This window comes from Pelecanus crispus, chromosome 5 (assembly GCF_030463565.1).
Source record: "Pelecanus crispus isolate bPelCri1 chromosome 5, bPelCri1.pri, whole genome shotgun sequence".
NCBI lineage: Eukaryota > Metazoa > Chordata > Aves > Pelecaniformes > Pelecanidae > Pelecanus > Pelecanus crispus.
The window spans coordinates 71,569,404-71,683,791 of record NC_134647.1 but is presented as its reverse complement, the minus strand read 5'-3'; the positions used below and the strand labels follow the sequence as shown (position 1 = coordinate 71,683,791).

The 114,388-nt window shown below is 51.7% G+C and overlaps 2 protein-coding genes across 3 annotated transcripts; both read right to left on the bottom strand.

The window, feature by feature from the left end:
* Positions 1-366: 366 nt before the first annotated feature.
* ZSWIM5 (zinc finger SWIM-type containing 5) lies at positions 367-101,231 on the bottom strand. 2 transcript variants are annotated; one of them, XM_075710873.1, is made up of 15 exons: positions 101,162-101,231; positions 100,372-101,130; positions 29,563-29,919; positions 20,680-20,828; positions 19,905-20,055; positions 14,324-14,503; positions 11,820-11,996; positions 9,443-9,589; positions 8,337-8,474; positions 7,542-7,802; positions 6,996-7,131; positions 5,092-5,249; positions 2,054-2,217; positions 1,665-1,746; positions 367-1,229 (listed from the first exon to the last, which is right to left on the bottom strand). In XM_075710873.1, exons 2-15 carry the CDS (start codon positions 101,069-101,071, stop codon positions 367-369), a joined length of 3,663 nt encoding a protein of 1,220 aa, XP_075566988.1. In that variant the 5' UTR covers positions 101,072-101,130; positions 101,162-101,231. The 2 variants fall into 2 exon arrangements, with proteins under 2 accessions (XP_075566988.1, XP_075566987.1); XM_075710872.1 differs by lacking the exon at positions 101,162-101,231 and having other exon boundaries at positions 100,372-101,071.
* Positions 101,232-112,454: 11,223 nt separating this feature from the next.
* On the bottom strand, positions 112,455-114,166 carry LOC142593571 (selenoprotein Pb-like). The gene is made up of 4 exons (XM_075711226.1): positions 113,958-114,166; positions 113,638-113,850; positions 113,362-113,497; positions 112,455-112,703 (listed from the first exon to the last, which is right to left on the bottom strand). The coding sequence occupies exons 1-4, from the start codon at positions 114,164-114,166 to the stop codon at positions 112,455-112,457; spliced, it is 807 nt and encodes a 268-aa protein (XP_075567341.1).
* Between the last annotated feature and the right edge of the window lie 222 nt (positions 114,167-114,388).

Sequence of the window (114,388 nt, the reverse complement as noted above, 5' to 3'; positions counted from 1 at the left end):
CTTTGCAACCTTCGGATCCCTCCAGCGACTGCTTCCTTCAGGAAAGAGGTATTAGATTTCCACGTTAGCTTTTGGTATTGGCAAGGGAGGGCAGGGGGCTGAGCGAACCATCCTTTTTCCCCGTGGTTGCCTTTTGGTTTGTGCCCAAGGAATCTCTGGATCCTCTCAGCGTGTGAAATGGTTAAATCCAAGAAAGAAAAAAATAAAAAAAAAAAAAAGAAAGAAAACAAAAAAAAGAAACAGAAGACCAGAACAGAGCAGCCTCTGCCAATGGGGGGAAGGTGATCTCCACTTTCCTTCCTTCTTCTCTCCCGAGTCCCCGTGCTGCGGCCGGACCCTGCCAGTGAGCATGGCGGGGGCCGGGGCTCACCCAAACCGTTCCCGCACCAGCAGCATCAGTTTTTTCTTGCCTTTGTAGATTTGTTTGAGATTGTCAATGAACTGGGCAAACTGTATGTGCCCATCCTGCGCCAGGAGGAAGGTCTCCCTGGCCTTGCTGAGGAACTCGATGAACTCCCCGTAGTGCCGCGGGCTGATGTGGGTGAGCCGGGAGTGGGTGGTGTTGATGTAGGCGCTTATCGTCGCGTCCAGCAGCTGTCGCAGGGGGGCTTTGTCGGTGGACATCAGCTTCCCCGAGTTCCTGCGGCCGGGGATGCCCGCCAGCCCTGGGGCCGTCATGGTGCAGCGGCGAAGGATGTCCGAGAGCACCGTGGCACAGTGCACGCTCTTCACCACCAGCGGGATGATGGCCGCCAGCTCGTTTTTGCCCAGAGAGTGGCTCAAGGCGCAGGCCCAGAGCACGTCGTTGATGGCTGGGTGCGTGTCCTGGTTGTAGGCCAGGTTGAGATGCGTCATGGCCAACGAGGCCAGTTTGAACGCCCGGAGTGGGTAGCCCCGGTGCTCCATGTAGCGGGCGATGGTGAAGAGCTGGGTGTAGGTCATGCCGGTGGAGGCAGCGTCGATGACGATCTGGTAGGCGGTCTCAAAGGCGATGTGGTCCTTCTCACAGAGGGTCAGGGCAGACAGGGCACAATTCTGCGGGTCCTTCATGGCGCACTGCAGGGCCAGGGTGCGGGCGCAGCTGGCCAGCTCTTCCCGCTGTGGGTAGTCCAGGCTCAGGCGCAGGATGGTGTTGTGGGACATCACCGTGGCTGCCACGATGCTGGTGGCTTCCGTGGGGGTGAACAGCGAGTACCAGCTCTGTAGGATGCTCACCAGGGCCCTCACCCCTGCAAGAAAACACTGGGGTCACAGCCACAGCCCTGGAGCACGGCTCAGATCACGGGGCTCCTCCGAGTCCCCGGGTGCCCGGAGCCAGGGCAAAGCCAGCCCACAACAGTGCTGAGCCGCTGCCTCTGCTCCAACAGGGACAGGGTGGAGGGGGACAGGCAGAGGCTACCCTGCTCAGCCATGCTGCAGGGCACAGCGAACACTGCTGGCCTGGCGTGGGGACACAGGGCACCTGTCCCAGTCCTGAACCTGGCCACCACTGTGGCCCCAGCCCTGCCAGCTGGTGCTCTGGGGGTGCATCCAGTTACCCAGGAAGAAATGGGAGACTCAGGAGAGCTCAGACGCCCAGGGCTATGAATGACCCCAGGATGTCTGTGTCCACCCTGCTCCCACTGGATGCGGGCCGGATCCACCCGGCGCGGCGAGGCACTCACCCACTTCGGTAGCGCACGTCACCAGCCACCTCACCATCTCCCGCCGCCGCCAGTTGAGGGTGGACAGGGTCATGCGCATCACCTGCAAGGCAAACGCGGGGTGACCGGCCGCCCCATGGGGCTCCATCGAGGCCACCCAGCACCATGGTGCTCCTCAAAAATCCTCCTGGGCCAGCTAGCTACCAGCTCCCTGCGAGGCTCTCCAGTGCTGCCTCGCCTCCACCCAAACCTCAGCGGCCACAGGGTCCTCCTGGGGGCTGGGTTCCCCCACTCCGGGCCACGCAGGGATGAATTTACTTCCATGGGGGACCATCCATTTGGTGGCAGGCTGTCATGCTGCAGCATGAGGGGCAGAAGGGCCACCGGCATCCCCCCATGCCATCCTGTACCTGCAGCCCCAACTCCAGTGCCACGTTGAGCAGCGTTGTGTCCGAGTTGCTGTCAGCTGGTGTGGCAATCTTGAACGCATCTTGGGCCAGTTTGAAGATCAAGGAGGAGGAGTGGATGTTCTTCTGGATGGCCTCCAGCACCGTGCGTAGGCGCAGCATGTCCCCTGGGTGCAGAAAAGGGCGGTCAGATGGCTTGGCTTCCCCCCACCTTGCCCCCGAGCCCCATCTCCTGCCTGCACCAGGTGATGAACAGCCCCTTCAGCATGGTCAGCCCCTCTGGACGCACACATGGAGGAATGCACAGAGATGTTGGATCAGGCCCTGCAGTCCAACAGCAAACTGGGGCATCCTCCCCAGGAGGTGACACATCCTACAGCACCCATCCTCACTCAAGACCATCCACTCACGGAGAGCACAAACAACCCTGAGTGATCCCAGACATGTCCTGGAGCATTAGCAGACATCTCCAGGCACCTGGATGTTCTACCCTGGGCTCAAATTTGACAGCTGTAAAGCAGCCTTTTCCCAACAAAGGAGGGGTCTGGGGAGATGTTCAGTGCTGAACAGCTGCGGAAAGGTCAGTCTTCACTTCTTTGCATGTTCAGAGAAGGGCAATGAAGCTGGTGAAGGGTCTGAAGCACAGGTCTTATGAGGAGCAGCTGAAGGAACTGGGGTTGTTTAGCCTGGAGAAGAGGAGGCTGAGGGGAGACCTTATCGCTCTCTACAACTACCTGAAAGGAGGTTGTAGCGAGCTGGGTGTTGGTCTCTTCTCCCAAGTAGCTAGCGATAGGACGAGAGGAAATGGGCTCAAGCTGCATCAGGGGAGGTTTAGATTGGATATTAGGAAGAATTTCTTCACGGAAAGGGTAGTCAAGCATTGGAACAGGCTGCCCAGAGAGGTGGTGGAGTCACCATCCCTGGAAGCGTTCAAAAAACGGGAAGACATGGCTTAGTGGGCATGGTGATGTTGGGCTGATGATTGGAATGATGATCTTAGAGGTCCTTTCCAATCTTAATGATTCCTAGTTTTTACTTCCATTAAAAATAATCCAGCCACCAAGCCAGGAATCACCAAATTGCTACTCTACCTTTAATTGGTTTAGTGGTGGACTTGGTAATGTTAGGTTAATGGTTGGACTGGATGATCTTAAAGGTCTTTTCCAACCTAAATGATTCTATGATTCATTTAGGAACATCAAAAAGAAGAAGAAAAGCTGTTTGCTGCACACATACTGTCTTGCCCAGTAAGCCACTTCCCTCTGCAAGGCTAGCAAAGGCTGGGCCACAGTCACCCAGACTCACTGTGGCTTGGTCCTGGATGTCCCAGGTCAGGCACACAGCTCTCATGATCGAGACAGGCTGAGATACCGCCAAGAAGGGGGTGTTTGGCACAACATCCAGTGATGCTGTGAGCTTCCTGTCACAGGAGGCCATGGGTGTTAGAAGGATACATAATGGCACTGGGAGACGAGGCAGGATCTTGGAAAAGGGACCCATCAAGGCACGTTAATATCATCATCCTACATCTGGCTTGGGAAATCCTCCTGTCAGCCCCTGTGGGACACAGGGTGGGGAGAGGGACCTTTGGCATGGGTGCAGACCAGAGATGCCAACGTGCCACATCAGGTCCCTCTGCTTTGTTCCAGGTTCATGTTCTTACTCCCATAGTCGTAAACTCAGCAGATGAGCCTCACGCAAAGAAAAGCAAGTAACACACAGCAGTGTAAAAAACCTAGTGCTGCACCCAGGCACACACGGACATCTTGGGTGACTAATAGCTAAAGATATCACCTGCCACCCACAGCAGCTGCTTGCACCACCACCAAAACCCAAGCCTCCCTAAAACAGCTTGTGGGCACACGGGCGCGAGAGGCTGCGAGGACGCAGGATCACATCAGGACATGCTGCAGTGGGGGAACACCCGGGGAAGGTGACGGTGGGAAAAACAGATGCAATCCAATGGCCCTACACTCCCAGCACAAAAACCTCATCCCCGTTAGGCACTGGAATAGAGAAGAAACTAAAGGATAAGCCAGGTACCAGCTTGCCATCAGAGCACTGCAAGGCAGGGACAGGACACCATCAGTTTTGGAAAAGCAGCCAAGAGGAGGAGGACTGGAAGGAGAGAAGAGGCTGCCGAGGCAGCAAGGTTGGAGCTTTCTGGCAGCTCATTTACCTTCCACCTCGCCAGGGAAGCGGCACCTTCCCCATCAGGCTGGCTGTACCAGGGGCTGGAGGCTGCCACAGACTGTGCGGGACAGCAGCGGGCAGTGGTAACCACTCGGCTTGCCGACCCTCATGAGGCACAAGGCACTCGCCATGCTGGTGGGGTTAGTTTCTGGACAGAGGGATGTTTAATGAAAAGCCTGTGCTTGCCTTCATCATTGTGCCTGGGCAGGAAACGAACAGGCCCAAGAGACCAGCGAGGAGGTGTTTTACGAGCCCTCCAGGGCTGGGATCCCGGTGTCCCACCCAGCACAGCTGTCCCCATCTCCAGCCCTGCCGAAAGCCACACGTGGCTTGGTGCACAGGGAGGTCTTCTCCCTCCTACTGCCTGTGCAAGATCATTACCAGAGGGCAGGAAGAGACAAAGCAGAGGTAAAAGGATAAGCAGCTTCAAACTAAACCATGGCATGAACCCATGACACGTCTGGCAGGGCTACCTGACCTGGCAGCTGACCATGCTGCAGGGCATGTATGGTCCAGCATCACCCAGAGGCACTACCCAGGATCCGCAGCACTGTGGTTGGCATACCTGCAGGGTTGCCTGCACCTCCTGGAAACCTCCTGTCCCAACCACAAGCCTTGGGGCCCTTTGGGACAAGAGCCCCGGAGATCCCAGACTCCAGTGGGCTGCTCCAAGGCCAGCCCACCATGCCCTGCCCGTGGCGGGCTGCCAGTGGGGCACCCAGCCTGGTCTCTGCCAGTGCTCAAGGGAGCAGAAGCAGGAGCTCCCTCTTTTCTTCAGGAAAATCCCTTCGATGCTCTTGTGCAGCTCCGTCCCATCACTCCCGTCCCAGAGCTGGCCCCTCACCAACCTTTGGCTGCTGTGAGCATGGTGGAGGCCAGCTCGCACTGCTGCGACTCCAGGTGCCCCAGGGTGAACCAGCGCGGGTATCTGCTGGGGACCACCGAGACCAGGTGGTGGGGGTGAGTCACATCGCCGGACGGTGCCGTGGTCTCCAGGACGGGCAACCTGGAGGGTAAATGGGAAGAGACGACATCAAGCCTCGCCACAGCAGCCCCAGCCCAGCCCTGGTTTCGCCTCCTCTCCCCAAGGTGCTGGCAAGGCGAGGCAGGGGCTGCCTGCAGGCAGCTGCCCACGGTGCTGCCTTTGAAAGCATCCTGCTGCCGTGCACGTGTGGGGGCTCCCGAGGCTGCGTGCTCAACACATGGGCACAGGGATCAATCTGAGACCAACTTGAAAGGGGGAGAATGATCCGTGAAGTGATTTATAAACTTGTAAGGAAAAGCACAAGCCTCAAGAAAAAAAAAAAAAAACAAAATCCCTCCTCCCTCCCTGCTCCTTTCATGTCAGAGCACCCGGCAGAACTCCTGGCTTCATCATCTGGTTCTTCTTAAAACGCCCAGTTATGATCAGAAGCAGCAGCACATTTCCCCAGGGCCTCTGCAGCCGGTTTGGGTTACCTGCTGTGTGGGGATATCCAAAAGCCTGGAAAACCCAGGGGAGAAGGAAGCCTAAGGCAGGGGAGCAGGAGTCTCACATCGCCAGCCATGGTGACAAACCCATGTTGGCTCTTAGTTGGTGCTGGTGCCAGTAACTCGGTGGCCAGCCACGGCATGCAGGAGGGAAACTGTCCCCCTGGACACGGACAGCGTCCGACCATCTCTGCTGTCCTTGCTCACAGGCATGGGGCAGCAGAAGCCCAACCTTCCCAGCTCAGGTCAGAGACACCCCGACACAGGGGGTCCCAGCTGGGAGCAGGGGACGGGCACTGACACAGATGGTGAGGGAGCAACGTGCACCCCCAGGGCACTCGGCCCTGTTCCTGCTCGGTGGCTGGGAGGTTTTAGGTCTGGTGGGGCATGGTGTCCCCACACACTGCAGAGGCCCCTGGCTGCTCCTTTAGGTCTGGTTGTCCTCCCAAGCAGCTCTTCCCAGGGCAGGGGGATTTCAAAATTTCCCCTGCTGTTGGGGAGAGATGGCCCATTTCACCAAGGAAATGCCACAACAAAGATGATGCTCAGGGCTGCAACATGTCAGAGGGAGAGGGCACTAGGATGCTCTGGGGCTGATGGTCCTTCAAGCATTGGCTCATTTGGGAAATTCCAGCCTTTTCAAGACCCATCCAGCCCCTGCCTAAAAACTGCAGCGCACGGGCTGATGTCTGAGGGGTGTCACACACCGGGGAGGGAGAAGGGGCAGCTCTCAGCATTGTCTGTGTCCCCAGTCCCAGAGACGGAGCTGGGCTTTAATGGAGAACAGGGCACAACTGTGCCCTCTGTCCATCTCTGTGACATTCTGGAGCCTAGGGCAACCATCTGCCCATCTGTGCCAGGACAACAGCCCTTCCTGCAGGCAGGGAGGGCTGCAGGGTGCCCAAGGCCTGGCAGACACAAGGCAGATGACAGCACCGAGCATGCCTGGGACCTGCTCCGGCCAGAGCCAGGCACGTGGCATCCAGCATGGGGCGAGGGGCTGGACAGAGGGCTGGACCAGCAGACATTATCAGGCCTGTGCAAATCCCTACAGATGGGGCTTGAAAACCAGGAATCACCCAAACAGAGAGCAGGAGTCTCTGCGCTGCTGCTTGGTGCCAGGGCAGCCCTACACACTGTACAGGATGATCCCAGGGACAGCAAGCACCAAGCCTGCCTCTGCTCCCATCCCCGCTCCAGGGTTGTAAAGCATCCCAGCTTCCTGGTGGAACAGAGGAGGCGGCAAAATGGGGGGCAGAGATGGAATAAAACATGCACCAACCTCATGGCCCGCAAAGCCAGCTTGTACGCCAGGTCTGCATCGTGGGGCAGCAGGGCAGAGAACAGGTATTTGGCAAAGGTGTGCATGGGGACGCTCTCACGGTGGATGACTTCTCCCAAGCCGCTGAAGGGACCACCTAGGCAGAAGCAGAGCCCGTCAGCCATAATTAGCACAGCAGGATCTGTGGCTGGGGTTTGCACCACCCCAAAGCTTTGAGGATCTGCTCAGCAGCTCCCTGGTGCATCACTCAAGTTGGATCCAGGGCAAAGGGCTGCTCTTTCCTTTTCTAAAAACCCTTTCAGGTCAAAATCCCTCAGAAACTGAGGCCAGATGCTTAGCACCCTTCTCGGTAATGCCTCGGAGGCGGTCTCGCTCCAAGGATGTCAGCAAACCCTTGTTTGCCAGATGATGGGGCAGAGCAGCCATCCTACAGTGGAAGAAGCCAGGATGGGGTCACCCAGGCATAAACCTTGGAAAGGGCACCCCGGAGATGTTAACAACATTCAGCTAAGACACAGAAACCAGCTAGATGGACCAAGCCCCCACCTTCCAGCAGCAAGATGCACTGCTTCCGCAGCGTCTGCACCAACACCGGGTCCAGCTCCAGGTCCTGCAGCCGGGCAATGATCTGCTCCTCATTGCGGCACACCTTGTCCTGGGCATAGAGACCTTCAGGCATCACTCTCTGCTGACCCATCCCCATGAGAGCCACCTCTAAGGCCAGGGACAGGTAGGACTCGCCGCTGTCTTGGCTGCCGGTCGCGACGGGCACATGTTGATACACTGGGGGTTTGGAGTCCCCAGCATCTAGAAGAAGGGGAAGAGACGCAGCAAGATTAGAAGAGCCTTCCTAGGTGGCAGAACCACGGCAGAGAAAAACCTTTCAACATTAGAAGCCAGACCCACGCTTCCCTTGCTGCCTGCCTTCAGCTACCCAGAGATGAAGGATAAAAGCTCCCTGCAGGAGATGTGGGCTTCACCCTCCTTCCTGCTCTCACTACGAGATGCAGGACACCTGAGACCTGTGCAACAGGGTGCAGAGCTGACTCCAGAACCTTCCCGTGGGTTGGCATGCCTCGGTCCGGCTGTACTAAGCCACTCTCCTGCTCTGCCCTGGCTGCAAACCAGAAAAACTGGGTTGGGAAACCTCACTGGGAAAACTCAAGGCACTAACTCCCCCTCTCTGCACTGCAGCACTGTCCTGACTGCTCCTGCAAAGGTGGAGAGAGGGGACGTTCAGAGCCCAGGAGTCCCAAGCCCCAGACCTGCACCCAAGGTCTGCCCGCCAGGCTCGGTTCAGCCGCAGCCACCTGCAAGGAAGCCAGGAGGAGCGTTCAGTACCTGAAATTTCAAGGCAATTCTCCTCTTCTAATCTACAAGCTTCGGTCAGGGTGAGAAAGAGGCAGCCGATGGGGTTCAGAGGGTGGCCTACCCAGCCCTCCAAGTTGGTGATGGTTGTTGCTCCTCGCTGCAGCAGCTCTGCAAAGAAATAGAACAGAAAGACATTAGAAGTGAGGAATTTAAAGACAGGTTCCACACCCAGAGGGGTCTCTGAGACCAGAGGCCTTTTCTTACCCCACAGCCTGGGACATGGGGACCTCCAGGGCCAACTCTGGCATGCTAGTTCATGAGGGTAAGGAGCAGCTCAGAGCAGCCACCATGCACACTGCCACAGACATCAGAGGGAGCAGGCACCCAACAAGAAAAGGTGCCCCTAAGACCACATAAGATGCAGCGGCTTGTTCGCTGTTCCAGGAGGACACAAGGGACTGTACAGTCCCAAGATGGGGTCTATAAAGTAAGACCTGCAGCTTATGGACTCATGTACAATGGTAGCCTGAATGTTTTGGAAACACAAGCAGAAATCTCTCAAGAGATGACAAAGACTCCTGGTGAGGCTTAAAAGCTCCATCTTTTGATGATCTCAAGCTGTCTGAGCTAGAAAGGTCCAGGAGTCACTGACCACCAGCAGCACTGCAGTAACTGACCCCAGCTCCCTGCCAACTGAAACTGCAAAATGAGAAACTCTGGGCTTGCCTCCTGGTACAATTTACTTAGCAAATGCAAGGTGGAGGTAACACATGCAGCCAGTTACTGCAGCTCTGCAGACAAGCAGCTCCTCTTTAATGCAGGCATCACTTGCCTGTGCAATCCTTACAGGCAACCAGACATGGCAACAGTTGGGAACAAGAACATCCCTACCCCAGCAGCCCAAAGGCAGCATGTGGGCACCTCTGTCCTTAGCTCAACACAGTTTGGCTCAAGCAATCAGATGGATCAGTTTGTCTTTCTAGGGTGTGAGTAATCCCGTACAGCACTGCCCACTGTCAACCTCTGCTGCTCTGGATGAGGCGGCACTGCTCTCTGAGGTGGAGAAGACTTTCCCCACCAGCTGGGACACCCCAGCCAGACCTCGTGAGACACTTCTCCCCTAGCTCTACTCATACCTTTCTTCTGATGCTTATATATTTCCAGCTGCCTTTGCTGCTGCAGTCGCAGTGTGTTGATTATGGCAACAGTTAGTCGGAGAGCTTCTCTGGGATAGCCGTGGGAACGCAGGGCATCCACCCGAGCGCAGGCTGTTGGGACATGTTCTGCAACGCAAGGACAAACACAGGGGCATGGCTGAGCCAGAGGAGCACAGAAATTCGTGGCATGGTACTGATGGGGGGAGAGAACCTGACAGCATCAGGCTTCAGGGCATTTTCTTCTACTGATCTTCCCCATGCCCCAGCTAAACTCCTGCTCCCTGTCTTGAATTCATCCCTTTCTCCCTGCTCTTGGCAGGGATGCCTACCAGGAATACTAATGGGACTCCTACCATGTTCAATCCACAGCAGCCACATCAATACCTAAATCCCCACCTCCACAAACCTTATCTACCGGAAGCATTTCCAACACACCACTGCCACAATATGACGGCTCCAAACACAGGCTCTTACAACCCTGCTGCTCATTTCTCCCAAAATTTGCACGGCTTATGGTGATTTCTCTCATTGCTCCCAAACGTTTCTTAGCATGTCCTCCAACAACTCTCCCTGCTCTCATCACACAGGCAATGGGGTGAGGCTGTGCATCCAGCACCGCTCTGGGGGCACTGGCAGATCTGGGGTGATGTTTTGAACTGCTTCCTTAACACCTCCATGGAGTGAGCTCTGCAGATACCCCATCTCTTCTGCAGTTCTCCTACCTGGTGTTTTATTATTAGGAACAGTTGCATGAACCCCCCCAAGACTCACAGTTGCTTAGGAATTCATCTGCTCCTGCTGCTCATTGCTCACCTGAAATCACAAGCAACTGTGGAGAGGATTATGACTGAGTGAGAAATTAGCAGGAGCAGATGACATGACATGCTGCATAACAAGCGGTGAAAATCCCATTTTCTTGCAAAATGTCCTACCATGGGGGAAGGGGGGCGGGGAAGGCAAACAGAGAAGATCTAAAATTATGGTAGAGGGATAATTTCTATTCCTGGAAGAGCTCAGAAAGCTTTGGAAATGCAGACAACCACTTCCACAAATGGGGTTTCCACATCCCAAAGGTCACCCACAAGGAATACACAAGGAAGACGTTTCAGAACACACACATCTGTAAATGAGCTTCTTGTTGCTCCCTCTATTCCTTTGCTAAATGGATGCAATATTCAGCTTCTCACTGAATTCATCACTGCAAGTTGCTGACAAATCACACTCCTCTCCCAGCACTGAGTCCCTGAAGGTGTGCCAAGAAAGCGAAAGCGCAAAATCCAAAAATCGTGGCAAATACATCAGAAAAATAACATGCACCAACCAGCTGGGCCAAAGGGCTCACCAGAACCCAGATTACCTACGGACAGGGGGGCTACGTCCCTGCTAGATGGAGTCCATGGAAGTGCTAACCCACCACCACTGCCCATGGCTGCGCGGGGAGGAGACCTGCTGCCTGCAGGTCTCTACTTCCCAGAGTAGAAATGCCCTCTCCTGCTCCAGCTAAGCTAGCAGAGGTGCACCAGCAGCCTTCACATGGGCCATTTTTAACTTCTTTCCTGGCCTTAATAGCAAATTAGTGCCTGCTGCTCCACAAACCACATCTCTGGATGACTTCTCTTCCCATTTGTCTGGGTGACAGCAGAGCCAGGCTCCTGGAGTGGACGACAATGCAGCGGTGGGTTTTGACCTGTTCCATGTCCACACGTTCACCTCTTGGGCTGTGGGGATGAGGCATCCACCCTCCTGGAGGTGTTGGGGGGGGCTTGCATCTCCCATTTTGGGGTCAGTCTGAGGGCTGACAGCCACACCAGGCATACCCCAAGCCCTTCGTCTCACTCGTTCTCAATCCCTGATGTGTAGTTGTCGAGGGTCTGCTGATCTGCCCAGGGTCATGACTTTGCAGTATAGAAGTTGTGTGGCTTGAGGTACATGGACTAAAGGTCTACAAGACAGGAGGGCACTGGGCTTGACGGGTCCAGCATGCCTTAAGCTCATACAAGGCTTAACTGTACCTACCGCCTGCTAATTGCCTTTAAGGGAAGACTAAAGATATGGTGAGAGCAGGGAAGAAAAAAATCCAGAGGATACCGCTGTGCTCCCCAGCCAACTTCCAAGGGTTTTTAAGTAAAGATGAGGGGCTTGCTGTAAGGACTGTGGCTGGGGTGTGGGAGGGCATCAAGTTCTTCTGGTCACCCTACTCCTCAGGCTAAGGGCCAGGGAGGCACTTTCAATCTAGGATGCAGAAGCTTGCAAGGACCCAGGGTAGCAAAGCTTCTTTGATGCCTTGGGTGGCTCTTCTCCATTAGCAACTCTACCCACCCAGGCCATGCAAGGGGCTGCTGGTTTGAATGCTCACCTAGCCACAGCGGCTGCCCCTGCGAGTTGAAGAGGAGGCTCTCGCCCTCCCGCTGGTACGAGGGAGACACGTAGAAGTCGCTGCTAATGATGCGCTGCAGGTGGCTGTCCTGCCAGTGGAGGTCACAGCCCTCGATCGCCCGGGTGAACACGGTTCGTCTGGGCCTGGCCAGAGAGTCTGCAAAGAGAAAAAACGTCAGTGCCTTGGTGGGGCAGGGGCAGCCTGTGCCTGCCCCAAGACACAACCTCCCTGGGCAGAGCAATGTCTACAATGAGAGCAAAGCTCCATTTGGTCCTACTCCCTCCGTTTCAGAGCTGAGCACAGGGGCTCTGTCTCCTGCGCTGTGGCAGATTGCCTTTAGATACCTCTGCTGCCCATCCTGCCTCTGATGGAGACTGTGTCTCCTTCGACAGCACTGCTAAGTAACTTGCTAGAATAGCTGCCTTGGCCAGAGAGGTGAGAAAAGAGGCGGGGACTGCCCTGCTGTTAGCTTTCTGACGATAATCCACTGTCACATACGAGGCTGATGCCTTGAAATGTGGCAGTGCATTCCCACCCCTGTGACGCTCAGCATGCAGGCATCTGCCAGGGGTCAGGACTGGGCTTCCTCAGCGTTACTGCCCCGCAAGCACCACGAGCTCTCCTCTTCTGCTCCAATGCAAAGCCCCGGCTCCACTGAACCATAGCTGCTTAGATCAGCAGCATCTGAAGCTGTGAAGGGAACTGCATGAGTGTGTCTTATCTGCCTCCAGGCAATGGGGGGAACCATCGCCTTCCAGCAACCTCCCCTGGCCGTGTGAGGGGGCTGGAAGGGAGGAGACGGCATCGTCTGAAACCCCACCGCTGCTCTGCAGCAGATGTCTGTGCTCCTCTTCAGACCTGTTCTGTAACTACAATGATATTTTCAAAGCTATCGAATGCTGGATGAGCATTTCACTCCAGCCAAACAGATCAGACAAGTGGTTTGTTGGGAGGAAAAGGCCCATCCGGAGCAATCCTCCTATCGCTCCAGCCACGCCAGAGCGCAAGGGTCAAACACAGCTGGCGGGTTACAAAACAGTAAGCCCCAAAGGGGACGCAGTGCTGCATGTTAGGTCCTGCAACTCACAAGACAGGCCGAGTTAAATGCAGTTGAGAGGGGAAAACAAAAAGCACTGCTCAAAGCTGATCTAGGGCGGCTGGATAAACATGCTCTGGGAACGATGGCAACAAGCAATTAGCCTGAGTGCTACAGGCACCCCGAGGTGGAGAGAAATTAAACAGGTGTTCGTACGTACAGAACCAGGCCTGCTCACTTTACCAGGAAGGATTTCAGGAATCAGCTCTTCTCTTTTCAGTAATAAAAGCGGCTGGCAACAGTTTGCGGCAACAATTTGCAGCAGTATTTGCATGTGCACAGACATTAACCCTGGGACACCTCCAGGGTCCGTGCTGCTTTCAGTCCCCTGCTTGGAGAGGCAGGAGTGCGGGAACAAGGGGACATGCCTGGCATGCACTTTGGAAACTCCCTGCATGTCTAAAAACATGACCTGCTCAGCCCTGGTGACCTGCCCCGAATGCCGAAGCGAATCCTCAGTGGAGCTGGGAACACCAGGGGGGAGTCCCGGGGCTGGCACAGGACATGGAGCAAAGCCAGGTTTAAATTAAGCCGCTCCCTGAGGATGCACACGGGGTGCACGGTCCTGCTGCGGCTGGGGTGGGCTGGCAGGACGGCCGCGCTCCAGAACCGCTGCTGGGGACCTAATCCCACCCAGAAGAGTGAAGTTTCCTTCGTGGCGTGGCTGCCACCCCCCTCTCCTCTTCCCATTTTGGCCGCACGTAATACACCAAAGAGCAATTCCAGCGCAGCAGATGGAGGCATGGTAAGTGCAGTAACTTTCAGTTAGTGTCCACCTCAGGCAAAAGGAATGGGAAGAAGTGCTTTAAAGGGATCAAATGCTTTGCCAGGGGTTGAGAAAATATTTTAGCATGAAGGTACAACCCCATAACTACATTGCTCCATTTGTGCTCTGCATTTGAACCACGTTTAACATCCCTGGCTAATGACTTATCTACCATCTGAATTGAAGCCCAGATGCGAGACCTAAGGGCTGGGCAAGGGGCTCTGCACCACCTCCAACTCCCCACTCTCACATTACAGTCAGGGCTTCAGAGCTCAGTTCCGCTCCAACTCAAGCAGCACTGTTTTTACGTAGAACTCTGTACCTAAACCTGCACAGACCATATGGGTCCAAACTCCCCTGTGCTCAAATTGCTTAAAAATGGCCTTTGAAAATGAGTTGATGTTCAAAATATGGGTGACTTCACCCAAGATGTTGCAAAGAGCCAACCACTTCCAAGTGTATCTAAAACCAGAGGCTGTAAAGATAAATGTTTTGTATTCCCACGCCTCCCAGAGACATCACCAGCAGGTAAATTGAGGTCTCTCAACCTTGGGGTGAGTTTTGACCCTGACCCAACCCCTCTGGCCACCAGCCGGATTTCCACCACCTGCCTGGACTCACCTTGGCTGTGACCAGAGCTCTGCGTAAGCGCGTTGGTGATGTTGGGAAGTTCGTTACCGTAATTACCATCTTCCAGGGGACAGACGTCCATCTCGCCCCACTTGCGCAGCTGCCGGAGCCAGCAGGATTTCTCTTCCAGCTTGCAGTGCGGGTTTAACACCACGCACACCCACAGCGCCCCTAAACAAAGCCAGGAAATCAAGGAGGTGCCACCACCACACCCGTGGGGCAAAGCTCTTCTGCTGCCACGCTCGTCGTCAGAGCCTGCAAGGTTTCATCAGCATCTGTAAACTCATTTCAGCATAATGCACGGACCCAGGAGGGGGATTTGGACAGCTTTTAAATAAAAGTAAAACTCCCCTGTAATGAAGCTAAATTATAATCTCATGAGATGGGGGACAGTGGGGAGGAGGGAAGGAGAGAGTGGCTGTGTATGAATTTGTGAGTGCTTCTGTCTGCCAGGACAAATCTAGTGTTTGAACTACACATCAAAGCATGCTTAAAAACACCCTGGCAAGCTGCAGAGTCTGTATCTCCAAAGACTAACCTGATTTTGATCCTACCCACGTTCCAAGCGCTTTAAAGCCTGCTCCGAATGCTATTTCATCTGCCATTGTTCTTCAGGCCATTTGCATTCAACTGTTTAAAAAGGAGATTTGGTGTATTTTCTTCCCTTTTTTTTTTTCTTTTTCTTTTTTAATCCCCAGTAGCCCCCAGCCTGCAGAGGAACCAGCAGAGGAATCTGGAGCTTGGCTTGATGTCTCACAGGCGAGAGCCCTCCAAGGTGCAAGCCCTCTGGATCTCGCAAGCAGCGGTGCCTATCAGTAGGACACGCACGCTGACACCCTCCAGGTCAGCCACGGAACCTCACAGGCCTGACGATGCTGTCTGCTGCGTGAGAGGCAGAACCAGGCCCAAGGACATCTGCTGTCATTAAGATCCAGCTCATCCTTTCATAAGACAGTGCTGACGCTGGTGCTGCTAACCGAGTCTCGCCAACTCTCCTGGGTCACCCACTGCTCTGAAAAGGGCTGCAGCAACCCAAATAAGTGCAAAACTGTGAATTCTCCTTTAGCTAATTGCATTTCTGCCCAAATTTCCCTGCAAGGCTGCCAAGATGCAGCATGTCCCCTCCCTTGTGCCACCCCCAGAGGGTGGGATGGCTGCATGCTGGCAGATGGCGCACGGTGTCCCCAGGGATCCCCCCAGGCTGCTCCTCTCTCTGCCTGGGTCGGATCCTGCCACACACCCAGGACAGCTCAGCCTCCTGCAGAAACACTCTCCCCTGCCTCTCCTCCATGGGCCCAGTGGAGACCTGGAGCACCTTCCTTCTCCCCGCCCAGCCAGCTGCTCTCCCCAGCTCTCCATCACTCCCACAGCCAAAATTCCCATCCCAAAGTGACAGCCAGCGGCAGGACAACATCACCCGACACAGCTCTGCTGCGTGGCAAGGCGATTCCTCCAGGCGCCCAAACCATCTCTCTCAGCTTGCTGTGTTTTGTGTGGCAGCTCCCCAGCTGCACAGCCGCACCATCGAGCCAGACAGCCCCAGGCGAGGCTGCGACTCCGAAACAGGCAGCAGGAGCAGCAGGTCCCTTTTCCAGGCAGCATGAGGCAAAACCAGGCTGAGCAGTGATGTCCTGACTCCGGCTCCGCTCCAGTGTCTCCCCACTCCTCTGGGTTATAGCTGAGCTTTGGTGGTGCTTTTGGGGTGCATCTCCCAGCACCCATCCTCTGCTTCTTGGGACTTGTGGACATTAACAAGGCATGGAGGCTGTGCACGTCCAGCTCCTAGAAGCAGCTTGGCTCAGCAGGAGAGACATCACGGCATCACAACGCAGATGGTGGCAGCAGCATTGCATCCAGGAACGGGCATGGGAAAAGCAACCACAGGCACTGAAGATCAGCAAATATTCAAAGCAGCCCTCGCCTGGTCCAGCTCCATCTGCATCTCAGCTCCGCTGCTCCCAGGAAACCCCACCAAAACCCCATTCTGTTCTGATGAACAGGAGGGGAATAAGACTTTTGAGCTGCAATGTCAGCACTTAATGTATATGCAAGGGAAGAGCTGACTCCTTAGGGGCTTTCAGGGCCCACCCCTCCCAGAGCAGGTCCACGCCACTCACTTCCAGACTCCTGTAGGCTCCACAGGGGCTGCACGGACATGGCATCTTCCAAAAAAATCAGGTCTCAGCTCTGGAAAATAAGTCTTCCTTAAGGCTCTGGTTACTGCCCCTCAGTTGAGCGGTGCGTGTCTGCTTGCTGCCCATCCCAAGGGCATGAAACTCCCCACCTCCTTGGGCGGGCATGAGCCAAATCCTGTACTTGGTTCCTGCTGTTGGGCGACCCAGGGCTCCAACTGGTTTTGGGCATCCCCTTCCCACCAGCACTCCTGCCCGTTGTCGCTGCCCCTCTTCACCCGCTCCGGGGCTGCTTGTGCAACAAGCAGCCTCCAGCGATTTCGGCTCACGCCTCTGACAGCGAGCAGAGTGGCTGGGCTGACAAGCAGTAACGAGGCTCAGTGCTCCAGCTCCACTGCCCCCAGGAACGGGATGCACCTGCTGGATTTTTGGCTCCCACAGCTCAGCTAAGATGCGATCCTCGGAAGCCTCATGACTTCGCCATCTATTTTTGGGAGCCCTCTGAGGCATCCTTTGCCTGCCAAAATGCTGTGCCCCCTGGGCTCTCCCGCAGAAGGGAAGATGTGGCAGGGAGGTGGGGACAATGAGGGAAGAGGGATTCGCATCTGTGTCAGCTGTGATAGTTATTTGGGAGATGGGAAAGAGGGCTTTTCTTGAGCCCTATGGTCAAGTGACATCAGCTGACAACAAAAGTGACTCCTGTCCTGAGCTGAAACGCCATGCTGGGTCAGACTCCATGTCTGCTCACATGCTGCAGAAACCTTCATCTGAACTTTCCAATAGCAGAAGGTTAAGTGGGGAACAAAGCGGCAGATCACGATTAAGCTAAGCCTCTAAACAAAAATGCTTTTTGATGACAGGGACGGGGTGGGTCAGAGCCTTCCCAGCCCAGCAGTCCCGGCTGCTGGCCTCGGAGAGGACAGGCGCTCCGATCCCGCGCCCAAGTTTCCAAACCATCAAAGAAATCCTCCCGTTTCCCACAGGGTCGCTCCCCAGCTTAATCTGCTGAAATTCCCCACTGTAAACAAGTGGCCGAGATAAATAAACCCGTCTCCAGGCAGATTAAGGTCAGGCTGCACTTCAGCTGGTTTTTCGTCTATTTTTTGTAATTAGGCTTTAATCGTAAGTACTAATGCGCCAGGGCAAATACTCCCACGCCACAGAGCTCTCCATCCAGCAGGTCCTTCCTTTGGCTCCCCAGCAGACGGGGCAATAGATGTTCAGTTAGCAGCACATGTGCAAGCAAACGATGCCCTTTTTATTTTAATTTTTTTTTTAAAACTCTGAAATCCTGCAAAATCCTTTACATTTTCCCCAGCATAAATCCACAATCTTCTTTAAGGCTGATCTTCTTCCAGTCCCACGCAAGTCTGTGATGCAACCTTTGCTAAAATCGATGATTAATTATTAAACACGTGCCCAAAATAATTTCTGCGAGGCCCGTTTTTCTCTTCCACGTGGCAGGGGAACACGGTCTGCGCTGGGGCTTCCTGCAGCAGCTGACACCAGGCACCTCATCCCTCCCTTTAGCCGGAGTGGTAACACGGGGCAGCTTTGGCATCCGCAGCCCACGGGCGGTTGGACAATGTGCCTTCACCGCCCCACGCGCCCTGGCTACCGTTGCGTGCCCAGCAATGGTTTGGAACATCTCTCCACGTTGCTGATGTTTGTTACTGGTGAACACCACCAACTCACTGCAGCTCTGGTCCCTCCGTGCCTGGACCCTTCCTTCAGAGGGATACTCTGTACCTACAGCAAATGCTGTCCAGGTCCAAATCTAAAAGGTTTCTGTAAGATGGGGGGAATAATCCCTGTTCTGACTATAGCCCATGCCCGTCCTGCCCTGGGCTGCCTCTTGGACCATCACTGTGTCCTCCACAGGGGCTTCTCTTCAGCATGGAGATGCCCAAATCCCTCCTGCGTGACGTGCCTACACCAGGCAGCCGCTCGCTCTGACGTGCGTTGGCTGGCACCACGTTTCACTTGCTGTCATGCTGATCCAGCCTGGGTAGGGCCCTGACATTCCCTAGCCACCGTGCCATCTGCTGATGGGGACGTGCTGCCGCCTGCTCCTGCTCTGCTGACCAAAACTACGCACACTGACTGGGTCCTTGCACGGTTAAGCCAGGATTGAAACCCAACCATTCCCGCCTCATGTGTGTGGGAAGGGAGGGAGGGCTCTCGGCTTGGATAGCAGGTTTGAAGTCTGGCCAAATAATCTGTAATTCTGGGCAAACTGCTTCCTGCGTCCAGGCCTGCCAAGACACCCATCCATCCACATTTCACCAATGTGTTTGCTTTCTTCCATACGGAAATTCTGGCTTGGTGGAATTGGCCACCTCTCCGGGATCCTGGCATATCCAACCATCTAGCTGCAGCATCCCAAAATCCTGGAAATATCTTCTTGGCAAGCAAGCACAGATGAGCACTTCAGAGCTGTCATGGTTATTTCCATCTAGGGAACTTCACACAGAAGCGGGACATCCCACCCCTGCCCAGCCCTCGTCTGCACTGTTTGGCCAGGCTCTCTGGTCTCACGGCTATGTTTGCATTTGTTGGGCACTTGGTACGAGGGTCTGTGACCCCAGCTACAGTTTCAGGTACTCCAGACCCTGGACCACCCTCAGCCTTCTTCCAGCTCTACAACATCCCTTTGGTCCTACCCCGTGAGCCCGTGCCCTTACACAGCATCTCCCACCAGCAGGCTGCAGAGGAGCTCAAACTCACTCGTCATGAAACTATGGCACAAGTCAAACTATTCACCCAAGATCCCAGATGCCCAGGAGAGCCCAGAACTGCTGGGTTAACTCCACTACACAGCCAACCTCCCTGGGCCCACGTCATCTAAATGTTTTATTCTAATGATATTACAGTGTCAGCCAGCTGAGCCGGTGTCTAAGGTGCTTAGCTAGAATTACCCAGAACTGCATTTCCCTTAAAGCCAGGCTCTGCGCTGGCCATCCTGCCCCCCCTCACCCTGGAAACGTGCACCAGAGCATGCAGAAATCTGTTAGATGGGATGTGACTTGAGAACCTGCCTTTCCCCCTCTGGATCACAGTTCCTCCAGGAATGGCACTTCCACGTCTCCAGGCTACGTCCAGCCCCTGGGGCTCACCAGCCTGCATCCTCCCTCGCAAAGGCTTCGGGGCAGCACACCGAACAGCAGGCTGCTGCAAGTACGGGACCAGCCACACTGTGCACACCCATCATCCTTGATTCCTTTGCAGGAGAGGGGCTGGTTTAAGGTGTTGAACTGTACAGTTGGCGCCTGATCCAGCTGTCCCACCAGGATTTCCCCAGCAGGGGATAGAGAAAGTTCCTGGCATCTCTCAGGACCTCTGCTCCCAAAAAAGAGCCCCAAAAGCCTCTGAGACAATGTCTGCTGGCCCAGCAGCCCAGGCAACCCTGCCGCTGCTCTCTGCAAGGCAGTGACCCTTACCCAGCTCATCCCAGAGCTGCCGGCACTTCTCTGTTATGCCCGTCCCCTGCTGCCTCCAGAGGGAGAGCCGAGGATCAGCCATGAACTGCTCCGTTATCAACGTCAGCATCCTGGCCCCGTTGGAGTCCCTCATGCGCAGCATCTCCCGAACCTGGAAAGGACAGAGGGAAGGTTCTTTGTGAGACAAACCACAGTCCCCTGGAGGTGTTTAATACATGGTCACCTGGCTGGCAACCCACAGCTCCCTCACCTGGGGGTCCAGACTGTAAATATACATATATATATGTATATAATGTACAGTCATACATTATAACACTCATGCAATGGCTGTGACCTGGCTGGTTGGAGTCTAGCTGAGTAACAGCCACAGCCTAGGCTATGAAGAGGACCAAGCAATCAAGGACATGAAAACAAGGCCCTTCTGCAAAGAAAGAGAAGAGCCTGTAGGCTGGTGCCATCTCTCCATGGTCTCGGTAGGCTCTGCAGGGTTGGCTTTCCCCTGACCGTGCTGATGGGGAGATGGGGAAAGCCCTCCCTCGCACAGGGATCACAGCAAGACCATCACATGGGAGGAAGGGACCTGCCAGGAGAGCGGGTGAGACAACCCAGGCCTGACCCAGAGCCTGGATTACAACCGCCTGCTCCATGACTGGGCAAGAAGGCACTGGAGCAGAGATTCCCAGCTGTGACGGGCACCCTGCCAGGGCAGCCAGCGAGCTGCCGGCTACGTGACATGGTGAGCAGAGAGGGGAGAGAGCAGCCGGCTCCTCCTCACCTTGGCAAACATGGAGTTGAGCTGCTTCCCCGAGCCGTAGTACCCTCCCTGAGATAGGAACAGCTTCACCTGCTCTCGGACCTGCTCCTCATCCAAGTGCCAGCAGTTCTCGTCATCGATGCTGGCCCCAGCAGTGGGGTCAGGAGCGCCTAGGGGGAGGAGGAGGAGAAAAGAGACAACCATGTTTATAGCAGCAGGGTCAACAGTCCCACCAGCAAGAAGTGGACCCACCTCTATTTTATCAGCTCAGGTGAGGGAAAACCAACCAGGTTCCCAAGCAGTGCACCCCAGCTGACAATGTGATGCTCTCCTTCCATGGTGGTGGCAGCAGCCGTCAGGAGGGATCCCAACCACAGGGCTAATGCTTAGCTAGCCCCTCTCCCTCTGCACCCCATGTGAAGTGAAGCGGAGAAAGAGCAGGGACCTGTCTTCCTTCAAAGCCCCAGGGGAGCAGGCAGGGCAGCTGCACAGCCCACAGCGCTCCCTGGCTCCCAGGATTGCCCAGGGTGCCCCTCCTGCTCCACATCACCGATTTGTTTAAGCACCAGTAAAGTTCCAATTCCTGCAAGCCCTTCCCCACGTTTGGAACAGTCTAACAGAGGTACCACAGCATGGGGGCTCCAGAGCCCCAGGTTAAATGCCTGGTCCTGCCCCTCATTTGCTTTAGGACAGGGGGCACGTCCCTGTGCATCAGTGTACCTGCCTGGGAGAGACCCTCCGCTGGAAAGAGCAAAGGATCAATAATCCTTCAGAGAGCAACTGTGACCGGAGCAGGGCCTTTGGCAGGCACATGTGTGTGTTCACAGGCTGTATTTCAACTTCCAGAGAATAAAACCAGAAAAAAATCCACAAGTGCTTTAAACAACAGCTTGGATCCACCTCCCCTTGCTTTGCCCCTTTCAATTCCCATTTTTCCCCCAAGTGCTGCCCTACCTCCCAGCAATGTCCCCGGCTTCCCGGGGCAGGCAGCAGCACGGCTCCAGCGAGCAGCCAGGAGCGCAAAAGGAACAGAAACCCAGCTGTTTGTCTCCCCGCTTTTGAGCCCTGCTCTGCAGAAACCCCTCAGTGAAAACCAGTGGAAAGGAGGGACCAGTGCAGCTGGAGGATGCTCTGCTCCGCTCCACTTTGGTCTGCTTCCCCCATCTCATCTCCCTCTTGAGCAAGGAAGAAGGTCAGCACGGGAAAAGCGAGACACTGCACGGACAGCCAAGGGATGCTGTAGCTGACACATTCCCAATTAAATCTTAACGATGTCTTCCCCACTCAGCTGGGATCTGGTTGGGAGCAGACATCGCTTTCACACAGAGACAGCTTGGAATGCTGCACACACCCCAGCCCTGTGCGCTGCTGAACCAGGAGCTCAAATGCAATTCATGAAAACCAAGCTCCAGGATGCCTTCTCAGCAGGGCAACTGTCTCTTTTTGGCTTCTAAGCAAGAGGACATCAACCCGAGGGGTTTTGCTCCTCTGGCAAAGGCTGAGAACACTCCTGACCTGATAAGATATAGCTATTTGTATTTAATGTCCTTTACAAAATTCCTTTAATTTCTGCTAACAGTCACTGCCCGAGAGCTGTTCCAGCAAGCTCCAGGCACAGCCTGCACCGTGCTGAAGGGAGAGGAGGCTGCTGTTCCTTCTGTAGAATAATTTATAGTCAACAGAATCACGTAATTGGGACAGGAGCTGAAGCAGCAGAAAGGAAATCACAGCCCCTGGATGAGCATGAAGGCTTTCTCCTTCAGCCCCGTGCATGTCCTGATCCTGCTCCCCTGCTGCCAGTGGCCAAGTCCTGCCATAAGCCATGAGGGACCACCGCGCCAAGACCAGTCCATCCTGGCTGTCTCAGCTTTTCCGTGCCTTTTCCTTCCCTCCCCCAACCCTGTCCTTATCTTGCAGATAAAGAGCAGACAAGCCAGCGATTATCCCCTATCAGGAACCGATGACTAATCTGTCTACCACGAGCGCTTATCCGGCCCCATCGCCGAGGTATCCCAGACGCTTGCACTCTTAATATCCTCCTCCCCACCATCCCGCCTGCCACTCCCAGCTGCAGCTATCCAGACTAGCCAGGTAGTCTTGGCTGTCTCTATAGGGTCACCTGGCTGCATCTATAGGGAGCAGGAGGGCATGGATGCCCGGGGTGACCCATCCCACCTAAGCTCAGCCCATCCTTGGACCCTCACCGAGGCCGCTGTGACAGATAAGGGTGGAGGAGTCAGCAAGATGCAAAAAGTGGCTGCATTTTTGTGGGGTTCCCGGGGCTATCCTCAGCACTTGCTGCTCACACATAGCGTTAGCGACGGAAAGCCCAAGCAGCGAGGAAAGCAGCGTGCAGCTAAATAAAACCTCCTCCTCCCACGCAACACATTGAGCACTTCGCACGTTGGGGTTCGGGCCGCAGCCAAATTAGTAACGCGCCTCCAAATAAAACCAAATTTGCTTGTAAATGTATTTTGCTCTCCTATAAAAGATTCAGAGAGAGGGTTGTAATAAGAGATTCCCACACGTGCAACGCAACCCAGCAGACAACGGGCTGCCCAATTACGCTGGGGAGCTGGATAAACATTTAAGAGCAAACAACGGGATTTGTGCTGGGTTTAAATATTAATGGCAGGATTTGTCCACTTCCCCTTGCCAGCGTTCACACCATGGGGGCTTCGGCAGCGGCATGCTGTGACGCAGCTGATGAGCGATTCCATGTCTCGGCTCCAAAGGAGCAGGGAACGGCATGTAAAACAGCCCAGCGCCTGCGTAACACGTTTCTCATATAGCAGCATTCCTGCTCCAAAGAGCCCTGTTTCAGATGTGCTGGATCTTGGTCCTGCCAGATTAAGATTTAAGGAAACACCACCATGCATCTTGAGTGGAAAGAGGGTTTCACCAGCCCGTTTACACCGGCTGTAGAAACAGAGATAAAAATGCAATCCATCAAATGAGAAGCAGAACCTCCCCCCTCGCTGTGGGCTCGGGGTTTAACTGTTTGACAGCCAAGTGAGACTTCTCCAGGGGTATACAAAGACTGAGAAATAAGGACTGGAAAGACCTACGAATTAGAAAACAGAGCAAAGCCAGGCATGGAAAATTCAACACCTTGCTCAGAAATTAGCTGCCCAACATGAAGAAAACAAAAGCCACTCCTGGACCAGAAAGCAGTAGGTTTCCAGGGCTGAGGAGGTGGTGGGACCTCATGGCTCACGCTGAGGCATTGGCACATCCTGGACCCAAGCTCACGAACCCAGGAAGGGGAGATACATCAGCCAGGCAGCACGGGAAGCACTCCTGGAGCGTCTCACGCAGACCAGTAGCGGTGACACAAAGAAAAAGGGATAATTATTATTTTTAGCCGGTGTCTGGATCTGATAAACTGACGGTAAAAGCAACCCAGGGATGCAGGTGGCTGCCCTGGCATCTCCCTCGCGGTCATCTCGGCCGACTGTGCCTGGTACCCGCTGGCGGCTCAGGGTCTGGCCATGCTGGCCCTGGGCTCGGCGGTGACGGGGAGGGCTCTGCCAGCCAGCCAAGCCACAGCCGCCTGGAGCAGGGCTGGCCATTGTGGTGGTGGTTCACAAGGGCCATCTCATGACTGCACGTGGTGGTGTTGCTGAACACCTCCGGGCTGCCTCGCTGGCATCCGGAGAGAAAACAGACGTGAAGGAACAGCTCGCGGTGGGGGAGGACATGGACAAATAAACAAACAGCAGAAAACCTCAGAGAGAAAATAACCAGGCACCAGAAAGGAAATGAACTCTAACGAGGGATTAAAAATAGCAGCAAAGCAAGGAGTCAAGCTCCGCCAAGGCTCCTGGTTGGTTTTCAAGGGGAGGCAGGTTGGACGGAGCCTCCAGGGCAGCCTGAAGATTCACACCCATCTAACAGCAATGGGGGAAGCGAAGCCAGACCAGCTCCCAGCATGATGGCCGGGAGTCCTCTGGTCCAGCTAGTGCCAGCGGCAGGTCCGGCTGTCTTTGGAAGTCCCTTGTCAAGCACCGCACCCGTTCTCTGGGGTCATTCAGCAACCCCAGTGGCTCTGCAAGACAAGGGGCAAGAACCAGTGGCAGAGCCTTTCTCTCTAGCACTCAGGTGTGCTATTCTCCCTTAAATTCGTATCAGCTCAGCAACCAGGAACACGAATCCCTTGGAGACCTGACCTTCTCCTCCTCCTCAGCAGGAAGGCAGAATTTCAAATAGGTCTGCCCTCCAGACACTGTCGTGGGATGACCTCAAAGTTAAAGACCTCCTGTGGACTTCTCAAACATTAGCCCTGGCTCAGTGCGACAGGACAAGCAGGCAGGGACTTTCCGCACAGCCGACCTGGCAGCCGACTTGCTGTGCACAAGGAGCAAGACAGGCCAACAGGTGAAGGACTGTATTAGCCCAGGAGTTGAGGAAAAGGCTCAAGGTGGTCAAGAATACATCTGGGACAAAAGTGAGAAGATGAGGCAGAGGGCTCCTTATGGCTTTTGCATGAGGATATCTGGTTTTCCCATGCCAAAGCCTGAGGGACCATTCCAACTAAGAGTTTTCTGAAGAGCCTCTCCTCCAAGGAAGCTCCTGAGACCCTGCAGGACCACAGAGGCCTCTTGATGATTCACATTGACTCTCTGCTGGCTTATTCTTGGAAGAAGCTGCCCCTGCACTATGAGACAGTGAAGGTTTTGTGGCTTTTCCCACTTCTGGCTGAGAAGAGCATCCCAAGCCTTTCAATGGCATCAGCTGAGCGCCACAGACACTGTGTCACCCACTGGCATTTCCGTGGGGCAGAAAGACCACCCCAACCACATCTCCTGCCATGCCCAAGCGCCGCTCATGCAGGGTGAGTTACCAAGTTGCAAACACCGGGCCCGCCAAAACCTCCTGCTCCTCACCCACGGAAGGGGGAGACTTAAACGATAATGCACAAAGGATAGCTCTAAGCCCCAAATCTTCTGGGCCCACAGGCAGTCTCACTCTTCAGAGCTGCCTCTCCTGTCTTTAAGCTTCTAATTAAGATTTTAATGACCACCATCTCTGTCCCTGCAACCTCCTCTCCTTCCTTGGCCACAGACTGCTTTTGCCCTCAGGAAAAGTCCAATGTTTGTCTCCAAAGCCCAGACATCCCAATCAGGCTCAAAGGATGTATCTGAGACAGAAGCTTTCCTCCTGTACACACCACACTGATCCTGCCTTCCTCTTAAAATAAATTAAAATCATTCCCTACAAGCATGAACCCAAACACAGGAGGAGATGAATGCCGCCTCCCAAGTCTGCTGGTTGACTTGGACCCTGTGCACTCACTGCTGCTGGATACTGGATCCACACTGCGAGAGCAGGAAACCCAGCGCTGCTGTCAGGATTCATTGCTGCCTCCGAGTTCCTCCTCCTCTGTATGGCTTGGTTTTGCCCCCCAAACGTCCCTCTCTGCCCTACAATTCCCATTTCAGCTCTTTCTCAGCCTTGCCCTCTCCAATACCTCCTGGCCCTCTCTGCAATACCTTACCACACCAAAGCAATCGCTCTCTGTTCCTCATTCACACCTCAGAAGGACATATTCTTCCCATGGTTCATGGTGGTAGAGCATGGATCACCCCCAACAGCAAAGCTGCACTCATCCCCAGCACGTCCCACCACAGCTGGTGGCCCTGCGACACTTTCTTCGCTTGCATTTCCCCAAGTCAGGCTGGGCCCGCAGCAAACCAATGCAAGCCCTGGGCTGATGCTCTGGGAAGAGCGAAGGGAGCAGGGTGCCAAGGTGGCCACCACCGGATGCTCCATACGCTGTTGGAGGCCTGGCTGTTTGATCCAAGCTCTCCAGCTGCAGGTCCTGGCTGTCCCCAGCAGCCACCCCACCAGGAAAGGCCAAGCAGCCGCGAGTCACATTTGCTGGCGCAATGACAACCTTGCAGCCTTGCTCCGTGCCGGGCAGTCACGCCGCTGACTTTGTCCCCAAGCAGGAACACGCTCAGGGAGAGGACACAGCAGCACTGCACACACACACCCCCCCCCAAGTCTCTTCACTCCAGCTGCCACTTCAGACGCTGAGCGTGGAGGTGTCAGACACGTGAGACGCTCTCGCTGCGAGCACGCTGCCCTTTGCAGCCAGCTACGGGAGCAGAAACGTGACCCACTTCAGCAGGCAGAGGTCAAGTGGGGAGCAGAGCGGCAGGCACACCTAGGCTCTCTGCTTGGACTGAATCCTTCGAGAACACGCGAGCGCCTTGGCTGCGCTCCGAGACTCCATCATTACTGGATAGTTTGCATTTCCTTCTAGGAAGGCAGCCGGGAAGATCGGCATGCGGTGCACAGCCCGCGGCTACAGACTCCTGCAAGGAACAAAGCTCCGACGCCCCGAGATGAGCGCACCAGACAATGGCCTGTAATTTTCTTTGCCGTTCAGGCTCTGCAGGGGGAGAAGGAGCAGCCCTGAAAGCCTTATTTTACAAAACCAGATGATCCCGTTGCACAAGGAGCACTCCCCAGCGAGCCCAGAGCGCTCCCAAGGTGCAGAATCGGCTCTGCCGTCCCACGTGCTCACCATCAACATGGAAGGAGCCGCCCTTTGGGTGAGCAGAGGCAGGTGGGGAAGACCCGATGCTGATCTGAAGCTCAACAGACCTCTCCTCAGAAGAAATGGGGCGGGGGGGGGAGAAGAAAGGATTTTTCTGGAGAGGCTGTTCTTGCTCTAAGCCGTAATAACCTTGGATGTCCAGCACACACACTGGGTTACTGTTTGGGCTGCAGAAGTTGCCAAAAGCCAGCTTGGCCTCAACCTAGAGGTGAATGAAGGTGTGACCCCAAGGGTCTGAACTAGACACGGCCAAGAAATGCATGTGTAAGCCCGTAAAGCTCTATGTAAAGCATACCTTGAAAAATTTCAAATCCCGGGATCAGGAATCCTCTATGAACACGTGAACTGCAGCTGGGAAGGGCAAGATGGGGGAAAAATGTGGATCCCCTTCAACTGGAGCCCCCGAATTGCTCTCACATAGGCAGCCCCACAGGCCTGCAGCCCTTCCCTGCCCTGGGCTCAAGCAGCTTTGCGATGTAGTTGCACTGTGGCTGTGCTTCGCTAGCGGGGCAGGGGGGGGGGGCAAAGCTTGCAACACTGTCCAGAATTGAGAGCGGAGGCCCTGAATGACATCATTCTGAACTGGAATGTGAGGGGTTTTTGAGCCTTTCTTTTCACAGCGTGCGACATCTGAGTTTTAGATTATCTTAAGATCATCTTAGATAGTCTTTAGATCATCTTAAGGCTGATCTGCATCCTTCCCCAGGATGAGACCAGGCTGGAGTCCTGCTTGCAGAGGTGTTCACTTGCTTGTGACCCCAGCTAGGCAGCCACGTGGGTGTCGGATAGGTGCCGCCTTCTGCTGGGTAAGTCAACGTGTCTCTGTCGGTTCAAAATCACACGCTGGAGTGTGTGAATTTGCACGAGTCTGAAGGGACGGAGAATTTTTGCTTTGTTTTTTAAAGCCACTTGTAAAAACAAGAGGCAGATATTGAACTGGAGCCAACATCTGTATCTTTGTAAGACTCTCAATCACCAGCCTTTTGCTGACTCTAGAGCAATAAATATTCAGGGCCTTAAAAGCTTTTCTTCAATCTGCTTAGGAGAAAGCAGCCTCAAACAATGGCCAAGAAGGGATCTTGCCCAACCTCAGCTTCAGTGGATCAGCTCAGGGAGGGAGCGGACCTCACCAGATTCCTGCAGTACCACAGCTCCTCAATTTTTTTTTAATGCCAAAAAATGAGGAAACCACCCCCCAGCCAGTAATTTAGAGCACAACCACACACGCAGCAGATGTGGCCCAGCGGAGGAGACAAAAGCCTCTCCGAAGGCAGAAGCAGGAACGGCCAGCTAGAGGGAGGCGAGGGGATAATATCCGAGATCAGAGCTGCCATCACCCCTACCGTGGAGGTGGACCCCTGGCCTCACCTCTACATGTGGATTCAAACAGTTCAGATCCTATTTTAGGCTGCATATGGGGCTTTTCATCTTTGGAGCACTTAACAGGCATGTGTTAATCCCCCCCAACGCCCTTCCGTGGCAGATAAGTGTTTATTATCTCCGCTCTACAGCTGGTGGGACAGGCGCGGTGGGGAGCGGTTCATTGTTGCAGACCCTGGGCAACCTCAGCTCCTGGGCTCCTTGGAAAGACACAGTGAGAGCGCCCAGCTTGGGCTGATGAAGGGAGCCCCAGGGCAGCTCCCCAGGGAGCCTGGGCCACTTCCTGGGCCAACGGGCAACTGGAGTGGGACTGGGATGGGCACCGTCCCCCAGCCAGTGCTTTCCAGGGGAGGAAGTCAAAAGCATCTTCCAAACACAAAGCCCCAGGACACATCTCCGCTGCCTTTGTGCGATAGGTCAGGACAGCAGTGTTCATTTATTATGGGCAAATTAACGTCCATGGAGATTAAAGCTTTATCTCCCACCAGCTCAGCTGCATCTGACTTAGCAACGCCCAGGGCTGGGCTGACACCGTGTCCCCACATGCTGGAAGAGCCACGTACCCACTGCACCTCCTGCTCCCCAGGGTCCCAGCATCACATACTTCCGTGTCGGGGACTAAATGTGCTCCCTTCCTTCACCCTTGGCTTCTCCATCCTACCCCCAGCTGTGCCTTGTGCACCACCAGCCTGCCTGCTCTGCCTTTTCTTGCCCATTAAAGCCAGTGTTTTGACAGATAAACATGTAAAGAACAACAGAGGGCAGAACAGGGATGCATGGCCAACATCGATGTGGTCCCAACACCCACGCATTAATGTCAGTTTGACGCTGCCACCTCTCTCTGTGCAGCAACAAACACAGCAAAGCAGAAGCCACCACCGTTGGTGTGAAACCACCACCCCAGCCCCAAATGCAGAGTGATTCAGTGCCGAGCCACCCAGGGAGTGAGGAGGAATTACCGTGCACTTGGTTGATCTCTGAGTTCGACGACAGGATCTCATCAGCCAACTTCTGGGCGGTGGGCAGCACCTCGGTGTGGTGCGCCGTGATCAAATACTGAACAAACTTCTGGAGCTGGTCCCTGTTCATCTGGAAAAGGGTCTCTGAGATGGGAAGACGGAGTTTGACCTGGTCCGGCTTGCGGATCCTGTACAGTGAAAGCGCCACGACATGGGCGCAGTAAAAAATGTCCTTGTTCCCGCAGCCGCATGTCACTGAGGTGATTTTGCAGCGGTCGAAGCTGATGGCCACCTTGTAGGTCATCTCTGGTTCTGTCGCAGTTGCTGGCTCCGTTACCGTCCCACTGAGGTGGAACCCTGGAGAGGGAAAGAAGAAGAGGAAAAGGCCACGTTAGCTTCCCTCTGACCATGACCACCCATGCAAACTTTGGAAGGTGGACAGGGCCAGCCAAGACTGCTTATGCATCGCTATGTCAAGGAACGCATCACCCAACGCACACCATCCTGGTGGCTTATGCCCAGCAACACCCAGCCTGCGTACAAACACACTCCTGCACCAACACACATGTGCAGCCAGACTCTTCGGCGAGTTTATTTAACAGCCAAACCCTCAGGGGATGAGCAAAGCCGCGCGGTTCCCATTTGTTTAAGAGTCTCTCAGACTGTTCCTCTCCTGGGAGGCATCTTCATCCACGCCTCCCTCTCGCTGAATTTGTAACTCACGTGAGTGAGGGCTGACAGAAGGCGGCTAGGTTTTCTTTTCTTTGATGAGACAGACAAAAAATCCCCACAAATTAAATGCAATGCAACTCCAACTTCCGTCCCTCAACCAGGTAGAGTGCTCCAGGGCAGCTCTGAGGTCTTCCACGCAGCGGGAACAAGGGGCAGGGATGGGAGCAATGCACAGCCTGAACCTCAGGCTCGGGGGAAACTCTGTTCCTTGAGCTCCACAATATCTGCTGCTCCCCTGTGAGCTCTTGAGCTCTCCTCGAAATACTGCGGCCATGAAGCCAGCTGTTCATCGGCACAATCCGTGTGTCGGGCTGCAGGGACAGCCAAAATCGTTCAGGCAAACGTTATGGTGGTCCCGACAGCCCCCGCCTGCGCCGCAAGGGGCTGCAGCGCCTTCAGGCACAACCCATGAAAAAAAGTCCAAACAAGTCCCAAACGTGTGTAAAGAGTGAGAAACTGGCTCAGAAGGTCCTCCAGGTCCAAGGAAGGTGGATGCACCAAGCAAGTGAGGGATGAAGTCAGCGAGAAAAGACTGGATGCCCATTAACCTCAATCTGAAAGCCCAGGGAGCCCTTCCCAGGAGCCGGCTGCCGAGGAGGTCCAACACCAACACTTTGCACTTGCCCAGCCTCCTGAAAAAGGGACATCTTTGTTCCCTGCAACCATCTGCCTTGCTGCTCAAAGGAGAACCAAAAGGTTAATTAACATGGCCGGGGCCACCCGGTGCCCCCATGTCAGAGCCCGGCATGGTACCTGGGACCTGGTGCCCCATGCCACCCGCCCCAGCCCTCTTCCCCAAAGAGGATGCTCACTTTTCTCTGTGTCACTGCAACCATATTAAGCCGGTGTTTGTACAGAAGTCCCTGCAGAGCCTGCCTGCCGTCCTCCCGGAGAAGGCGGCAGACAGCTGAGAGCCCTACAATTAGTGACAGAAAAGGAGAAGGGGTGGGGGGGTGAAGATTAAAATACATTAACTGCATCAAACCCTTGTGTGTTTGCCAGCTCTCTCTCACAAAGGCTTTCCGAGACAAATTCTACCAGAGGTTTTTAATAAATGGCATCAAAACCAGCTATTCACTGCCAGTCTCTTTAAAGCCACGCCAAAACCCACATTCAAATCTGATTAAGCGTCAAGGAGGTCTGCTTTCACTTTGGTGCAGGGGAGGGGGAAGCAGACCTGTTCTGCTGCCATCACCCAAAACCCACCCAGCATGGAGCGGGAGGGGAGGGACAGACAACCCCGCACTGCCCTCTTGCTCACACGCTGCCAGAGTGGAAGGGCGGCTGCAGAGGTGCTGGGCTCTGCACCGCGGGAGCAGCGTGGCCAGGGGCTGATCAGCACCCCCCTGCATGAGTCCATCCCCCGGCAGCCAAACTATATAAAACCCGAGGATAACCTCCGAAGTGTTTATGTTTTACCACTTCTCTGGTCTGCGATGCTTGGCAAGCGGCTCCGACTCGCTGCCAGTTTCTCCCTAGTTTACATTTTTAACAAGTTAAAAGTATTGGAAACTACGTTCCTCAGCAATAATGTATGTATATAGGCATATGTACACCCATAGGCACATACATATATAAAACCCTCTAAGACAAATTACTAGCCATAAACACTGCCTTCAAATGCTTACTTTACCAGGATCATGGGCCAGACCCCACTTGGGGCTAACTGGTGTAAGGGCTGGATGAACTCATTTAACCAAACCACCTGTTTTGGACAGGTGTAAGTCTGAAAATACATCAACCGTGGTCTGAATCCAGCCCCCCGAGAGAGATTTGCCCAGATACTTCCCAGGCTGCTCTCAGGCATCCTAGAAGCTGTGCTCCCCCTCCATCCACTGCAAGAGCCGGTCCTCGCAACTCATAGCTGGGGTCTGCAGGTCAAAGAGGACCGTTCAGCGCATCAGCAACTGCCAAATTCATCTGGCACTCGAGCCCTAAGGCAAATGTCACTTTAGATTTTAGCCACCGTGGCAGCAGGTCTATTTAAGATAAACTAGAAGCTCTTTACAAAACATTTATCTAAAGCTTAGTCAGAAATTAAACATGGTGAGAGGGGAAGAGAGAGGAGCTGGCAGGAACAGCAGCGTTATTTGGGAATATTTACACTAACAGGAGGTCAGCCCACAGCTACCACGCTGCGCCCTGCTCCGTAGCCAGGTCTGCACCCAGCGCCAACCCTGGCACCCATGGGTGGGAGATGGCTTTGCCAGCTCAGCAGTGATGGGTGTCACTGCCCCAGAGAAGAGTGGTGGTTAGAGGGTAGGTGACGCTGTGGTTACTCCATCATCCATCAAAGCACTCATGCCTGGTCCACATAAAACCCTGATACTACAGTCACCAAGAGGCTACAGGTCACCCTGGAGAAGGACAGCTGTCACTTTACCCTCCTTGGCGCTCATCTCACATCCCAAGTAGCTCGTGAGGCAGGCAATACCAGCACTCCAGCAGAGAGAAACACAGCCCTGGCCGTAGACACAGGGTCTGGATAGCGTTGAGAGCAAAAACATACTCTCCTGCGTGTCCCCCCTGCACGTTTCAATTTAAGACGTTCCTACAGCCCAGTGCTTATCTAGGACTTCACCCTCTGCTCCTTAACATAAGCTATCTTGGTGTTTGATTTGCTGCCAGCAAAGTGACAGTGCCAGGGTTTGAAAACCATGGAAAAGAAATAATTAAGTATCATCTTTGTAACTACAGGCTCATTACACACCATTGGAGCCTAGCTTTGTCCCAAGAACAACGTCGCCTCCTCCCTGCCCCAGAAGAGCCTCCCCTACTTTTACCATGGATGCTTCCCAGTGGCTGCCCCTGTGATCCAGGTTGCAAAACGATCTGAGTGTTCATACCTGCCCCAGAAAGAGCACAGAAAGGTGCCACGAATGTTCACAGGCACACGGGGCACAATGGGCATAGCTCCTTCCTCATCTCACCTACCCATCAAATGGGGACGAAACACCAAAGGAAGGACCTTTTCCCTGCCATGGCAGATATGCCCCCCGAGTCTCAATTCTGATGTTGTGTTAGAGCTGCAGGATATTGTGACTCTGATTTAAATTAACACCAACCCTAGAAATGTCTCCTGGGAGTTTGTGAGCACCAGTGCCACCAGTGGCACTTCCAAACTCATCAGCTGGGCAAGACTTTCTTCTTTGGAGCTGATAAACGCCGCAGGCTGGGATGAACACAGACCCACAAAACATCCCTGGGCTCTGAAACGGCTGCAAAGGATCAAGCCTTTAGCAGGAGCTCCAGTGCAGGGGGCTTTGCTATCAAGACAAACCATGAAGGCCTCAACAGAAGCGTCTTTAACCAAGATGGAGAATTCTTTGATCTCTAAACATACTCAACCAAAAGGAGCTTTGCAAACCCTTCCAGTTCTGTAAAGGCACCCAGGGTCTTTCAGCTGGGCATTTTTAACCCAGATGTCCACAAGCCACCCATCAGGAGAGACTATCAGCCTGTCCTGCAGCTCCAACCCACCACTGGGCCAGCTGTGGAGACTCCTAGTCTTGGGTCCTCCAGCAATCCATAGAGGGTAAAGCCAACATGCAAGCTGGTTACGTTGAAATACCTGAAGTTTGGAGACGGGCAGACCACAGGTGGAAATTTAAACCCCAGAAACAAGCAAAACCCAGGCATAACTCCTTCCCTTCTCATAACTGTGCCATGTAGAGCCCTCCGACACCCACAAGGAGCAGGGAGAAGAGGACCCCGCAGCTACAACACTAGCCAGGAACTTGAGAGCTCAGTTCTGCTCCCTCTGGCAGTTGCTTCTCACAGCCATCCCCCAGATTTCACACCGCAAGCCCAGGCAGAAGTCACAGCTGTCATTCGCAAAGTTGTGCCATTTGGAAAAATTAGCTCGCTCTTCCCAGGCGCGGCACTCGCTTGCCTTTCACGAAGTGTTAGCGCAATCCTGCCGGGGAGGCAGCCTTCATGCCAGAGCAGCCATCTCTAGCACCTAACCCTGGACTAGCAAAAACCATCTGAGGTTGCTGCACTGGCATTGCTGCGCAAGAGGATGGGTACCAGTAACGCACAGGTAACGCAGGGAGCATTTCTTCACGTCACTGTGGCTCCTCTCCCTCCTCTGCAGGCTTTTCTCATTCTTTGTGGAAACCTCAAAGCGGGGCAAGGAACAGCTCTGCAGAGGGAAATGTGCAACCACCTCCACCCCTGAGCGAGGACCACTGGCGGGATGCAGCCAGACGCTGTACATAAGGAACTTATCCCCACATCTGGCTGCCAAAACCTCAAGTGACCTCCTAGTAACCGAGGCTGATATTTTGGGCAGGCTCTGTTAGGAGCAACGTGATGGAAAGTCCATCCACGCAGCTTCCCAAAGAGCACCAGCCGCATCCCCTTGCATCCTGGCCAGAGCGGGGCAGCTGAGGCAGACAGCGGCTCGGCTCCCTCTTCTCGCTGCTCTCGCACCCTGTGCTGAGCTCCCAGGACCCCACCTCTAATCAGACTAACCCCATTTCAGATCTGTGTTTGGGCAGCTCTGCTTTCAGGCAGGCAGGAGCTCTGCAAAACCGAATGGGAATGAATACATGGATATTTATGGGGCTCAGCAGATGTAGACGAGGTAAACTGAAATTCTCAGCGCAAGTCGTATACACTAGGTTAACATGACCCCAATATTTTTTTTAAATTTCCAAACCACAGCGGAAAGGTATTTTAAACTAAAGCGATTCCAAACTCTTTAGTGATTAAATGGACTGCAGCTCCAGCTCCTAGTGGAAAAACCATTTGTTTTTCCACTGTGTGAAAGCCATAACTAGCAATGAATAATAATTGCTGCACCAAGTGTTATTTATAAGCCATTCTCAGTCACATTTCCGTGCCTTGAAACAGCAGCTTTCCAAATGTGAACTTAAAATCGGTCAATATTTGTAATGTAGACAACACCCGTGGGAGGAAGGTGTCGGTGTGCTTGCGTGGTGGGAAGCGGAGGTTAGTAAAATCTCCCAAAGCTTTCCAGCTTCTAGATCAATTCCTCCAGCCGGCTGATGCTGACAATTGCTGAGTCCCTGACCTTGCAGTTGGAAAGGAGATGGGCTCATGAACTCATTTGCACATGACAATGCTCCAGCAAAGTGAATCATCTGCCTCCGATAGTAACGGAGAGTACGGCGCGCCCCAGCCCTCCCGGGCTCCATTCAACCAGCGCGGGGCCGGCCTTTTGTACTGCCAGTGCAAGAAAGACTCTGCTGAAGATGTGTGCAATTAAACCCACTTTTCTTGTTGCTCTTTTGATTCAGCGTGGCTCAATGAGAGGCACCCTAGGCAGGTGTTGTCACACACAGATAAAATGTGCCTTTTCAGAGCGCTGACGGACAAAAAGAAAGAGGGTAAGGCTGAATCAATTGCCATTTCTCTCTTGCAAAATAGGGAATGCAGGCTTCCAGGGAGTCAATGAGCAGAGCTGGTATGAGTTTACATCCTCCCTCCTCCCCAAAGCGATTTCTTTTTGTGATCACAGGCAAAGGTGTTGCCATTGAACGAGACCTTGGCAAGGATGAAGGAAGCAGGCGACGGCTGGCCAGAGGATGCTGCCCCAGCAGAACACAGCCGTGCTTCTTCAGCTGTACATTTCCCCCTCCCAGCCCTCATCCCTGGTCCCCACCATGCTCCTGTCCTTTCCCGGTCACTACCACCCTGGAAAAGCACCTCTGGCTTCGCAGATCTAACGAAGACCATTAATAGTCCCCACGAAGGCCGTACCCACCGCTGAGCCGACGCCAGAGGAGCCGTAACAAAGGGATATGGCTGAGCTGGAGAGGATGCACCCTGCCTGCATGTGTCCCCGCACGTACCTGTGGCCTCAGACACCGACTACCACAGGTTTAGGAGAAATACTGTGTCTCGGGGTAGGCCAGGGAAGAAGCACGAGCTGCAGCTCTAAACAGAGGAGATGCAAGTGGGGCTGTTTGTGCTGGAGGGAGCCATAAGCTCCTCTGAGCAGCTGAGTAAGCTGGAGGGACGCTCTCTCTGCCATCTGCTCTGATCCCACAACACCTCCTGCAAATGAAGAGTCAATCCGCTGGTTTCTATCCCTGTTAACCTCTAATCAGCCACGAGGACCGGCCTCTGCCTTGCTCTTTATCCGAGCCAGCTAATGCGTGAAGCACACCGCGCTTCCCATCTGCTCCAGCATTACTAGAGTTAAAGGCCAAAGCCGTTTCCCTGTCCCGAGCATTCACTTACACAGATGCCCTTGTATTAACTCAATTTCCCAGTGATTTCCATTATTACCCTTACGAGATTTCTGGTGTTTGTTTATCTAGGAGCCTGAAATGGAGGGCTTTTTTCCTGCTCCTACCCAGCTCAGGGGGTGGCTGGATGAAAGCCATGCTCCAGCACGCTGGTCCCATTCTGTGACATTCCCCTAAAATATTTGAAACTGTTCCCCCATTGTCCCCCCAGCCCGCAGCGCTCTTTGTTGCTCATCCAAACCTTCAGACCCAGGTTTTTTGGGTTTTTGTTGCCAGCCCCAAAGCCAAGCCCACCCCTCCCAGCATCACCTTCCACATCCTTCCGCCACCCGCCAACAAATGGGTTTTTAATCTACCCAGATGCGCAACCCTTGCTCGAAGACATATGGCTTGGGGGAAGAAGGAAAAAATACACGCAGTTTTAAAGCTCGGACTGATTTCCTCTGCTAACGTGCAGCTGAATTCCTCCACTAGCAGTTCAGATTTAACACAAACCAACCCAAATGCCATTTTTGCAGCAGCATAAGCAACAGAAAGGGCTTGAAGAGAGGAAGGGTTCACCGCATCTTTGCTAACATGTGCTGCTCACCTAATAACTGGTGGCAAAATGCTGTCAAGTCTCTGCTCTTTACTGCTACAGTATATCTCATGGTAAGCTTGAATATAAAGAGCTTTCCTAAAACCATGAGAAATTAGAAAGATGAGGCTATGCAGTACATTTTTTGGCAGAAGTGGTGAACGCACCATCTCTATCTACATCAAGGGAGAAAAAGCAACACATCTCTGTGACCATCCCAAAAGCACCCCTCTTTTCTCTGCCCTCATGAACGGCTGTGCCTGAACAAGGAGCAACCTGGTTCCTTGTTATAGCTCAGGTGTTTTCTTAACAGATGCAGGGTTGTTTTCAAGCATGAAAGAAAATATCCATGGGGAGGAAATTCACTGTTGCTGGAGTTTCCGGGCTCGTGCGTCCCATCAGTCGAGGCCGCCACAGAGCAGACCCAGCCCTGTGCTGTCACCACCCCGGCTGCCTCAAGGAAACCGATAGGAGATGCCAAAACTCACACGCAAGGCTGAGCTGGGGTCATCTCCTGACTTCAATGGAGCCACCCAGATTTCCAACAGCTGAGAAGCTGCCTTCTAGTACATAAAAGGGTTTTAATTAGGAAATGCCTCTTATCCCTCCATGCAAGTGTCACTACAATGGGATCACTGATCTTCACCGCTGTCAAAAGTGAGCGGAGCCGCGCCCTTCCCTCTGTCATCTTTTTTTATGTGGCAATTCGTGCAACCCTTAGCTCCACAAAAAAATAATCCCGACCACTAAAAGTGAAGCTCCTCCTACGCCAGAGCCCTTAACCCGTTGCTCCTGGCTTAAGGGTTCACCCCTGGGTACTCTCTGGTGGGGAAGAAGTTGCTCCAGAGCCATGGACATCCCTTTCTCTCTACCTATCTGCTCCCCTTGCTGACCTGCTTTTCCAAGATGTGGCCTCCCTCCCATGTCGGCAGCTTCTCCAGGTCCAACTTGGCCTCAGGCTGGGGAGCAGCTTTGGATTTTGTCTCCAAATACACAAAGATAAATTGCATTCAATGCATATTTTGCAATTTGAAGCCAGCTCCAGAGCAGGCCATCTCCATACCAAAACCCAAACTCAGCCACCAATATGGAAAACCAGAAGCAAAACCAAGCCTGAGAGCCTCCTGACTTGTTTTCTTCCCACGTTTTTGTTTTGCACGGGGCAGGACTGGCAGCCAGCCTAACAAGGATGAGAATCAAACCAGGGCATCGCACAGCAATGGAGGGAAGCAGGACACCACGCTGCTCCTCCCTGAGACACCAGACCTTAAAATAGCAGCTCTACAATTTATAGGGAAGTTATTAGTTATAATTTTCCTGGCCCTCTGAAGCCTTCTGAGGGAATGAGGCAGCCTAGATTCAGTATGAAAATCTGCTCCAAATTCTTCCCAAAAAAGACATTTTTTCCACTAAGAATAGCTCTTTCTCTTTTTAAGGGAGGATAAAGCCTGACTTTCTAAGTTATTGGCAATGTTGTTAAATGAACATTATATTTACGAAGCATTTCAACAGCATTTGTGGTAATGGCCTCAGCAACAGATTTGCTGAAGAGGTTAATTAATTTCCTTACGAAAACCTCACTTTTAAGCACAGAAAAGGGCTCCGCATTGAAACTGCTCCCCCAAAGCGGAAAAATCTTTGAGATGACACCACTTTGCCATTTCTGTTCTCCATCCCGTATTCGTGAATTGGGCACAGACCCCAGGGGCAGGCACCGGGACGACCCCTCTCTCCTGCCAATTTTTACAGCCCCCATTTATAATAAACCCACTTTTTTTTTTTTTTTTTTTTGCTATTGAATTTCACTGAGGAAACCACAGCCAAACATTTTTCTGTATTGTAGAAATATTATTAAACGGCTTAGCTCACTTCAGTAGCTTCACAAAAACTTAGTGGTTTCTTTTCCCCCCCTGCCCCAAACCAGAAAGCTTAAATTTTGGTGCTTATTAGGGCTGCTCCATATAGGGAAATTAACTAGTCGTTCCAGAATAAATTATTCAGCAATTGCTATTCCAGATCAGCCTCCTCTGTGGACATTTTATTCCGGAATAATTTTGGGAAATTTGTGAGTGTATTAATTATTCCTGAAGGAACGGACTTTAATTCCAGGACAGGGAGTCATTCAAGTAACTGCTACACACCAGCGGCTGGGCTGGTCACCAGCCCTTGGTGACAACCCTGACCAGAGCAATCCCAGAAGAGGAGATGGGTGTGGTGTGGTGTGTCAAGCTTGGCAAGGTTGATGCTGAATTTCAACGTCCAGCAAAAACTGAGGTGAAGGAAAGGCACACACCTTGATTTCGTGGGGAAAAAACGTTTTTCCGGCTTTCTTTCAACGCATAAGCTGTAAAGTGAGAGGAACCATCTAATGCAAGTTTGGAGGACTTTGCATCATGAGGTGTAACACCTGCCCCACAGCACTGGGGAAAGCAGCAAATGATTCCTGTCCCTGGGATCTCTGCACAGAGCCAGGGCAGGGTAAGCTACATAGGGACCTCCAGCAGGACCACGCTTTGGAAGGGGGAATGCTTGCTGTCACATCGTGCTTCTCACATCTCTATCTTGGCTCTGCACTCTTCCTGCAAGAGTTCTGCATGCACATCAGGGTCCCCCATCCCCTGCTGGCCCTTCACAGGAGGGATGGCAGTGCTTATGCGCGTACCTAGAGGATCACAAGGTTTTCATCCGTTGTGAGTATGAATTGTGTTGAGGGTATCTGAGAAGCACCAAATCTGACAGTGGAGAGACCTGCAGAGCATCCAGGTGTGCTGTGGCAGCTCCCAAGCCCAGTTCAGCCTGCTGGTGGATGAGTTTTCTGCTTCTTCCACAAGGACCAGGTTTTTGCTGGGTGTCCTCCTTTCCTACCAAACTATACATCATAACCAAAATTACTCAGACAACTACAGAGTCAGCTCCGTGGGCTCAAAAGCTGTGCCACAGCAGCTGGACTCCTTGCCATCTCCTGAGCATGGCCATTTCCCCAAGCCCCACAAATGGTATCACAAAAGGGATCCCTGATACACTGTCCACTGCTGCCCACGAAGCTCAACACACTTCAGAGGGCAACAGCAAGGCAGTGTGTCCAGGCGCTACAATAAAATTTGAAGAGGAGCAAGATCAACCCAAGCGAGGCAACCACATACAAGTTCTCAGTTGCCAGTATCTCCTCTCTCGTGAGATCTCAAAGAGAAGTTTGGTGTGATGGCTGACAAGCAGTCAAATCGCCCAATTCTGCACAATGAAAACCCTCTGCAGAACAGTCATCATGCTTTAAGTAACACTTAAAAACCCCTTTTGATCACATTAGTTTTCACATGACCCTTCTGAGAAGTCAGGAAGGCAGCAGGAGGTCTGCGGAGCCAAGACTTCCCCAGCAGCCCTTCCTCGCTTGAAAGGAAGGCGATTGGGAGACAGATGCCTGACAAAGATGCTCCTCTCTCCTGCATCAGCAGTTTTCACTATCTTTAGCATGCAGGCATTTCACAAATGTAGATTCCTGTGCCATGGTTTTAAGCCCGTCAGCGCTACCCTTGCTCCTTCTGGACGCACAGCCGCACATCGCAAACCTCTGCTTTAGCGAGGAGCCTGCAACTGGAAAGCTGTCCCAGGATCCACCATGCATGGGAAAACACAAGCCCTCCTGCTTTTCAAGTTCAAGATGACTCCACAGCTTCACAGCCTTCAGAAACACAAAGGGCCCCAAAAGCTGATACCCAGAGAGACGCGAGCCATTGCTTCGTTGGGTAGGGAGCGGTGTACGGGCTGCCTCTGCAAAACTCGTGTTTCTGATTAAAAACTTCACAGATTTTTTTTGCTGGAAAAACATTGTTATTCAATACGCAGCCTAGACTGCAGCCTCCTCCGTTTGCTTTTGGTGCAGTGCAAACATCTAAAACGACACCGCGTAATGACAAGATCTGTCATCAGGATGGCTAGGGCTACAGTAGAAAGAAAAATGAGGGAGCGATCCATTCCTTCTCTCTGGAATTTGTCACAATTAAAACAAAAGGAAACCTATGTTGTGCAGTTAATGCTAAATACACAGGACTGAAGGGAAAGGGGAAAAGCATGATGTGAGACCATTTAGCGGTGGTTTTCTCCCATTATGTGGCATGAGGTCCTTCTGGCGCTGGATGGAGAGTCTCCAGCTCCTCTAACCACAGACCTATTTCAGTAATTAAGTCCCTTTATGAAAGGGAAAAGGGGAAAAAAGGGAAAAGGGGAAAAAAGGGAAAAGGGGAAAAAAGGGAAAGCCCTGTAATATCCCAGCCAACTATCTGCTGGCTATCTGAAAGACAACCTGAAAGCCCCACCGGAGTGAAACCCCACCCCTGCAGCCTCCTGCAGCTCCTGGTTTGCCACGATCCTCCTTGGGGCGAGACAGGCAGAGCTCCCTGGCAGCGGACACCACGCGTGCCAGAGGGTTATCAGCAGGTTTATCTCAATTTGAAATTGGAAGCAACTAAAAATGCAGTGAGCTCAGCATAACAGGACAGAAACAAAGTAAAAAGCAAAACCAGATGAACGACTGGGGAGTAGACTCCTCTCTTCCCTTTGAAAAGGGAAGCTGGTAATTTGAGAGAAGGCGGTTTTACCCACAATCTCAGCAAAGGGTTTTAGGAATCACCCTAATCAGCACATAACCCAAGTATTACATGGTGCTCCCACTTAGCGACTGGAAAGCAGGGGGAGAAATCTTCCCCCGACCCTTGAAAGAGGGTCCACAGACACCCCCAGAAGAGGGGGAGTAGCCACACACCGTGGTGACAAGTCCTGGCTTGGGGGTCTCTCGCCTGGCCAGCTGTCCAAGAGCACCTGGGGAGATGCACCCCACTGGGGATCTCCCCCGAGAGCAGCACCTGCCACCTTCCCCACCCTGTGCTGAGCCAGAAGCAGGGTCCCTCTTCACACAGCCAGGAAACCGAGGCAGCAGGGACTGGCAGCGAAGGCAAGCGCGATGGGACAGCCGGCTGCGAAGCACTGAGCCAGGGATGCAAGGAGCCCACGCTCCACCGCGGCCTCCCTGGGAAGCAAACCTCCAGCCCTGCCTTCCTGCCAGACAACCTTCTCGGGCTCAACCTGGAATATCTGCAAGGTTTTGGGTAAACTCCTGTGGTTGGGCTTTCCAGGAACCGCAGCCACCGGGCTGAACATGGCGCATAATTGCAAACTAATTGCTGTAATGAGAGGGGTCAGGGCCGACGCTGGGGAAGTTGTCCTCACCGAGATGACACCTGAAAATGGATCTGTGTGGGTGGATTCTGTCCTGCCCTGATGCTGGATGCTCTAACCCCACTTCCCGCAGCTGTTTAACAACTCCTACAGCTTGCTGCACCGACTGCATCAGGCATTACACACCCTCACTCTTGGGTTTTGCAGATGAGGAGCAGCCAGGAGATAAAACAAAGAGGCTGTTTTCTCCTCCAAGAGGAGCCATCTCAGCCCCACCAGGATGCTGGCCCACAGCGCATGCCAACGAGTAATGGCAATCAGACCATTTGGGGTTGAAAAGCCCCAACCTGTGGGGTCACGGGAGAAGCCTGGCTATCCTGTGACAGCCACCTCAAGAAGATGCAAGCACGAGCTCAGAACCACACAAAAGGTACAGAAGTGGAACTCAGTTTTCTTCCCAAAGCTCCTAACCTTTTAAGCAGATACGATCATTCTCGTCGTGGCTCAGGGCTTCTGAATACTCAGGTTTAGTTGTTTGGTGATGTTAACATCACCCTGATGCACACACAGCCAGGCTCCACCATCATCTCCATGTTCCCACAGAAGGGGTATGTACAGTGCCCAGGGCCAGGCCACCTCCAAACCAAACACAGCATCACCGCGGGTGGGTGTCTGAAGGAAGCAGCTGTGGGTTTCTGGAGTATAAAAAGGGCTGAGACCTGACCGGCACCACGCATTGAACAATGTTGCTCACCTGGAAGAGCAATGCTGGGGATTGACCAGCAATGCACAGGGAAGATGTGTCCATCCAGTCGTGCCGGGTTTCAAGCTTACTCAGAGCTAAAGGAGATGGGAGCCCCAAAGCTCCCAGAAAGACCAGCTTAATTCCCCTGCTGTGCAAACAGCCATGGGCACCCTTGCTCAGGGACCTACTTCAAGACTTTACACCCGATGCTTGTGCATGCAGGGAACCATCACATTTTACTGTCTCTGACACCAATGTGCCCACCTCAACAGCAAACGGTCCCTGTAACACACACGTCAAATTAAAACGAATGCAACCTTCAGCAGCCTCTCTCTCTAAAGAGCAATTGCCATTACTTATTAATTTGCTTCCTAAAGATAAACAAGAAATTTATTAAAATCTGAAATAGACGGGGAGCACACAGGGCAGCAGAGGGACAGGAAGTTGCCACTTGTCTTTAGAAAATAAATACTTCTACGCTGGATTACGCTTTCCACTTGCTGTTTCCCCTAGGAGCCAATTTCCACACTGTGCATTTCCTCCGCAGGAGATGGAAACCCCACAGGTTTCTACAGCAGGTTGAGGGCTCAGCCATCTTTGAAGGGACGAAGCACCAAATTCGGGACCTAGCAGGTGAAATGTAAATAAAAATAGAAATTTTGAAATAAAAGCTAAGTGCACCTTAGTGATGAACACATCTGTCTACAGGCTGCTCTCATGGGTCATGACCTTGACATCTTACAGATGAGGTGTATTCTTTTAAATCAATTAAGTTCCTTGTTTAGAGAAACCACTCCATTAAACCTAGAGATGAACTCATCATGGATGGAGAGACCAACACTTCTCAGGAAAGCTGAAAGCAGAGTCTCGCTCCATCCAGTCAACAAGCAGGTGATGCTCACAGGTGGAACCAGATGCACAAAACTCTTCAGCAGTTTCCCGCATCAGCTACAATGAGGAGAAATGGTTGGAAGGGCAATGAGGAGCAGAGTTCCCATCACACTCGTGATGCACATTTGCAAAAGCCAAACGTCATCTGTGGATCTTCTACCCATGCAACAGCCGCTCCAACAGCCTTGCTTTCATATATCCTCCCTTGTTTATCCAATTGTAAGGAAAGGATTAAAAATGGCTGTCACCAGCACAATGTGAGTTATCATTTGCATCAATACACTGGGCCAAAGTAGAAGCAAATTACATCCCCAGTGTACTCAGCGTTTGTGCAGGTAGGAGCATGTGGGAGATAAGAGGGAAAGAAAACGTACAGCAGATAATCAAGACACCTAAAATACAAGCAGCGAGTTTGCAGTCACGGCTGCCTTCAGTCCTGGTGGTTTACTAGAAATCAACATGATTTTTAAGTGAGCAACGCTGAGCAACAGCGCTGAGGAAGCTTCTGGGGCAGTCGCAACCACTCCGCCCTGTGGGACCTCTAGGATGCCACAAAGCCCTTATCCCTCAGCCTTCCCCTTAATGAAGGTATAAAAACCCATGCTAGCGTCCTCACCATCTCCAATCATGTAATTGGTAAGGAGTGCAGCTTTGAGAGCTCTGCGCCACCAAGAGATGTTGCTGGATATGTGCAATGGGTATGAAGTGTGTTGGGGGAGACACCACCAGACCCATAAGTCTGAGTAAACTAAACTGAAAAGAAATGAAACTCAAACCTATTGTTACATCAATCCCATCACAGGCTCTGTTAAGCTCAGCCAGCCTTAACTGTTGTCCCCTTCTCCTACTGTCCCCTGGACCATGCCAGCCCCGGGGGCTGCCCCAGGCACACCTTTGCAAATGCCACGCCAAGCACTTGGGAAACGCTATCCCAGCTCAACACCCCTGGAAGATACAATGACCAAAGGGTCGCCAGTTGACATTTCCAGGCTGTCCTGCAGCAAGTCGATAGCCGAAACAGCGTGTTGGAGGCTGGCACAAGTGGCAAAGCCAAGAGCAGTCGGTCCAGCCTCTTGCCACCCTCCATCTTCCAGTCCATCGTTCCCCCAGCCTGCATTCTGCTCCTTCACACCTGGAGCAGGCTGTGGACATCACCCAGTCTCGAAGGCAGAGGCTGCTGAACCCAGCTACTGCCATTGAAGTCGCCAACCAAACTCACCTTTAAATTTTCAGCTGCCTGCATCTGTGTTGACTGGATATTTAAGCTGACACTTTTGCACGTTCACTTTGTCTGAAGCCAACAGATCAATCTGCCTCAAATACAAGATATCTCTTTTTAACACTCCAAAGCTAATGAAAAAAAATCCCCTCTGGTGAAAGGACAACACTGGATCAGAGAAGTTTTATTAGCCCTTAACCATGCAAAGTTGGAAGCTCGTCCCCTGTTTAATTCTAATACTCCAACTCTGTTAAACATTAACTGTATAAATAATCAAATACTTCACATGACAGAGCCATACTTCCAATCTGGGGCCAATAACCCAGAGGGTAATGAAGGGTGTAGTCTTCTGGGCTGAAGGATTTCCAGCGCTCTCCAAAGAGCAGAACAAAGGCGATCCCTTCCCCCTCCGCCGCCTTCAAAGCAAAAGCTTTGATTCGCTCGGCGAGACCACATCAAGCCAGAGCACAGGCATGCGAACGGTATGTATCTCATCACCCCCCTCCGCTCCAGAGACACATGCAAAACCACCAGCCATTGTGTGGTCTCTGCACCGTCAAACAACCCGGGTCCCCTCCTAAAACACCCACCTCTCCCCAGCCCTGCCGGCTGGCAGCCTCCGAGCATCCTGACTGACTCCGAGCATCCCTCTTGCCTTCGCTCTGTGCCACCGGGGAGGTGATGTGGCAGCAACCCACCCAGCCCACATCGGTGCCAGACATGGTCCCTTCCATGGTCCCTTCCACCAAACCACCCGGTGCTTCTCCAAAAGGAGCATTTTCCTGGCAAACGGTACTTGGGTGAGACGGGAGCTCCAGCTCTCCAAACGCCTGTGGCCGCCTGCCCAGCTTGCAGGGGCCAGAGACTCAATGCTGCTGAAAACAACCCCTGTTTCCAGTGCTTGTAATGAGGAGTGCGACTGCCTGGCACCTCTGAAATGAAGCTCTCGCCCTCTTTGGGCTTTGGTTTTCCCAACTGCAAAGCTGGGATAAAGTCCCTTCTGGGCCTCACTGGGGTATTTTAAGAAGCAGGCTGAGGTTGTTTGGCTCGTTAGGAAATGACCGGTGCATTTGCAAAATGCTGTGGAAAGATCTATAAAGGAAAAAAGCCCATTTGAAAGAAGTTAAAAATGAAAAGCTGCATTAAAAATATATAAATCTGATGCTGGCCGTCCCCCTCTTCCAAGGTCAAGCTAAGGTAATTTTTTGGAATATGTAATCATCCGATGTCCAGCACTTCCCCAGTTTAGATTGATGCTCTCACTTCAATGCTGACTGAAAAGCTTCAAGTGATGTTTGACAATCAAAGTAGCAGAAGCCAAATGGAGAAACGTTCGACCCACAGCCCTGCCTTAAAACTGCGCTTTCAGTACTTCTGAGCTGACTTCGGAAAATTAGTATTGGCTTTGCCAGAACCCAGGAGAGCAATTCTGCATTAATTATCGCTCTCGCTCTGCAGACAGACATATAAAAAAATAAAGACAATTGCAAGGCTTGTTCAGAACAGGGGATCCAGCACCAGGGCTCAGCACAAACATTTCCTCCTTCAAGTGTTATTCAAGCACCCAGCTCCTGAAGAAAGCCCTTGACTGTACCTATGCTGCATGGTAAAGCATGGTCTTACCATGTCCTATATGATTTCTGTTCACTTTGAGTTTAGCTTCAGCACACAGTACCTGAGCTGTACAAAAAACAACCCGAGGTCAAGCAGCGGATGTATCGCCCAGTCTCTTCCTGCAGTGAGCATGAAGCCCCTCTGGAAGGGGCACAAAGTCTTCTGGGACGTTTGCTGGCATGCCAGTCCCACCCCATGCTCTGCACCACCTCTGCTCCTGCAGACAGTCTATACAGACGTGAGGGCAAGTGGATCAGACTGAAGGGTGGGCTCGCCTCCCAGGCAGGACAGTCACACAGAGACTTGTACGTTCGAAGGAGTCAGCAGGACTCCTCCCTACCAGCTGCATGGGCAAGAGAAGACCCATCTCCACCACTGCACACTGCAGACCTAGCTGCGTGGTTGAGCAGAGCTGCATACGGTCCATGCCACCTGTATATTATTAATTAGACCAAAGCAGTGCAGTCTGGAGTTGTACTGCGATAGTAAGGGGACCTGTTTCGGCAGGAAGTTCCCCTGCTTCCCCCAGCAGGACCCTGATTTATCTCCTTCTCCTGCTGAATGGGGAGAGTGCAGTTGGGACATACAAGCACAGAGAAGGGCTCTTTGGTTTCTAGCACATCAGGCCTGGGGTGGGGGAACCGAGGTGTGGCATTCTGGGGAAATGCTTTTTCTGGTCAGCCCATCGTTTTCAGTTTGTTCCTCTCAGCACCCCCATGAAGCACACACAGCATGTACAAGAGCATGAGACACCCCTTCAGGGGTCCCCAGCCTACCCGCACTGACTAGAGTAGCTCAGGTTTAAGCCCAGCTCTTTGCAGACACAGCCCATCCCACATGCACACACATAGCTCGAGAGTGTACAGAGCAAACATGAAGGGGAGAAGGGTCCCAGATCCTTGGGACTTGGTCCCTTCAGAAAGCCACGCTGGAAAGGGCTTAGCACTGCTTTACAGCATCTGCAAGCAGGTTACAGCAAGTAATTCAGACGTCATTCAAATTACTGGTGCGGCACCAAGGGAATGACCCTGTGTGAGCATTGGACACGAGCCTCTCAGTCCCTCCTGGCTCCCGCACCCATGCCGACAGGCTTCACAGGCAAACTGCCCACACCCAGAACAAGCAGCCTGCTCCAGGGCTGACTCCTACTGCATCTCACATCCTTATTTAAAACAGGAGATAGCTGATTTCCCTGTTGAATGCGGCACAATGCCAGCCATACTGAACAGGCTTCATCTAAAACACAAACCCGCTGCCTTTCCAAGCCAAGGGGGAGATGTTCTCCCAGTCTGCAAAGAGTAATTTCAGAAACCCTTAAAGCCAAGCTCTTGGTCTTGCTTCCCTTGACACAGCAAAGACAAAGAAAGCAGCACAGATCCCTGACAGCTGCTTCTTCTGCCAGCTCCTTCAGCGAGATGGAGCTGCTTACAGCCCTCTTCCATCTCTGCAGCAAAGTCTTCTAACCAAGTCACACCAGACAGGGGCAGGGAGCTGCCAGGGACATAACTGAAGGACAGTGGCCACTGATGAAAGTCGCTGTTGAACAGATTTCCTATTGGGAAGGTTAAATCTTGAGGATCATTCCCCTACACGCTCATCCACAAAGGGAAAGATTGGTTTTAAGGTCAAACAAAAGCAGCAAATTCACCCAAATAACCGTGTCCCAGCCTTTTGTGCCATGACTGCCAAACCCAACACAGCAGCACAGTCCTCCAGCCACTGCCTGTCACATCGCTCTTCTTTCCCACGGTAAATGCACAGAGAACCCTGGAAAAGAAGAGAGGACAGACAAGTGTCCTCCTGAAGAGGAACAACCCCATGCCTCGTGGGGCTGATGGAAAAGCCCTGCCAGGAGTACATCCAACGGCCAGAGCTCACACCAAGGGCTCTGGGGAAGCATACGCAAGAAAAGCTTGCGTAGATGCTCTCCCTGAGACACCTACCGTTGCTCTCACCTTGGAGGCACAACACTCAGCTACCTGCCCAGCAGGTCAGAGTCCAGGTGGAAGGCGCAAGAAGCCCCAAAGCAGGACAGAATCAGCAGCATCACACTGCACACCTCCGAGACGCAGGAACCTGGGCTGGAGGCACGCAAGACAGCCGGGATGCTGTGGTGGAGCTGCTGCTGCCAACGTCCTCCTACACCAGTCACCCTCTGCTCCAGCACCACTTGCAACAGGCAGTCCAGACCTGGGAGGTAAAACCAAGAACTGGAGCAGGAGAAGGGCGGATGCAGAGACAGGAGTGCCAAGGGCTCTTCGCCTCCCACGCTGCCATGGAACTGTGGCCAGAGAGCCCCTTTTTGGCTTGCGGTTCCTCACGCTGAAAGAAAATTCAAAGCTGATTTTTACTCCTGACTTGCAGATCCTGAGGAGGAGGAGGAAAAGGAATAAGAAAAAGCCAGGCCATCTGCTCAAGGTCCCTGCAGCAGAGAGGGCTGCACATGGTGATTCCCCAGGCAGAGCCCTGGTATGACTTTCAGGTTGACTTGGCCATTTGATTTCTTTAGTGCAATTTTGGACCCAGATGTTTTATAACACACGCTATCGAGTGCGTACATGCGAGGAAGCTAACGCTGATTTGAATATCCCTGAGAGCACATTGCTCTTATTAAACACACTCTGCAGAGCTATTCCTCCATGCAGCATTAGACAGTACAAGACGTTCTGGTAGACTACAAAAATTGGCCCATAAAAAATAAACACTTCTGCCTCACTAAGGGCATCTGGAAATGACCCAGAGAGCTTGACTATTTTCATTGGTAGCATTTTTGTACAACAGAAGAAAGAATTCGATTGTGAATTTAGAGCAAATGTTCCTCAAACGCTTACAAGGAATCCTTCTTGAAAACATCAGCAAGCATGCCAGCTCCCCAGCTCCCCATGGGGAGAGCTGGAAGACCACAATGCGGTCCCATTTCATGTAGGCTTCTCCCCACAAACTCTCCTTCCTGCTGCCTCTCAGTAAATCACATCCGCAAGGAAAGAAACTTGTCCCGAACACAGGATTCACCTGCTCCTGCTTCCCCAAGCATCCAACCCCACCATGGCGCTGACTTGGCAGGGGAAGATGGGCCAAATCAGTGTGGAGGCAGCCTTTTACCATGATGCTCCTTTGACAGCAAACCATGGTTCTGAAAGGAAAACCCACTAACACCGTTTAAAGTTGATCCATTGCTACCTTTGCACTCTCCACGGCTATAAACTTCTGCCCTGGCAGCTGGATGCAGCATTGGTTCAAATCCAGAAAGCAGGTTCCTCCTTGGCATTTAAGGAGTGCAAACGTGAAACCTCTCTCTGTGTGCTGGAGTGACCGTGGTCATTTCTGGAGCTTCAGCACATCTGCAATGGTGTCCTCCCGCATTGCCGCAAACAGCGGCATGTCCTGTCACACTGCTGCTGTAGGACACCAGCAAGTTGGGAAGCAGGAGGTCCAAGAGAGCTCAACTGACTCGCTCACTCTGCTGCAGAAGTGAACCAGGAGCACTCACATCCATGAGCGATGGGGTCCTGGATGAGCATATAGGAATAAACAACGAAGAGACAGCATCTTAGAATCATAGAATCATAGAATTGTTTAGGTTGGAAAAGACCTTTAAGATCACCTAGTCCAACCATTAACCTAACATTACCAAGTCCACCACTAAACCAATTAAGGGTAGAGTAGCAACCCCATGCCTCCTGGCTTGGTGGCTGGATCATTTATAATGAAAGTAAAAACTAGGAATCATTAAGATTGGAAAGGATCTCTAAGATCATCATTCCAGTCATCAACCAAACACCACCATGCCTACTAAACCATGTCACAAAGTGCCACGTCTACCCGTTTTTTGAACTCTTCCAGGGATGGTGACTCCACCACCTCTCTGGGCAGCCTGTTTCTTCAACAGCCTCTTGTCTGGAGACGTATTGCTGGTGACTGGGTTTCTCAAGGCTCTCCAGATTCCTGCTCCAAGCCCAGCAGAGCGGAAACAGGAATGGTGGAGTCCCCCATTGCAGATCCTACCCAGGGACTACTCTGCTGGCTGCTTGGCTCCTTCCTTCTCAACAAAACACTCCAAAAATGAACAAAAACAAACTCTAGCGTCGTGACACTTTTCACAAGGCAGACTCCAGGCTCTCCAGCCAGGCCCAACTGCAGACACTACAGAAGTGTATTTATTTTAAAGTAACTATTTGCGCTGGAGTTTGCAAGAGGAATGATCCGGGTTTTTTTTTTAAGTGCTTGCGGTTATTGTAAAAACTGATTTTAGCAACAGTTACATTTCAGGCTCTCTTTAGAGAAACCATCTGCTGATCTCCCAAACATGGCGCAAGCGTCTCTGTAGACCTCTGCAAGGACTGCACGCTGGAGACACGGCACCCGGTGAAGGACCGTTACTCAAGCCGCACAATTAGGAAATATCAGAGTGAGACAAAATGACCTGGTGTGTCCCTGTTGCACAATGCCATCCCATGCTTTTCCCTGGCCCTGGAAGGTCTCCCTCCTCTGGTTGTTATCCCAACCCCTTCCCATTTTCTGCCCTTGTCTACAGCATCTCTATTTTTCTGTGTTCCCTGCCAGCCCCAGTCCCACCCGCCTGCCCAGCTGTGATTAGGGACAAGCTCCCCGCTCAGTGTCTGCTCCCCAAAGCAGCTATTAGAGGAAAAGCCTGCTCGGTGCAGCTAGCCCCAGGGAGTCACTGGTTGGGGATGGCCGACGTCCAGCCCTGCCTCCCCGGGGAGCCGTGTGGGAAGGAGCCTTGTCCATTGTGAAGGGACTTGGGTAATTACCAGCCGCTGGAATCAAAGAAGTCTCTGCTGAGCGCATGCAAATTCCAACTTTTCATTGGTTTGGCCACGTTTGCAGAGGGATGGCAAAAATGTCTCGCAAAATGGGCACCTCCTCCCCCTTCCTCTTGCACTGAGCTTCACAGCAAGTTCCAAGAAAAGCTCCTCAGACTTCTTCAGCAGGGCAAAACCAACGTTTGTCTCCAAGCTTGCTCTCCAAAATGGCAGGACCACTTTACACTCTTTTTTTTACCCCCCCTAAAATCAAACAGTTTGAGGCAGACATCCAGCATGGAAATTGAAAGCGTGAATGGTTAAAACCCTGACAAAATTACAAGCAAAACTGAAAACAGGGTCTTATCTCATGAACTGTTGGGCAAATCTTAGTAATAGCTGGTGCCACCAACCCCGCCTCCAGTAATCCCCATCCTCAGGCAAACTGCTTCCAGACACCCGCTCGGCAGCATGACAGCACCCATCTCAACTCACTCCTCGCCTCTGCTGACGCTGAAATTGAAGCAGACTGACAGCGGGATAATTTAGGGGAAAATTACATTTTCTATATAACTTTCATACGTGACTATATTTAGCAGATGGAGAAACAAAGTATGTGTATTCAGTAAATATGTATTTTTATAGCCATAAAATTATAAACACATATGTATGTTCCAAGAAGATCTTAAGTCTATTTTAAGATGCTCTTCACATGCAGATCATTAAAGACTATAATACAGTTCCTTTGCCGTATTATAATAAATATGGAAAGTGAATACACACTTCTCAACTCTTGTAGGTCATAAGAGATCTAAAGATGATCTCGTTTCTCTTCTGGTCGCCCTCCTTAGTGCTGTTTCAAAGGGAAATTGGTTTCATATGTGGGCTGACTGCACCTCGCAGCATCGTTTTGCCTGCAAACCTAATTTAGCAAGCTGCCGAAACACTGTAACGTAGGCAAGCATCAATTCCAGACCTCCAAAATCCACAGGGTCGTCAGAAACCAATTCCTTGCCTGACAGACCGCTAGCCTTGCAAGAGCAGCAAACCCAGCGTCTTTCCACCTCTTGCATTCAGGAGGCATTAATCACACTTGCATCGCTCCAGCTATTGGAATTTCTGATCTGGGCTGATTAATTTCCTCCCTGTGCCCATTTCTAGCTGTTCACGAGGTCTGGGATGCGCCTTTGAGAAGGGATGCTGAGTTCCTCTTCCTGCTCCCAGCATAGCCAAAGCCAGGAAACGGGACAACTTTCTCCACCTTATTTCCTCAAGACTTCTGTCCCTGGGGAGTTGATGAGGTTTTAATCAGCACCTGGCACTGTATCTATCAGATATGCTAATAAGGTACCTTACCTTAACAAACACCCTCAAGAGCAGACTCATCTATCTTAATTGGTAAATGCTTCATTAATAATGCAGCTGAGGAGTCTCAGAGCTAGAAATATAAATAGCAAGTTCTGATGCAAGGGCTTTTTTTTTTTTGTTCTAGCAGTACAGATTCAGAAAGAAGGTCTCTCGCCATGCCCTGTTGCAGACAGAAGAGCCCTTTGCAGGCTGCACAAAAAGCCCCTTTTCTGTCTTTGGGGGGTCCAAGTTCAGAGCATGCCTTCCAAAAGGAGAAAGACGGGCACACTAGAAGGCATTCCTGGGCTGGGAGGCACCCAGGAGGACGGGAACCCATCAAGCACCATCACAGAGGTCAACATGACAACGCTACTGAGACAGTGGCTTCCAGCCTGCTGATCGACAACAGGAAAAGCATTAAAACGCCTCTTGGGTTAAGTCACAAATTCCAGTCTTATGATTAACGCTGCTCTTAGCCAGGGAGCAAAGCAAAGACTCAAACATCGCAACCAGAAGGGACGTCTGAAGAAAAAGATCTTGTGTGTGTGAGTATATATTCTGCAACAAGATGACCCCAGGCCTACCATGTTCATCTCCAGCTTTCCATTTTAAGGACTTAGCCAAAACGAGACAGGGGAGTCTCTGAAACCCAGCTCTACTCATGAATTCCAGGGGTGTTGAAATAGTAGGCTTGGGTTCTCTTTTTCTTATAAATTCATCCTGCAGACAAAAATCCAGACAATTGGGGATTTTAAGTATGTTCAGTTCAGCCAGAGACTTGATCTTGCTGATCTAATCAAGTTTCTCAGAGCAATGGCCATTATTTGTACACAAGACCATTTTTATTGCCCTTTTTTTGTAAAGCTCTGTTTATCAGTCCCTACAAAGTCTGAATGGGTCACACTAGGGGGTTAAATCTAAATGTAGAAGAAGAAATTTCTGGGCTTTCTGGAGTTTGGATATAACATTAGTTGGTAAAAGGAAGTGTTAGATCAAATCCCAGATAAAAAGGTTTTGGCAAAAATTTAAATATTGCAAGCAAGGAGGTTTCGGCCACTTTTCTTGGAGAAAAACTGCCAAACCCATTTTGTTCCAAATTCAACTACCATGTCCACATCTTAATTTTATCTCAGCAACCCTTCTCTGACTCCATCTCTGACAACTCACGTCTCTTTCTGCATTATTTATGGTGTCTTTCTATAGCAAATGACTCTTCCAACCAGTCAGAGGCTTCTTTCAGAGGGTTTTAGAGCAGTTCTAGCACCAGGCCTAGAAAGCAAGGCTGCTCTACAAATCCATCTCACAAACTTTCAGTGTGACTTCAGGTCCTGTGCTTAAAGCTCCTTTGGAAATAGCTCCTGGGCACATGTGAAAATTCCTGATTGGAACAAAAAGGCAGGCCAGAGATTCTATTTCCAAGGGATCACAAACAGTCACACCTGGAAACGCTGGGTTTTTTCCCCAAACCCTCTTCCAAATCCCATTTAGTGCTTGTGGGATAGTGACAGCAAGAAACTTTTAACGGGGCACTTGCCAAAGGTGAGTAATATACTTTTTGTACCCATTAAGAAGAGCAGCTCAGCAACCTCCCGGGACAGCAGCAGCAAGATGGGATTTTGCAAAGGGGTCTGCACAGACACAACATCCTTGTACCTCTCCGCTGATCACAGGCAGAGGGGCTCAGCATTCTTCATCCCGCCCAGTGCCTCTGGCTAGAAGCGTCTCATCCTAGACAAACCCATCATTGTGCAGGAAGCTTTGCAGCGCCAGCCCAGCAGGACATCAAGGACATTGGAAACTGATTTCTCCGGCCAGCCTGAGCTCCTGCCTCCCGCCCCACTGATTAATGGTTCTCCGCCACAGTGGCTAATAGGATCCTCTTTGAAATCCAAATAACCAGCATTAGTGACCTCAGAGCCCTGCCTGCTAAATGAACATACTCCCTGCCTTTAATTCTCTCCATCTTCTGTAGCATCTTCTCTACCAAAGCCTCCTTTCCCATCATTTTCTTTTCGAGCCCCTACACCCCTCTTCTGCTGACTGCTCCCCACCTGCTGCCCCAGCCAGACCCCTACGTGCAGCTGTATGGCAGCATTGCCCCAACCCAGCGCATCCTCCCCCCGGCCCCCCACGCCTGGGGAAGGGTTCAGGTCAGCTGCTGCAACGCCACAGCAATGTCCGTACCCACACAAAGTCTGGGCCAAGGAGTTACAGCAAGCGCTCCCCTGGCACAGGGAATTGCAGTCGAGTGTATCCCAGGGCTGATACTCAGCAGCCAACAATTTAAAGCTAAAAATTCACTGGGCTCCCTTGCCGCTCCCACACGTAGCTCAGCAGAAGCCTGTCTGTAAGGGACTAACATTTAGGCAACCGGCTCTGACTACAGTAAATCTCCTTCTTTCCTTTTTTTTTTTTTTTTTTTAATCCATAACCACCAGCTTTAAAGCTTTAAATCAATATCCCCTCTTGCGATCTGCATTCAGTGAGGAATTATTCACATTGAGAGCTTTAAAAATTAAGCTAAACCCTGCAGAGTCCAGGCCAAACTTAAGTCACAGCAAAGCTTTAAACACTGGATCAGGGACACAGCATGAGCCGTGTCCTAGTCTTAGATGCAAACTAAATGTAGAAAACAAAGCCGCCGTCACTGTGTTAAAAGGAAAAACCATAAACGGTCCATGCTGCGGCTTCTCCCAGGGACACAAGGGACAAGGGCTCTCCTTCCATGAAGAGAGGTCAGCCCATTCCAACGGAACTTCTCGCAAAGGAAAGAAACTAATTGTCCCCACAAAGGAAAGAGACTTATTGTCACTGTTTGAGGGAGAAAATGGCATCTGATCCATCCACCCATTTGGGATGCTGGCCAGAGGTGGCTTTTTCAGAGGGACGATGCATAGGCAAAGAGGGCAATGCCATGTGCTCTCTCTGCGGTGGTGCCCACATCCATGGGAACAGCAGGTCCTCAGCATCACTCACCTGCTGCTGCTCACCACCAGCTGGCCCCAGGCTGGGCAGAAAGTGCCAGATGCCAAGCTGAGAGTCCACAACATCCCTGGAGGTGCCAATTTTAAGCAGCAACTGAAGAGGAGGCAGGGGAAAAAAACCCACAACCTAAAACAGCTCCTGTTTGTGCCCTAGAGGAGCACAAAGGCAGGAAAGGATGGATGAAAGAGCAAGGACTCTCGATCTCACTGGTAAGAGGAGTTCCCATCTTTAAACTGAGATGGGGTCTAATGGGCTCAATGACAGGACCAGGTATTGGAGGGAAGAACTCCTATTCCCCATCTCTCCTCCCACCACTGGGACATGGGGCTGCAAGCACCTGCCCCTGTACAAAGACACCTCAATCCCACTCCGTCACCCACCTGATGCTGTGATGGTATCTGAGGCAGAGGGTTGGGTATAACCAGCCGAGGAAAACATCAGCTGGATTTCCACCACCCCCGTCGTGGTGTCTAAGTGAACAGTGAAACTTTTCCCTCTTCCCTGCTTGAGGGATGGCATGAGGGATTTCATCTGGACTGTGCAGAGAGCATCCTTGATCCCACAGCCACCAGCCCAACGTAAGACCCAACAAGGACTGGAAAGGGCCAAGGAGCTGGAACAAGGCTAAGAAATGAGTACAAAGCAATGCAAATCAGGAGGCTTTCCTGGCCCCGAATGTCCTTGTTGTCCTGCCACACTTTGTCCTCTTATAGGTATGAAATGCACAGAGGACCTCAAAGCTGGAAACCACCCCAGCACAGAGGTTATGCCTCATGTTCAATCCTTCAGATGCCCACACACAGCCATTTCTCCGGCTCTCAGTCACGGGGGTGACTGCCCAGGCCTTAATATTTGTAAAGTCCTTAGGAAATCCTTGGAGGGGAAGAGCAGAGTATTATTATGAAATAATAGCTTTTTATTCTGCTCCATCTGAAAGCAGCGGTTCTTTGTTCGGCCCTGCGCTGTCTAAGCCAAGGGTTAAAACTTGACTGGCTGGGATGTAAGAAGGCCATCCCCCGCGGTGGGGGAGAGGCAGACTTCTGAGGATCTGAAGAACAAGATGTCTTCTAACCTGTTCGGACTTCAATAAGCAGCTTTAGATCTAACAATAGGGGGCTGAAAACCCAAATGCCCCAAAGCCTGGAGGCAATCAGGACTGTTTAAGCATCCACAACTGACATTTCTAACACCACCTGAAATGTGTATTTTCCTTTCTGTTTCAAAGCCTTATTTTCCAATCAGATTATGTGCAGGATAAATACCCTTATACAGTGACAGCAGGCACTGCACAAGAAAATTGGGGATAATGGTAAATGCAAAGATTTACAGATACTTATCTCAGCATCTGCAAGAAGTATTAGCTTTGAATGTGGTGTTCAAATACAATGTCAATCACCAGAACCCAGAGAAACTGCAAACTTGCTTAACTGAACTCAGCCCTAAAATAAATTAAATAAAATTAAATAAATAAAACAGAACTAGGTTTTCAAGACCATCTCTCGAATGGTTAAGTAGCAGCCGCATGCACAAAATGCCCGGCTGATCCAGGCTGACACAGCACAAGAACAGATGAGCAACCAAGAGGAAGGAACCCGACATATTGAGAGAGCTCTTGTCTGGGGCCAGGAGCACCCAACCATGAGGGACCCCACAATCACGCAGGCAACTCGACCACCACCTGCAGATACAGCAGGCACAGACACACCATGGCTGCCATGGAGTATGTTGGCACTGGTCAGCTGGGCTTGGGGAATGGCCACACAAGCAGCCCAAGCTCACTGCAGTCATGAAGCAGCACCCAAAACATCAGGCTGCAAACCCCTGCCTTGGGGACCATGAAGCTTCAATGGCTTCTGCTGTCACCATTCCCTCCATACCTCCAATACAGGAAGGGGACCCCCAGCTCAGGCTGTTGCAAACAATCCCTGACCAACACTGCCCAGGACAATGCACCTACATGCACATTTGCTAACCAGCAGCTGTTGAACGCACACACAGGTCCTACACATTCCCACATAAATAATCCATGTAGCAAGGAGGCCCCTGCAATAGATTTGCCCTGACGCTGACCTAGGAAGAAAGGATGTGCAATCAGGTCCTTAAACTTTAATGAATCACCTCAAACTAGAATACAATAGTTACCAGCTTAAAAATACACTACCATTAGTGATCTCAATGGAGAGGAGACATGAAGGAGGAGGATGCCTCTTCAACAGTGCAGGTGATCTTAGCTCTCAGTGTTCAACCCGTACTGGCATCTCTGAAGACATGGCTGGACTTCCTTTGGCTGGCCAGCCGTGCCACGAAAGCACAGGATCCACTCTCCGATCATCAGCTCCCTCCTCTGCACTTGCTCTCAGCACTGAACGTCTTTCACACTCCCAAAGTCAGTTGGGCACGCAACTGATCCTCCAGATAAACAGCCCGACATCTAACAGCAAGACTCAGGCTACAGCCACAGATCATCAACAGAAAAAGCAAAGCTGTGATCTGAAACCTTATCTGGTCGCTGCAGAAGTGCAGTGGAGAAGGTCAACTTTCCATCATTCAGCAAAGAGACTCGGCACCAGCACATAAAGAAACACTAAAAAATATCACTGTTGAGTTAAGACAACTTTGGGGTTTCTGCTTTGCAGCCAAATATCACTCAGCGGCCATTAAACAGATTTTTTAGCCATCAGTGGAACATTAGAAATTCCATGAATTTGAAGTTTATTATTTCCACGATACAGTTTATACTTTTTTCAGGATTTATACTCCTTGGCTTCACTCTTTCAGCTATAAATAAAACCATTTGCTAAGTTGGCTGATACACCGCAGCCCATGACTGGCACATTTATGCAAGTTGGCTGAAAAACAAGACAGTTCAAGGAATCGCCAGAAACACTAAATCCAGTTATTTCAAATCCATTTTGAAACATCTAATAAATCTGCAGGGATCACTTGATATACAGAACTGGCTAAACTCAAGTAGCTGTGCTTCTGCGCAGCATCTCTGATGTTTATGGAGTGGCTGGTGTGCATTTTATAGCTTTCAATCTCAAGTCCTTCACAGTCCATCACAAAATATTCACATCTTTGGATAGTCTTCGGAAAGGAAATTAGGAGAAAGAAATGGCAAAAGAGATCCAGCAGAACAGTCTTATAGGGTTCCCCATGCCTTCCCACAAGAAGCTGGAAATGGAAAGGAGATCCACATCCATGGCTTCCCATCCTCGTGGGATCCACCTGGCAGGAATAGGATGGGGCATGCAGGGGTCTTTGCACCCTACACATCCCAAGCAAGAGGATATCCCACATATCACTCAAGAGACTAGTCTCCACTCCCCCAGACCTCCTGGAAGACACTTCCCTTGATAGAGAAGATATAGCAGCTTCTTAAGAGAGAGCATAATGTTCCTTTTCACCAGCTTTACACCTACAATGAATCTATTTCACAGAGCTGTGTTGCCCCCCGGGCTTGTTCACATTGTCTCTTCTGTACACTCAAAACACGTTCTCATCACGTGTTACAGCAGCAATGAGCGGTGAGAGGTGCTAGGAGAGGAAAAGCATCAAGTGGACCTGAGTGCTGCAACTGTGATCTTGCTTGAAGTCAATGTAAATACAGGCTCATCTCAAGCAAAAAGCAGATCTGGAAGCTGCTCTGGTCCACCAACAAGCTCCAGTGAGGTGGTGAGCCTGCACAGCTACTCCCTAAGTCAAAGGGAGCTGGAGAGCTTTAAGCTTCATGAGGGTGGGACAATGGCAAACACTGCATTGGACTAAATTTATGCAGCTTTTGGGGTAGATGGAAACACTGAAATCCACCCAACTCTCAGAGCTCCCTGGTTAGTGAGAGGCAAGCGATGAAAGACTTGATCACAGGAGAAAAAAAATAAATACATCCAACTCAACATTTTTATCATAGCACTTGTAATCTGTGCCCTGGGAACTACTCTGAAAGAGAAAGTAACTCTAGCCTCAGGATACGTCAACAGATCTTACCCCAGTGCACAAGGGACTGACGGCAGCTTTGCCTCTCCAGCAAGATGAGCAAGCCAAAGGAGAAGGCATGAAAGTCATCTCACTGGGAAAGGGCCATGCAGGAAACCCTGAGCTAGAGGCAGGGGCTGAACATTCAACAGGAGCTTACTTTCTGAGCAGAACAAAAACCTTGCAAAGCTGCTCAGACAGGTGATGATCAGCATTGCAAAAGCAACACAGGCCCTCCAGGAACAAACTCAAGGTGTGTGGTGCCCTCAGCCAGCAGAGAGCAACTTGAGCTGTAGGGAAACTGCAAAACTGAGCCCTGATTAGGCCAAGAGAGATGGGAGAAAATAAATCAGAAGACTAATAAATCAGAGCCACAGGCCAGGGCTTCCCTTCCTGCCTTCCCTGCTCCAGGAGGTCCTGTGTCCAGGCAGAAGCTCATTTTCTCTTAGCCACCAGTCAAAGCCATACTTCTGAGTTTTGGTTTGGGGCTCTCTGACCTCCAACACTGACAGCTGGGGTTCACTCCCTGCTAGCCGCACATTTGATCTTCCTTACCTGAAAGCATCATTATTGCTCAGAAGTCCCTCCTCTCCCTTTTTATCTCCAGAACAGCAGCAACAGATAGCTGCCAGCAGCTATGTATTTCATTCATGGAAATGCCAACCATTTTGGAGCATACAACACTTGATAAAACCAGTGGGATGTTTTTATCACTCTGCCCTGGCTGGTTAACAGCTGACGAGACTACAGCCCCCAACAGCATGTTGCTACGTAATTCACCTCCCTGCTGCTCCCAAGCCTGACAGGATAACACTGCTGATCACCACTGCAAGGTGCAGCACCCAAGGTGCAAGCCAACACTAGATACTTCTCTGCCTCTGTTCCTGCCACTGGGAGCCAAAAAGCATTCATTCCCTGCTCCTCCCTGGTGCAACTGCTCAGAAACTGCTGAGTTCGACCTTACTTATCACTGGATGTAGTGCAGTTCTGTTTTCTAATCCCCTACATCTGCATTTTGCACAGCCCTTTTCTAAGGCTCTTCAGATTTGCTTTACAGTTTATCGCCCTGCTCAAGCAAGATGACGCATCTTTAAACTTTCCACTCAAAAGAAGCGCTGAGGGATGAAACCATTCAAAACCCAAGAAGCTGTCTCAGAAAATGGTCCCCACAGAAAATGGCCAGCAGGAGTTTTTTAAAGTCATAAACATAATGAGACAAGGGACTATCTTTTCTGTTGGAAAGACTCCTCGTTCCTGCTATCATAACAAAGTATTGAACCATTTGAGAACTTTTCTTCTTAGGTTTGCTCAAAAACTAGGGCGATGACAAACAAGCGCTGAGCTCAGAGTAAAAAAAAGAACATTTCTGTTTTCCTACACGTAGAGCAGAAAAAGGCTTCCCAGCACAGACCTAATGAACAGCCCCTTCTCCTCTAGGCCAACTCAAGAAGTCTTCATACGTCTCCAATTTAGATAACCCTAGAGCAACCGAAATGCTCCAGGCCCAGGCTGAAGTTTCCTCATCGATACATCCTGGTGCTCAGAAAGAGTTTATAATAGTCTCTAGAAGCTCAGATGCACTTCAGAAGTTTTAAGATCCCTGGAACCAAATGAGAAGAAAACCAGTCCAGGGTGGCTGGCAAAATTATTTTTGGTGGAAAAGCCCAAGAGGAGCCAGGCAACACACACACCAAAGAGAACAAGATCTAAGAGTGGAGATGCTGCTGCCATCTGGCTACCTATGAGGTTGACCTTTACGTCCTTCCCCCTTACAAGAACCTCTGCTTCACACCCACCCATGGGTCCCTGGGGACCGCCATCCTACAGCAGAGAGCATTGGCTCCAGCTCACCTGGGCTTTGGGGTCTGCAGGGTCTGCACCAATCCAAGCAACAAGGACAACAGCAACAGTCAAGGAGCCATTTCAGCCCGTGTCTCAGGGCCATCAGCCCACTCCTCTTTGCTCCCAACACCGCAGGGAGCCTCTGATCCTAACCAGTTCCCTAAGCACAACCCCCAGCGCCTCACAGCTCAATGCGGGGGGGGGGGTGTCTCCGTAGGGGTTTGGGATGCATTTCAAAGACAAAATGTTGCCAGAACAGGAAAACCCTGGATAAAAAACAAATGAGCAGCTCTACTGCTCTACATCAGGCCTGCAGGAAGCTGAGGATGCCTCCAAGCACCCAGGGGAGAGGGACCCCCAACAAGGGTGCTAAGCCAGGAACCACATGGCCCAGCAATTCTGAAGAGCACATGCTGCCTCACACATCAGAGCCTTGAAGGGTTATTTGTATACAAAGCTGTGTTGAATTACGACAGCCAGAGATAGCACCATGGCTCCGATGAGGAGCATACATGTGGCCTCTCCTCATGATGGAGATGACCTGACCGGCCCTGTCATTAACAGCTAACAGAACAGCCACTGCACTGGTGGGGTAGTATCTTCAATGGGAAGGTTTGGGCAGGACAGACAGAAGAAAGCAAGCCAAGTTTTACTTGGCCCAGCAGCAGGCAGGGGGACCTGAGATGACGTCCCAGTCCAACGCACAATGACTGCTGGGAGCAAAACCCAACACCTTGCTCTACCAGGGCTGGTCTTGTAGAGTCAATGCTACTGGACCAAACCCCTGCAGCCTCAGCTGAGCCCCAGAAAAACGTTGACTAAACCAAGGGGCTATCTGTCAGCCCTTTGCACCTGGTTTATCATCTGGAGAAGGCAGGACCCTCCACAGCGCAGGCAGATGCTACAGTCACTCCAATTCCAGAAGAAAACTTCTGCCACTACATGTGCAACCACTTTTCTGCACTCTGCCCCAGTGACGTTCCCACATTCAGCAACCCCCCTCCCCCCCCCCCCCCCCAAACATTCCCTTTGGTTAGGTTAAGTTAGCTGATTTTACTGTAAAGTTCAAGCTAGACTCTGTGACTAACTGTGTAACCATAAAAGTGCACACTGGCATGACTGGCTTCCTTGGAACTTAATTCATCTTTTTTAGATCTAAAGAGGAAAAAAAATAAAAGATAAGCTCTAAAAAGAAAAAAAAATGCTTTTAGTCCCTACCAGGTGATTTCTTGCTCTCACCTGGATTTGGCATGCAGATGTACAGGACCGCCAGCACCCGGGCTGATGGAGAACCTGCTCACACCAGTAGCAGAAAAACAGTCCCAACCCCTCCAGCCATCACGTGTCCTTCCCTGGGCAACCCCAGCGCAGCACCGCAATTTATTACAGATGGCTTTATCAACAATACCCAAACACAACACCTAGTCACCCTGATTTCGCTTGCAGTCCAGCTGTCCTGGAGAATGGACAAGCCATCCCACCACTGGGCTAAGATGAATCAAATATTCAAATGAACGTTTCTTCTCTAGGTCAGCTTCGCCTTCCTCCTGCTGGCGGCTACCAAGTGGCAGAGCGATCTCCTTGTATTACCGTGACAACCCGAGGATGGGTTACAGCCATCGCCAGGCTGCTGAATGGCGGAGTTTGGGTACTTGACATGCTACAATAGGATACGTTTGCCTTTTTTCGGAAACGAGAGGCCGACATTGTGAAGCAGTTAAAGCCAGACATCCAAGCGAGGCCATCACCACACACAGGCTCAAAAGGCTTTGTCTGCCTTTCTAAGAGAAATTTCATAATATGCGAGGGTGAGCAGTCAGCAAAAGGCTTGGGTCTCTCGACTTATAATCATCCCCAGTTTCCTCACAACAGCCCTGAATACATCTTTGATTGGTTATGTATGAGAGGAACCGTCCCCAGCATGGTGCCAGACATGTGCAACGCAGACTTGGGTTGGACTCTCGAGCAGGAAGAAGAATTCAATTCAGCAGCCACGCTTGAAGGGAAAAAAAAAATAATAATAATGTAAAAATGTGGCAATTATTTCATCTCGAATGGTTTCGAGCTATTACTGGTTCAATAAGGGCTTGCCTGGAAATTAAAGGCTAGAGCACTTGCGGTCCCCCCCTGCAGACGAGGCGAAGAGCCAATTTCCCAGGCTATAGCTCTTTTCCCCCAGAAGGGCATTTCCACCCGGTCCTGTGCTTCTCACCCCAAAGGCAAGTGCCCCCCTGCCCGGGGGTGGGGGGGGCAGGGGCGGAACCCATCCCTCGGAGCACCCAGCGGCCTCTAGCATCCATCCGGGACCCCAGCCCGGCCCCCCAGGGGCGAGGAGGGGAGGGGGGCACGGATCCGGCGCTGATCCACCGCGCAAGTGGCTTTCCTGTTGTTCTAGGCGAACAAAAGCCGAGCGACGCAGTGGGCCCCGAGAAGGGTGCCTTCCCTTTAATGAACGTGATTTCAATCCCAGTGAATATTCATAAAATTACCCCAGCTCTAATTTGTATAAAATGACAGCCTGCAAACCAGGGATGATTGAAGAGGACCAAAATCATTTTGTTTGATTACAATCTCCCCTCCCTCCTCCCCCCCTCCCCACCTTCATTATCTTTTATGTCTATTTAAACTCTGGACACTGCATATTCATCTCAATTCTCCCTCCATCTCTCCTTCTGTTTGTGGGCTGCTGCTGCTTTTTTTTCCCCCCTCCCATCTCTCCTCCTTTCATTGTAATTTTCTTCTTGCTTCTGTTGTGCATTCAGGGATTTGAGGAGGTTTTCTGGGGGGTGGGGGTGGACTTCATTTTATAAAAAAAAAAAAAAAAAAAAGTGTGTTGTCTGGATAGAAAATTACATTTGCATGCTCGAGGGGCCTGAGGGCTTCTCTGTGGGCTTGGCAGAGATCCTACCTCAGGGAGGGGGAGGGAGGTGGAAGATGCTGATTTGATTTCCTCCTCTTCCCACCCCTTCCCCCTTTCCTTTCCATATTATAGATGTCTGCCTGATTTTTCTTTTCTTTTTCTGCATGTGCAAACCACTTGAAGAACAATGGCACAGATTAGAGGCCTTCCTTAGGGCTGTTTATGAATGCAGTTGTGGAGTTCAGCAAAGCAGAAACATTACATACAGTAATTGGACATTTAATTACTAATGAAGCTAGCAACTGAGTATTTTTTTTCCAAGGGTCTGAAGCAATGTGACAGACCCTCCAACTGCAGGTTTAATTATGGTTGGAGATGGGCTTAATACTCCCATCTTATACTCTATTACCCTCTCGAAAGCCCTTCTGCCTTTTATTTGTAATTTTTATGCCCCTGCCCCCTCCAAGGAGGGAAACATCCTGACGCTCAGGCCACTGGACAGGATGATGCTTCTGCTGCTGCTCTCGATTGCGGTGAAGCTGAAGCCAGCCCTGGACAGGTTTCCTATGGAGCCGGCTCTCCTCGGAGCATGGAGGGAAGGGACCTGTTTTGGTGGCCAAGAACATCCGGAACCAATCCCTCCTTGCATGATCATGTCCCACTTTTGGTCCAACCTAGTTTCTGACATCTCAGCAGATTTCAGACCCTCTTTTTAAGAAGCCAAAATACTCAGATCGTTTATCCCCACTTGGAGAAATTTCTTTTCCTCCTAGTATTTAGCTTAAGTTTTCTTTTCCTTCTTCCCCTTCACCAAGTCACTGCCTTCTCCAGAGCCCATGGGGCAACTGGAAATGAAGGCCTTTGTGGAAGTCCCCATGCTGCACAGGAGCCAGAGCAGGCTTCAGGCAGCGTGAAAGCAGTTTTGTCCCCCAAAAGTTTTGCTCCCCTAGGTTTATAATGAGGCATCTGTGCAACACTGGGTTGGTTTCAGGAGGGAGAGATGAGCAGCTCATGGGTCAGAGGGGGGAAATTAGGTTAGGTCCATTTAGGTACCCCGAGGTCCCAATCCTACCACTGGCAGCACACCTCAGAGGAGCCCAAAATAAGCCAGTCTGCACTGGAGCACAGCTTTCACCTCTATCTTGTCTCTGGCAGAGGCTGACAACCCTAGGAAGAAACAATGGAGCTTCTCCCCTGCTTCTGGCAAAAGCAGCTTCAGGACTTCCTGAGCTGGAAGCCGCATCTGGACCATCTGGTTTAATACCACCGTCTAACACTGAAATGGGGCTGGAATAGGGCTAACAAAGCAAGTTTGGAGCTTTTTGATCTCATTCTGCCTCACTGAGTTTCATTCATTGTTGCTCCAATTTCCTCCTTCAGGTGAAAGGAGACTAAGTGCCAGGCAATCCCACATCCTCATGTGGAGTGCTAAGCTTCAGGGAGCAGAACCTCCAGCTTCTGTTGATCAGAAAACCTTCTAATTGATTACAGATGAATGCAGTGCAGCAAAACTGTTGGATTTTAAGAGCACAGAGAGCACTTTTGTAAAATGTCATATGCATCTTGGGATTTTTCTTTCCTGGTTTTAATGACAAAGTGCAAATTTGGGGGAGAAAAGGCAGGAGAAGGCAGAATAACAGATGTGAGAAGACAAAAAATGTTCCCAAAGAATAAGTCACCCATTTCTTCCTCCAGATTTCCCAGCACATCCCCCTGCCTCCGTAAGATCGTATGCACTCAAGGTTCACTCATGCTAATGTTCACGTGTGTTACAGAGCATATGGCCAACACTCAGACAGGAGCCATCGATTCAGCTGGCCTGTCCTTACACAGCAGGGCCATCTCTTCTGGTCTCAGGGTGCCAAGCCAACAGGAAGGACTCATGTCTATGGGAATGTTGTGCCAATTTAGCTAAATTCACTGCAAAATGGAGCAGACGGTTTCCCACTCGCGTGGCTGATGGTGGGATTTAGCTCCTACCTCCTGAGGGTCTATGCTAGTGGACAAGGCTCCCCTACCATCAACTGCAATAAATCACCTACATGCCCCAAAAGACTGGTTTAGCATCACCTCCAGGTAGCACCGGTCTCTCCAGTGACTAATAGAAATCCTGGAGGACTTCACTGAAAAACACACGTAACTTTTAGACAGCAGAGAGCAGTCAAGAGGAATCCCTCTCAAACAGCATTTGTTTTGGTAATAGATGCAATTTCCCCCCAGGATTTACCTTCCAAATGTGGGACTCTGCTAGCAAGCATACCAAAAATTCACTGGCACCGGCAAAAGGCCCCACTGTTCTGCCTCCGACTTGGATCCTAGACAATTCGCCCCTGGCTGTTTTCAGAAGCAGATACCATGCTCCTTGGACCAGGAACAAGAGTCTGCACTGAGCCTTTTTCTAAACTTTGCCCAGTTCCTCAGATTTGACTGAATTCAAGACTTTTTTGTTGCATGGACACTGGAGGGCAAAGGGTCTCAGTGGATGCAGCAGCCCAGCCCCAGTTCACCTTCCTTGCACATGGAAGCAGTCAAACAAGAACTATTTCCATGCCCCTTGAGATGTTTTTCAGCCTGTCCTTCACACAGAGATGCAGCTGATGGACTCGATCACTACTTTAGTCTTTTAGTCTTTTTAGACCCCTTTTCAAAACAGGCTAAACAATGGGGACCACCACAAAGTGGGGCAGCACAGGACATTGGAGGACCCCTTTCAGAAAGGGCAACCAGCCTGTATAAGCCTGCATGGAGAGATAGCACGTCTGGCCAGATCCCGCTATCAGAAACTGGGTGCAGCCAAATAGAGAGATCTTCTGGCCTGTGCTCTGCCCTCCCCTCCTGCCAGCTACCTCAGCATGTGGCAGCCACCTTGTGTTTCAAAGGAATGCCAGATTTCATCCAGGGCCATCTCCAGGAACACCTCAAGCACCAGCTCACCAGCCCTGCCCTCTGGGAGCCGACCGTTGCCAGTTCAGTGCTACAGAAATGCTGGTGGCCAGGCTCATCTGCTTTCCTGCATGCCAGAAAAACATGACCCATTGACTCAACTCAGCATTTCTCAGAAACCTCGTGGCACCGAGAACATCTCCTCACAGTTACCTAGGCCCAAACCTCTGATCACATCCATCAACTTCTATTAACATCAGTTACATTTCAAGCTATTTTAAAGCAATAGCAGCAAATGCAAAACACAACCTACATACAGATGACAGAACACAGCCCTGATGTGAGCTGCCTTTGACCAGCACAGCTCCATGCAGCCCCCGCCATGAGAAATCATACTTTGCCCAAGTGACTTGCAACTGCTGCTGTCCATCTGACAGCCCTTAAATGGGGCCTGCTTTTTAGAAAAGGAGGAACACCCTCCTGCTTAAATCTGGGCCTCTTCAAGATGTCTCAAGTCAGACATTCAACATTTAATTGCTTTTGAAGACCAGAGAGCCCCTCTCCATTCTCCTCCCATGTGTTTATCTTCTGCAGCAGTCAGCTGCTGAGTTTGCAGGAGAAAGATCAAATAACAAGAAAAAGAAGTTCTAAGTTGCAGACCCACTGCCATTTATCATATTTGCAATATCTTCCTTCCCTCACTGCCTTAAAAATGCTTATTTCCAGACCCCGGCCAGCCTGCTCCCTACAAACACATGTGCGGTGTCCATCAGAGAGGCTGCTTCTATGGAGAAAACATGCCAACAGGTACAAGAAGCTAGTTCCCTACTTAAGACATCCACTGATGCCAGGCAAAGGTGTCAGCAGAAAAGCAGGATGATGTGGAGGTTCAGTCCTGTCCAAAGCAGCTCCAAGGCTAGAAGCGAAAGGAGAGCGAGAGCCATCCTCCAGCCCTTGGGCCATGAGAAGCTCTGGCAGTGGGAGACAGCTGGCTCCTCCAGCAGTGTCGGTGCTCGTTTAGGGTCCGGGTGTTGGAACCTGAGCTCACTCTGCAAAAGCTCACTGAGGTTTTGGGACCATTCGCATCCAGAGAGAAAGGCGGCTGCAGAGGCAGCTTCCCTCTTTGAGGGCCAACAGACCCTTCAAGCCACTTCAGAGAGAACACATCTGCCCAACAGTTGTCTTTTTTTCTAGCTGTCCCATGGTCCAAGAAATTCATTACCTTCCCATGCACTGCCAGATGCCATGCCTAGACAGTGATGCCGTGAACACCCTCCAGACCCTGCCTGCAGACCAGACCAGCACATCAAAACCTGTTCAGACCAGAGCCAAGACCAGAAGCGAGCCTGATCTCCCCCAGCTCCCCCACCACACCCAAACTGGCCTCCAAGTCCTTATTCGCTCCGAGGGATTTTCAAGCTGAAACCCACCTCTGCTCCCCGTTCAGGGGGTTCACGGTGAGAGGCAAGGCTGGGGTGGCAGCAGACCACCCCAAGGCTCACACACAATGGAGGAGAGGGGAAAAGCAGAGCTCAGAAAGCCACGCCAAGGAGATTCAGTCTCCGGCAAGGCCAGAAACATCAAGCCAGCGCCATGGCATTGCTCAACACAAGCCGGATGGAGGCAGTGGAGCCTTGCCTGTTTTCACCACCAGACCTGGAGACAGGATGGGGGTAAACAACCCAGCAGGCCCCCAGGACCCCGACTCCTCACGGGGAGCATGGCATTTGGCCCCCGTCCCAAACCACTTCAAACTCCAGCAAAACCCGGTTGGAGTCGTCTGCCGCTTGCCGAGAGCCCACTGTCGTGGTGGACGAGCACACCGCTCTCAAGCTGGACTCTCTTTCAACATCTCTAACTTGCTACAGCTGTTCACTTCAACTGCTAAAAGCCAGCGTAAGCTGATTTTGCAAAGAGTCCATCTATGTAAACTGTGCCGTTCCTCCAACATAAATAGTACAATCCTGGCTTATAATTTCAGCAATTTGATGTTTTCTTGGCCAAGAGCAAGCCCAAGGAACTGGAGATGGAAACAGCTTTAGGAAGCCTGGCCAACTGCACAACACGGTCTGAAAAGGTCCCAAAGGGGATGGTGCTCACAGCCATGTGGCCAAACTAGCACCCCTTCACTGCAGCTCACACCCACACACCCCTTGGACAGCAGGCAGGTGAGTGCTTTGCACTGGGACACATGCTGCACCCTCCAATGTGCTCGTACATGCCCAGGGTTATCAAGGGAGATGTACTGCAAAGCTGGCAGAGAGACAAACCAAGTGCAAAAACCATTTAAGAGTCACAAATATTCCAAATCTAACCCTGCTCCTGGTAAAACCAGGTCCTGGAGTCTGGATTTTTAGGACAAAACGTTCTCCTTCTTGCTATAACACCTGGGAAAGACAGAGGAGGAGAGCACACTGGTGTGGCGGGTCTACAGCCTCTGCTGCCACCATCCTAGTGCCTCTTCATTTTGTCTCCTCTGTGCCAAGCGGCCAGGACTTGGTGACTGTCCCAGCTTGGTGACTGCCAGTGGTGGTCCTGACCTCACCTGGATGAAGCACAAGGAGCTACACACTCCATTTACACAGAACCTGTATCACACACAGCACCTCTGGAAGGACCCAAGGACCTGCACACCCTCAAACCAGCAGCAAGGCTCCGCTACGCTGCTCGCACACTGTATGTAAAGTAGCCTTTAAATCTGTGTAGTGTCCTACTAAAGCAATGCTGCTTCTTTGTTCCCCAGTGCAGAAAACATCCTTTGAGCTAGCTAGATTTCAAAGCTCTCCACTCCTCACTGCAGCCAGAGATAAATACATTAGGATGCAAGGAATTAATAACTTAAGACAACAATTCTGAGTTTAATAGAAAATGTTCCTCCCACCCCTCGCTCTGAAGAGGAGGATGGCTGTTAAACCTGTGCAAAACTTGCATTAATTCACCAACTGTTTCCATGGCAGAAACGGGTGATGCAGTGAAGTCAGTGACTTCATTTCCTGAGGACATCGGATCTTGCTCTGTACTAAAAATATGGGTTCGTTTTGTAGGTCCGCAAAGGGATGCTGGGTTTTAAGCTTCCACAGAAATCTCTGGGAAGGCATGTACGTGAGCAGGAATCAGGAGAGCAAACCCCCTGATGGACCTGCAGGTTAGTCCTTCACCCCAGCATCAGTACCTAGCATGATTTGCTGCTTGGAGACAGCAAAACAGAAGTAGTTTGTCAGGAAAATCACCTCCTTGCTTCCTTCGCTGCCCTTCAGAAAAATTTGATGCCTACATTGGCTGCTCATACTTTGATACCAAAAGCAAGGAGATGTTAACTCAGCTCAGAGAGGGGATGGGCAGAAGTCTCAGAAGATCAATCTGCAACATGTGCAAAATCACCATCAGCAAGAGGCCAATAAGATGACACAGACGTTAAACACAAGCGAGAAATCCACAGCTTTACTTCCAGGGCAATGGGTGGTGAGACAGAGTAGCCATTTTACACACCTGAGCTATCTTCAGTAGCCTGCTGACACTCACTTCTCTCCCAGCTGTGCAATTTGTTTTCACAGTAATTACAAAGACAGATCAACATCGACCTGCAGAAATCAGGCAGCACCTTAGCTATTTTTGGAACAAAAAGCACAGGACAGAAAGTGATCTCCTTTGATGGGTAGAGAAGATACCCAAAATAAATGATCTTTTATGCTTCTCCATAATTTCTTTCCCTTTTGTTTTCATTTAACATCTTTCATCATTTTAAAACAAGACCCACTCATGAGTTCTCTCCTAATTAAATGTTCTAATTAAAATGCACCACACTCCATAAATTCACTCTGGTTTTGAAAGCTGGGTTTTAATCTGGAGGGCAAATAATTCTGATCTCAAAGTTGAAAGAAAAAAAAAAAAAAACCAACAAAACACCCCACATTCAACTGATTCAACAATGTTTAAAAAAGAAATCTACCCCAAGACCTAGAGAGTAAATAGGAACATTCACCTCCACTTACGTTACCAAGATGACACTGGCAGGTGACATCACCTCTTCCCAAGTCCATACATCAGCTGGCATAATGGTAGCATCTATCCTAAAACAAATATTTACTCTGATTTCTACTTACGTAAATATCTGGAAGGCAAGGTGACATTTACGGATCACTACAATCAATTTAACCAGTGTCCTACTTGCCCTGCCTAGTGCTTCTCTAGTCCTGTACTGTAAATCCTCATACACCCATATAATTTGGGTATCTACTTGAAGATCAAGCAGAGGGTACAATAAAGCAAAATTCTTCTTCAGTAAATCTGTAGTTTCACAAACTTCTGCCCTGAGGTTAAAAGCACAGGCTCCAACAAGAAAGCCCCTGCAGCCACTGAACACGAGCATACCTATTATTGGGATAAAATGTCCCACCTCCTTCCCGAGACTGGAAGGATGAGTTTAGCACTGTGCGCTTTCCCCACTGGTTATTAACCAGGACACCTTACACAACCACGCTGTATGCTAGACAGATGCTAAGTGTCAAAGGTGCAAACGGAAGAGCAAGTCTATTGTACACATGAAATGCTCAATAAGAAGAATTTAGAGAGATCCCACATCAAACTTTGGCTTCGGCCACACCTCCCAGTAAAGCCTCTAAAGCAGCATTTGATGCAGAGCAGACTGGTGTCGCTTCCTTCCTGCAAAAGCAGAAGGCCTCCAAAGTATAAAGGAGACTCCAAAGCAACAATTTCATTTGGCAGAAGATTGCTCTATTGCTGATGCTATGAGGACACGGTGCTGTGCACCTTCATGCCGCACAGCCCTGCTGGCACTGCCACCCATGGGCCAGACACTGATGCTCCCACCCTGAAACAAGCCCCTGCAGGGTTTAAGTTATGTCAGGAGCCATGGAGTGGCCAGAGATCAGCACCTCACCAAAAGGCATCTTGGGGCCATGCTCAGACGAGCGGAACAAGAACCTTGGAACAAGAACTCTGTGAAAACACATTTCCCTCGCTCACACTTAGGATACATGCTTTCGTTTAGCTTCCTGGAAAGAAAAAAAGATCAAACTGTCTGACTTACGACATATGAGCAGACTTGGGCATGTGTGACGACATGCCGACAGCAGGAAATGGCATGGACCCGCTCCTCTACCCTCAAGTGGGATCCTTCCCTGTTTGCCAGTATACCTCTACATATTTTACAGAAGTTTAGCATCACACGCGGGCAAAGCTTCTCCCTCCAGTGGTTTTTCATTCCAGCATCTAATTGGCTGGAGGACTTCTCCTTACAGGGAACAAATCACTGGGAAAGAAGACATTAGCCAAGTATTAGAACACACGATCTACACCTTTGCAGGAGAATAGCACACTTTCTCATAGCCCAAAATAGCTCAAAAATTGATTTTGTTTGGATGGGCTTTAGAAAAAAAAAAAAAAATTTATCTGCAACCAAGCCTTTTTTCATCCCAAAAAGCGTTTCTTTCCCCCACCCGAGAACATCATGGTCACATAACCTAAACATTACCAAGGGCACTGATGGTGAGGTAGGTACTTGGTGGCAAACAAGCACTAGTAGTATCTGCTTCCCAATACAAAAGTTGCTATGAATCTTGCACCAATTCAATGGTTCACCACAGCCTCACCAGCAGATGAAAATGGGTTTTGAGGGGAAAAAAGCCTTACTTTAATCACAGATCTTCAAGATGACAGCTACACTGCAAAAATGAAACACATTCATGAAGCCCCACAGGAAAGATCAATGGGTTTAGGTTTCAGGGAGATTAGACTGTATATTTTTAAAGTTCTGCAATATGAATTTGGTTTAGACAAACAAAAAAAAGTGGGGGAGAATTGTAATCTATAACACTTGTTCTTTCTGAGTTTGAAAGCCATTTATTATTTTGGAGACAATTCTGCAGCACAATTCCCAAGCGACCAAGAATGTGATTTTTACAGCAGAATTACCCATTACAAGTAGAAAGCCAAGCTCCTGGCATCCTGAGGAGAACTGGAACAACCTGATACCGGCATGCTTGGAAAGGAAAAGCTGGTATCTTCCACTTCATTCCCACTACAGGCTTTGCCACCAGCCCTGCCAAAGTAAGTGGCCACCATGAACCCCAACCTGACTCATACAGGCTCTCCACAAACTGCCCTGGAGAACTCAGCTCCTTCCAACATGTAGCCAGCCCTTGGTCTCTGCTACAGACCTGAGGAGGCAACATCCCACTGGCACAGATCACTTCTTCTAGTCATCAGGGGGTGAAATCAGGTGTACAGTCCGTCAGCTAAAACAGGGCTGAGATTCTCCTGTAGCCCTGAGATCTTACATCCAGGTATCTCCTAAAATGGAGACTTTGTCATCTTCTGAGCTTCTCCAACTCAAAGAATTTATTGGCCCAGGTAGTCATTATTTAGTTAAAGCACAATGATTTCAGAAAAAAAGCCTTGCTGCATTTCACAGGTGCTGAATATCTTCATCCTGTGTGCTCCTTCAGGTCACACTGCCCATGTCCTTCCAATTTTACAACAGCGCTCTTCTCTGCACTACCTGGCTCCATCGGACACCATGGGAAGCTAAAGAAACGAGACCACAACATCTTCAACCCTTTTCTGTTTGCAGATCTCTATGCATTTTCCCAGTGGAGATGCAACCCCACAGCATGAACATCAGCTTCCTAAAAACAGGCTGGGTTTTCTTAGCCTGACTACTTTTGCAAGTCCTTTAGGGTAATCCTCTAACCTCCAGGCCCTCAGGCCACAGCCACTGGGACAGGAGAAGAGATACAAAGATGACAAAGATGGAAAAGGAAGGTGAGGGAGAAAGAAACATGAATTTAGAAAAGATAAACTACAAAAATTCAAATGAAGGAAGGAAGGATACTAAATCCCTGCCACAAGAGCATCAGCAAAACATGTTTGCATTCCTCTGATACCTCCTGCCACTCAACAGCTGACAAGCCAAGCTAAAAGGTACTGCAGAGGGTTGATGTTGGAGTCATTTGCAACTTCTTGCCTTATAATATTCCTACCAGGTGCAAGTTTTGTTTAAGTTAACGTGCCACAGCAGGGATGCACAATTATAGGCAAGTTCTCAAAAATAGCAGGAGACAAGTTTTTCACTTAGCAATTGTACAGGCTCCCTTTCTTTGTCCAATGGCACAGAATGTAATTCCAGAGCGAAAACCATCAATTAAGGATTGTGGGGAATGGGCTCTCTCTCCCATCCTACTTACTCACCTGACGGGGAAGAAAGCAGCCCAGACACAGACAGGGAGGCAATGCTCCATTTGCACGAAGAAATTAGTCCCAACAGCACAAACATCCCAACCCCGGACGGCAGAGTCCACCCCCCCGCCCCCCCCCCCCCCCCCCCAATTCTTTCGTGGCTGCAATTAATAATACAAATCTGAACATCAAATAAGCATTAAATCAGGAAGGAGCCCGGTTTCTACAGCACCCCAAGCCCTGATAACCCCCATGAATTTCAGCAGGGCACCCTTCCAGAGAGGCAGGGCACAGAGCTCCACTGATCTCACCAATTCGTCCTTCATCATACTGCTTGCAGGAGATTCACGGGAGCAAACAGGCAGGTGCAAAGGAAAGCAAATTGCCAGGTTCTCCCACTCCCTGTGTCTTCTGAGATGCCAGGCAAGCAGGGACATCGAAACAGATCCTCTTGCAACACAGGGTCATGACTGCAAGAGTGAAGCTCAGCAGGGAACCTGAAAACCAGTGCCAAAAGGCAGAGAGACAGAAGGACAAACATTCAGAGACCATTCCCAGATGGAATGAATTATTCAAAGAAATCCAGGAGGAGATTTTTTTTTAAAAAAAAAGAGAGAAGGAGAAGCCTTAGGAAATGTGGTCAGTAAAGGCAGAGAAGGATAATTCTCTGAAAACAGAGTGTTGCTCTCCTCTTCCCTTCTCAAACCTTCAGTGGGGCATAGCACCTTCCCTCTGCCCGCATGCTGTGGCAGCAAGAAAAGGAGCAGGGATCTGCATCAGCCATTAACAGGCAGCTCACAGCCAGCTCTCCCAGGGAAGCAAGCTCCAGGATACCTCCCCCTGCACAGCAAGGACCTCTCCTGATGGACAAAATGGAGAAGGGCTTATTTATTTTAGCTGCTGTGAAACGTCTGGGTGCCAGCGTTGTTTAGAGAAGGGACAAGCCTCAGCTAGCTAGTCCGCTACTCAGTTAGCAAGGGTGAAATATCAGCTCTGCTTGGCCTCTTATTAGGTTTGCTGCCCAGGCATCATCTAATTGTCACTCCAGTTTATGAGATGAAGGCTTATGTTAAGATAAGACTGGACGAATTTTTGGCAGCGTGTCCAGAGCAGACAGGAGGCTCAGACCTAATGAAAACTAATTCAATCACCTTCCCTGCCTGAAGTGCCCTCCTGCCCACTGGCAGCAGCAGGTCTAGAGAAACGGGATAGAGCGCCAAGGATCATTACAGGTCCAAGTGGGTGATTCAACCCCAAAGACGAAAAAAGCGTGCTCACTTTGAAATAAATGTACTTGTTTAAAGTGCCAGATGGATCTCATACACTGAACTCCTTCCAAAGCAACAAAGGCTACTTGAGCATACTGTTCTCCTGACCCTGGGGCCAACACCACAGTGAACCCCCTTCCTACAGAGAGTAGGCTTCTTACCCTACCTAAAACATCCCTACCACACTCCAAATCACTAACTCCTAGTGAAGATCATAAGAAGAGATCACTAAATGGAGTCGAGATGGGTTCCTGAAGCCTTACGGGTCATTCAGATAGAAAAAGTCTTCCAAGATCAACCACCTTGAGCCACCTCGATTGGGATTCATCTTGTCCTACTCTGGACTCAAGCACCAAACCCCTCTGTCCTAGCTCCACATCCACCCACCCTCTCCAGTCAGACCACACCCAAAGTGCCCATCTCCTTCCTCAGCAAAGGGAACCAAGACAGTCTGCAGCCAGGTCTCACCTGGGACACACCATGAACCCACCATGAGCATCCCCATGCACCTCCCACCCATCCCATCACGCTGCCAACCTGCTCCAAACTGGCACATTGTGGGGCTCCCCCAGCTCATTGCCACCCCACAGACCAGGAAGAGGGCATGACCTACAGCTCCTTCCCCTAAGAAAACACGCTGAACTGTTGCACTGGGTAAGGTCACAACCAAGAGAAACGTCTACTGTCACTGCATTTGGAAACAGCAAAGCCATCAGAGTTCAAATTTAGAAATGAAGCAAATCAGACTACTTCATATCTGTTTTCGCTCAAATTAGACCTTTTTTTTTTTTTTTTAAAGAAAAAACAAACCTGTGACTGCACAGTGCCCTAGCACCCCCACTCCATCCCAAACTTAGCAGGCGTTTTTCTACATTACAAATTCCAAAGGCGGCTAATTAGCCAAGACTCAGCAAACTCAGGTTAAAAAAAGAAGCTGCTCCAACTCCGTCAGGGAGGCAGATGGCAACGGCGCGTTTCAAACACTGCAGGCTGCATCAGCAGTTTCTCCAGCCGATGGTGTCTGAACAGGGGAGGACTGCAGATTGGAGGCAGCGTGGCGGTCCGTCTGCCAACGGGCCACAAACAGGTGACTCATCATCGCAAAGAATTCCTCTCCAGCTCATGCCATGCAGCCTGGAAAGGCATCCGATTGATTTATTAACTTGCTAAAAGCTTTCACCCATCACAGGTTGGTCTTCATGCAGCAGCCCCAGCCTCACACAGAGACACAAGCGCATTACAGCCATAGTCTGGGTGTTTATTGGGGTCTCCAGAGCCCAACATTTCACCCTGCCTTTCCCCAGATCTGCTTCCCACCTCACTCACTGGGAGGTAGGAAAAAGATAGGGCTACTGCCAAAGATGGGGGAATGAAAACATGTCATGGGAAAACCTGTGCTGGATACATGAAGCAGTGAGATCAGCGCCTATGCAGCCCAGCTGACTCTTCAGAATAATCCCTTACGCCAGCAGGAACCCAGCCAGGTAGACACAATTTAATTAAAATTACGTCAGCTCACAACGCAACAGTTGGAGGTCCCTCTGGACATGGTGCCCAGTGGCTCAGATGTTGAGCAGAGACTAGCAGAGGTCAAACTTCCTTGGACTCCATTCATGCTCCTGCTTTCCTCTTCTCTTGGTTTTAAGCAGGTCTTCACTTCAGGCACCCACCCATGCACTCTTCCCAATGCCCTGAGCTCTCGCCAACACCATAAGCCATCAGGCTACATCAGGAGCAGCATGTCCTGTTTGCAGTGTCTCCCGTCCCTCTCAATCCTGTCCCACTCCTTCAGGTTCTTGAGGCACATCCCAGCTGAGAAGTAACAGTGAGGGCACAGCAGCTGCAAAGAACCATACTGCATTGCTCTCCGTGCTGCTAGGGATGTTTTACACACACTGGGAATCCCAATGAAGTGTCTCTTGGACAAGCCATGGATGTAAAAGCCACATCACAGAGATGGGACTCTGCATTTGCAAAAGAGCACTCGGCCTTTGTGCCGGAGTAGACCAGAGTCAACAAGATACACTTAGGGTTCCAGATGGTCAATTAAGCATTTGCAGGTTCTCCCACTGCCCACAGATACTGCTCCAAAAACCGGAACCATCTGCGGACTCATTGCCTGATTCCAGCTCAGTTATAGTTTGGGGGTTGCACAAAAACATCCATCAGGAGAAACCATGTCATATTCCCAAAGCATCTACCTGGAGCAATGAGGAGCAGGGGACCAGTTTCAGGTAGAGCACGACCACAAAAGACCAAGTTCTCCAGATGCCACCACAGCCCAGATCCACTGCAGCAAATGTTCTCCCTGCACTTACCCAGTTTGCTTTGCATTAGGACTACAGACAAAGAATAGCAACCCAGGGAATGTGGGTGGTTGAATATGGTCTCATGCCCTTGACTAGGATGCAGGACATGTCTGCTGACATGTCCACAGCCCTGTGCGAGGTGAGGAGACCCTGAGCAGTAGGCTAAGCTACCTGTTGTGCTTCCCAGTGCAGGAACAGAGGGCAACTTCCAGCTGAGAGAGCGAGGGCACCTGTACCCAGCACAGCTGACCAGGTCCTGACTTTCACAGGCAGACAGGGTCTGGGCTCCTTATCTATAAGCTTCAAAAAGGTCCAAAAGATAACGAGGGACCAGCTGCCCTGTAAGCAACATTAAAGCCTCTTCAGAACATCCGGCCAGTGCTCAGGGACTGATCAATAGCAATCAATTCCTGTGCATCAGTGGGATTTTGCAAGTGCCTGGTGCTCTCCTGAATGGGGCCATTAGCACCTACAATCTCAAACTAATAGCCTGTAATGAAGGGATTTTACCTATGCTAATAGCAGGGTGGATGATAAACAGCAATTTCACTATCAATGTTCATCGGGGTGAGCGAACCTTCATCTTGCCATGGCAGAGGAGAGAAGACACAGGCAGAGATGATGCTGGCACCCTGGGAAGTCAGCAATTTTAGAGGGACAGGGACAGAGCAGGCACTGGGGAAGCACGGTTCCCCAGGAACTGCTCCCTCACATGGCCCTTTGATGTCCACAAAATCTGAGCAACAATGAGACTTTCCCTCAGTTGCCCCATCTCCCTCCCAAGTGGATACTCTGGTGCCTGGTAAGAAGGGTTGGGTTCACACTGATGTTAAAGCTGTCCCTGCTCACTGCAGGGGGGTTGGGCTAGATGATCTCTAAAGGTCCCTTCCAACCCAAAGCATTCTATGATTCTATGACGCTGCCTTCCACTGGAGACCTACCAGGGATGGGCTTCTCTCCCCTCCTGAGGCCACGCACCTGGCAAGAGTTAACTACATGGCTGGTTCCAGCTCCCGCTTTGTGGGTTTAATACGCCTAGAGCTGTCGCAAGGGTGTTAAACTCCCACTCTTTCAGTTCAAAGGCAGCTTTGCAGAGCTGAGCAGTCTTAAAATGCACAGCTTTTCAGAAGTGTGACCTTTTCACAAGGTTTCCAATTCAGTAAAGATTTGTTTCCTCCCTCTTCAAGCACGTAACTAATGGTAGTCATGAAACACCTCCTCCAACAGCAGCAGGCAGGCGGGCCAGGCTCCCCCGCTGGCCTGGAAATGTCATGACCGGTTCCCTTTGGTTATCACGACGGTGTTTCTGCAAAGGCTCAAGGGCATGGAAAGTCACCGCGCCATCGTCAGGCATCCAAGCCCTTGCACACTCTGTCTTGCATGCAGCAGCACACCACCTCCATTCCGCTGCCCTCTCATCTTCCCTTGCTCTTGCTTGCCCTGGGGTTTCTCCAGGGAAAAGAAGAGGAAGAGGAGCATTTTAAGACGTTTGCACCAATAAATCCTACAGCACACCAGAGCGGAGCATTTTCAATGCACAACAGGCAGCTACCTGTCCCCAGCCCTCACCATATGCCCACTGCCCGGGGCAGCCTCGTTCACGGGTTCCTGCTCTCACCTCTCTCCCACCAAGACACTTGCAGCTCCGGTGTTTTCCACTTTGCAATCCAAGAATAAAAATTACCGCTGGGCAAACAAAGCAAAGCTTTAGGCTGACAGGATGGACAGCTGCATTGCCACCCACAGGGACTTTTCCATCTTAAGTGCCTACAAACCCATAAGCCCCCAAAGAGCCTTGGCACGAGGCACTGCTCCTGGCTCCATCTGCAATGCCATCCCTCTCCTTCTACCCTAAGGCAAGTGAAATCCCTGCACACACCCTGCCTGTCCTCTTCCTCCTCCTTTACTCACGCTGCCTGGAAACCTCTTCCCATCCCCACACAGACTGGGAGGTCTTGAGGGCAGAGGCCAGTTTTCACATATCTGGGAAGTGCCCCCACGTGCTACCTAGCTGTGCATGAAGCACAGAACCACTGAACCACTCCATCAGACAACTCCCTTTCACACGTCATTTATTTCCCTGCAAATTAGCTCAACTTTCCATATTTTGCCCTTTTTCCTGTTTACATCACAGGAATGGGGGGATGCACTGCTCTCCCCTCTGAGGGCAACAAGCCACCTCTCAAAGGCTACCAAACACAACGAAGATGGCACTCCACATATCCTCGCCAAAACCAAAGCTGTCCCAAAGCTTTATTGCTGCTACGTTATAACCAAGGACCTTGTCTCAAGTTGCACCCTTCTTCCAGGGTGCCCAAGCCATCACCACAACAACGAACCCCATGACAGGAGGGAGGTGGTCCATAGAGACATCCACACAGTCCCTACAGCTCAGGAGACTTATGTTATCTTTAAATACCTGGGATGAGTAATCTAAGCAGGCAGGTCACAGGCTCCTTAGGGTGGTAGTCTAGTGCTGTAGAAACTGGACTCAAATCCAGGACCAGGGCAGAAATTCAGTACGATTATGCTACTGACAGTCACCAGCACTGACGTGCCAGGATTTTTGAGCTCACTGCTGGGACACACCACCAATCCCAAAGTTTACAAACTCCTAATCCACGGCACCCTCAATAACACAGCTGACATTTGCAAGGAACACATTATTTTTATGCTGACAAAGCTTCTCCAAATACAGGGCACAACATCACACACACCAAGTTTAGAGTTTGGGTTACAAGCTTCCCAGAAAACCTTTGGGCCAACCAAGGGGGAACTCCAGCCTTACACCAGACTCCATAAACCTGCCACGCAGCTCCCAAAGCAAGCCTTGGCTAACCTGCATTTAGGCATTTTCCCTACCCATTGCGTATTTACCGCACGGGTTTGTTTGGATGTGTTTTGCTCACGATTTGCTCTTTGGAGCAACTCCAAATCTGCCTCCCTCTTAAGTTGTGCTACAATATAGTCATTTAAACTGATTGCAAACATCAGAAGCGAGGGTTGATTTCTTTATGCACACTAATTCTAGACTAGGTCACCAAACTATTTTCATAGTTATGTCAGCACTGTCTAGACAAACCATTAAAAACAGGATGCAATGATCACCAGAAATGCAACATCAAGTTCATGCTTAGAGATACTGCAGGAGCCATGGGGAGAGAAGAAAAAGCCAAATCTGTCCCATTTGCACTGGTTGGCCAGAGCTGGCTCAGTTGTCACTTTTTCGTTTAAGGGGAGCTTTACCGAAGCTCATGAGAAAAATGTATACTTAACTGCAATTTGAAAAAAAATAAGCTGTCATCAACAAGCCTGGAGAACTGCAGGATCTTTTGAAGGACTCTCAATGCAGTCGCAAGCCTACCCAAAGCTGGCTCCTCCGTGCTACTGGATGCCCACACCTCGCTACCAGTGCCAGACCCTTGCCGGGAGGCTAACACCCACATCGGCATCTTCATGCCACCACGCACAGCACCCTGCAGCACAAGTCCCAGCACGTACACCAGGATTCAGCTGCCCCGGGGCACTCACCCTCACCAGCCTCTGGTAGGCTCCCATTCTCACCACCAAAACCACAGCCTCCGCGCCCACGGAGAGATTCTTCCTAGCATTGTGCACCAGAAAGGCGGCTTCCCATTCCTTGCCACTTCTCGGCAGGGAACTCTTCCAAACTCCAAGAACACGAGCTGTAATCTTGGCAGAAAGGGACGCGCGTATAAAAATCACCACTCTGTCAAAACAGAAAAATAATGCAGGAGCTGATCTGTGCACATTAATCCGCTGCAGTCAATGAGGAGACAATTTCCCTGGAGAAAGTCATACATTAAAAGGAAAAAGAAAAAAAAAGGGAAGGGAAAAAGATTAATGTGACTTTGAAATATCACAAGCACCGTTTATCTTCCTCCTGCCACCACAGGTTTCTTGTCTTTTTTTTTCCCTTTTTTTTTTTTTTTTTAAATACGAAGAGCCTCAAAATTCATCGTGAATACAGCCCTTCCACCTCAGAAGTGCAAACACAGGTACGTTACAGTATAGTAAAAATATAAATATAGTACCATTTGTTCTTTCAGTATACAACCTTAACATTTTAAATTAATTTAATAAAAAAAAGCAATTGCTTTTCACTAGCATAACCTTCTAATTATACTCAGAGTAGATGGATGCTTCTCGGAGCTCCTAATTATGCTAGTTGTTTGGTCACACACAAAGTTCAGTCCTTGGTACTTCTGTGACTGCATCAAACCCGGGTACAAAACATTGCTCCCTGATATACATTTAGCAACAGATATAGAGCTTAGGCCGTGGCATGGGCATGACCAGAAATTCAAGTACGTGTTCCCTTTCTTGGGCAGGACTAACAGATTTTTTTGCCAGTTAAAAAAATAAAAATAACTAAGGTTCAAACTATATAACACAAAGATGACAGACATGCTTAAAACTGAGGTGAATTGTGCGAACTCAGCCTTTGGCAATTCTGAAACAAATGAGCTCACCATACCATTTATATTCTCATTTTCCTTTTACACATATCCCATAGATCATAAATATACATTAATAACAGTAACAGTCAAAGTTTACATTCGGCTGTAACATTTAGGATCAATACTCTTCAAATGACCTTTAATAGTAATGAGCTGCCATAACACTGTCTTGAGGACATTAAATTTTTATTAGAAATATTTTATTACAAATGTTCAAACCTGTCTCCATGCACTTGTGCACCCATACAAATATTCTCCCGCTATTATATTTTTCCTTGACAAAAGAAAAAGCAGATCTTCCAAGGTTTTTGAAAAAATGTGCATTATGGAGGCTTTAGATATTTCACATTTTCAGATGTGGGGTTTTTTTTCTTGTTGTTTTTTAATCAGAACCCATGAGCCAGGGGTTGGAAAATCATCCACGTTTCAAAGTGATAAATAGGAATTGTTCCCACGTGGCTTGAACAGGACAGGACCAAGCTCCCAATTACCATAAGCCCTCAATTCAAGGGGGTGGAGGAGGTGGGAAAAGCTAACGCCCCGTGGAGGGGTGACCCAGGGCAGCATCACCTCCTGGCCCTGCAGACCACCCCTGGCTCCCTCAGGAAGCCAGCCAGAAGCTCCGCTCCACTCCTGCCCCTGCTCTGCGGGGGCCCCGATGAGGACCCCCCATCAGAACAGGTCCATCTCATACAGCTCCGGCCGGCTGAAAAGCAAAAAACAGAAAGATGGGGGGAAACAACAAAAAAAACCAACCAAACAAAAAAAAATTGAAAACATCTAGTCAAGATACAGCCTCTCTTTAATTTTTTTTTTTTTTAATGACTAGTCAAGTTCAAAGTCAGATCATGTCCACATCTCGCTGCCTATTTTAAGAATTAAAAATAATTCACAGGGTGGGGGGCTTGCAGCAATTTATTTCTTCAGTTGCAGGTCCTGGACTCAAACCATAGAGAAATCTGATTTTAGCAGAACAATGAAACCGAGAGGATGGAGGTGAAGTCAAACAAAGGAAACACAGGGGAAAAAAAAGATAAATATTTCTCTGCATTGTTATTAGATGCCACCTCTAAGAGTTACAAATTAAACACATTCAAGGCAGAACGGTCTCTTGCCGTTCATGCCCTTTGAGGAACCTGCCTTGGCTCAGCACAGACGCCAGGTTGCTACAAGGAGCCCAGACCTGACTGGAGGGCAGTGCAAGCACATCCCCACGTTTTGTTCCGAATTTCTTGCGAGTCTTGACTCTTAAGAAACATTTCTATTTTGCCTCTCTTGTTCACGCTGATCTAGAGCTTAGTCTCTAAAAAAACATTTTGTGATTTCCAAACTGCGCTTTCTAAACGGCAGCGATCAAATTGGAGGGAAGCACCCCTGTAAAAGCACCAGAATACGGCAGACAACCTGATCAATCAGTATTTGCGCTCCCTAACCCCCGCGATTTTTAGGGAGATGCTCTGAAATCGCAGCAAATATCTTTCCAAGTCCTTGGGAGAGGATCCTCCTTTCCGGTGGCGGTACCGGGAGGGCAGGCAGCGGGCACCCTGCCGGCAGCGCTCTCCTCCCCTCTCTCAGCAGAAGGCAAACCGCATCCCCCCACCTTCCCAAACCCCTTATCTGGGTCAGGGCAGCGGCAGCCCCTCGCCACAACCCCCATTTCTCCATTGGCTCTTGAGGCGGCTCATTAGGGTGGAGAAAGGCTCCGGCACATCATCTCTGCGGGCTTGTCGAGGGCTGATCCACGACGGGTAATTCCCACTGCTTAATGACCTGAGACCAGCCGAGGCGGAAGCAAATGGGAAAGGGAATCTTCTCATTTGTTACCCATCCCCACATCCCGATAAAAAGAATGATTACACTTTTAAGTTCGAACAATTCCCTGCAGTTGTAGCCATGTCATATCTAGATTGTCTAATTTACATGCATATTCATAATCCCTGTGTATTTAATTAAATTCTTCAATCCCTGGAGTGTCTTTCCTAAACAATAGTAATTTATCTTGCACAGATAAGGGTGCCCTCGATTTATTCCACTCTGTAGCTAGCAGCATTTCCTTCTGATCAAGGCTAGGAAGCAAACTCGAAGAGAGGGAATCTTTAAATATATTTGAATTGCAAGATTAGGCTGCTTCTCTTTCTTTCTCTCTCACCCCAAGTTACCCTTTTAAATGATAAACACTTTCTCCTGAGCTCCGAGGAAAACCTTTCACCCAACCTCCTGACAACAGTTACATGCTCCAAATGCAAAAACGCTGCCCAAAATACAGGTTGCAAAGAGACCTCGCAGACTTGGCATCACGAGCTACCGAGGAGCAGGGGCTTCATCCAGTGTGGTCCATGGGACATCCTCTGCACACACCTTTCACCACAGCCTCCGAACTCCTCTATTGCAGCCCATAGCAAACAAGCCTCACGGTAAAAAGCTGCAGCCAGGAGGATGAAGAGTCCTTCATCTTTCCAGCAAATATCCCTACACGAGGGGCTATTCCTCGGTGGATAACCTCAGGCATCGAGGAGAGGGCCAGACAATGCACCAGACCCCCTGCGACGAGACAGCCCTTCAGAGAGACACTACCTCCAGACCGCTAACCCTGTTCAAATATTAGCATGGGGAATTTAACTCAGCCTGCAATTAGAAAAGCGTTAAAATATTTAGCAAAGCCAAACCGACGAGAAGATCGTGATTGGGGAAAGGAAAGGAGTAGAGTCTGGTGCTACAGCACGTTTTTTGATTGCACATTTCTCACACCCCATTAAATCCGTAGCTCTTAATAGCTTCGCTCCCTCTCCCAAACCTCAGCTTGTGGCTCCGGGAACAGCATCGAGGTGGGGTGGAGAAGCTCTGGTCTCTCCAAAAGCCTCTTTAGTCCCACCAGCTCTGCGTCACTGCTGCCTCCCAGAGCGGTGCCAACAGTCCCTGCCAGGGCAGCGGCCATCCCGCCACCTGCGCGGAAGGGATGCTACGCCCCGAGGAGACTCAGGGATAACCCCAGTGCTGCAGGAGATGTGGGGCCAGGGCTGCTGTCGCAAGCCTTCTGCATCCACGTTGCAGCCAAGGTCCAGGGCAGCCCTTTGGCTGGAGAGGCTGCTCACAACCAGGGAAGCATCCCTCTGCTCCGGCCCTGGTTCTTAATCTCCTCTCCAAGCACCTGCTGCTGACCGCTGCCAGACACAGGGGAATCCAGCCGCTCTGTTCCCAGCCAAGCCCTCGAAACCCTTAAGAGATGCTGCTACTATTTATGAAAATAAGGTCAGGATCCTGCTGTCAGCTCCTTCCTGAGCTGCAGCATCACCCATGCTATAGAGGCAGCTCTAGGAAAGCCCTCAGGAATGGGACTGCTGGGACTCGATGACGGAAAGGCTCCAAGTCACAACCACTAACCCTGCTCCGGAGTAAAACCAACCTCCTCCCACCTGGGTGTCTCTGTGCCCGCCTCCCTGGGCAACCCCATCTTCCAGCTTCACACACAGCCGCATCCACCAGGTCCTCCTCTGGGCCATCCTCACGGCCACCAGACCCCTCCTTTGCTACACCACTGCATGGCAACCATGGCTTACCAACCACAGCCCTACACAGCAGCGTCCCGCTTACACCACCCCTTTACACTTACTTGTTTCCCCCTTCGTTCAATAACAGGAGAAGCATGGGACAAGGATGGTGGTGGTCTCCTTCGGCGCTGGAGCCAGATCCAGCGCTGCCCTGAAGGGGAAGCACAGCCACGCTGCCGCATTAACGCCGGGCTCGGCACCCAGCAGAGCCCGTGGGACAGCGAGGTGCTGTCCTCCAACGGTGACGCGGAGCCTGCCTGCCGATACAGCTTGCCATTGCCAAATCCTCTTCCCCAGGAATTTGTAGCTGGATTCAGACATTCCCAGCCTGTTACTTATTTCAATGCTTTCAACCCTCCGGAGTACAGGGACATGCTGTCTTAAACCTGCTGAGCCTCATGCCAAGAGGACATCTGCTTGGAAGGCAGCCCCTCCAGCTGACCCGGCCCTGGAGGGCTGCCTTCCCGTCTCTGCAAGATCCCAAACATACCCTTGCACCCAAAAAGTAAAGCCAGTTCACAGCAGAGCCAGTGAGCAAGAAAAGCCGCTCAGGCAAACCACAGCTCCCATTCCCACTTCAGAAGCTTTGCAAGATTTTTAGACCTTGGAAACATTTTCTTCCTACTCAGGGCATTTTTAGGTTAGTGGTTCATCAAACCTCACAGTCCAGGAAACCTTAGTGTGGCTGACCAGTGTGTGGGTGTGGGGATGGGTGGGGAATAAAAAAAAAAACAAACCCCTCTCGGGCATCGGTCCTTCCCACAGCGCTTGAACCGCAGGCTCTGGGCTGAGCTAGGAGCCACCAGAAACAAGCCCAGGCAGGCAGGCAAGGGAAAACCTCACCACTGCCTTGTGCCTCCTTCAGATACAGGGAATGCAGAGAGGGAACAATCACTCATGGAAAGCATCAACCTTCCATTTGGGATGCTCGCCAAAACACCGCATCCCTACGTGAGGAGCAGCCGTGCCTGCTAGGCCCCTCTGCAAACCCCCAGAGGTGCTGGGTGGCACCAGCAGCGCCGGGTGATGCCACCATCAGCAGAGGGAACATGCGACATCCAAACTCTCCATTTGCCCAGGAGCAGGTCTCCAGCGTAACAGAACTCTGACTCCCTGCGCTGACTTCATTTGGCTCGGTCCTTTTTGCCTAAGCCTTACCTCACATGCATTGCTCAACTGCAAAATAACAATGAAGCGTCGGTCACTTCAGGAAGAGCCCTCAGTACCCAGAAGCTCACCCGTCTTGAAAAACTAGTGCTTTCAAGCAAAAGCCCCAAATTTGGACAATTCCCATTAAATCATTTCCCCGCCATCACCTCCCCTCTTTTCCTACAGTAGAAGGCAAGGAGCTGAGCCATGGCTAAAAACATCTAATCATTCATCTTTATCCTGCCCAGTTTTGGTAAGTTTTTATGATTTTCCAGGGCCTAGGTAACAGCAGATTTTTATCACAACACAGAAGGAAAGGCAACAGAGCAGAATTTGCCTCTGCCCCCTCTCCCAGCAAGCACAGCACCAGTTATAACACGCTTCCAGTTCCCCTTCTGCCCCTCAGGTAGCCCATGGGGAAGGCAGCCCACCGTAAGCCACTGGCAAATAACCTCCAGCAAGGCACAAGGCATGGGAGTCTTTCAAACTAAATCACCATGCTGAATTTTAGAGATAATGGATGTTTGCGCTGTATGAGAGCTATGACTCAAAGTGGAGAGAGTGATGCACCTGAAGATACCCACTCTTTCCACATCCCCTCAGCAACATAGTCACGAGGTGACCAGAAACCATCTTTTCCCAAATAACCAGTAGCTTCCAAACTGGGAAGCAAATATTTGCTCTCAGTACACCTCACCTGCATGGGAGCAGCCTGACCTTGCCAATCACCTCATCCACCCCAACCCTAAAGCAGCAGAAAGCAAGGACATGTGCTGCCCTTCAGCACCCATTTGGTGAGATGGTTTCAGAAGCCATTGTCCTTGCACCGCAGAGGGCTGTGGACAGGTTTTAACAGCAAGGTGCCGTGTCCTGGCTCTGAAACCAGCAACCTCATAAACCACTGTCTGAACATGCTCCTCAATCTCAAAAAAATTGGCTATCAAGCCTTCAAGTGTGCTATCAGGCACACCTGAGGGGGGTTTAGCCAAAGAACCTGAATTTTATGTAGTGGGATGGTGTCCATGAAGCTAAAGCAGACTGAGTCAAACTCAAGACAAGTAAGAGATGCAAAGAGCTCTAGGAAGGAGAGGCAACACATAGTTCCATGCCATCTGGGGGGGGCTGGAAACGAGCCAAGGGGCTAAGCTCCACTCTGCACCATTTCAGAGTACATGGCTTAAAAGTACTTCAAAACCCACTGCTCGTTCTCGGTCATCCTTGCAACCACCTGCTTTGCACCTGTCGGTGAGTAATATTTTCCACAGTGGGAAGCACATGAACAGAAGCGGCACACCAGAAGCCACCAAGCTCACCATCACGCTTGGTCACACATTGGTCACAGTTCCTCTCCATCAAAACCTGCAGGAGCTTTTAAGGTCCAACCTCATCATGAGCCAAAGGGGCAGAAGAGCACACTTCATCATCCCACTCGCCACCTTTCAAAGCAGAAGGTATCTCCTCACTCTTTCCTCACCCATCCTCCAGTTTCCAGAATCTATCTCCTAACGCAACAGGTCGAGCAACACAGCGGGGGCCACGACAAGAGGAGGTGGCTGGGGACAACACCAGGTGCTGGAGCTCTCCGAGCGCTCTAAAAGCATCTGTCAATGATGCCAGCTGACCTCAGAGACAGCCAACCTGCTGAGACCCCCAGTCTCTCAGTCCAAGTCTTCAGAGAGCTCAGCTGACCTCAACAACTTCCCAACACACCGTAACAACATTTCCAAAGTGGAGTTTACAGCCTGATTTTTCAACCTTCAGGCCAGATGCCCCTTGTTTTATCAAGTCCACAGTTTATGGATGAAATAAGGCAGGCTTAAAAGAGGGGAGACTCAAGAGAGAGAAGATACTTCCTAACAGGAAAAAAAGAAATATAACTTAAGATGTACCTCAAAATGTAACAAACCTAGGGGACAAATTAAAAAAGGAAACCATAAAATGCTTGCTCAACTCCTTTTTTAATTCTTCCATCCGCTATTTTACAGTAAAGTTTCATCTACTGTATATAATCAGATATATGTGTATACGTACATACAGATTTATTTGAAATTCATCCGTACAGTTTTTGACCCCAAAGAAATTTTAACTGAATAAAGAGCAACTATTGGAGAAGGAATAGCATCACCTCAGGCATAAAGGTCTCAGAGATGCTGCAATGTAATTAGGCGAAGGTTTCAGACCGTGGTCTGCAGACTCTTGCAAGGAAGGCAGACTGCTGCTCGCCTTCAGCTCCCCACGCAGGGCCCTGCAGCTCCAGGAACATTTTAAAGACCTGCAATTTGGAAATCAGTTGCAAATCCCTGACCCAAAGCAGTTCACCAAGAACCAGAGGCAGCAGGACAAATAGTGCACAGCATTCCTGTCACTGTGCCCACTCTGGCTGCCTGGCTCAGCCCCAGCCTGGCCCACTTCACGCTCCCAGAAATGCTGCAGAGGAGGTGCAGCAGACAACGTGGCAGCCCTACCCAGAGGACTTGGGGGACAGGCCCTTCCTACAGACGGTGTGTTCGGTCACCAAACTGCAACTGAAGAAGACTACCCACTAACCGTCTCCCACCCTACCACCCCTGCTCTTCCTACAGCAACCCCAAAACCCAGGTCCCAAAGGCACCTCTCCCATCCAAGATGCTCCACAGCTCTACCAAGCTCATCCATGCCCCATGGATGCTCTTGTACCAAACGGCTAAGGCTACACAGCACCCCCTGACCGGCCCTGCAGATCACACATTCAGGACCATGTTACACTACAGCAACCTCAAGCAAAGCCCAGCAGGTTTCCCAGAACAACCCCATCCTCATCCTGGCCCAAGTCCTCCTGCAAAACACAAAACAGCCTTTTTGTCATTTGCTAGGAGAAGATGAAGCTTGCTTGGGGTTTCTTGATCCATGAAAGGGTTATTTCCCTAGAGATGGGAAACAAAACAGAGAGATAAAAGGCCACTGATCCAGTGCTAAAAATCCAGCTGTCCAAACAGGTATCAGTACAGACCTTAAGAAGCTCCAAGAGCAGCAGGTCCAGGACATGAACATGGCCCAGATACCCAAGAGCCAGCAGACAACATGAGTGGGAGAAGGGGAAGGGTAGACCAGTATACAGGCAAAGGGGATACCCTCAGTTTGCAATCACAGCCCCATACTAATCATTTTGGTGTAAAGGAGATCTCAAACTCATTTAGGTCATGGTGCTCCTCCTGAAACCCTAGAATCCACCTACCAAATGCCATCATACTTTGTAATTAAGCACTTAAAACATGCACAAGGAGGGAAGGAAATTGTCTCCACTTACGCAGCAAGGACCAAACACCCCACGCTTTACTAGGGTAGAAGAAAGAGCACCACGACTGCAGAGCACCCAAACATCACATTCCCCTTAGGACCCATGCAGTGGGCTCTCCTGCAAGAGGCTGACCTGCCAGTGTCTCCAACAACCATGAGGAAAATCAAGGCGATAAGCAACACTAGACATCCACCAACCGAGCTAAGAGGATGAAGCATTTCTCTGGAAACAATCACGTTCTCTAATAACAGGGCTGCAGCGGTGGCGTGAAAGAGAGGGAGGAGGAGCAGGTGGGGAGAAAGGGACTAGCTGGATATTTATCCCATCCTCATCTTTGTGTTATCAGTACCCCGGTATCAGCATTGTTCAAAATGGCTGCTTAGATGGTTGCCAGCAGCAACAACAGAATTGGTCCATCTGCTGGCATTCTCCCTAATCCATCTCAAACACTTGTCTTCTTTTTAAATGCACGCAGGGGAAAGAAGGAAAAAAAAAAGTCCGCCTTGTACAAAGAAACAGAATCCTCCTATAACAGAGCCTTTTAACTAGATTTTATGCCACCCCTGTTTCCAGGACACACAGACAAAAGTTAATTTTACGATAAAAGAACCAGTGTAAGGTGCTTTTTTGTTATGAGATCAGAAAGCAAATGGAATTTGAATTGTCTGCAGTGGCATGTATCTGACAAAGATTAATTTAAACAGATATTGTCTCTGAAACCAAAGTCCATTGAACGGCTTCACAGCCTATCAACCATGCGAAAGCAGCTCCTTCAGCAGCACTGCTGACTCCACCACTTTCTTTAAAAATGGCTTAACCTATTTCTTGTAAGATAAAAGGTCATATATAGTTCTATTTTACAAACCCATAATAGCCAAAGCCACACCAAGCGAGGACAATCAGGAGAAAATAATAACGGGGGGGATTTCCTCCCCCTTCACAGACAGATGCTCAACACTTGCTGGGTATTTTTCAAAGCACGCCGGTAGCGAGCGGCTGCAGCGCCGCCGAAATGTTTCGACATCCTTAGAATAGAATAAAAGCCCCGGGGCCTCTGCAGGTCGCCCATGCAGGATGGAGGAGCCCACCCCACGGTGTGGAGATGCTGCGGCAGGGCAGCTCTCCGCAAACGGCATGGGATGCTTCTTTCACTGGGATACAGAGCCATAAGGATGCGGGAGGAGCAGCCAAGCTGCCAGCTCCCTTGGTCCCTGGGCCAAGCAGGCAGGGGCAGGCAGGAAGGGAGAAGCACTGCTCCCCGGGCACTCGCTTGCCCCCCCCGGTCCCTCTCTGAACACTGGGGTATTATTTCTCCTTTTAATCACAAGAAACAGATCTGTGCATGCCATCGGCGGGCTGTGCGGATGGAGACAGCTGCTCAGACTTCAATGGGACACACACGCACAGAAAAAAAAAAGAAAGCTGCAGAAATCCAAATCCTGCAATTTCTTCCCTTTTTATTTCCAGTTTATACAGAGCACCGCAGGGAAAATGTTACCAGACAGTTTCAGAGCATTTGATACATCAACGACCCAGCTTTGGGAAAAGAACGAAGGAGAAGCAAAATAAAAGATGACAGCCAAAAGCACTTTTAATATAGTTTCAGTACTTTCAAGAGAAAGCTTCTGTACACAGAGCAGCCAATGAACTGTTACCAAAATAAACACAACTGACTTTAAAAAAATTAAAAATTTCTTTCTGATGATAAAGAAAATCAAAAGAGACGAGAACCAGCGAGTGAGACAGAAAAGACATTTATTTTTCATCCTCCAGACACACTTCTTTTAATTTGGCATCCAAAGCCATTGTAGTTCATTAATGCAAATTTTATTTATCTCAGGAACCCATTTGTTGCTCTGCCACCCCTTTGATAGGGCACTCGTCTTCATCAAGGCAGCCGCACATCCACAGCCAGGGCGCAGCACGCGGCACCTCCTGCGAACCCTGCCTTTAAAAAACACATAACACCAATAACGAGTAATGGCTATTATTGGCATCCCGAGCAGTCACCCACACACCGCCATCAGCTGAAGGATGGAGGCCAGGGGTACTGGACGGCATCCGGAGCGGAGGCACAGCCTGTCCTGACCTTGCCAAGGTCTCAGACACCAAGTCTCCGGCGTTCCCACGGGGAATCCCTCCCCGCCGGCAGCTGCGGGGCACGGGCACCGTCTCCAGGTGCAAAGACAGCAGCCAGGCAGATACCACACCACATCCCGCTGAGCGAACCTCAATAACGATTAGCAGCCCCCGGTCAAACGAGCTGGGTGGCGTAGGTCCAGGCAGCTCGTTACGGGCGTCCAGCAATAACGCGGCATCGCAAGGGGGATGCAGACCCCCCTCTCCCATTTTAACCCAGGGATGACAGCAGCAGGGCATTTGCAGGCAACCAGCCGGACCAACATATCCGCATGCAACCTTCCAGAGCTGGCATCCCCGCAGATCTGCCTCCTAAGCACATTCGTGGCTTTGTTTTTAATGATGTGACAAATGCCAAAAAAAAAAAAAAGAAAAAAGAAAAATCCCTGGCAACGTGCACCTAGAATGCGACAAGTAAAAACCCAGGATTTTATTAATTTCTGCATTACTTCAAATGCACCATTTTACAAGGACTAACCCCAATCCTGCACAAAATCCTAAGCCGTAAGCTTGAGACAAAAAAGCAAATGCTCTTAAAATGCAGCACTAGAAAATCCATTTGAGAGAAATGCACTGGTGCTGTGCACAGGTGAATCCTCGGCATTTAATAAAACACACCCTCCACACCAAGTAGAATCTATTTGTGTTTAAACATCAGGGGTTAAAAAAAAAAAAAAAATATTGAATTTTTGCACTCCTGGGACATTTCATTGTAAAACCATGAAGATGTTTTCCCCCCCACATCCTCCAAGTAGTGGTTTTGCAGGACCTGTGTCTGTCTGAAATGTTATCAGACCCCTTCCTAACTCCCATTGCAAAGGCACAAGAAGTCGGAGGTCAAGCCTGTACATCAGACCCTAACCTTGTGAAAGCCAGGTCAAAAATTAAGCAGGTCTCAGTCCTGCTCTTCCAGGCGTGCAGGAGAGCATCTTGAGGGTCTCAGCAGCTCTGCCAAGGGACAGGGAAAGCTCCTCACCACCATCGCATGTCCTGGCTCCATCCAAAAGGTAGACTTGTCTCACAGCACTTACTAACGTAGTCAAGGTTTGGTGTCTTTGAGTTTTTGTTTTCATTGGAAAATGGATTGATTTCTATTGATGCTGATGCCGAAGAAAGCCAAGACTCAGCAGAGGCAAAAACTCGTTACTCAGAGGAGCCCCTTTCCTCCTCTCATCCCCAGAAGACGAGGAGTATGAAAACCCCATGTCATAACCTCTTCGAGACAGCATCAAATCTAAGGTAGGACATACTAGAAACTCATTTTAATATGCTCAAGATAGCTATTCCACACCTCCAGCTCCTTGCAAAATAAAGTCATCCATGCCAGCCACAGATGGGGAGATCAATGGGGAAACACATGTTCAACCATCACCTGCCTGCTGCTGAGCAAAGCCTGGAGAGGACCCCGGCACCCACCTTCCCAGGTCCCCAGCAAATCCCACCCACAGCCCCACCAGAAGAAACAAGCAGTGTGAAGAGACGGGGGAGCAAGCAAAAGCTCCTTCCCCACCACCTCGCCCAGGACCTTATGCAAGATCTGCTCCTCAGAAGGTGGCCACAGGAACAGAAATCAACACCCCACACCCCCGGGAGAAAGAGCAACACCCCTACATCTCCAGAAGAAAAGTCACCCGCTTTAAGCACGGAGCATCGTCATGCAGCAACAAGCCTTGGCCTCTCGCTGAAAATCCGCGGGCTCACGTGCCTTGAGAAGGTGAGGAGATGCTGCTCCGCCCGAAATCCCCGCTCAGCTCCTCACCCACACGAGCTGCTCCAGCCTCAAAGGCAGGGGTGGCAACGCAAAACTTGCATCACCGCTAAACACGGAGCTCTCCGTGTCACCTAAATGCAAAAACCCTAAAAATTAAACGCAAGCACAAGGTTGGCCACACCGTTCATCTGAGCTAACCCCAGACAGGAGCAGGTCTCCCAGTAGATAAGGGGAGCAGGACATAACCCCAAAACCACCAAAGACTCACCGCCATCCCCATGAACTAGGTCCTCCTCCAGGGCTAGGTTTACATATACGCCAAGGAAACTCATAAGCCCACGAACTCTCTCTTCCACCCTAATGCTACCGAGATTACTTTTTTTAATACATATTCCCAAAGAAAATTAAAAACTGACGCACCACAAGAGACAATTCACAGCTGAATGTGACCTTACAGAGCAATCGGATAGGCGAGCTCATTTAAGTTTTCCAAAAGTCCTATCTGAGGTTAGAGGGACTAATCATAAAACATCTAACATCAAAGCGAGCGTCAAATAACAGCAAAGCACATTCCCTTGCACAAAGCTTCAGAAACACAGCACGCAGGCACATGTGGTTTATGTTACTGCAGTTTTAGCACAGTTAAATATTTTCTAAAAAATTCCCTCTAGATGTGAGCAAAATTAAAATCTGCTGTAAATGACTTGTATGTTGGAAGCAGAGAAAGCCAGTGTCTCACGTGGGCTAAGCTTTATAAAAGCATAGGTAAGAACAAACTCCTATTGCCTGCTCAAGCCAGAAACCAGGACTTGTCACGCTTTCTCTCTGAAAAATGCTTCAAACCTATTTATTCTTAAAGCCAAAACTAAGTATTTAATTTCTTGTGCTTTATTTTTCAGGTCTCTAGCCTCTTTAAGCTAGCATTGTTTTGCCTGGAGTAATTAACCACCCAGTTAAAAAGACATCCCAGCTTCAGAGAGTCTGGTTACACCATTAAAAAAAAGACTCAAAAGCCAATAAATAAATCTGCTAAAAAAAAAAAGTTAAAATTCCAGCTGTCAAAGTTTTCCTAGCTCTCCCTGCACAACCAGCATGAAACTCTGGTGGTTTTCATCATCTCCCATTCCAGTTTCTGTAATACAGTCCAGAACATGTTCAAGAAATATCTCACCTATGAGGGAGCAGCAATAAACAGATCATAAGTTATAATGCCTAATAATCCTTCCTTTTAATTATATATGTTAAGAAAAAAAAATAATTAGAAACATAAAGGGCTTAATGTATATTTAAAGTGTTCAACGGATTCCATCATGATAGGGCTAATGAACCTCTGCCGGCCCCTTTTATGTGGTTTAAAGTATTTTAATATACGTGGTAGGGTGAAGTAATCTACCCATAAAGAAAAATAAAGTAAAAATTAATTAGCAAATTGGAAACATGTTGTACTACAACTGCCCCACCCAAAAACTAAGAGGATACGGAATAACTAAACTCCCTTAGCAGCACCCTGACACAGGACACCGGATTTCAACATGAAAAAAACCCCCCATTTCATGACCCATGGCGTTCCTTCCAAACCTGCTCTCGCTGGATACAGCCTTAAACCTAGACTCGGGAGGAAACCAACCTTTACACAAAACAAAAGCAACCACAACTGGCCCTAGAGAGCCCCATCAAAGTGTTTTCCCCAAAATAAACAACTCTATAAAGCAGCACACCACCTAGACTTTTAAAAACAACTGGATACAAATTTAGACTCTGCCCCGTACCACGTCACAGGGAAGGGAAACCAAATGCTCGCCTAGAAGTGAGCATTTTTAGGAAAAAAAAAAAATCTAAAAAACCTAAAAGTAGTTTTGGAAAAAAACCCTAAAAGTCGTTTCAAGGACATTAAAAAGCATAGGAACCCATTGGTATTTTTACCTCCAAAGCTGCATTTCAACAGGCATCATTACAAATATACACTGAGAGAAGCTGAAAACCATAGTGTAACAAAAAGCTTCCAAATCAAAACTCCTCCAATTAAAATACCAAAGGCATTTACAGGTATTATTTACAGGTATCAGGTCTATCTTAACCTCTGCCCAGGCAGAAGGCTGTTGAAGCGGGGTCAGAAAATCCCCCGCACCTGGACATCCAGCTTAATCACGGGACTGGGAACCACGGGAAGGTACCCAGGACTGCCCTGCAAAGCATCAGACAAAATACTCCGGACTAATTGCAGGTTTGAGGAAAAAAAAAAAAAAAAACACCACACCACAGGTTCCCTTCAAGTGTTTACAAAGCCAGTGCATTTTAAAGCCCTGCTTCATTGTTACTCTAGCAGGAAAAGTAAATTCTGCCTATGTACTTATGGCTGGACCGCATACCTCCCCATCAGGGCACAAAGGCTTATCTGTGGGTAAGGAGCCATAGGCAGCACACACCATATAGGCTCCTAAGGGGTTGGTTACAACGCAAAGAACACCACAAAGCTCAACGCTTCAGGAAAAGGAGAATTCCCACCTAAAATTGCCACGGACACTCGCCCACCCATCGGCAGCCGCGACAACTCGAGGGCAAACTGTATTATACTGGACCGCGGAGCGCAGGCGAGAAACGTGAATTTGTTCTGCTGGATCACAGCCTACTGTCAAAATCCACCAAAGGCCTTTTCTGTCTCCAAGAACCCAAGAGATAATGGTGTAAAAACTTTTGTTCATAAATATTTATGTGAGTGAACTTGTTAAAAATTAACCGCCGTCGTTAAAGGTTTTGTATCCTTTAGGATTCCCGGCATGCAGTGCAGTTGCATGCTTTATATTAAGCCTGGCATTTCTGCATTCCTTTCCTGCATGCTTTTGTCATTTGTCTAAAAATTAAAAGGAAAAAAAAAAAAACCCACACACCACACACACACAAAGACAGGATCTGTACACATAATAATAAAGCAGTTTTTAAGAAGACAAAGATGCCTGTGTTCAACATCCAAGATCTTTCTTTGAGCAGGGGGGAAGGAAAAAAAAAAAATCAATTTAATGACTCCAGTGAGATCAGGGTTTAAGCCTCGTTTAAGTTTTACTAAGCATGAAGGAATTATTGGTTGATAACGTGGCATATATAGGGGTTTTTTTGGGACCTGCCAGCTTTGTAAGCACAAGGGAACTGGATCCCAAAGCAGTTTGTCCCCACAAGTACAACCCGCACCCCTCCACACCATCTTCCACCTCCAGAAGACCATTCCTCTTGGATTTTGGCTTTCAATTTTTCAAAGAGATTTTTCCAACCACAGGGAGAAGGAATTTCACGTCCGTACAATTCTTATTTTTTCACAGGTCTGAGTCAGAAACATGACTGTACAAACATCTGATCTTTATTAACAGCAAATCTCAACTGTGCAAGCCTCAGGTCGCGACGCCGGGAGCTGGCGGTGTCCATTAAAGAGATCCTCAGAGGGGAACAGTAGTTTTGATTTAGCGCTGGTGAGCATCAAGTAAGCCAGTGTTGGGGTTTTATTTTTTTCCAAGACATAATGGTTCCCATATAAGCCGACAACCAAGTTCCTATCTTAATTGCAAACACACACACGCAGCCACAAAGTGTTTGTGTCTCTGGTGGCTGGAGCTCTTCCACCTCACCTTCCAGCAGCATCCGCAGGATGGATGTGGAAAGTTGGCAGCGGACACCTCAGCTACGCCTCCCGTCCACCCCAGATAAACACGCAGCCCTTCGCAGCCTTTTGTTTGATGTAAATCTTCCTCCTCCACCTCTGCTGCGACGGGGCTGCTCCCGGGACAAAACCAGAGGTGTCCGACCCCGCGTCACCCACCCGCTGCCATCCGAAGAGGAGCCGCGCTACAGCCAAACCCCCCCGCTCCAAAGGCAAAATCCCACGGCGCGCATCCCGCATGCCCATTTCGGGCTGTAAAAACAAGAGATAAATCACCCGCCGACTTTGCGGCGAGCACTTCCAGAACATGCCGCTTCATCGAAAAAGCTGACGGTGCGGAGGACAATGGGCGCGAGCTCCGGTTTCAAAGCTGGGCAGACGGTTTAGACTTGTCAGGGGATACGAAACGCCAGAGCCGGGACCGTCCTCCCCGTCCTCTGGCTCGCCCAAAACAGCAGCGGGAAGCGCAGGGAGACAGGGCACGCGTGACGCTGGATGCCAGCGCTGGACGTCACTTTGGGATGGGACTGCTCCGCGTGTCCCACCCGCACCTGACCCCAGCGCTCACCCAGATCCTTCACAGCATTGGCTAAAACCTTGTCAGAGGCACGTTTCGAAGAGAAATGAATTTAAAAACTAATTAAAAAAGATAATTCCTTTGTACAGAACCAGTCCTGGCTTTAGGCAACCGTTACCTCCATCTCCCACTTCCTTGCCGGCTGCTCACTGCATCCGCACCGTGGCGGGCAGGTCAATAAAGCATCGCCCACGGTAAGCTATTATTTCCTCCCCCTCCTAATTTTAAAGTTCCTGCAGAGCTACTCCTCTCCTTCTAAAAAAATTATTTGGTTTTGAGTTTCAAAGTGTTTTAAACAGACTTGGAATAATTAATCATCTTAACGCAGCCCTTAGAAAATATTAATTCACCCGAAAAAAAAGGGTATAATCATACCCTCAGAGAAAAACCTTTTGTGCTACAGGAATTTTCACTGCGTATCCTCAGAGGTGGAAGGAGAATTCTTCTGCTGTCTCCTATTTTCACGTCTCAAAGGGAAAATGTTTTGATAATGCTCTTCCGAATGTAAACTGTACCAAATGAGATTTTTTTTTTTTTAAGCTGTTTTTTCCCTGAAAAGGAAGGAGGGCTCTTTAAATAAACACAGCCGAACTATCCATTCCTTACAACAAAAACCACCCTCCCCTTCACTCATTCACGCCATACCCTGGCACAAAATGAATTTACATTTCGCATTTGCAAAACAAATTCTAGCCTAATGTCATTTGAATGGGAATGCGCATCTCAATCACTTCCAATAACAACCAGGAGCGGATTATTTTATGTAAAACACCCCAATTTGTCTCTCTTTAAATATATACAGATATAAGGCGGATTTCGGACGGGGACAGGGACTGGAAGGACACGGGAAGAGGAACAACATTTCCTCTCCGACAATCCCCCCTCCGCCGGCGCACACAAAAGCCACCTGCCCATGGAGAGAAGACACGATGCCATTATTCCCACCACCATTCCCACGGCCCCTCCGTCACCGAACGGGAGCCAGAAGGCCGCGCGCATCCATCCCCGCAGCGCCCATCGCGCCAGGCCGCTGGCTGTACCCACCAACCCACCCAACTTGTCACCCCAGCCGCTCCCCTCGCCCTCCGCCAGCCCGCCAAGGGGGCTGGGGAGCCGAAAGCGGGGGGCAGATGCCCCCCTAGGGATTTTTCCAAGGGGGGAAAGCCCCTGACAGAGCAGACAAAGGCGAAGGCGCGGAGCTGCTGGGGAGATGCTTTGTGTTTGCGAGCCCACGTCCCGGTGGCAGGGCCAGGACCCCCGTGGGAGCGTGGGTGCGGGTGCTCGGGGGCGAGAGGGGCGCCGGCTGCGGGGGGCGGCTGGCAGCGCTGCGTGCCCTCCATGCAAATCCCCGACGGGCGATTTTGGGGCGGCGGGGGGGGTGGCTTTATTTTCCCACTCGGGCTGGATGGACGGCGCCCACGCTGCGGGCCGCTGCCGGTGACACCCGGGCACACACGCACCTCACCGCGGGGGGGGTCACCCGCAGCCCTCCCACCCCCCAAACCCAAAGCCGGCATCTTCCCAGCGGAGCACAAGGCGGTCCCTGCCCCCGGGGCAGGATTTTCCTGTCAAACCACAACCGCGCCAGACAAAAGGCTGAAGTGTTCGGAGGGGGTGGCGGGGCCGGTGGGGGGGGCGGACCCGACGCAGAGGCCCCCCGGGGCCCCGTCCCGGCACTCACCGACTTGCAGCACGTTGTCCACCGCGCCGGTCTCCAGCAGGCGGATGCCGCGGCGGAAGGGCAGCCCCTCGCCCTGCGGCGCGGCGGCGGGGGCGGCGGCGGGGGCGGCGGGCGGCGGCGGGCCGGCGGCGGGGCTCTCCTCGCCGGCCGGGGCGGGGGCAGCGGCGGCGGCCGAGGGTCCCCCCGCGGCGGCGCTGGCGGGGGATGCGGCGGCGGCGCGGCCGGGCTGGAAGCTGGAGTACATGCAGATCTGCCGCTCGCTGCGGGGGAAGCTCCAGTAGACGATGCGGCGCTGGACGGGCTCGGGGATGCGCTGGAAGCGGCCCTCCACCCGCTCGAAGGCCCAGCTCCCCGCCACCCGCTTGGCCGCCGCGTCCAGCAGCGACTCGGGCTGCAGCAGGCTGCCCGCCCCGCCGCCGCCGCCGCCGCCGCCGCCCCCCGGCCCCGCCGCCGCCGCCGCCGCCGCCGGCCCCGCCGCCCCCGCCGCCGCCGTCCCCGCCGCCGCCGCGGGGCAGCAGCCGGCCAGCGCCGGAGGGGCCCCGCTGGCCCCCGCGCCCGGCCCCGCGCCGGCCCCCGGACGGGGGTGAGCGGCCCCGGTGCCGCCCGCCGGGCAGGCCCGGGAGCACAGGCGCTTGGGGCCCGGGGCGCCGGCGGGCAGCGGCGGGCGGAGCAGCTCCTCTCCCTCTCCTCCCTCCGCCATGGCTGCGACCGACTGAGCCCGGCGAGGGGAGGAGAGACGGGGAGGAGGAGGGGGGGGGGGGCGGGGGTGGAGACTGGAGGGGGGGGGGGGCGGGGGTGGAGACTGGAGGGGGTGGTCCCAGCGGCCGGGAGCCGGCCCCCGCCGGGGCGGGACGCCCCGCAGCCCCCTGCCCGGCCCCGCCGGCAGCCGGACCCCCGCTCCGGCCTGCCCCTGCCCCCGCCCCCGCCCGGGGGCCGGCTCCGTGGGGGCGGGGAGCGGGGGTGAACCCTGGGGACCGCCCCGGTGCCCTCCCGGCCGTGTCCCCAGGCGGCGGTGGGACGCACGCAGCCGGGCTCCCCCGTGCCCGGAGGGCGGGGAGCGGGAAAGCCCCGCGGCCGCCCGCCCCCACGGCGCTGTGGGGCGAGGGGGTGCGGGGCCGGCCGAGCGCGGGGGGCTGGTGCGGAGTCAGGGGCAGCAGAGGGGCACGGCGGGGCTGGAGGCGGCACCGCTCGCCCGGAGGCGTCCGGCGGGAACCGGGCACCGCGCCCGCTGCAGGCCCTGCGGTACCCGGCCTCAACGCCCGGCCTGACCCACAAACCTGACACCCAGGCGAACCCGAAAATCCCCTCCGGGTTTACAGCGGGTAGCAGAGCATACGGCAGCGCCCTACCCTTCAGTGGGCATCAGGGTTTGCTTTTTCTTTTAAAGCCCTGTAGTAAAGATGCTCATCCCATGCTGCGCTGCAGCATCCTTGGGTGCAGAGAAAATAACCGGGTCCTGTGGCACGCTCGGCCTTTGGGAGAGGAGGTGAAGAAACACAGGCAGTGCTGACTCCCAGGGAGCCCTGCTGTGCTTAGTTGCACTAAAGCGAGGTCCTTCTGCACATATAGCCTGAGTCGGCACCCCCAAAATCCAGGGAGCTGACTCCTCACCAGCCTCTGCTAAGGCAGAGGGTGATGGCAGCACCCTGGGACCAGCACAGCGCGGGGCTGATGGGGACCGCGCTGCTGCCCTGCCGGGGCTGGTCGCTTTGCTGCCGTGTCCAGCAGGACACTGTCCCAGGGTTTTCCCCAGTAATACATCCCCATTCTTCTGTCCTGTCTAATTTTAAGTGACAAACCTCTGAGGAAGAGCAGAGCTCACAGATCGCAGCGTTCGGGTTTCTTACTCTGTTATTCTCAGTGCTTTGAGAATCTAAACCCAATTCCTTTCTATCTGCAGTCTAGTCACATCTAGACCATTACTGGTTACTCCCTTGTTGCAGAGATCTCCTATTTACTCTTACTGACAGAGCAGGAGTACATTTCCTGGAATAACAGGGTGATGCAATTAGGGAACAGGAAATAATTATGCACCTTTGCTGTGCCACGAGATACCTCCAAGCCCAAGGTCTCCTTCGCAGGACTCGGACGGAAGGAGTCCGGTCTCAGGCAGGTAGTGAGAGCAGGCAGAGCTACTGCAATGAGAGATCTCCATTTTAGAGAATAAGCCATATGCTAATCGATGAAGGTCAGGAAGAGGTTTTTCTTGAAGGCTGAGGTGTTCCTTGCTGCCGCTGGTCTTGTTCAAGATAGTCAGTGGCGGGCAGCACCTACACACAGATTTGTTTACATTTTCCCCAGGAATCACGTCCCCATTTCTTTGACCCCGAAGGGCATTTCACTCTCCGTAAGGCATTGTTGCGACAGGGAGCCCTTGCGAGCGCAGCATTTTGCCCATCACCTCCGCTCGCTGTGGCGGCGGCAGGACCTGGGGGGATGCGAAGGGCTTCGTCCACCTCTGCCCCTCCCTGGCTGCACAGAGGGACCTCAAGGGCCCATCCCAAAGCACCCTGCTGCCCTGTGGTAGAGCACGCCTTCCTGGCAGAGACCAGTCCAGCAGGATCTTAAGCTCTGATGATGATGGAGGCTGCAGGCTCCAGTGTTACAGCAGCCCAAATGCCTGGGAGTTTCTGCTGGCACCCGTGTCTCCCCACAGCCACTGGCTCTGCTCAGGCAGGGGTGAGCCTGCACGAGAGCTGGGACACAGCACCCCAGCTTGTCCAGTCCCTCTGTCACCAGTCTCTGCAGAGCTTACCTAGTGACAACCTTGAGTGTCCTTACGCCGGTCGTCCCCAGACAGTGCCAATAAAGAGGATTTTAGACTTCAGCTCGAGCAGGGATGTTATTCATTCCCAATGAGCTGACTTTTCACTGCATAAAACATGTAATCCAGACTCAAATCAAAGCAAGGTCGGTGCAGTGGCTGGCCAGCCTGTCTCTGGGGGGTTAGCATGTTATTTCAAAGACAAATCAATCTATTTTTCCTCTCCCTCTTCATCTGAACATTTGTTGCTCTCCGTTCCTCTCCATCTCTCCCTGTCCATTTCATTACTGCCTGGAATTTCACAAGGGGGAACTCCCCTCCTCCTGGAGAACCACGGACAGACCTCTTCTCCCCAGGGAAGGATGTGAAATGTCAGCCTCCTGCCCAGCCCCTGATGCTGCTCATTCAGAGCCTGGAACCAGGTACATTAATAATTCACCGCACGCTTTTCTGAGCCCGGCCATTTGCTGAGCCTCTACCACTGGCAGCCCTGGTTCCTCTCCCGGCTTCCAGGCTGTTTGGTTGGTGTCTGCCCGTTGCTGCGACCCACCAGCTCCTGCCGTTCTGGCCTGAGTGCTGGTGTTGTTCACAAAGGGCTGATTTTTCATGCTGGCTCCAGAAAGCATTTTATTTTGAGTCCCTGGCTTGAAAATTTACTAACCAAAGCGGCTGGAGCCCCCATGTCTCTACACTGCAGTTAGGCAGCAGTGCAACGCAATATTGTGGGAAATCCTTTGGGTTCCAGCTCAGTCAGAAGTCCAGCTTTAAGTTGCAGGTGCTCTGGGGCAAGAAATCTGCTTTCCTCTTGCTAGAAATTAAATTCAAGGGCTCCGACAAAGAGAGAGGAAAAGGATGTTGCCGAGATATTCTCTGCAGGTTTCCTAGCACCTGTGCTTTGTTTGGTGGCAGGCAGGGTACATGCTGGGAGGTGCCACATCTCAGCCCAAGGGGATGCCACCTCCTTGGCTGCTCCCACCTGCACGCCTTCATGTGGCTGCTCTCCTCTCTCCCCACCACGCCCAAACCCCATCCCCAGTGGAAAGACTGCCTTTCCCTGGGCATCTTCCCCTCTCTCGGTTGCTCCCGTGCCTCTTTGACATTGCTTTGACTCTGAACAGCCAATGTTGTGCCCTCACTGACATAGGCAACGCTGGCTGAGCTTTGCAGAGATGACAGCTGAGCTTTGCGGAGGTGACAGCAGAGCTTTGCAAGACCTGGTGAGCACCAAGGAAGTCCTCTGATGACAGATGAAGATATACAAGAGCAGCAGAAGCTTTATGGCCAATTAACGATGGGAAAGGAGCTAAACAGCAGAGTGCAAGTGGCCACCAAGCTCCTGCTCCAGCCACCCAGAGGATTTGCTGCTCCGAAGCAGCCGAAGCCGGGCTTATCAGCAGCCCAGCTCCCTGCTACAGCCGCCAGCCCTAGGCACTCGTGGGAAGCATGGTGGTTTCTGCCTTTTCCATGTTGCTGGTGCTGTTCAGAGCAGAAGCAGGAGGGAAAGGACATGGGAGTAACACAGCCTGCAGCTCCGCTGCCTTAATGCAGAGGGGAGCAGAGGGATCTGTTGCCCACGATAGTTATTCCTTAGCATTCCTGTGCATCCAATGTCCAGGAAGGGGCAGAGAGCGTTGCCTTATGAAATATTTGGCTTTGCAAGCAAGGGAAGCCATACCATGGTTTGGTTGCCTGTGGAGCTGAGCACCATTTTTAGATTCTCCAGTGCTTAGTAAGGTCTCTGACAAAGCGCAAGCTTGAGCTGGAGCTTTTTGCCATCAAACTGTTTGAATCCCCCATGGATTCTCCACTGACTCATTAGTGCTGAGTTATTGCCGTGCTCTTCTTTCAGCAGGGACTCTAATGAAGTTGCTTTTCACTAGCCAGCCAGCTATTTCATGAAACTTTCCAGAACTGACAATCTCAGGGACCTCCTTCAGGTGTGACTGCAATTGTCCGTGTACTCAAAAGGGAATGGCAAGGACTGAAAAACACAATCTCCCCTTCCCAAGCATGGGCTGAATTCAGAGACCAGGTGCAGGATGGCTGGTCTCACCCTCACTTTGACACAGGAACAGCTCTGCTTGCCTGTATGTCCCTGTATCTGCTCAGGGATGCGTAAGTTTAAAGCAGGGGATGCCGAGGGTGCTGCAGCTTCTCTGCCCTTCGTCTACTGCCAAAGCGGACAGCAATCCTTGAGAAAAACCTCAGGCCATCCTTGATCCATGATCAAGGATCCATGATCAAGGATGCCTGCACCCAGCACCATGCCATGCCGTCCCTGGGGCACCCCGTGCCACATCGCCTCTGCCTGCTGTGCACCGCAGGCACTGGGATTTTGGACCTGGCAGGGCTGGGGGTCCTGGAGGGCCTCAGCAGGAGGTCTGGGGGTGTGAGCGGCAGGAGCTGGCCAGCCCTGCTATGGGGATGGGGTCCATGGGGCAGGGTGGAGGTTGGGAAACTCCTACATACAGCTGGAGAGGGGACACCCAGGAGCAGAGGGGCAGGAGGAACAAGGAGATGGTCTGGGGCAGCAGCAAGGAAGAGAGAAAAATGGAGTGGGGTACTTGGGTACCAGGTGTCAGGCTGGGATCGGGCAGACCCGGCCTCCCTCTTGCACCCAACCAGAGAGTTAGGGCTGTCGGGAGCTGTTGTTCCCTCTCTCCCACACACACATTATATCTCCGGCTTGCCAGGGCTGCCTTCCTCCAGCCCCCATAAGATTAGCAAAGTGCTGAGTCTCTGCCATGCCACGGGGATTTCTGCACCCTTCCAGCAAATGCATTTGCTGTGCAGGCCAGCAATTAAGCATGGAGGAGCTGCTGGGCGAAGACCCTCAGCTTCCAGGAGAAACAGTTGTCTCTTGCCTCCCCGGCACAGACTCTAAAAGCAGAGAGCGCTCCAGAAAGTTACTCAGCCCCATGCCGGCGAGCAGCATCCATCCTGGCTGGCCTGGCTGCCACAGCGCTGAGCTCAGCAGGAAGCAGCCCCCAGCCGATCGCCCCCCTCTCAGCCGCTGGAGCTCCCTCCCCTTAATTAGAGATGCTAAAATAACCGTGGAATCATTTTGCACACTACAAGAGCATGAATAAATGATGGCAAAGCAAGGTGTAAACAATGTTCCCGTTAGCCTTTTGCATCGGGACTCCCCTGGATTCGGAGATGTGAGTGGGTTGCAGGGTGCAGCCGGGTGGGAAGCCAGAGTCAGCCGAGGGCTGGGGCTTGTCCCTCCGCCCTCCATCACGCAGGGTCCTGCTCCTCTTCCCTAAGCAGAGAACCGACGGTAGGATCATTCCTTTTACCCGCTACATTTAACACATTTTGCAAATTAAAATGTGGATAACTCTGGGTGGGGAGCGGTCTTCTAGGGTAGGAGGGAGAAATTAAACCAGTGGGAAACAAAACACGGAACCAACCTTCACTTTTTCAGGAAAAAAAGAAGATCTGTGATGGAGAGAAGATAACATACAGACTCTGCGAGCTAAAAAAACAACACAGAAGAGGCTGAAAGCTGGACAGATTCAGACTCAAAGAGAAGCTACAAAATCTTAGCGATGGAGCCTAATTAATGGTGGAACAAGGGAGCGGTGGAGCCCGTCTCAGACGAAGGCATCAAACCCGGGCACCGGCCGCCGCCCCCCGCGCCCTTGCGATGGGGGCACGAGGCAGGCTGATTGGCTGGGAGGGTACAATGGCGTGGGGCTGATTGGCTGGGAGGGTACAATGCCGCGGGGCTGATTGGCTGGGAGGGTACAATGCCGCGGGGCTGATTGGCTGGGAGGGTACAATGCCGCATGGCTGATTGGCTGGGAGGGTACAATGCCGCATGGCTGATTGGCTGGGGGGGTACAGTGCCGTGGGGCTGATTGGCTGGTTGGCCACATTATTGGATGCTAATTGATTGTGTGGCCTTATTACCGCATGCTGATTGGCTGGGTGGCTAGGAGGGGGGAAAAAAAAAACCCCTAATAAAAAACCAGCTTTGACAGAAGTTAGATCATTTCAATTTATAATATTTCTCCTCATGCCCGGTACTGCTGGTCTTTACAGCTGTCTGCACCATTCTGCCAGCCCTACCTCAGGCGCCGCTAGGACCATCACGGTCACGCCTGCCGTCGTCCCGGCGCGGGCTCAGGAGCCGGAGTTCAGACACCTGGAGCATCTACTCTGGGTCAGTCCTTACCATCCAGTTCAACAATTTATTCCAAAGTCATTTCCACGGGCACATCCATGTGGAAAAAACAAAAGGCTCCAGCCTGGGACTTCTTCCATAGTAAAAAAAAAAAAAAATGAACATCATTACCTCAGCTTTTCTTTTACAGCTTTATCAGGGCTCTCACAGTAGCTGGGGAGCCGCCCACCCCAGCTCAGGATTGGTGTCTTGTCAGTAGGCGTTACAGTGCTCTCTCTCAGAGGCTGCTCCATGGGTTCATCCTCTTCCTCCAGCTCCTTTACAAGGCGGTCAGGTATACTCCCCATGATGGATGCTCCCATACCTCACCTCTTGGCAGTGAGAGAGCCCATGTGGGGGCCCACTCGTGAGGCCAGACCCCAGCGCTGCCCGCAGCGTGGGTTGGTCTGAGCACAGTGGCACAAGGGAAGGTTGCACCACGCTGACCTTCCCTTTAACAGCCCACCCATCCCAGCTCCCCTCCAGCATGGCGTGTCCTCACGCATCGCTCCGTGCGTAGGAGCCAGCAGCAGACGGTGGCAAAGCTTCAGCAGAGGCACCAGCAGTCCCGGCATGAGGCTGTGCTGCTTGAAGCCACCGACGCAAGAGCAGGACATGGCGGCTCAGCACTGCACCTTGGTTCAGCTGCAAACCAGGCCTTGCACCTGGCTCATCTTGAGGAGAGACAGATGGAGAGAGACATGGCAAATCTCCCCTCACATGGCAAAAAAAAAAGCAGTAGCTTGCTAGCTGCTTTCCTGGCAGGAGGGTGAGAGGAGGGAGCCTGAATTTTAGTAAAGCTCCTATGAACACAGGGACCAGCGCGGGATCTAGCCTCAGCCTTGGGCATCTCCATGCTGCAAATCCGCACATGTTGAGCTGGCAAGATGTGTGCTGGGGTGTTGGTTGGGCTCTGTCTGCTCACACTGGGCTCCCTTCAACCCCCAGATCAAAACCATAAATAACAGAAGCAAATTGTTCCCTCCGTGCCATCGTCCATCGCTGGCAAACAAAGGTAGGAGCTAGAAACCAGCAGCTTGGAGAAATGGCTGTTTTGTTCTCGCATGGCAATGGCTGGACCGTGCTCAGTGGACACAGAGAGGAGGTGAAGCCACGTAAAGTTGCACTGCAGTGGCACTAAGAGCACCCGTGGAGGGGTGAGAGCCTTGATGGTCTCCATGGAGCTGGAGCTCCAGCTCTGCCTCCCCCAAACCACTCTGGACCCACCAGGAAGGAGGGAAGGAGCTGAGATGGGTCTCTTGTAGGTCAGCAAATGGCCAGGGAGAGACTTGGAGGCCTTTGGATGGAAGAGAGAGGTTATGGGGAAACAATGGGAGAGGTGAACATGTTGAATGCACCTTTGCTCAAAAGTCAGAGCGGTGCCTCCACGCTCTGTCCCTGGGGACCGCTTTGGGGTGACCCTGCTCTCTCTCTGCCAGCAGACAAATGATGGGGCATGCCAAACAATGGGGCTTTGAAAACCTGGGGACTGGGCTCTGTCCCACTGGTGGCCTCATGCCCAGCCAGGATCCGTGATTGATTCTGGGGAGATGGGAATGAACGAGGCCAAGATCTGACACACTTCCTCAGCCCTTTCTTCACCAGCCTCCAGCACCGGTGGCCGTGCAGGGGACATGAGTCACTGGGGCTGGCTCATTTCTGCAGCTGTTTCTCTGCTCTGTCCCACCTCCTTGGGCAATGCTACATCAAGACAAGTCTGGACCTACTCACCAGGGACGTCAGCAAGTTGCCAAAGCTGGGGACAAGTTCTGCAGCCCTCGTTCCCCAGCTCCTAACCCACGATGGAGACACATGGCTGCCATCCCCAGGCAGCAGCATTCACCCTCACCCCATAGAAGCAAGAGGGGCCCGGCTGGGCTGGACTTGGGGGACAGAAATGCAGCCGCCTGCATTTATTTTGCCTAACAACAGTGATCTCTCTGTATATTTTCATTCTGTTTTCCTAGGCTCAGCTGCCTCCTCAATGAAATGTTTCCAAAGCAGCCTGGCTTGGCGGCACGCCAGCCCCGGCTGCCAGATGAATGGGCGGAGGAGGAGGGACCCATTCCTCTTCTTGACGCAGCATCGCTGCACAAGAGGCCTCTGTTGACATTAGGACTGGCTGTTCCCCCTCTCCTGAGAGGCTCTGCCTGGCCCTCGGCAGGAGCAGCGCACAGGGCCAAGGCAGCAGGCTGCCTGTGATGTGGGACTGGGGTCCGTCCTCCTCTGGGGCAGTGGCACAGCCATGGACATCAGGGTACCACGGCATGGCACTGCCAGGACCTGAAGTCAGCCCCAGTTTCTTGCCCTGGACCCTTCCCTGCTGAGCCAGCACCCCTGGCAGCTGAGCACTCCTTTGAGCTTTCTGACTGCTACTAACAGCATTACTCCCCCAGACATCAGCAATGTGAAGAACCTGTTAACTCCCCCAAAATACCTCTCCTCCAGCCCACTCAGAGCAAAGCTCTCCCTCCGCACTGCTGGAGTGTAGACACCGACACAGGTTTTGAAGAGCTCCAGGTCTCCAGCACCTTTCAGGGGGGAGTGATGCCATGGGGGCCCTAAGCACAGCACCCCCAAACCCTCCAGGCCTTTGGACAATAACATACGGAGCAACATCAGCTTCACCCTAAACCCTGGCTGTTATTCAGACATGCAGATCTTCACCCAAACAGTTTCACAGCTCTTTCCCACGCCTCAATTTCTCTACCCAAAGCAAAATACCAACCCAAGTCTTCAGGGCTGGAAATTCATCTGCTGGGAGGTAGCCAAACAGTAGCAGAGCAGCACAGTGCCACTGGACTACCCACACAGCACCAGACGTGATCACTCTATCTGCCACTGCTAATTGCAGATCTGGTTGTCAGCAAGGGAATGCAAATCTCTGTGTGCCCCGCTCATCACAATGTCACCTACTTGCCAGGGACGCCTTTAGAATCTGTGCAAAGAAAGGATACGGAATTTAACAAAAGGGCTGAGGAAGCATCACAAGGCAAAAGAGATAAAAGTCATCAGCATCCTTCCAGTCTGCACCTCTCCCCCACGGCCGGCTCCCCTGGCATCTCCTGCTGGTGACCAGCACCCAGCTGCTGCAAGCCGAGGACCAGAGGCTGGGTCAGAGCAGCACGCGGCAGCACGCCGCAGGGACACAGATTGCTCCCACCAGCCGTGATGGGGAGAGGGCTCTGCCTGGATCTGGTGGAAAAGAGGCCAACCACACATCGATAAGATGAATTAGTTGTCTCAGCAGCACCGGCAAAATGAGCAAGAGGAGTGGAGCCCGTGAGGCCCGGCCTGCTTTGTTTCAATTACAGCAGCTGCCAGAAGAAAAAGATAACCTCAATATTGATGGCAGGAGCAGCAGACAGAGGTGCCCTTGTGGACTGCTGGAAGCAGGTAGAGGAGGAAGGGGGAGGAGGAGGAGGAGGAGGGAGGGAGCAAGAGGGGTGGAGGAGGGGGAGCAGGGTCTCATCCAGCGCTCCATGGGAGAGCCTGGCTGGCTCCCATGGGCTGGTGAGAAAGACCCACTGATCCTGTTGCCCTCATCCCCACGAGGAACAGCTCCTCTTCACCCTGGCTCTTGCCCCCATCGTGGGGCAGAGCATCCCCCCGCAGGGACAGGGCAGAGGGGTGCAGCCCCCCAGGACAAGGGGCAGAAAGTCAGCTCAGAGCATCAGCAGCAGGACACGCACCACAGCACGGCACCGCATAACGCTGAGCAGAAAGACCATCTCTTTGCTCCTCACTCAGGCTGTGGGGCCCGGAGAAGAGACAGAGAGTTCAGGGGGGGCATTGAGTGGGGCTGTGTGGGATGATGGATGGAGCTGGAATAAAGGGCTATGGGGCTGAGACAGGCATGGGGGCAGCCTGGGGTGCTGGCAGGCACGGCTGCCTGCCAGGGATGCAGCACGGAGCTGCTTGAGGGCTGGGCAGCCCCCAATACTGTGCGTGCAATGGGGACCAGGCTGGGCACTGGGGACAAGATGCCCAAGATGACCTTGAACTGCATGTGGGAATTTCATCCCCACGAGAAGAGGTCAGGGCAGGCCCCCCAACATCACACCTACAAGCCAGAGATTAAGGTGCCGAGCCAAACTTCCTCCCAGCAGTGCAGGGTTAATGCCCTGCCCTGGCAGGGACTAAGCCCTGGGGTCACATCCTGGCAGGAGGTGACCAGAAGGTATGAAGATATGGGGTCTTCAGCCCCTTTGCTGCCCAGTCTCTGAACAGGGGAATGCTTTGTGGGGTCCACATCCAGCCCCAAGTCCCTCGCTGTGCTGAGAGAAATGCCCAGGGCCAGCCCGGCGCTGAGCGAGCCTCCCACCCTCTCCGGGGAAGGGGCCCCACCAGAGGCCAGGCTGAGCAGGGTTCGCTTCACAGAGGTTTTTATTTGTACTCTGGATATCCGCATCGCCCTCCGATCTCCCTTCTCCCCCAGGACAGACCCCAGGATCCTCACCCCTGTCCTCCCAGGGCTGTGGGCCCTGGATTCAGCCCCCAGGTCTCCAAAAGGGGACAAGGCCACCATCTTGCGGCCACCCATCACCACTGCACATACCTGTGTGCAAGGCCTGGAGGGTCCCCAGGATGTGACAGCTATGGGGGTACAGGGTTTAGACCACGGGGACCTGCGACCTCCCACCACTCCTAGTGCCCCCATCCCCTGGGATCACGTCCTGCGGGGCACACACTGTCCCTTCTCTCGCTCCCCGGCCAGGACACCCAGGAGCACCAGGACACCCTGGGGTGCGGGGTCACCCTGGGGTGCCGGGACAGGCAGAGCATGCTGGCAGTGCTGCTCCCATCCCAGTTCTGGCCCTTCCACCCCTGCCCTGCTGCTCCGTGCAGTGTCAGCCAGCAGTGACCAGGGACCTCCCAGTTTGCACGGCAGGCTTCATGGAGCACGGAAAGGCAGGCGGCAGCAGAGGAAGGCTCAGAACCGAGACCTGGGGCTGAAAATGCAGCACCTCAGGGATTTTCATCCCTGGTCACAGCGTGGGAGTAAGACCCACATGGGGGATGCTGGAGGAGGTTGTTATACCAACGCTGCTGGTGACCAGTAGCCTAAAGTGAGTCCTTTCGTGCCTCTGGGAAGCGAGTTGGCGTGGTCTGCACACTACTGGGTTCTTCTGCAAGGCTGCCCAGCTTGGCTTAGTGCTGCTCATTTCCCTCCTTCTGCTTCTTCCCCTCATGATGGGGCTGGCCGTGGTCTCCATGGTGGCGGTGAGCATGGGTGGCAGGTTCATGGTCCCCACTCAGGTCTGTGGCTCTCTCGCTGCTGACCTCATGGCGGTGGTGAGGATGGAAGGGGTTATGCTGATGGATGGGGGTGTCTGACTCCTTCCCCTCTTGTTCAGGAAGCGGGCTCAGGGTAACAGGGACCTCCATGGTACTGTTAGCCTGGGGAAAGTAACACAAGGGCTGGTGCGGTGTGTGAATGCACACATGGCCCCGCAGTGAGCCTGCGAGCATGCCTGTGAGCTGGGATGAAAGCGGACCCGCATCCATCATGCGGAGAGCTACGTGGGTCAGAGCAAAGGCTCTCCAGCCCCGACCCAGGGTGCAGGGAGGACAGGAGAGACTGGAGCACGTGGAGCACCAGCCTTTGTACCTACATCCCTTGGCTCAAGTTGTCTGTGGTCCAGGGAATTTCTGAGCCAGGAGACAGACTTTGCATTTAATATTTCTAGATGTATTTTTCTCCTAGGAAGTAACTGATTGCTTGCTGAGCCCAGAGCTACGTCCTTTTTGCTCTGAGCTTGCCACCTCTGGGTCCATTGCCTGCCCCTTTCTTACATCAGAACAGCCAGCGACCCCAGTTAGCTTTTGCAGACCTGGGCTATGACCCCTTTAGTCCATTCCTTCTCAGCCTGAAAGCTCTGACATATTTAATTGCCCTTATTCCAGACCTTTCATCACCTTCCCTTGCAAACATGGATGAGGATGGCTGCCAACCCAGAGCCTGTCCCCGACATGAAGATAAGGTTGTTTTTTTCCTGATGCGCAATGCCAGAGGAGAGAAGGAAGCCCGGCTCCAGCAAGCATCCCTGCTCCTTACCTCCTGGGTGGTGTTGGGGTAGAGGGAGCAGTTGCCGCAGAAGTCCTTGCTATGGGTGAAGCGGATGGCCGACTCCACGTAGGGGAAGTGGAGGAAGCTGTAGGGCAGCTGGATGTGGAAAGCCAGGCGGCCACACCTGCGGGGAGAAGACACGGCCTGGCTTGAGGCGGGGTGTCTGGGGTCCCCCCCGGCCCAGCCATGGGGGGAGCTTTGGGAAGCCCACCAAATGCTCCATAACCCCCCAGGAAAGCCTCAGCCGAGATGGAGGACGCTCACCGGTCGTAAATGAGGAAGTCGTCCTTGTCGCCCCCCAGGACCTGCCAGACGTCGGGCTCCTCCGGCTCCGGCTGGAAGACGGTGACGCCCGGCGGGGCATGGCGCACCAGGTCCCCGAACATGGCACGGGAGAGCGGTGCCTTCTCGTTGATAATCATGTAGCGGACGTCGACCGTGCCCTGCCGGGCCAGCCTCTCCTGCAGGCCCCCGAGGCTGCGGGGAAGGAGGCGCTGGGAGGGGGGGGTGCTGGGGTGGGGGAGCGCCATGCCATCCCCCAAGATGAGGGGGGCTGGGTTTGGGGTTGGGGGAGCAGGGCTCACCTGTGGGCCTGCTGCAGGCAGAATTGTCAGCTGGCCTTCAGCAGGGCCACCACCGTCACCTGCCCCGCCGCCCCTGCCATGGGGCTCAAGCCGTTGACGCTCCATGCCGGTGCCTCCCGGCAGAGCCGGCTGCTGTTGTCCGCCCCCTCGGAGGCCAATGCCAGCCCCGGCCCCAGCCAGGCGGCCAGGGCCAGCACCAGCAGCCCCATCCTAGACCCCCAGCCCTGGAAAGGGGGAAATGAGGCGTTAGTCTCCCCTCTGCCCCGGGGCTTAACCCGATGGGGTCCTCCCAGCCCCACTGCAACCCCAAACTGCCTCTGGGGCAGACAAAGACTGGTGGGCAGTATCGTACTGGTCCCAGCACGGCACTGGGAGCCAGGACACCAGCACCAGCAGGGTGAGGAAAGGGGGATGAGGCTGCATCGGGGTGC

What these genes read in the sequence shown, in the direction of transcription:
- ZSWIM5 (XM_075710873.1), bottom strand. Translation starts at nt 101,071, where the DNA reads ATGGCGGAGGGAGGAGAGGGAGAGGAGCTGCTCCGCCCGCCGCTGCCC. An exon ending in GGACAACGTGCTGCAAGTCG is followed by an intron (nt 29,920 to 100,371) that starts GTGAGTGCCGGG and finishes TTCCCTCTCCAG; the next exon opens with GGTTCCACCTCAGTGGGACG. An exon ending in ATATAAGCATCAGAAGAAAG is followed by an intron (nt 8,475 to 9,442) that starts GTATGAGTAGAG and finishes ATTTCTTTGCAG; the next exon opens with AGCTGCTGCAGCGAGGAGCA.